The sequence below is a fragment of the Staurois parvus genome, unplaced genomic scaffold (assembly GCF_062004578.1).
Source record: "Staurois parvus isolate SC_StPar_1 unplaced genomic scaffold, SC_StPar_1.0 ptg000030l, whole genome shotgun sequence".
Lineage (NCBI taxonomy): Eukaryota > Metazoa > Chordata > Amphibia > Anura > Ranidae > Staurois > Staurois parvus.
The window spans coordinates 2,494,515-2,638,693 of NW_028317826.1; the positions used below are offsets into that span (position 1 = coordinate 2,494,515).

Here is a 144,179-nt window from a genome sequence, read left to right on the forward strand (position 1 = left end):
GTTGCAAGCAAAAAGCGAGCAGAAAACAAAACTCACAAAGATGGCTACCACATTGGGACCATGCAGAGACGTGACAACAGCACTCTTGGCTCCACCCAATGCGTTTCTCGCTCTAGCGCATCCTCAGGGGTAACAAAAAAAACAAAACATTTTGACCCATCTAAATAGAAAGGGATGCATTCCCTTGTACGTTTTGCCAGAGAATCCCAGGCGGATCCTTTGTTTCTTTGCCTTTTTAGGGCTTACATTTATCTGTTGACACAGAGGATCCCCAACTAAGGTGCAGTAAAAATCTATTTTTTATTCTTCAAAAAAAAAAAACCAACACCAAAGTGAACCAAAATTATGTGTATGAACACACACAAAAAAGTGCACTTGGGTGTATTATATGGTCCCATCCTGAAGAGGAAGAACCTTTCCGTGACTCCTGCAAGGCTCCTGAGGGTAAGACACACTCTGGTCCAACTAGCCAAAAGGCCTGCCAGACCTTTCTTCTTCTGATCAACTGAAGCCAACCACCTAGATTAGGGGCTCTCCCAAAGGGAAACCATCAAGGCAGGGGAAGAAGAAACCTAAGGGTCAAACATTAGACTTCAGGGTTCAGTGTGGAGTCTAAACTGCACACTGCCGGCTGTGTCAGAGGAGTAACTCATCCTCCTCCCTCCATGCACTCTACAGACTTTCCATTAGAGATGCAATCTGAGAGATAACACAATGGCCATGCTCTTTCACTGCACATCACAAACAAACAAAAAATTTCCCAGCACACTTACCAGCTAGCCTGCATGAAAAATACCCAAACTCACACCGTCTAACAATTCACTGTAAAAGCAGAGGGTTTAGTTGCACACATTTGCAAATGTGTTTGAAAGCCACAGTGCTTCACCAAGGATCCTCTATATACTGTGGTCCTAACTGTATATTTGAGAGTCTCCAAGTTGGAGCACATATAGCAGCAGCAAATTAGAGTCAGGAAATTATTTGGAGTATGTATTAGTAACAGGTTGGATATGGTCTTTTTCCTGCACCCCACTCTTTTGGCTATACAGTAGCCACTATAATTTCTTTAAAGAACAAAAAAACAAGCACATTAATTTATACAGTGGCTGATCATTCTAAATATACTGTGCCTTGAAAATGTATTCATACCTTGAAATTTTCCACATTTTGTCCAGTTACAACCAAAAACGTAATTTATCTTATTGGGATTTTATTTGATAGACCAAGGGTCTCCAAAATTTCTAAACAAAGGGCCAGTTTACCGTCCTTCAGATTTTAGGGGGGCCAGACTGCGGCCAGTGGGAGTATAAAATGTCCTGATGTCAGTTGGAGTAAGCAAAACCCCATTTTTGGTTTAGGAGGAGGAATAGTGCCCCATCATTAGGGTCAGTGAGAGGTATATTGCCCCATCATTGGTGTCAGTGGGAGAAATAGTGACCCATTGCTGGTATCACTGGCAGGGAATATGCCCCACTGTTGCTGTCAGTAGGGGCAATAATACCCCAAGGGCCAGATAAAAACAGGCAAAGGGCTGCATCTTGCCACTGGGCCATAGTGTGAAGATCATTGTGATAGACCAACACAAAGTGGCACATAATTGTGAAGTGGAAGTATAAATTTTTCAAACTTTTTCACAAATAAATATCTTGCAAGCGTGGCATTCATTTGTATTCAGCTCTCTTTACTTTGATACCCTTAACTAAAATCTAGTGGAACCAATTGACTTCAGAAGTCACCTAATTAGTAAATACAATCCACCTGTGCGTAATTTAATCTCAGTAAAAATACAACTGTTCTGTGAAGCCCTCAGAAGTTTGTTAGAGAACATTAGTGAACAAACAGCATCATGAAGGCCAAGGAACACACCAGACAGGTCAGGGATAAAGTTGTGGAGGTTTAAAGCAGGGTTAGGTTATAAAAAAATATCCCAAGCTTTGAACATCTCACAGAGCACTGTTCAATTAATCATACAAAAATGGAAAGAGTATGGCACAATTGTAAATCTACCAAGCCATGGCTGTCAACCTAAACTGACAGGCCAGGCAAGGAGAGCAATAATCAGAGAAGCAGCCAAAAGGCCCATGGTAATTCTGGAGGAGCTGCAGAGATCCACAGCTCAGGTGGAAGAATCTGTCTACAGGACAACTATTAGTCTTGCACTCCACAAATCTGGCCTTTATGGAAGAGTGGCAAGAAGAATGCCATTGTTGAAAGAAAGCTATAAGAAGTCCTGTTTCCAATTTGCGAGACGCCATATGGGGGACACAGCAAACATGTGGAAGAAGGTGCTCTGATCAGATGAGACCAAAAATGAACTTTTTGGCCTAAAAGCAAAGCACTATGTGTGGCAGAAAACTAACACTGCACATCACCCTGAACACACCATCCCCACCGTGAAACATGGTGGTGGCAGCATCATGGTGTCGGGATATTTTTCTTCAACAGGGATAGGGAAGCTGGTTAGAGTTGATGGGAAAATGGATGGAGCCAAATACAGGGCAATCTTAGAAGAAAACCTGTTAGAGTTTGCAAAAGACTTGAGACTGGGGCGGAGGGTCACCTTCCAGCATGACAACGACCCTAAACATACAGCCAGAGCTACAGTGGAATGGTTTAGATCAAAGCATATTCATGTGTTAGAATGGCCCAGTCAAAGTCCAGACCTAAATCCAATTGTGAATCTGTGGCAAGACTTGAAAATTGCTGTTCACAGACGATCTCCATCAGGGACGGACTGACCATTTGGAAACTCGGGCACTGCCTGAGAGCCCGGGGTCAGTAGGGGGCCCCATGAGATGCCCCTGGTACCTTTTTCATAGGCTTTTTTGAGTTTGGGCAAGGACACAGGGGCCCCATGATTCCCTATTGCCCAGGGGCCCCATGAGTTGTCAGTCCGCCCCTGCTCTCCATCCAATCTGACAGAGCTTGAGCTATTTTGCAAAGAAGAATGGGCATAAATTTCACTCTCTAGATGTGAAAAGCTGGTAGAGACATCCTCAAAAAGACTTGCAGCTCTAATTGCAGAGAAAGGTGGTTCTACAACGTATTGACTCCGGGGGGCTGAATATCAGTTTCCTTCCACTTCACAATTATGTGCCACTTTGTGTTGGTCTATCACATAACATCCCAATAAAATACATTTACGTTTTTAGTTGTAACATGAAAAATTTCAAGAGGTATGAATACTTTTTCAAGGCGCTGTAAAACACTGACTTTTTCAAATATGACATTTCAGTTTCTGCATTTTCATTCTATCCTCATGAACAGACAACAATGAAATATCGTATTTATGCAGTATATCCATACTAAAATACATAACTCCGAGATTAACTGAGATGAACTCCAATGTGTAGAAAGCTCTTTAAATTCCTTTTAGCTACATAAACGGTAAAACTATTTAAAACTTTAGGCAAAGAAAAAAAAAGAATTTTAATTATTAAGCGTAAGCGAGGATTGTGCAAGCCAATTCGTATTTTCTGAATAAGTAATTATTGCCATTATTAAATACAGACAGTAAATACAGGGTAATCACGCTGGCTTTAATAACTTTTATGCAAAGCTGCATTTCTAATATACAAAAACCTTCTTTTGTTTAATGGAGAGACTCGCAGGCCAGGCAGCTGTGAATTCACAGAATAGAGTTGGTAAAAAAAAGGCAGATGCCGGGTTTAATGCACTCCAGTTTTGTTCATATACTTTCTGGTGTAGAGCTTCGAATGGCACAGGTGCAAAATAACACTGAACATACAATATTCAGGGGAATTCTGCAGAAGGAGAATATAACTCCCAATTTTCAAAAATGGAAAACAGACTCTATACATCACCAAAATATATGGGAAAAAGACGTCTCCTCATCACATGGTGATGAACACATCGATCATCATAAATTCCCATCATACTTCCATTGTTACCGGACAAATGATAATAAACCATGAATACTGCATATATAGAGAACACTGTTTATGTATTTACAGATATCTAAAATAGTCATGACAACAGCAACATAAAAACACAAATCACAATAATTATAGCCAAAATTATCTATAGTGCTTAACCACTTGCCCTCCTGAGGATATACCCCCCTTCCTGACCAGGCCATTTTTTGCGTTATGGCGTTGTGTTACTTTAACTGACAGTTGCGCGGTCATGCAATGCTGCACCCAAATGACATTTACGTCCTTTTTTTCCCACGAATTGAGCTTTCTTTTGGTAATATTTGATCACCTGTGTGTTTTTTATTTTTTGTGCTATACGAACAAAAAAAGACCAAACATTTTGAGAAAAAAAAAACAATATTGTTTACTTTTTGCTATTAAACATGTCCAGTAAAAAATTTTTAAAAATCTAATTTCATCATAAATGTTTGCCAAAATGTATTCTGTTACATGTCTTTGCTAACAAAAAAATCCCAATATGTGTAAATGAATTGGTTTACGTGAAAGTTATAGCATTTACAAATGGCGGTATATATACTGGGATTTTTTTTTTAATTTTTACTAGTAATGGTGGCGATCAGCGACTTATAGCAGGACTGCAGGACTGCGGAGGGCATTCTGACACTGGGGGGAACTGACTTGGTGTCACTGACATCCCCAGGGACACCAATACAGTGATCAGTGCTAATAAAAAGCACTGACACTGTACTAATGGCACTGGGCATGAAGGGGTTAACATCTGGGGTGATCAAAGGGTTAACTGTGTGCTGGGTGTGTTTTACTATAAAAATTAAGCACGCTGCACACAGCCATTCAAAGCAGTGTGCACGGGCTGACAGGGAGGAGAACTGTTTTGTTTACTAACAGTTTTGCCCCCTGTGGGAGATCCTCAGCAATCATCGGGCGCTGGCGAGTAATCACTGACCGGGACACGGAGATTGACAGCTGCACCTACAAATGGCGGTGCAGGTAGGGCGCACGCCCCCTACCCAGACATGCAAAATCATGTATATACAGTGCATCCAGAAAGTATTCACAGCACTTAACTTTTGCCACATTTTGTTATGTTACATCCTTATTCAAAAATACAGTATTTTCTGGCATATAAGACTACTTTTTATACTTAAAAATATACCCCAAAAATTGGGGGTCGTCTTATACGCGAGGTATAAAATGTGAACCTTGGGTTTGTTTGGGTCAAGCTGGCTGGATGTGTGGTAATACTGTACATACAGTATACCGTGCTGAGCCAAACTGGCTCAAAACAAATGTCCCTATGACAGATTAATCTGTCAGCCCGCTGGATGTGCGGTATATACAGTATACTGCGCTGAGCCAAGCGGTTTCAAAACGTACCGGTACGTCCCTACTGTAATCAGCCCGCTGGATGCGTGTATGTACGGTAGCTGCGGCTACATACAGTATACACTGGGCCAATCACGGCGAGTGATGTATTCTACTAATGAATACAAAGCCTGCTCGGATTGGCTGAGTCAGAGAGGTGGGCTGATGTCACAACCTCAGCCAATCCGAGCAGGCTTTGTATTCATTAGTAGAACACATCACTCGCTGTGATTGGCCCAGCGTATACTGTATGTAGCCTCAGCTACTGTACATACACACATCCAGTGGTCTGATTACCGTAGGGACGTACCGGTACGTTTTTGAAACAGCTTGGCTCAGTATACTGTATATACCGCACATCCAGCGGGCTGGCAGATTAATCTGTCATAGGGACATTTGTTTTGAGCCAGCTTGGCTCAGTGCGGTATACTGTATGTACATTACTGCACATCCAGCGGGCTGTATATATACTGTATACTGTATGTAGCCGACTGTACCGTATTACCGCACATCCAGCGGGCTGTATATATACTGTATACTGTATGTAACCGAAGCTACCGTATTACCGCACATCCAGCGGGCTGTATATATACTGTATACTGTATGTAGCCGAAGCTACCGTATTACCGCACATCCAGCGGGCTGTATATATACTGTATACTGTATGTAGCCGAAGCTACCGTATTACCGCACATCCAGCGGGCTGTATATATACTGTATACTGTATGTAGCCGACCGTACCGTATTACCGCACATCCAGCGGGCTGTATATATACTGTATACTGTATGTAGCCGAAGCTACCGTATTACCGCACATCCAGCGGGCTGTATATATACTGTATACTGTATGTAGCCGACCGTACCGTATTACTGCACATCCAGCGGGCTGTATATATACTGTATACTGTATGTAGCCGACCGTACCGTATTACCGCACATCCAGCGGGCTGTATATATACTGTATACTGTATGTAGCCGACCGTACCGTATTACCGCACATCCAACGGGCTGTATATATACTGTATACTGTATGTAGCCGAAGTTACCGTATTACCGCACATCCAGCGGGCTGTATATATACTGTATACTGTATGTAGCCGACCGTACCGTATTACTGCACATCCAGCGGGCTGTATATATACTGTATACTGTATGTAGCCGAAGCTACCGTATTACCGCACATCCAGCGGTAACCATCTGATTTGGAATTTGATCCATATGATGACTGTCTTACAAATGTATCACAAGATGTCATTCATGAACTTATGATGTCAGAGGATGAACATGAGGATTTTGAAGGATTTTAAGTACCGGTAAGTCATAACCATTTCAATTAAAAAATCTGATGTTTTTAAATGGTGTTTCCTTCGGAAGGGGGGTAGTCTTATACGGCGAGTATAGCCCAAAACCTATGTTTTAACTGGAAAATTAGGGGGTCGTCTTATACACCCAGTCGCCTTATACGCCGGAAAATATGGTAGATTAAATTATTTTTTTTCCCTCAACATTCTACAAACAATACCCCATAATCACAACGTGAAAGAAGTTAGTTTTGAAATCTTTGCAATTTATTAAAATTATTAAAAAAAAACCCAAAAACAAAAAACACATGTACATGAGTATTCACAACCTTTGCCATGGCACTCAAAATTGAGCTCTGGTGCATCCTGTTCCCATTGATCATCCTGAGATGCTTCTACAACTTGATTGGAGTCCACCTGTTGGAAATTCAGTTGATTGCACATGATTAGGAAAGGCATAAACCTGTCTATATAAGGTCCCACAGTTAACAGTGCATGTCAGAGCACAAACCAAGCCATGAAGTCCAAGGAATTGTCCGTAGACCTCCGAGACAGGATTGTATAAAGGCACAGATCTGGGGAAGGGTACAGAAAAATGTCTGCAGCATTGAAGGTGCCAATGAGCACAGTGGCCTCCATGATCCGTAAATTGAAGAAGTTTGGAACCACCAGGAATCTTCCTAGAGTGGACCGGCCAGCCAAAATGAACAATCGAGGGAGAAGAGCACCCGATGGTCACTCTAAAAGAGCTCCAGTGTTTCTCTGTGGAGAAAGAACCTTCTAGAACAACAACCATCTCTGCAGCACTCCACCAATCAGACCTGTATGGTAGAGTGGCCATATGGAAGCCACTTCTCAGTAAAAGGCAAATGGCAGCCACCTGGAGTTTGCCAAAAGGCACCTGAGGGACTCTCAGACCATGAGAAATAAAACTCTCTGGTCTGATGAAACAAAGATTGAACTCTTTGGCCTGAATGCCAAGTATCATGTCTGGAGGATACCAGGCACTACTCACCACCTGGCCAATGCCATTTCTACAGTGAAGCATGATGGTGGCAGCATCATGCTGTGGGGATGTTTTCCAGCAGCAGGAACTGGGAGACTAGTCAGGATCGAAGGAAAGATGAATGCAGCAGTGTACAGAAGCATCCTTGATGAAAACCTGTTCCAGAGCGCTCTGGACCTTACAATGGGGCTACGGTTCATCTTTAAACAGGACAACGACCCTAAGCACACAGCCCACATAACAAAGGAGTGGCTACGGGCCAACTCTGTGAATATCCAGGAGTGGCCAGGCTTGAACCCGATTGAACATCTCTGGAGAGATCTGAAAATGGCTGTGCACCGACGCTCCCCATGCAACCTGATGGAACTTGAGAGGTACTGCAAAGAAGAATGGGAGAAACTGCCCAAAAGTAGGTGTGCCAAGCTTCATACTCAAAATGACTTAAGGCTGTAATTGGTGCTAAAGGTGCTAAAGGTGTTTTTATTTTAAATAAATTACAAAGATTTCAAAACGACCTTCTTTCATGTTGTCATTATGGGGTATTGTTTGTAGAATGTTGAGGAAAAAAATAATTTAATCAATTTTGGAATAAGGCTGTAACATAATAAAATGTGTCAAAAGTTAAGCGCTGTGAATACTTTCTGGATGCACTGTATACGTGTTTTGAGCACCTGTGCCACCCTGTAGCAGTATAACTGCTATAGGGCGGACGGGAAGCGGTTAAAGCTTTTCACCGTAATCAATGTTACATCATTAAAGTGGTTATACATTTTTTTTGTTTTTATTATTTAAAATAACAATCATGTTCTACTTATCTGCTCTCGTCAGTTTCCAGTGTCAGTTTCCAAAAGAAAGTCCCTCAGTCAGCTCCAGCGAATTCTATCAGAGTAGGCCCCCATCTAGCATAGCTGGGATCTCAATGAGCTTCAGACACATGGCAGGCCTGATAAGAAGAGCCGCAGCCCTCCAGGCTGCGATCTCCTTCTTTAATACAAGAACCCCTCTGTTCCAAGCCCCATCTGGGCACCACTCCCCAGGGATTGGCTAGGGCCAATATAAATATTCAGCTACTGATTTAACTCTCCCAGTCCACTATCTTCCAGAACTCTCAAGACTGACAGGGGAAGGTAGCCAACCCTGCAGCCAGTGAAACACAGAACAGACCTAAATATTCACATTCAGCATAACTGATTGAAGTGAGCCAATAACTAAATTTACTTAACCTGGCACCTATCTAGGAGGGTGCTACAGAAGTGATTGGGGCAACTATCCCTATCCTGGGCTCCTCTGCCGCTCCTACAGGGCTTGAAAGGCCATGGTGAGCTTAACAGAGGAAAATCAGCAAACATCCATTCGTAGATTTTCCCTCCATTGAAGGAACCTGGAAGTGTGATCCATTTAGTCACTTCCAGGGTTCAGAACTGACATCCTCAGCAGCACTGGCTGGGGAAAATTCTGATTAAGTATGACCTGTGCTTGATCAGCTTCAGTGGGGTCCATAGGTGATATTAAGGATCTAATAGATCCCTGATGTTACCTTAAAGAGAACTTGTCTTTTCTAATATGCCTAAATACTAGCTTTTATTACCCTTTTATTGCCAAACCATTGTTCAGCACGAGTACTTTGACCGACAAGTTGTTTGTATTGTCATGCAAAACCGTACCCAAATGATTATATATATATATATATATATATATATAGATAAAGCTTTCTGTTCTGATATTTAATATTCAGGGATGCAGGACAAGGGAGGTGCAGAGAAAGGATGTCAAGATGGTCGGGAAAGGGGGGGGGGGTGAAAAGGTTAAAAACAAGCCCACAACCTTGGGATTCTCTGATCTGGAATTCGCTATTTCCTCCTTCCTTTGCTGTAAGAGGAAGGGGCAGGCTCTCCGATGCAAACACTAATCTGTTCACATTTGTAATCTCTATGAATGGCCATGACAATGATCGCATGATATAGTGCCGTTCCGGTTGGTTCTGCACACTGTCTGTGAACCGGGCCATCATCAGAGTCATTGATGGGTGCATTGCCTGCCCGAGGGTGGTTTCTGCAGTGTTGCTAATAAACAGCAAAGCAAAAATAAGTGTCTACAAGGGAGAACAGAGTTGCTGACAGGGGGAACATGCTGAGTTTCTGATGAAGAAAGGGGGGGGGGGCCGGAGCTGTTGAGGGAAAGACTTGAAGAACTCGAGTGCTTTTGCTGTGAACTTTGTGAATTGTTCCACAGTGGCTGCTGCTGCAGAGGTTTGTGAGGGATTTTTTAAGGCTCATTTACCACTTGTTAAGAGTGTATAAATATCTGAATGTTTTAAGCCTGGCTGCATATTCAATATAGAGGGATTGCTAAAATTAAACTTTAATGTGCTTACATTGAGCATTTCCTAGGTTTTGAGTAGCACAGTTTTTCAGCAGAAGTTCTTGATTGCTCACGCAGATACTGCTGGCCAATAGGGGCCCATTCACACTGAACGGACAGCTGTTTACCTGTGCGGCAGCTGTCCGTTCCAGCTCCAGTAAGACGTTGTGGTGGGCGATTCAGAGTATCACACGGCTCCCTATTTCTTATACTCAACTTTATTTGAAGTGCACAAAAGTGACAATTCATATCACTGTACAGCAGCGCAATGCACAGCATCATGCAATATTGTGCAGTGCACTGCAATTAAATGCAGCATGTCTGCATTTTATCACAGATCACTACAGTGCAGCCCTATTCTGCATTTCAGTGTGACTAGGATGCACAGAAAACAATGGTTTTCTGTGTGTTCATGCAGTAAAATGCCAGTCACTGTGCTAGTGAGAATTAGCCCCCAACTTTCCTGATCAAGCATATAGCTTACCTACATAGATTCACACAGGAAAGTCCTATTATGAGCCCATTCAAGGTTCTTATTCTAACTGAAGCCATGATGAATGGGGGAGCTTTTCATGCCCTCGGAAATGCATTTTCTATTTCTTTAGTATAAAGCAGTAAATTAATTTGGACTTGTATCTTTTGGTCTGGCACTCCTCCCATTGGTGCATTTTTTGTTCTAGCAATACAAACCTGACAGAGTTTACAATTACTTCCCCACTCTAAAACTAAAGTTAAGGGGATAGAATTACTTTGAAAAGTATGAAAAGTTTATTGAACACATAAACAGAACAGAATCACCAGGGGAATGGTGAACCCAAATGCAACACTTAAACAAGAAGTATGGGAATCCGTTAAAAAAAAAAAAAAAAAAATTTACACTCACCTAGATGACTGCAGTTGTGCCACATTGGCTTTACCCCAAGAACTGAGAGATCAAACAATACAGGCAGCTCAATTCTTGGTTTTTAGTGAGCAGGTGACTGCTAATCGCCAACTCTGCCTCTCCAGCGCTCACTGGAGCGCTGGGCTGTGCAGAAGCTGCCAGTCCAGGTATCTTGGTGGATCTCAACTGTAAAGTCAGGATATTTGGGGAGCCAGGACCGGCTGAGTGCCTGCTAAGGGCTGAAAACCAGTCACACTGCAAATGTCCATCTGTTCATGGAAAATTACTCAAAACGTTTAGAAATAAATACTCCCTTGTTCTCAATGGTTTGCATTTTGTTTTTTTTTTATACTTGGAGGCCTCTCAAATCCTTGTCAGTAACATGCATCTTCTATTGTCTGAAGAATCTAAGTTATTGATGCTAGCTAATGTACGGGATAAATACTAAGGAGCATACATGATTCTGACTCTCAAATATTCACCATTAATATATCACTTTAAATTTAAAATACAGTACCTGGAAAGATTCACCTGCAACAAATGTTTGGTGAACGTCAGATTTACTGCTTTATAAATCTGACCATAGTGCTTTTTTGCCCTTTGACTAGACTACAAAAGAAAAAACAAACAAACCCCAATGTCACCTTCCAAACCAAAGATACCTCATTAATGATCTCCCATCCCCTCCCTTTGCTGCCTCAACCAGGGAAAATATCCAGTACTTTTGAGTATAGGGAGTATATGATCAATGAGGATCACAGTTATGACTCCATCCCAACACTGCGAAGCAAATGCAAAGTAGTTTTAGGGGATTAAAGAGGGTCAGGGTAGACTGGATCAAAGAGAGCATCAGATGTTTCAGCTAGATCATCCCTGCACCCGAAAACAAACCTACCCAGTTTGTTGTTGAACCTGAAGGCCAGCAGGTCTACATTCAGCACAGATACTGGAAAATCTGTGGATGTAGGAACCAGTCTTCTGGGTCCAGGTGCTCCCAACTGAGGAAAGCTGCCTGTCAACTGACTACACCTGGAATATACATTGTGAACTAGGCTGGAATGTGATGTTTTGGCCAAAACAGGATCCAATATTCCTTTGTTGTCATTGCTAGATTTCTAGATCCTCACTGATTATTTAAGCATGCGCCTTTGTCATTGTGTTTTCTGACTGAATCTGGATTGGGTGACTATCTAGTAGGCTGATTGAACACTGCCGAGACAGCCAAATTGCTTAAGTTCCAGTATGTCGCTCGAGAAATGAGACCTCTGAACAAGTCCTCTGCACAAGCATGGTGCCCAGGACCCCTAAAAATGTTCTGCCACAAGAACTGGAACATCACCACCTTGATCCATAAGACTCAAGAGGGTCTGTACAATGATACAGGAAGGTTGGAAGTGGTGTGAAATTGAGGGGGCAGAGAGCAAACTCGTTTTATCCCTGGGATACCCCCAGCTGCACCCAAATGTCTGAGATGCAAGCTGTCCAAGTGCTTGCATAGGTTAAAGACCCCTTTCTTAAAAGCAAAGCACACTTTCATACAAAAGAAGGTTTGTCAAAGGATCTGGTAGACCAAGTGCCAGACTTGCAGATGCACTTGGAGCAATGCTTGGAGGTCTCAATGTGAAGAAAATGAAAGGGCAGTTTCTTAACAGAGGCAAAAAACTATGCTGTCATTTCCTTAAACTTCTGCTGAGGAAGATAGGTACTCTTGCCATCTTGATAATGTGGTCAACAGCCAGTCCGAAGAGATGTCAGTCAAAGGCAACACAGATCAAATATTTTTTTCGCAAAGGTTCACCACATGCATTGAATGAGAATGAATGAAGACTTCTAGAAAACCGCCACATATCAAGTTTCTCTACAGCCACCTGCTCCACACATTTAATTAAGGTACCAGTATCAACTGCAGCAGTGATTAGATTGCTTTTAAGAGATTTTGGCCAGACATTATAAAGTAAAGCGCCAGTATCAGGCAGAAGGTAAAACCCGTCAGATTATATGGGATGGGGGGGGGGGGGGGAATAGCTTCTTACCATTTATTGGTTGGTCCTTGAAAACAGGCGCATCCTCCACCAATATGGTAAGCATCTGGTTACGTCGATACATGGCAAGATCCCTAGTGGGAACAGACCACTTCTGTACAAATTCATCAGCAAATGGAGACAAGCCAAATAAGTGCTTAATGGGAGCAATTGACTTATCAAGATGGCTTCTAATCTGAGTCTAGAGCATTTTCTTGGAAAAGAAGGTGCAAAGGAAAAGTCTTCGTAGCCTTCGTTGGGACAGGGGTATTGAATTCAAATTCAAGGCGGTCCAGTCACTAAAATTTTCTGCTGGCCGATATCTGAATAGGGTGTGCCTATCAGTGTGCCCCCTTACATTAGGTGTCCCCATCAGAGTGCAACTTTACATCATGTATCACACCAGGTGTACCCATCAGAGTGCTCCTTTACATCAGGTAACCCCATCAGAGTGCCCCCTTACACTCAAAGTACCCCTTTTCATCATATTTCCCCATCAGAGTGCCCCTTTACATCACGTGCCCCCTTTCCACAGTATGTGCCCAGAGTGTCCTTTAACATAAAATAAGGGGCACTCTGATGGGCACATTTTATGTTGAGTGCACTCTGATGGGCACATGATGTTGTGCCCATCAGAGTGCACCTTAACATTAAATGTGCTCATCAGCATGGCCCTTTAAGACTACATCCTACCTTGAGGGCAGACAGGAGCTGTGCCAGGATCCTTGTGTAGAGGCAGGGGGCTACCAGTCCAGAAGTGAGCGCTGCTGGGGCCTTTCTGGGACCATGGTCCGCTATTTAGTGACCGCTGCCTTAGGAGTTTTAAGCAAACCACAGCTGAAAACAGCACGAGTAGAATCAACAAGCTGATTCTCTAGTTTCAGAATGGCCTACACTGCATCAAATGAAGCTGAAAACATGCTTTAATTTGGGAGTAATAAAAGATCAACAATTCAGGGGTAAGCTCATAGAGTGGAGCGAATCAGAATTGAGCAGTATTTGTGGCTGATGGCTACTAAGGCTAAAGGAAAATTAAACAAAAAAAAAAACCCCCACACAATCTGCAGCAGAGAGCATGCTAGGGAAATCTGCAGTCAGAGTCAGCAAATTGGGTGACTTGGGCCATAAAATCTTGCATGACCAAGGTGAAGACTTCAGCCAAAAAGATATATAGCCCAGCCACAACCTATGGAGCTGAAGAGTGCACTCTAAAGATGGAACAGACTCTTTTGGGACAACTGGCATTGTGGACTTCTTTCTCCTTTTGTGACTTTTTATGGTGCTGGGTGCCTGGGTGGAACCCCTCAGTCTAATAACATTCATGTGTGCAGTATTCTTATGTCTGATTGCTTACTCTAGGTTTTTATTTTTGTTCCTGTTATTTGTTTAATGTACATTTTTCTTCTGGTTTGGTTTTTCTGATTGTTCTTATACATGGATGTACAGTGAAGGAAATAAGTATTTGATCCCGTGCTGATTTTGAATGTTTGCCCACTCACAAAGAAATGATCAGTCTAACAATCGAATGGTAGGTGTATTGTAACAGACAGAAGAGCAACAAAAATTCAAAAGAAATGCACGTCTAACAAATGATGACTGATTTGCATGTTCATGAGGGAAATAAGTATTTGATCCCCTATCATTCAGCAGGATTTCTGGCTACTAGGTGTCTTTCATACAGGTAACACGCTGAGATTAGAAGCAGTCTTTTAAAGGGAGTGCCTCTAATCTCATTTTGTTACCTGTATAAAAGACACCTGTCCACAGGAACAATCAATCAAATTCCAAACTCCCCACCATGGCAAAGACCAAAGAGCTGTGCAAGGATGTCAGGGACAAGATTGTAGATCTATACAAGGCTACCAAACTATCACCAAGCAGCTTGGTGAGAAGGTGACAAGAGTTGGTGCAATCATTCGCAAATGGAAGAAACACAAAACTACTGTCAGTCTCCCTAGGTCTGGTGCACCACGCAAGATCTCACCTCGTGGAGTGTCAATGATCATGAGAACAGTGAGGAATCATCCCAGAACTACACATGAGGATCTTGTCAATGATCTCCAGGCAGCTGGGATCACAGTCACCAAGAAAACAATTGGTAACACACACCGACAAGAATTGAAATCCTGCAGTGCCAGCAAGGTCCCTCTGCTCAAGAAAGCACATGTCCAGGCCCATCTGAAAATTGCCACTGAACATCTGAATGATGCAGAGGATGACTGGTTGAAAGTGTTGTGGTCAGATGAGACCAAAATCGAGCTCTTTGGCATCAACTCAACTTGCCGTGTTTGGAGGATGAGGAATGCTGCCTATGACCCCAAGAACACCATCGCAACTGTCAACTGGTGTTGGAAACATTCTGCTTTCTGGGTGTTTTTCTGCTAAGGGGACAGGACAACTGCACCGCATCAAAAAGGGACGATGGACGGGGCAATGTACTGTCAAATCTTGGGTGAGAACCTTCTTCCCTCAGCCAGGGCATTGAAAGTGAGTGGATGGGTGTTCCAGCATGACAATGACCAAAAACACACAGCCAAGGCAACAAAGGAGTGGCTCAAGAAGAAGCACATTAAGGTCCTGGAGTGGCCTAGCCAGTCTCCAGACCTTAATCTGATTGAAAATCTGTGGAGGGAGCTGAAAGTTCGAGTTGCCAAATGTCAGCCACCAAACCTTAATGACTTGGAGAGGATCTGCCAAGAGGAGTGGGCCAAAATCCCTCCTGAGATGTGTGAAAACCTGGTGGCCAACTACAGGAAACGTCTGACCTCTGATTGCCAACAAGGGATTTGCCACCAAGTACCAAGTCATGTTTGTGAAGGGGATCAAATACTTATTTCCCTCATGAACATGCAAATCAGTGCATAATTTGTTACACATGCCTTTCTTTTGAATTTTTTGTTGCCATTCTGTCTCAGTGTTACAATACACCTACCATTCGATTTTTAGACCGATCATTTCTTTGTGGGAGGGCAAACATTCAAAATCAGCAGGGGACCAAATACTTATTTCCTTCACTGTACCCATTTGTTGCGGAGGTATGTGTTGAATTTACAGGCTTTGATACTCCAGAGCTGTGACGATTCCCTTTGTATACACTATTTGCTTCATAGTATTTTGCCATGGTATTGGCTTGACAAGTATAATTTGCATGTACAAATTTGTTCAATAAAAAAAGTTAAAAAAAAAAAAAAAGGAGAGATGGAACAGACTCCGTAAGTTAAGGGCAACATTACTCAAGGATGTAGATGTCAGCGTGGTCAGTATTCGCAGGGCAAGCAGCCCCAAATCCATTAGTAAAAAAGTGAGCTAGGAGCACCTGGTACAGAGTCTCCCAATGTCTAGAATCAGATATGTTAACAGAGAAGTGCAAAGGCAATGTATACGCTCAATGTAAGAGGCAAGACCTCAGGTACTCACAAACTTTGTGAGCGCCAGTAGCAGGTGGGTGTCAGATAGCCAGAGATAGTAACTGCAGGAAAAGATAAAAGATTGGAGTTGAACATGGCTCTTTGCAGACAGCAGTTTGGAAACTTCCATGAGACTGTATGGAGCACAGAACAAGTGCATGTCTTCAGTGCTTTGTCCCACATCATTAACCCCTTCCGCAGCAAAATTAGCAGAAAAGGGAATAAAAGCACCCAGTGACCTTTGCAAACAATGTAGCTCTTGGTACTTGAACCAACTGTCTCATTGATTGAGGGATTTCAGAGAGAGGGCAAGTGCCCAGGCAAATCCAGTGTCCCTGAACCTGGATATCAGCCTGCAACTAACACTTAACCGAATGGAGTTTGGAAAGCACCCCACATGAAACCCAAGGGCTGAAGGTCCCTTCCAGACTATAAGAGCAATTCATCCAATGGAATCCAGATACAGTACTTCAAAAAGGGCAGGCTGAGAATTATCTCATCAGACAGCTGCAATTGATGAGCAAAAGCTCCCAGCAGGGATGTAGAGCGTAATCTAAGGGGGGGAAAAAAAACGGGTTGATCTTCAACACAGCTGAGAAAAAAAAAAAAAAAACCATGTCCATCCTCCAAGAAAGGGTAAAGATTCCTGTGTCCCAGAAAAGAAAATGTACTTGTGCTTTGTCCTGGATTGCCAAAAAATGTATGGCCAAATTGTAGTTTCCTAACAATACAGATATATTGAAGAATGTTTAGCACTTGATCCTGAGAAGAACCGCTGTTCTGAGAGCAGCCTGACACACCAAACGTCACGTTAGAGCAAGGGCATTCGGTTTGTCTATTTGAAAACTCTAGATTAGCACAGGGCAGTGCCTCAGACTGCTGCAGAGAGACTAAAAAGGCACTGGCATGTTTATAGACATTTGAACAGTGTAAAAAAAAAAAAACACAAAACAAAAAAAAAAAACTTTCTTCTAGAGCTTTGCATTCAGTACTCACATCAATTATACATTACACAAGGAAAAGATCATCAAGACTTTTTATTAGAAAAGTTAAACATAACACAGCATATCAACTATTTTCATGAACAATTATTCTCAAGAAGCAATGAAAACTGACTAAAATGTGACAACAGATTAATTTCTAGATTTAGAACATCCATGTTATCTACAATTTCTCTTTATACAAAGGGAAAAACTGGTTTCTGAGGCACGTCAAATAGAAAACAGAAAGGCGTGCTTAAAGCTTTTTTCTTTATTTTACATTATAATAAAAGAAATTGTGTGATACATAATTTTAAAACATAAATTAAGTTAAGGGACCACACTGGATTTGGAAATGTTATTTTTCTAGGATCTGAAGTTTCCACCACTGCCGGACTGTGTGCAGGAAATAAAAGGCTAAGAGTGAACATGTGAGACATTGTATACATCTGAAAGACCTGCTGGAACAGCAGGTACCATAAAAAGAATAGAAAGAAAAAAATCTTAAATGTTTGTGCACCTTTCTAAATGTTTCCGAACCTTGGCTTTGTTTTTCTGCATTTGATTTATGTTTAGTTTAATTACAAGCCTGCAGATTTTTTTTTTTTTTTTTTTTTTTTTTACTGAATTTGAACTATTCTTTATTTCTCTGGGCACAGCTGGTCTTACTGGGAATCTGTTTCAGAGGTTCCTGAAATCACATCCAAAAGTTAGTCAAGCACAGCTTCCCCACAGAGGTGGGGCAGGTAAATCGCTATGTGCTGTGTGATTACAGCTGTGTTCATAAAGCACATCTCTATAAAACCAGTAGAACTTACCACTGTGTACCAATACTTCCATCCCTCCCATTGTTTAAAAGGTTCTCAACAGAGGTTAGAATTTCCCAACAAGCACCTTTTTATTGCCCCATGAATTCAACCTTAGTCCTGGCCCCAGTGCCAAGAGTCAGACACCCATTGTTCCTGTTTCTACTGTCAAATCCTGGGCCATTCTGATGGGCAAGGGTGCGGTGCTTCCTGGTAATGCTGAAACCCTAACCACTTCTTCCTGCCTCCTTCACATTTCCATCTGCCAGAAATGCAGCCTATTATAGCAAAGGATCAATAGAATAAGAGGGAGTAAATATGAGGGACAAGCCAGGAAGTATATTAGAACACCCCAGGACTCAGTTGTAACAGTCTTAAGAGGCTACAGCACAGGTACACCTGATTGCAATACCCCAATTTTTATTTTTTTTTTTAAAGAAACCCCTTTTAAAAAGGACTATTGGGCCTCGATGACGCATCTGATTACTTGTGTGCCCTGTACAGGGCCATGTTTTGCCAGCATAGGGATGCACAGGTATTGCATGCAGTCCCATGGATGTTTATTGAGACACCCAGCTGTGTCTGTGCAGCCGCTTGTCCCAATGTTCATCTATGGGACTGTTGGCACAGAAATACACACGGCTGTATCAATGAGGCTTTGAGGTTCTGTCAATCAGTATGGCCAGTGAGCAGGCCTTAAAGTCCAATAAGAAAATTGAACTCTAAAAAGTGAAACCAGAACACCATCAAGAGGGTCCCAAACGAGGCTTTCTAGCTAAGATCAGTAAACTTGAGCTGCTTTACAAGTCTAAAATAGCTACCAGGTTTGCTTTGAAAAGTACCCACCAGCTTGTTAAAGATTTCAGACCCTGGTCAGCAGAAACACCTCCAATTTGGTCATAATATATCAAGACTGGAATCACCTAGCCAATAGTGAATAGACACCTATGGTGTATCCAAGAGGAAACTCTTGACAGCAGTAATAAATCCACTGCTGAACAGTGCAGTCAGGCTCTTGTCATGTTTCAAGGGTTTTTTGGGTTAAGGGACAAGGCAAGAAGTGCAAGTGTTCCTTGTATGGTTTCATATTTGTCCCCTAAGCGTACAAAAACACTCTCCCTATATTCTTGATGTTCTTTTCACCATGTACAGAGTGTGCAATCAAGTACACAATTTCTAAAGAAACCTAAAACCTGGGCTTCTGAAGGATCCCTCTAGGTAGCAAGCAGCCAACACCCTCGCCTCCATGGCCAGAGACCTACAATTGTAGATGGTTTACAGCCAAGTCACCAACTGTACAAATTTGGTTTTGCATTGGGGCCATTACAGAAAAACCTGTTATAGACATCGTTTCGCCAGAATTCAACCAATGGTGGATCGGGGAACACTATACATTAATATGGCTCTGGAAGGCATCCATATTACTTGACTGAGGAGCTCCATTGAAAAAGATATTTTCTTGTAACTCATACAAAATGCACACAAGCGGATTTGACATTTGCAAACACAATCTTTCAATATACCCTGAAATGTTCCGGTAAATCCATTCACTTTAAAAAAAAAAGTAGAATTCCAGACTTTACCCAACTAGTCTTAAAAAAAAAAAAAAAATCCCTCCCCACTCCTAACACCTATTGTGACTAACCTGTGTATGAAAGAAGTATGCTTACCATTTTCAGCCCACTATTCTGGTCACATGATCTCCCTTGTGGCAGCCAATGCCGGCTGCAAGGCAGAGGAGAGAGCGCTCAAGAACCAGCCTGGAGCAGTGACAGCACACACTATGGCCCATTCGTTGTGGGAGCTTCCTCCTCTCCCCTGCAGCATCTGCTGAGACAGCTGAGCTGATAATTGTTTTCAGCCCTCTCCAGTTTGGTTAAGTATATACAGCCATCTTACAAAGGTTAGTCAGCATAGGTGTGTTATGAGCAGAGAGCGTTTTTAGGACTAGTTCGGTAAAGCTCGAAATTTTACTTTAAAGCTGAACTCTGGGCAAATTTTTTTTTTCTTGTGCAATGGGGCTGTGCCCACACTACACAGATTAACTGCTCATTTTATTCTAGAGGAGAGGACAGCTGAGATTTACTTACGTGATCCTCCCCGCACAAGACCAGTCCAGCACCCTGTGCTCCAGAGGTCTTGAAAATGGACTGTCCCTGATGTCATCACTCCCAGAGCACGCTCTATAGCCAGGAACAGTCCACCGCTGGACTGAGGGGAGTGCGGTTTTCCAGAAGATTAAAGGATTAGGTGAGTAAACTTTGTGCTCACCCATAGAAAAAACAAGCAGTTGACACATGCAATGCAGGCACAGCCCTACCGCATCGGGAGAAAAAAAAGTTCCTGAAGTTGGGCTTTAATGGTTAAATGGAATACTATTTGTAAAGCCAAACAAGCTGTGAATGGAACAGAAGATATGAAAATTTATATTTACCTTACCAAAATTCTTAAAGAAAATAACTTGGTACATTAAAAATGAAAGTGCCTTTTTAAACCAGCAACAAAAAAACAAATCAAAAAGTAAATACAGTTCTTTACAGCAAAACTCAAACTTTTCAGCTTAAAAAGACTCGCTAAAGTGGGAATAAAAAGGTTTGCTGGAAAGGAGACCGTAAATACTCGCCTCACCTACTGCTGAATGCCTCTAAAAGCAGTGAATCGCCACCTAAACTATACCGAGTGACAGATTTTGGAATCCCAGCTATTGTCAGGTTATCTGCCAGCACCCACTTCACTACAAGATACAGCAGTGACGCAGACAAAGGCAAAAACCATTATATGTAGCATGGGACTAGGAGATGGACACCGAGGTATTCGTTTCTCAGGTGTCTAAGTGGCAATTTCTCTACATTACAGCAGCACAGGCAGCCAGAGATGTGAGCGTTTACTATCCCATTTACAGAAAACACTGACTTAGATGACCGTTTAATCTTAAAAACAGGAGTGTGCAGTATTAAACTTTGAAATGCGAAGTGACAAACGGAGGAAATGTTCCTTGGAACTAAAATATTCTGCCAACCTAAAAACGTATCTGAAACGTTAACATTGGTCTTCAGCTGTACACAACCCATAGATCGTCGTTTTGTTTGTATGCAGTTATCTGCTATAAGTTCCTGTTCAGTCACTAAAGAGTTCGTCTTCTCACTATGCTTTGTAGTATGGCCCTCACACAACTGGAAGAGCTCCCTTTAGAAACCAATCTTACAGCAGACCGCATGAAAGGGAAAATCTCACTGGATCTTTCATGCACACAAACCTGAAGCCTTGGGTTGTCAACTATGCTTCAGTTTCTGGTTGTGGAAACAAAGACCACAAAGGGGGTCCTGCCTTATAAATCACAAATCCAAGTATTGGAACATCATTACAGACAGCAAATCAGTGTAAAGCTGGCCATACAAGTATAGATTTTTGTTCAAGAATATTAGTTTGATTTTCTAGTCATTAGTGGGGTCAAATTGATGTTAGTTTTCCACAGCAGTGATGGGAAAATGCAAAGGGGCAGGAAGGAAAACATCTCAATCAAAAAATTTTCGGCCAGCGTATGTGGTTATCGTTCAGAAATTACCATTCGCTTTTAAAATGAATGTAAAAACAAAAGAATTTTTGAACGACATTTGTCCATTCATCATAGGTTTAAAGAAATTTCATGCAACTTTTCTTACAAATATTCTCGTCGGAAAATCTACACGTGTATGGCCAGCTTAAGTCTGATATTGCCAGTAAATTTTTTCCTATAGCAGTAATTCGCTTATTTGGTTGCACTGAATAGTGCAGAAATGTAACAATTTTTGTTAGAATGGACTTTGGATCTTTCAGCAGTATTTTGAATAACGCAGAATTAAGGAACAAAATATGACAGGACAGCCTCACAGAGGTAATTTTTTTTTTATGGCCAGTCTGTTTCAAAGGCAAAAACTTCTATAGCAATTTCTTATGGGGCAAACTGTTCACACTTAGCCCAAGGATTAATAGCGACCACTAGCCTTCACAGGCAAAAGAACAGATTAATAACACAGAGGATGGTTGGAGATGGAGAGGCTATTTACTAATGAAAACGTGAATCAGGCGTTTCCTGGTGGGAGGAGCCTCTCATGTAAGCTGTCCTGGAAGATGACTTGGGAAAGTTCATTTTAACAGAAGTATTTCAGATTTCACTCATGGCAGCAGGTGGTTATACACTAAACAGACTCCAGCACAAAGCATACCAAATGATAAAGGCTCACTGTAGAAAAAAGGCCAACATTCAGTTGCTCTGTTCAGGTGTTTAGAATGGCTTCCTCGCTGGGAATTAACATGCTTTCTGCAAAACGTAGACAGCCAATCACCTTTCTAGCTTAGGCTGACCTGAATGACTGCCCAGCCAGAAGTCCTGCAAGAAAAATCAGGCTAACACCAACAGCCCCAGGGTCATGTTAGAAACCGTTTTGTTTTTCCATTGGCAGGGTTGCTTTAATGCAGTCTTCTGCATTATAAACAATTCTATACTAAAGCCTCATGCAGACTGGGGCTTTTTTTCTTCTTTTTTAAATACACTTCTAGCAGAAGAGCAGCTTATAATTAAACAAAAAACAAACCTAGACTCATTTTTGGAAGTGCATTTAGGCATGTCAAGTGCTTGGGCGTTTATTTCATTGGCCAGAATATTAATTTCTTCTGCCCATTGAAATGAAAAGATGCTCAAGCACTTAAATGTGAACATTTACACATTTGATTTTTTTTTTTTTAATAAACTCTCCTTTTGAAGTCATTTTTCTGCCTCAACTCCTGTAAACATCTATATATGCACGGACTCATTGGCGAATATGGAGATGTATTTAGAGGCCAAAAAAAAAAAAAGAGGCATTTTTGAACTCAAGTATGCATGAAGCCTAATGGGGTATCTACCGCTAAAATGTTTCAGTAACATGTAATTGTAACTCGTTTCAGATATACCTTTTAAACTTTTAAAAGGCAATTTAAATTCCATAAGGATGAGACTAATGGGGCTGAATATTTTTTCTGATGCACTTTGCATTTCCATGGATTTTTTTTTTTAATGCATGAGCAGCTAAGCTGCTGGTCAACATGAGTCATGGTAAATGTCAATGAGTTATTACACGCATAAACCATGATGTGACAACATGCATTTGCTGCACATCCTTTGTGCATATTTTTCCCCTTCTGAGTTTTTTGTTAAAATCAGATGTGAATAGAGCCCTATGGTTATAAACTTCGATGTAGCAAACGTTTAGCATGTCATTTATGGTAACTGTATTAAGTGCCCTATGTGTTCGTTGATGAACATAAACATGCATGGGCAGGAGGGACCTGGACTGGCTTACAAGTTGAAAAGTTAATCACCAAGTCCTTTTTTTTTTCAACAACAAAAAAAAGCAGTATGAAAAAAACAAAAAAACCTAATCACAATGTAACGTGTTAAATAATGAAACCTACAATAAGCCACCAACAGTTCATTGTGCATACACTTTCCAAAATAAATCTCTCACAGAATGATATATGCTGCTGGCCGAGATAACCAGATCAGCAAAATCTTTCTACTACGAAGCCAAGAGAAATGCTTGAACTGTGTACCCACTCACATTCTAGAGGAATACAGAACACCAACTATGGGGTTTATTTATTACGCAGGAGGAAGAAGCTGCATTCTGCAGAAATGTCACAACCCTCTTTTGAAGAGAGCATATAAAAATATAGGCAATGTAGTAAGCCCTTTATAAGAACTATACACAGTGATAATTCCAGATATTTGCCAACCTCTGGAGGAAACACCATAACAAACCTTTTAACACCATCGGATACAAAGAAACATTGCGCATGAGAGCGCAAACTATCCATTTAAAGATCCTCACTTACATTCATATACTGAACACCGCTTCAAACATCGTGATTTATAGAATCATGAGTGATTTCCAATGGGCAGAGAAATTTATCAAATATTTTCTATTAATGAGACGGCAAAGTTTATTATTTAAATTTCTTTAATGCCATAAAATACTAAAATGTATGTATTTACAGAAATATTTTACATTTACGACTACAAAAAGTAGAATAAAAGCCAATGTAAAAAAGAACCCTCAAACTGGACCACAGATGCATAGAAGTCTGAGACTTGTCTGTACCTGCAGTGCACACATGGTGCACGAAACCATTCTCTAAGCCTAAATTCCAGATTTCCGGGAAACAGGCGGTATGAATGCAAATACAACTGACAAACTATTTTCTTGCATGCAGAGGAAGCTGACTCTACCTAGTCACCCCTGACAACTGCAGACGAAGCACTAATTCAAGAAACTTGCAACCATCCTTAAACGTCCACTCTTATGGTCAAAGAAACCATTTCCACCTTAATCCTGCATGGTTTAACCATTTTACCAAGGGAATAGAAAAAAAGTCAATGATTATGGAGCGTTGGTAGGGGTGAATCTCACACATAATATTTGCAATTTGGTAATCCAAGATAGTGAATACCAACACTGGCAAAATATAAATCTCCACTGTTCTAGTCAAATCCTGATATTTTTATTTTTCCCATAGGATTTTTGGGACAACATACATGCTCTTCTACATCTGAACTGACGAGAAAAGGAGGCATTTAACTATTCTGTTGTCCTAAGCTGTGAACATGGTAACTCACAAATAGGACACGTGAACGCCTGAATTATCTAACACAATGTATATCAATAACTTAGCAATTTAGAGCAAAAAAAAAAAAACAAATCAAGGCAGACCCTTCAAATCTGATACTTCAGTTATAGACAGACACTAGAAGGCTGAAATCGCTCATTTTATCACTACGCTCTCACTTCTTGCTGCTCTATTCATAGAGAAAATGACAGAAATCCAAAAAGGGCGATATCCTTTTGCGGACAAAACGTTAGCTGATCTGGATACCTGAAGCACAGGAGAACGTGTCGCCATGTCAAGTGGCTACAAATCAGGAAGGATGTCGTCGTTTACGTTCTGAAAATGCAAGTTGCCTGGCAAATTCCTCAGTTACTGACCTTAACAAGCATACAGATAAATATTTGTAAGAAATCCTTATCTGCTTATTTGTCCCTGGTCAACAATCTCAAGAACTGCAGGAAAAGGGTTGCCATGACAACCAGATAACTAGTACATTTGAAGGAAAAAAAAAAAAAAAGGTTTCTCTCATGACTTAACCTTCTAAATTTACCAGTGAAGGCCGCACACTTCAGCTGGAAAACGCAACTGTCATTTTAGTGCGGGAACCTAACCCTGCTACAGGTGGCCATACAGACCTCGTTCACATCATGTGTGCAGGAAAACTGACATGCAGATTTCACTTCGAGACATCAGTTTACATGCACACGTTGCAGATTCCTACACAAAAAAAAAAATCTGCATGTGATACCAGTGTTGTGGTGTGAACAGGACAAAGAGCGATTGATTTTGTCCAGCCCTTGCAAAAAGAACTGACATCTCTGCAACATGGTGTGAACAAACCCTTTAGAACATACTTTTCGCAATCATCAATACAATACTGCACACACCTGCCTGATAATCTCTCTACACTTTTACTCCAGAAACGTTGTAATGAGTTGGTTGGAAAAAGTGTCATCCCCCCACCCACCCCAAATCCACATTTATAACCCATAAAAATATAGAAGTTACATTTAAAGAAAAATAAAAAAGGGACAAACTTTGTACATATATTAAAAGAACCATGCCCAATAAAACGCCAGTAGGGAGATGACCAGCATGACATGGTTTTGACCAGCTTGGTGTTGTGATAAGCCTCTAGTACACGGCTCTGCCATGCAAGATCCAGCATAGAGGTTCATACATGTGGTGAGGTCACTTGCTTAGGCTGGAGGAAGAAGCAAGTCAGACCACGTGAAATCTTGGGCCTGGTGTGGCGATGATATCACTGTATGGTTCCGCTTGGGTCAGCTCAATCGCCTGTTGCTTTTTAAGGACGAGGAAACTGTAGAATTTTGCTGCAGCTTGCTTGCGGTTTGTATTTCGGCACAATTCAAGCAAACTAATGGATTCAGCGCCCGTTCTGGCCAAGACTCTCTGTAAAATAAAGAGGAAAATAAATCTCACCAGTACCACAAAATGGACTGAACTCAGTCAAAAAAAAAAAAAAATCTAAGATTTTCCTTCACTCCATCCAAAATAACATCTTTAAACTATTTCCCACCCTAGCTAAAAAAATTTTTTTTTAAAAAAGGGGCTTTAGATAAAAGTCAAGTTTTTTGTGACCCTCAATTTTCAGATTTCAGTGCTGTCACACTTTGAATGCCAATTTTATGGATTTGAGAGACACAGCTTTCTCTTGGTGGTATTTAACCACTTGCCTACTGGGCACTTTCACCCCCTTCCTGCCCAGGCCAATTTTCAGCACTATTGTACTTTCAATGACAATTGCGCGGTCATGCAACACTGTACCCAAACACAACGGTTATTTTTTTTGAGACTGATAGAGCCTTCTTTTGGTGGTATTAAATCACCACTTGGTTTTTTATTTTTTGCTAAACTAAAGACTGAAACTTTTGAAAAAAAAAAAAAAAAAAAAAAAAAAACTTAGTTTTGGTTATAAAATTTTGTAAAGAAGTAATTTTTCTCTCACTGATGTGAGCTGAGGCAGCACTGACTGACGGCACTGAAATGCAGCTCTGATGGGCACTGACAGGTGGCATTGATGTGCACAGATAGGTGGCACTGCTGATCAGTGCAGACGTCTCCTCTGAAGAATGCCAATTACAGACTCTCTTCTCACGCTGTCAGCGTCAGGAGAGGACTGCCGATAACCGCCATTTCCTTTTTAACAAGTGATCAGCTGTGACTGACAGAGCCAACGTCATTGGCTCTTTACCCTGATCCACACTGCCAGCCTAGGTACTGAAGATAAACCGCTGGCTGAGGAATCCTCAGAATCCAAAGCTTCCAAGAATGTATAATTCCTGGGGCTCTGCTTTCCCCTGTTCCTCCTGCCGGTCCCTATAGAACAAAGTAGTGAAGTGGGCTTGGCAGAAAACCCCTGTACGCAGCAGAGGAATCCCACATTCCTGAAAGTAGTGGATTCTGAAAATTCAGATTTCTTCTCACTGCCAACACTCCCTGGAACCCCCAAAACCAGGAAGCTGAATATACAAATAACTGTTCTAGAGTAAGACCTCTGGCTATGTGCAATGTGTGCCTCTATACTGCTTAGTGAGGTTTGTCATAGTTATGACTTCAGAGTCCATTGCCCCGTCTACACAACTTCAGATTCAGCTGAACTCAGAAGAGGTGGTGAGGTACACGCAGACACGTGTGCTTTTTGACAGCTCACTATGATTTCCATGCATCAGGTTTACGTCAAGTTTTTATTTAGCAAAAAAAAAGTACCTTTAAATCTAACTTACAGATGGCAACTTCACTAGAGCAGGAGAAAAATAACCAGTGCTTAATGCAAAATCTAAACATTGCATCAACTGTGTTCCCTAAAGAAACAACATCGGTGGATTGCTCTGACACCAGCAAGAAAAACAGTTATGACCCAATATTTGGGGAAAGGGGGTATGAAGTGGTACAGTACCTGAAGACCGTGCAGCATCTGTTGAGTCCTCTTGTTCCACCTTCTCTCTTCCTGGTCCTGCTCAGTCCCCGTGGCATCTTCCTCCTGAAGCAACAACAACAGCACTTAGAGAAACAGCTGCAAGCAGTGATTAATATTCATAGGATAACAAGTGAAGGGGAAAATGAATTCATACTTTTCAATATCCCATTCTAAACTACCTGCTCGTCTGATACACAGCAAATGAGTCTCCTGTCTCTGCGCTAAGAAAATATTTAGCAAAGCAGATTTTTTATTGAGATGTTAAAATCACAGATGTTTTTGTTGGCTGGTGAGGGAGATTACTATGTACCATTGTGTCATTTCAGGAAAGCAAACACAGGCAAGCGACCTCAGTGCCAACTTCCAAGCAATGTTGTATATATTTAAACAGTCGTTTACAGATGGAGCCAAACTTTGTACAATACAGAGGACCGAGGGCAAATAATCAACAATGCAAACAAGTGTACAAATCAAAAAACAATTAACAAAGTGGACAAATGACAAGTAATGGATGTGTATCCATGCCTCTTGGGGACAAAAGGGGAGTCAAATTAAAAAAACAAAAAACAAACAGCAACTTTGTGGAATGATCATTTAACACCTTAAAAAGTGTAACTAAAGGCACTTTTTTAAATTTTATTTTTGGAGTGCAGATGGATTTGAATACTTGTCAGGTTTTTATTGCTGCCTTTCCCCTGCTAGGAAGATTGCCCTCACTATTTGTCCTGTTAACCATTATCACTGAAAATTAAATTAAAAGAAAATCCCAAATTTTGTGTTGTCTCAAGAACAGTAATAGAGGGGAGATCTTCCAATGTGGACACTAAATTCTGGTGACTTGGGGCTCTCCCCCAAGAGCCCCAGACTTTGTAGTGATTTGCTTTCACTTCATGGTGTTGGTTATGTCATGGGAAGTGAAGGTAAATCTTCCCAATGGGACAAAAATGTCAAAACACCCGACGGGTTATAATCCCTAAATAAAGCATTTGCCTACAGTTAAACTTTAACCCACTTGTCCTCCAGAAGATTCACCCCCCTTTCTGACCAGGTCATTTTTTGCGATACAGCGCTGCGTTACTTTAACTGATAATTGCACGGTCATGCAGTGCTGCATCCTAATGAAATATATGTCCTTTTCCCCCACAAATAGAGATTTGTTTTGGTGGTGTCTGATCACCTCTGCAGTTTATTTTTTGCGCTACAACCAAAAAAGATAGACAATTTTGAAAAAAAAAATTGTTTAAAACATTTCTTCATAAAATTTAGGCCAAAACGTATTCTGCTACATGTCTTTACTAGAAAAAAAAACAAAACAAAAACCAGTAAGTGTATATTAACTCTTTTACGCATTATAGCTTCTACAAATGGCGGTAAACACACTGGAATTATTATACTAGTAATGGCGGCACTCAGCGACTTATAGCAGGACTGTGGCGGGCATTCTGACACTGGGTGGGATCAGCCACTGAAATCTCCAGTTACACTAATACAGTGATCAGTGCTAATAAAAAGGCACTGGCACTGTACTAATGACACTGGGCAGGAAGGGGTTAACATCTGGGGCAATGAAAGTGTTAACTGTGTGCATTTCACCAAGTATGCCGTGTTGTGTTTTACTTGGGAAACATGCTGCTTTGTATCTCTGCTGTGTAGAGATACAAAGCAGCATGTCCATGCTGACAGAAGAGAGACCTGTGTTTACACAGAGATCTCTCCCCTCTCAGCCCTGCCGATGATCACCAAGTCCTGGCCATGAATCACCAGTCGGGACCAGATGATTGACATATCCAGCAGCCAACAGCAGCACAGGTAGGGCGGCGCACGCGCCCCCTATGCGGAAATGCAAAATCAAGTATATTACGTGATTTTGCGCAGTGGAGCCGCCCTGTAGCAGTATCTCTGCTATGAGGCAGCTCTTAAGTGGTTAATGGTGAAGGTAAAGCAAACCTTTGTTGCCTAAACCCAGGCATGTATGAACAGTACATATCTTTACTTCGTGTATCCAAGTTAATACTTGGGGGTTTTTTTCTGAGGAAATCTTGGACTTTCATTTGGTAGTACACTTTGATATCTAATATTTTAGTCAAAGAAAAACCTGGCCCAAATTGTAAACATAGTATTTTGACCTCGCCAGTAAAATCTGTCGCCTGGGGTACAGTACAGAGTGCAGGCTTCTTTAAATTATTGCAACTGGGTTATATATACACAGTATATTCAGGAACTGGACACTGGCAAAAAGCTGCTGAGACATCCCCCATATTGCACCTCCCACTCCCAGATAGTGCCAGTTATACAGTAAGCAACAGGGACATCATAACAGAGGAAGGGTCATGTATTATATTCCAGGAAAATAAATTTGTGGTAACCATTTTCCTGATTGCACAGTACAGGACACAGGCTTCTTTAAATTATGACTGGGACATCCAAAAGTATTTTAAGGGATGGGCAAATCAACAAACAAAGCCAACAGACATACACAAGAATATGTCAAGAAGGCTTGACAGCTCCAAAAGAGAAGTTTGCAAAACCTTACACAGGAACTGGCATCAGAAGAGGCCTGAACATCCACTGGGTAGAACTTAAACTTGTTGACAGAAACCCAGATGGCCTGCAAATCAGACACGGATGCTGGCAACCCCGTACAGCACTAACAGATCTGGTGAAGTGTGCCTCAACAGGGAAGGCAGGAACCCTTTCAGACAAGTGTTTCCTGTATCACTACATCCTGGGTTCCCCTGCGGTGGCATTAACACAACCCTTTTACCCTGAATCAGCAACATGAGTTTTCATGGCGTGGACAGACCAGCTGCCAGCACCATAACAACCAATGACACTATGGCTAGGACGTATGGCGTAATTTGTGCTAGAATGATGGCGGCCAACTCGCCTGCAATGCATGTCTGACCAAGACCAGTAAGCATGCAGGGCCACCCTCATCTTTCAGGAGAAGACAGAAAACTACAACATCCAGACCTGCTGGAGCTAAAAGACAGGGCTCTGATGTGAAGAGAGGACTGTGTGATTAGGGGCCTCAGTGACTAGGGGGACTCAAGTATAAAAAAAAAAAAAAAGGCGCCTCTGATGTGAAATACATTTCATCAAGAGCTTTGCAACATTAAGATGGACATTTCAGTGATGCATACAAAGTAGGAGAGGAGGAGGAGGATTGAGGGGTGAAAAATGATACCAGAGTCCACTGTAAAGGCTTGACCTGGCGATGTCCATCAGGTTTGTTATTGAATCTGGATGCTACCAGTTGATCTAGTCTGGATGGACTTGTGTCTTTATTTAACCAGTCTAACTATGTGGCATCCCCCATCTGTGGCAAAGGGCTTGGGATACCTCTAGATAAGAGGACACACTGCCCTGGATCCAGATGTTGAAGACAGGGAATGGAACAAGTTTGAAAGCATGAAGGAGCCAGAGTGCCTCTGAGAAGTAGGGGCACCTCAAAAGGTGAAAACCCCTTGGCATCAGACTTTGCTGTTTGAGAGGGCCATGTCCTCTCACGAAAAGTACATTCCTGTCTTGGATTTGGCATTGGAAGACAGAGGGATGTAAGGAACCCTCCTCCCTAACTTCAGATGTAAAATGCACAAAAGCCTTTTCCTGGAGCAGAGTTTTCTGGGGCCTCCTGGGATCAAGATCAAGGTATTCACTTTCAAAAAGGGTAACCGCTCAAAGAGTTTCTTGCAGATCAGCATATCAGTTTTTAGGGGAATCCCACACATGACAGAGAGAGATGAGACTTTTCGAAAATTTGGCAAAAGTGTATCTGCCAAGGCATTCAAGCAGAAACACAAGACAGCAGGTAAAAGTTCCAACTGACCAGGCACAGACATCCATAAACAAACAAAACCAGCGCTCAAATCCTCATGAAGACCAAAGGAAATTCAGAATGCCAAATGAGGAGGTGCTGCCATTCAAAGATCGGGAAATCTGGACACTGGTGAACAAAAGCAGACAAGGGCGCACTCTCATTGTGCATTACCGTGGTACACCACGTATTTATTGTATAGAAAAATAGATATATACTCACAAACCAAAGGAAATTAAAAGCAGATTATGTAGTCCGCAATGACAGTCAATACAATGCTGTGCCCCTAATAGGGATAAGCTGACGCGTTTTGGGAGACAAACCCCCTTCCTCAGAGCTAAACAGTTTGTGAGTATACATCTATTTTTCTACACAAATATGTGGTGTACCTTAGACATCCATCAAGGATGGAGTTAGGGTCACAGGCTATGCATTTTGTTCAGATTGCAATAGTCTGGCAGATTGCAACAGACACAATGCATAGTAGGTTGGGCCATAGAAAACGTTAAAAGAGCCTTTAAAACTTATTTACCCGGTCCTTGAAAATGGCATTGTCATCCACAGAGACCAAGAAGGTCCTAAGGCAGGAGATGGTGGGATTTACAACAGGAGGTGCCCACTCATGAAGGAAACGTTCCATAAGATATTTTCTACTCCAAAATGTTTACATCAACAATCTGAGTGAGGACAGTCACAAATCAGCAGAGGCTATACCAGAAAATGAACCAGGTAGGTCTTGGCTGGTTTGGGGAATTTAAGTGGCCCTCAAACTGGACACCTTGGGGTGAGCAGCTTCAGGCTACTCTAATGCTAAGAAACAGCGTAACGTGCCAATTAGGGCCGCTCTAGTTTCCTTTAGCTTGGAAGAAATCTCTGTACTAGATGTGCCATTTGGATCCAATACCACAGAGTGAGATGCATTGTGTCCATTTACCTTCCATCTAGGTGGATCGGAGGGCAAATGGGTGTAAAAACCAGACAGCAGAGTCCGTTTACTCCCAGTCACCGATAGAGCCTGCTCTGCTCTATCAGTGTCCGTACTGCAGAAACGAAGTGGACACAGACCTGCCATCCACCCACTCAGATTCGGGGAGACATCAGGGGGTCTAAAAAGAACTGACTTTTGACAGAAAGGGGCTAAAGACAGTCTCTCTGTTGCCTGAGCCACACTGAAGATGAATGAAGAGACTCTTATCCATTCATAAATTTAAACATAGTACACAAGGGTTGATTTACTAAAACTGGAGTGCAAAATCTGGTGCAGCTCTGCATAGAAACCAATCAGGTTCCATGTTTTATTTTGTCAAAGCTTAAACAAAAAAAAAGCTGAGGTTAGAAGCCAATTGGCTACCATGCACAGCTGCACCAGATTTTGCACTCTTCGGTTTTAGTAAAATCAACCCCAGTGTTCACCGTTTCATTTACAAACTGAAACAAACCTGGCAAACACGGTCAGTGATGAATGAATAATATGTGATCGGTACCTATCTCCTATAAAAGGCAATAAAAGTTCACTTGAAATATCCTAAAAATAAATATTAAGGTAGTAAGGAAACAGTAATGGAAAGCATCTGGCACATAACACTAGTTTTACTATGGAACCCAGGGGCCAGTTTGGCCACCCATCACAGAAAAGGGGCCGGGAGTAAAGCAACGGTTGGGTTAAGGGATGAGTTCACTTTTATGAGAAAAATCGCATATTTTTGTAGGAAAAATTAGCATTTTTCACAGGACCCCACAGAGCTTTGCATTCGTGACTAAGGTGCAATATCAAGCTCCTGCAAATACTGCCTACAGCTTTGCGCTCATACTTCTGGATGGGCTGTCCATTTTACAGCTGCGGAAACTGTCAAATGGACTACAAGCCTCTTAAGTGCTTTCAAATATTCAAGTTATCACATGTAGTGAGAATTGTTTAATGAATGTTTGCTCATTTGAAAATCTACTAATGTATGGTAACATTAACTTACAGACATCCATTCCATGCTGGTCCATGACTTGAGTAACACTAAACCACAAAGAAAATATATAACGTTTACCAGTCCTTAAATGTGGTGGCTACATAGGCTTTTTTCCCTCTTTTAAACTGGTGAGCCAGAAAGTAAAACACGTCCTGTCCTAGGGGACCTCCATTCTGGATGTAGTAAAGCAGACACCCTTGGACAGTAGCATTGTCAGTCTGTGGGGAGGGTAGCTAGACCAATAGATTTAGATGGGCTTGACTTTACAGTTACAGCTTTTTATTTTACCTTTTGGGATAAATAAAATCTTATCATTGGAAGCCCCAATGTCAGTGGTAAATTGTAATTGCTACTTTGCTGAACAATGTGGTCTGTTAAAAGGAAGTTGAAAAATAACACTTACCGGCTGGGTCTCCAGGTGAACGGGAAAAAAAAAAAAAAAAAAAAAAACACCCACACTGATACTGCCACCACATCTAAGATTTGGTGAGATGTAGTAAATACTAGTGGTGCACCGAAATGAAAAATTCTGGTGGCGAAACCGAAAATTCAGGATGTACTTGGCCAAAAACTGAAATGGACGTTTTTTTTAAAAATGAGTACATATTAATTGGGGGGGGGGGGGGGGAACCACCACTCATGATTTAACAAAAATATATACCCCAATTTTTATGTAAAATATGAAAGATGTTCTGGTGAGTAAATAGATACCCAGCATGCCCTGCGCATGCTCGTGGAATGGCGGCAAACTACGGCACTCAAAAATCTCCATGAGTGACTAAAACTTTCTACAGGTTACCAGTTTAAAGTTAGAATTGTTGCTCTTGCTCTGATGTTCGTGGCGATACACGAGTGGTTTGAACGCCGTTTACATATGTGGGCATGGCCTACATGTGCTCACCACTACGTGTGAGCACGGGGGGCACTTTAAACTTTTTTTCCTATTTCACTGTCCCTTTAAATAAAACTTGTAATAATTTTTATTCCTATCACAAGGAATGCATGCATCTCTTCTGATAGAATTAGTGACAGGTCCTCTGTATGGAGAGACATGGGGTCAATAAGACCGCACATCTCTCCTCTACAATGTAAAGCATTAGATCAAAAAAATCATTGATCTAGTGCTAAAAAAAAAAAAAAAAGGCCTTGTTTACAAGGTGCCAGAACCAGAAGTGACATCACTCACATCACATCATTTGGTGGTTTCTTAGGTAAGGCTGAGAACTACCAAGCAGCGGCAGGTTGCGGTAATGGGTTTTTTTTCACCACCTGTATCGGTGCTTATTTTCATATTGGCCGAAACCTTTCAGCCACCGAAATTTCGGTGCACCCCTAGTAAACACACATTTAGTTTTTGGGTTTAACATAACGTTCGGTTAGTTTTACACTTAGCATTATTATTATTATTATTATTATTAATGGGAAATTTCATAAAAATTACCTCCTCCTCCTCTTCCTCATCTTTATCCTTTTCTTTATCCTTCTCTGGTATAAGATTGAGCTCTGGGATTAGCTCACTGAGGCTTTGAGGTTCTTCTGGTGGAAGTTCCACTGGTGGCATCTCTATTTGAGGCTCTGGTTCTTGCTGAAAGATTTAAAAACATGCAGGCATAAGGGGGGACAGGGAATACAAAAAAGGGACCGAAATGCGCTTCAAATACCAAACGAAAGGCAAGGCTTACAGGAATCAATGGCTCTGGTTCCATCTGTTGAGAGTCACGCTTCACACCTTGCGGCTGAGGAGGTGGTGGCATTACGGTTTCATCCAACTGAGTTCTGCTTCCCTCCATCATGGACTCCTGCAATCTACTGGCTTCTTCCAATATAGGTTGGTCTGAATACAAGAGGTAAACTTAGTGAGATTTCCCAAGTCATCAAGAAAAAGTTACAGCAATAAAGACTAAGGTTTATTTTCATCTTGTGATTTTAAGCACTGCAATACATCAATATTGTGCTGAAAAAAGTGTGAGGAACCACAGTAATTGCAGTTTTAATGATCTGGCTGCTGAGGGCTTAAGTCAAATGAGGCGTATGCCACCTTATGGACTTTTTATTTACCAAATAGAAATGAACGGGTCAGAACAAAATTAAGAGAATGGCACTGTATCTAAAAATCTGACTTGGCAGCTTGTCTGTGTTCTGGTATTTTTATTTTAATAATCAGGGAAACTTACAAAAATGTATAGTAATAAAATCCAGTGCTCAAACACCAAAACGAAAACCGGTCTAAAAAAAAAAAAAAAAAAAAAAAATACATTTTGTGTACAGTTTTACATAATGGAGCAATTGTCAAACTATCACTGCGCTGAAAACTGAAAAAAATGGAACAGTAATGAAGGGTATTACAGGCTGGAGTGCATATCCAGGCCTGTTTGCAGAGGGTGCAAACTCAGATATTTAGATGAATTGTCACAGGCTTGCAATCAGTAGGCGACGTGTTACTGTCTACTTGACAAGCAGAATGGCTCCTGAGCATGCATCTGATAGAAGTTGGAGGTACATGGAAAGAGGCACGTTTGGACTGACCCAACTACTGTTGATTCTTTACTATTTACATTTTTACTGAGTGCCGGGAGTACAACTATCACTATACTTCAGGAACGTTACCTTAAGGTCTCGAGCAAAAGCTGCAGAGTCGTGTCCAGCTATCCTCACCTCTTGCCCAATCATGACAGGTTTTGTATTATGTGAACCAATTTACAAAATACTAACTATTCTGTGAAAAGGACAGCCGTGGGGAAGAGCAGACAGTCACAGCAGATGTGTCTCTCCTGAAAAAGCATTGAGTGTGGCAGCCGTACTTCCAGTGATCAGCAAATGGTATAGAACTTAAATAGTTTATAAAAAAAAAAAAATAATAATCACACATCTTGAGGTGGAACTAGATTTTTTAAAAAGTTTTAGGAAGCCTCTTTAAAAAGTGAACGTATGGTGTAATTTCTTGGGTGTTTATTGATGCATTTAAAAGGTTTTTCATATTATGGTACATGTGTGTGGAAATGTCACTCTAAAATAGTTGAGAAAAGCAATGCACATGCATCCAAGCACTTCCAACACACGTGTTAACAACATAACATAGGTATGGAGCAGCTTACAGGATACTACTCCGCCCCCCCCCCCACCCCACAACACAAAAGATCAACTTCCTGCCCTCAATTTCCTGATGCAGTTCATCTATCCATCTACAGATCTTATATCAAGCGACCTTCCCTAGGGCTGTATGCTTCAGTCTTTCACTGAGCCAGTAGGCTGTATAGTACCATTAATGTTTGGCTTTTCTGTATTAATGACTATGTACAATGGTGGCTGGAAATGCTGCCCATTAGCTGTAGATCAGCAGTGGAAGACAGTTTGCATCAAGAAAGCAAGTGATGGGGGGAAGCAATTAGCTTGATATGTTGTAGAAGTGCAGGTTTTATGCATTCCAATGCAGTCAACAACCAAACATACCTCCGTTTTCTTCCTCCTGCATTAGGGATTCCAGGCCTAAAGTTTCAATACCAAAGCAATAGGTGCTCCTGAACACCAGACTGCTGACAGAAAGGTGATGCTCTATAGCTTCAAAACAAGCTGAAGCCCACGACAGACCGTGGGGTGCTTCTGTTTATATTTTAAAGCTTAGTATTCAGATTTTTCTGAAACAGTTAAATCTTAAGAGACCCAGCTGGTACAGATGTCATCACCGTACTGTACCCAAGATCAGTATTATCACCCTGAATTGAGTGACAATTTAAAGCCACACAATGCTTTTTTTGGTTAAAAATAAAATAAAAAATGTAATGTTCAATAACCCAGACTCCCAAGGTATTCTTAGGCATAGGCTGATTGAGCACCTGAGCTGACTGGACCACTGGCCAGCTGTTTTGCAGACTCCCTTTGAACTCACCCACTGATATAGTTGAAGTGTTGTAAAGGCACAAGGTTTTTTACCTTCATGCATTCAATGCATGACAGTAAAAAAAAAAACGTGTGAAGCAGCTACCCCAAGCGATGTGCATGGGAGCCTTGGCTATCCTGGGATTCTCCCTCCTCTCCCTAGCAACGGTAAACATTAGCTCCTGCTAATCACAGCCAGTGAGCCAATGAGGAGAGAGCGGGGATGGGGCAGAGCCGCAGCTCCATGTGTGAATGGACACAGAAAGCAGCAGCTTGGGATCAAGCCTGCGCGGGTGTCCCCATAGCAAGTGGCTTGCTGTGGGAGCAATAGGCAGGAAGGAGGGGCCTGGAGCGCCGGCAGGTGACTCGAGAGGAGGAGGATCAGGGCTGCTCTTTGCTAAACCAATGCACAGAGCAGGTAAGTAGAAAATTTAATTTTAAACAAAAAAAAAATTCCTTTAATATTACTGCCATTAGATCAACAGGAGAATGACCCACTGGAACCTCTCAAAGTCACTTTGTATGTACAGGGTAAAGTGAAGATCTGTTAAATTGGAACTTCACTCTCAATCACCATTAACTAATGTTGGAGAGGGCGATATCTACCCTGTGTAAGCTCCACCACCACCCAAAACAGCAGCTTATTTAGGGTTAGAACTAAAGGAATGTGTAGCAGGTACGGAAAATAAAAGCAAGACTGGTAATGGGCTTGAAAAGTCTGTCCCCTTGCCTTGAATGGGCAAAGTGACAGTCTATTTACATTAGATACTTTACAAATCAGTTGCGATAAATATGTAACACTGAATCTAATCTCAAGCACTAAAGGTGCTCTTTAACCATTACATAAACCACATGGCTAACAGCATTTGCTCTTAGTGGGTTTCTGAACCACAGAATAGGACAAAACACTTACCAATAACATCCTGTTGTCTCAGCTCTTCTCTTGGAACGTCTGGATTCTCAAATTCCTTTAGGAACTCATCCAAATTATCCGCTTCTCCACCCTTTCTCCTCTTTCTGAGCTCATCGGGTACCAGAGGTGTGAGGCAACGTGTAAACAGCTGTCAATGCAATGAACAGAAGGAGCATATTTAAACACAAGCATACTAAAAACGGCAAATTCAGGCTCATTTGGGTCTGCTCTTACCTTCAGGAGCCTAGGATTCCACAAAGGCTGAGCAGGAAGGGAGAACAGTTTTTCCACCCCTCCTGTCTCTTTCCACATCATTAGTTTCTTAGTCGGAGGTGCCAGGTCCAGGGTTGTCACAATGTCAGAGTAGTCACTCAGCTGAGCACGAATGGTTTTGCTGTCCAACTCCTTCACACTGTCCACGATCAGCTTTCTCTTCCTCTTGGCTTTAGTTTCTTTGACTAAAAGATGCAAAGAAACAGTTAAAACACAGGTATACACATAAAAACACTTACGATCCAAACTTCCATCCAATTATCAAGTACTAAGAAGGATTCACCTGTAATATCAATTGGCTCCAGAGCAAAAGCTTCCTCCTCATTTGGGACCAAGGTAGTCTGATCAGTCATAGTTGGCAAAGGCTCCACAGGATCCACAGAATCAGGACTGTCTGCCCCACCAACTGGGGATAAAGACCGTATATTAATGAAACAGTTAAACTGATAATGGGACAAGCATTAAAGAATGCCGAAAATAAAGCACACTTTATGCTACTGTAGATTGACTAAAGCTGAATTACTTACGTGACACATTATCATCGTCATCCAGATCGTCATGTGCGGGCTGTACAGGCATTGTGACACCTTCTTCTGGGAGTGTGGGTGGGTCATCAAAGATACCCCCTCCACCATCACTTATAAGCTTGTCATCTGGTAGATTAAAAACGGCAGTAACTATAGATTCTCTGAACAGGCGCTTAGAAGCAATATCACAAGAAGAAAATACTGCATCAACAGGCATGTATATCTCTCTCAGCAAAGGTGAGCCACATGGACTGCAATCGTTTACTATCCATGCTTCAACATACAGCAGACTCTCACATGCCACTCTATATAATCCAATGAATAAAAAAGGGAAAAAAGGGGCACAAGTCTGCTTTTTTTTTTTTTTTTTTTTTATACAAAGTGCCATGTTACATAGCACTGAGAATTTCTGGCAGTGTTTGTGTAGCGAAGCTTTGTTTATGAACGCTTTGCATTTGAACTCTATATACTATTTATATGCAGGCCCTAAAGAAAACCCATTCCATCCAAAGAAACAGAAAGCAGGTCAAGCAGAACAGTCATCTCCAAAAGCACCATTACACTAAATTGAAGTCCACATTCTTGTATTTCAAGCACACTTTAAAAAACAAATTAGGAAAAGAATAAATAAAAATGGCTTGTCTACGCGAGCCCTTAAGCATATCTAAAAGCAAAAAAAAAAAAAACTTTGTTTTGGAGAAAGTCAGAAATGGTTGAACTTCTGTCAGCCTTACTGACATTCATTTCTCTGGTAATGAGATACCCAATTTGTGTTGATGACCAATTTTATAAAAATAAGCACTGAAGCGGAGATGTCGCCAAAAAAGGAAAAGGAATCTTCCAATGAGGACACTTGTTACCATGGCATAGGTTTAGGAGGGATTTTACTGAAAGCAAAACATTACCCATGACTTAATTAAAAAATGGTGCCTAATATGGAACATACAATCCACATTATTATGCTACCAAAATTAGTGTGTATTGTAAATTGCCTCCAGCATTGCTTCTATTTCCTCTTGCTGGAGGCTGCCATTTTACTGAAGCCCAGATCTCCTCAGCAGCAGTAAATCTTTAGGCTCTCAGGATGACCTCTACAACTTTGTAACAGTGCCTAAAAATAGAGTAACTGAGCATGTGCAGAGCAAGATGAGAGAGTATTACTGGATTTTAAACAGTAGGGGCACTTGGTTTTAAATCACTAGACCTGCAAAATGGGTCAGTCTGAAGTAATCTAGCAGAACCTAATTTTCTAACTAAAGATGCACTTTAAACTTAAGGAGATTGCAGCTTTTGACTAGAGGGGGGGAAAAAAAAAAACCAAACACAAAAAACACACCACATCTTATGCTCAACTCATACCCAATATTCCTCCATCATTTCCATCCCCAAAGTTGTCATCTTTGTACTGGTCATCATATTCCAAGTGGTTGCTCTTCTCATTCAGCTGGCTGGCGTTCTGTTCTGGCTCCAGTAAGAGATTGGAGGCGCTGGTACTGACCAACATGTCATCTTCAAAAGCACTGCCTTCACGCATCATCTCTCGGTCATCCATACCGAAGTCACCTGAACAATGCAAAAAGTCAATGTAATATTATTGAAAAAAAGCACAGATGGTGTCAAAAGGAACAAGTTCATGTGAAGAACATTTCTGATGGACATTCAGCTCATTAGAAAGCAATCCCAGGATAGCCATCAACTCATCGCATATAGACATCACCTGCCCCTCATAATGCTGTTAAAATAAAAAAAAAGGTTCCTTTGCAATGAACACACTAAACACGCACCTCTCCTGCTGCTTTTGCCACCGATCTACGGTGTTATGAACCGAATCTACTGCCTGAAGACTCCTCAGAATCAAATATTTCTGGAGTGTTTGCCTGGTCCCTCACTGCATTCATCTGTTGGATCCACAAATTTACCACTGGAGCCAACGAGAGAAACCACAGCGGTCTTTTTCATTACACTGAAGATCAGTGGTAGGTGTGGAGTATTTACCATCTTTTCACTGAGAAACCTTTAGAGACCGTGCATTAAAGAAACTCAAATCTTTTACAGAGCAATCTACACCCTTCCCATTGTTAGGATGCAGAGATTTGGGTCAATCGTCTGACCAATTCAAAGCCTTCCCCACTATCCAAAGGCTGGTAAAAAGCCACACAACGAATGAGATGAAGTTCACAATAAGAATTTGACAGATTTCATTTAATACAAAGTAGGACTGGTATCATATTTTGTTTTGTACAAAACTTGAAGAAAAAAAGTACTCACCAAAATCATTGTCTTGCAAGATATTGATGTTTCCAACCTCTTCTCTCATAGTGATCTCCTCCACTCTACTCTGGTTGAGGCTGAACTGCTGGGCTACATCAATATCACTAAGGAGAAGACAGTTATGTCATGTTAACCAATTTAAGACCAGGCCTTTCCATGGCACTTTGTTTACAAGTAAAAATCAGAATCTAGTGCTAGAAAATTACTTAGAACCCACAAACTATATTATATATATTTTATTTATTTTTGTAATCAGAGACCCTAGAGAATAAAATGGTGGGTGTTGTAATTTTTATGTTACACAGTATTTGCGCAGCGGTTTTTCAAACTATTTTGGGAAAATAAACACTTTAATGATTTTTAATGCACAAAAAAAAATCAATACTCAATTGTTTGGTAAAACATAAAAGATGTTACGCCAAGTAAATAGATACCAAATATATATATTAACCACATGCTACAATTTAAAAGCCTTTGCAGGTTACAACTTTAGATTTACATAGGTGGTCTGGTGCTAGAATTGTTGCTCTCGATCTGACATTCATGGCGATACCTCACGTGTGGTGCAATTACTATTTACGTATCAACGCAAGACCGACGCGTGCATTCACTTTTGCGCACAAGCAGAGGGACAAGGGAGCTTAAAAATAATTTTACACTACTTTTTGTTTGGGCAACTTTATTGTCATCACAAGGGATGAACAACATTACTTAGGAGCATGGGCAGTGAACAAGTACTCTTTAGACCCCACATTTCTCTACCTTTAAAAGCTTCAGATCAAACCAAGATCAGTATGATCCGAAGCTTTTTTCAAACAAGTAATGGTTTGTTTACAACTGTTAAAACCAGAAGTGACAAAACTCCCATTGTTTCCGGTTTCTTAGACCATAAAGATGATCGAGCTGTTTTTGTCCCTGGTGAGACAGGAGAGCTCAAGAAGGAAGCAGGAAACCCCTACCATGGACTAAAAAAAAAAACATTTCAGTGGCTAATTAGCTGCTAGGATTACAAAAAGTGTTCCGCTGGCCCTAAAAACAATACCAGGATGATGCCTGCAGCTATCATCCCGGTATAACCACTTAAAGTCCAGCAATGTTACCATGCACCATTGGTCTTCAAGTGGTTAAGCACACCAGCCATTTGTCATCTACAGTTTAGTTTGTTTAAATACAGAATTATACCGAACACTGGCCATTCACGGACAAAAAAAAAAAAAAAAAAAAATTAATAAGTTAAATGAATTTGCTTACTCTAGGTCTGGCAATGGTTGATCAAAATCATGAAATTCTTCTGGCAGAGTGATTGCATTGTATGCGGCTTCTCTGTTTTCCTCCGGCAAATCCACCACCCCTAGAAGAAAGCAGCAGTCCATGAGACACACATTACAAACTGAAGTTGTTAAACTGCAAGCTTACAGAGTTTTATTTAAGCGGATGGCATCTGCGTCTGTTCAGGTTATCCTTTCCAGCTGGACCAATGTTAGTTTTACATACATACATACATACATATATATATGTATCACACACTATATTGCCAAAAGTATTGGGACACCCCTCCAAATCATTGAATTCATGTGTTCCAATCCCCTCCATGGCCACAGGTGTATAAAATCAAGCACCTAGGCATGCAGACTGCTTTATAAACATTTGTGAAAGCATGGGTCGCTCTCAGGAGCTCAGCGAATTCAAGCGTGGTACCGCGATGGGTCCATCTGTGTAATTCCCTTGCTACAAAATATTCCACGGTCAACTGTTAGTGGGATTATAACAAAGTGGAAGCAACTGGGAACAACATCAACTCAGCCACCAAGTGGTAGGCCACGTAAAAAGTACAGAGCGGGGTCAGTGCAACTGTCTGCAGAGTCAATAGCTAAAAGACCTCCAAACTTTTTGTGGCCTTCAGATTAGCACAGCAGTGCATAGAGAGCTTCATGGAATGGGTTTCCATGGCCGAGCAGCTGCATCCAAGCCTTACATCACCAAGTGCAATGCAAAGCGTCGGATGCAGTGGTGTAAAGCACACTGCCACTGGACTCTAGAGCAGTGGAGATGTGTTCTCTGGAGTGCCGAATCACTTCTGTCTCACAATCCGATGGACTTGTCTGGGTTTGGTGGTTGCCAGAACGGCACTTGCCTGACTGCATTGTGCCAAGTGTAAAGTTTGATGGATGGGGCCTATGGTGTGGGGTTGGACTTGGCCCCTTTGTTCCAGTGAAGGGAACGCTTTAAGGCATCAGCATACCAAGACATTTTGGACAATTTCAACTGCCAACTTTGTGGGAACAGTTTGGGGAAGGCTCCTTTCTGTTCTAACATGGCTACGCACCAGTGCACAAAGCAAGGTCCATAAAGACATGGATGAGCGAGGCTGGGGTGGAGGAACATGACTAACCTAAACCCGATAGAACACCTTTGGGATAAATTAGAGTGGAGACTGAGCCAGGCCTTCTCATCTGACATCAGTGTCTGACCTCACAAATACGCTTCTGGAAGAATGGTCAAACATTCCCATAGACACTCCTAAACCTTGTGGACAACCTTATAGCGAATAAAGGTCATGTGCGTGTAAAGGCAGGCGTCCCAATACATCTGGCAATAGTGTGCGTGTGTCACACCTTTTCAATATGTGTATTTTTCTGACATAGATTGACTCAGAGGGGTAAATGGATGCATGTCTGTTTACATTTGCCCATAAACGAACATTGAGATTTTATCCAGATGAACCTCAAAAACAGACAAGGTGGATCTGATCCGCCCACACCCATGTGAAAGACCAAGGTATTGAAAAACTATTACTACATTGATGTTTCATGTGCCGCATGCGACCCTCTCTTTCTCCTTCTCTGCCGTTAAGTCCTGAAGTGACAATTTGCAGGTGCGGCCCACAGTAGACTTCGTGCAGCCCCCCTTGAAGATTTAGGCCCCTCAATTCAGTCATGTTTATCAGAGTTTGACATGCTTGGCCTAGTAAAAACCGGTCATGAGAAAGGAGGACTGTGCTTCCCATCTTATAAGTTTTATTTGATTATTAAGTTTAATACTTACAGTCACTCACCTGAAACAGTAATGCAATTCAATAGCTCTGGCTTTATTACTGCATATTTGGTGACTGGAAGTGATGAAGCCAAAAAGACAGCCAGACATTTGTGAAATCATTTATGTCTTAGCGGGTTTATTTAAAAAAAAAAAAGACCCCTTCATTAACAGAGATAAGCAGATTGCATCTGATCCCTGCTTATAAGACCAATGCACGTCCGGGAGCTGCATCCAGCTCCTGAGTCAAAACAAATATTGGTAAGAAGAAGAAGTCAATCATCGTGCTGTGATAATGATCTGCACTGGGACCAACAGTCAGCTGGAGGATCTGGACCTAAAGCAGAGTTCCACTCGACCTATCAAAAAAAAAAAAAGTCAGCAGCTATAAAAACTGTAGCTGCTGACTTTTAAATAAACAGCCACTTACATGCCCCTCGGGCCCGTGGTGTGACCCCCGCAGCTCGCTTCATCGGCCGTCCTGTATTCCAGGACAACGACATCTTCACTGTGGGCACCCGGCTGTGACAGCTTGCGGCTTCACTGCTGGGTACTCACTGCACATGCGCGAGTAGTGCTGCGCTTCGTCAATGGTCCTGTAGTCTTCTGGGACCTGTCAAGTATCCCAAAAGACTACCGGGAGGGAGGACACCTTCCGTTTCCGATCACCCAGGTGATCGAACCGGATGTGGGAGTGGGTACCTGTCAAATTCGGGTACCTGCTCCCCCCAGGTGCCAATCCTTAATGGGGAGCAGTCCTTAAAGCGGAACTTCCCCTTTTGGGTGGAGCTCCGCTTTAAGTGAGAAGAGCAAGCAGCGGCCGCAGCATTGGAAACATGTTACATGTTATACCCCAAAAATAGGTGGAACATGCAACATGTTCCGCAGGGTGAACTTATCCTTTAAAAACACATACATGAGTGCAAATTCCTGGACACACAAGTTACACTCAAGCTTACACAAGTACAGCATATACCTGCACACAGTATCCATTACTATGGGTGGCTCTACATGCCAGTTGTGAATTCTGGGTGGAGCCTAAAGAGAAGCTTGCCTTCCTATTCAGAACATGGTGATAGTGCTTTCCAATATCCAGACCTTACTCTTCAAAACATGGATTACTCAACCAGGCTCTGCTCCCTTGTCAATATAGGAGTCCACCCTGAGTAAGCTCCTGTATCAGCACTTAATCAGGTCAAAGACACTACTATCCCCCACATGGTGGTGTCACATGTGGGCTATCAAACCAGTGTCACATGAACCAAAATGATCAAAGTGTCGCTTTAAATACTTTAGATTATATAATTAGAGTAGTTAATTTTCACATCATACAAATGTGAAGACTGAAGCACTTTGAGGACACTTGTCCAGTTTGTCATTTGAAAGCAGGATTATATGCAACCTCAAATCACATCAACCAAAAAAAAAAAGAAGAAATAAGATTACAATCTCTTTACAAATTGAAATCTAAATGTTTTAAAGGATCAGTTAGTGGCTGTATCTTATCACATACAAGCAGCACACACTGCATCTAGCTTTCTGTGCTGCCAAGATAACACAATGACATTTGCAGGATAGGGCGCTCAGGAGATAAATGGTACACAGGTCATTTAATTGAGGGCTAAAGATATAGCATCTAAACAAAAATCTATGTTCTTTCCTCCTTGATGGAAAATAGCTGTGTGATAAGCAGATTTACAGAGACTGAGGAGCGTCTATACTCACCAGGCCGAAAGGCCATCTTTATTTTGATGAAAGCTTCATTACAGTCAGCGAGGAGGTACTTTGCCTTCCTGTGGTAGATTCTGACAACACCCAAAAGGAGATGCCCGGAAGTACGCAAAGCCATTTTTACCTAGAAGAAAATGTAAGTGGTTAGACAACTAGGAAAAAAAAAAAAAAAAAAATTAAAAAACTGGCAACTCTAACCAGCCCAGCACATACCTTTGGTGAGATGATGCTCTCCACACTGCTCTCCAGGTTGCACTCAAACACATGGGCTTTAGTCAGTTTCTTGTCCCAGTGGGCCGCCAGCCAGATTTTGGCTAGCGGCCCTCTCTTGCTCAGAACAAAATGTGCGTAAAACATCTTCCCGTGCTACTTGAGCCACAGAGGACTAACCTGCAAAGAGAGGGGGGGAAAAAAAAAAAAACCCTGATGAATGCAATTCCTAAGATCAAGGTAAACCACACAAATTCCCATTTTTTGCGTATTTTTGAAACTAAATTAGCAATATGAACAAATCACAAGAGCTAGGCAGCCACCGTGTCTAAACCAGTGGTTGCATCCCTACGAAGTATAGGGCCTTATCTGCTGTCCCTGATATGAAAGGGACACAATGTTGATTTATGTGATGTTAAAGGACTCTCAGATTGACAAATTAAAGGAAATGATGTTCAAAGAACGGGGACATTGGGGGTGTGATTGGACACTGAAGACATTCTACACAGAGTGAGACTGAGAACTATGCAAAAACTAGTAGAGATCACTGCTATTACCCATTTACAAATCAATTCTTCCACTCCCTACTACAAGACTGCTTGAGTCCAAGGGCTGCAAGTGGCCCTGGGGTGTATGGATAGATTCATATACATGCCCAAGCATTAGGTAAATATCTGCTACCAATGGAGCCCTGGTATTCAGAAGCATGTTTTTATCTCCATATATGAAACCCCTTACATGCATAGGTTAGTGGTGCACCAAAATTAATATTCTGGTGCCGAAACAGAAAATTCAAAATGCACTTGGCCAAAAACCGAAAATGCGTAGTTTTTGAAAAAAAAAAATATATATATTTTTTGGGAAAAAATACTTTAACTAGTTGCCAACCGGAGATAGCCGAATGATGGCTGCACTGCGGCCGGCCAGTTCTGGGAGGACATTATATGACGTCCTCCCAGAACACGCTCTCTGTGCTCCCCCGGGGGCATGCACCCGGCGGTTTCTGTGATCACTGTGTCCTACGGACACAGCTGATCACGTGATGTGGTAAAAGGCCAATCACAGCGGCCTTTTATCCACGTGATCAGCCGTGTCCAATGATACGCTGTCCACAGGGAAATGAGAGCGTGAGAAAAGTACTGCCGAGAACTGGCAGTTGTTAGAGCAGGGATCGGCACCGATGGTCAGTGCCCTGATGATTGCTGCCCGCCAGTGCCCAGCAGTGCTGCTTCAACGCACATCAGTGAAGGAGAAAAATTACCTGTTTGCAAAATTTTATAATAAAGCAAAAAATTAAAAAAAAAAATTGCTTCTTTTTGTGTTTATAGCGCAAAAAGTAAAAAACACCCAGCGGCAATTAAATACCACCAAAAGAAAGCTCTATTTGTGAGAAAAAAAAAAATTATAAAAACGTCATATGGGTACAATGAGTACAATGATGCATGACCACGTAATTGTCATTCAAAGTGCGACAGCGCTAAAAGCTGAAAATTGGCCTGGTAAGGAAGGGGGTATAAGTGCCCAGTAGGCAAGTAAAAAAAAAAAAAAAATATATATATACCCCAATTTTTTGTAAACTATGAAAGGATATTACGGTGAGTAAAAAAGATACCAAACATGTCATACTTTAAAATTCCACACGCTTCTGGAATGGCATGAAACTGCGGTATGTTAAAATTTCCATGGGTGAAGCTTAAAAAAAAATTCTACAGGTTAGCAGTGTAAAGTTACAGAGGAGGCGGGGATGGGGGCACTTAATTTTTTTTTTTTTTTAATTTAAATGTTTTGTTTTTTTTCTTTGCACTGTCCCTTTCAAAATTTTTTAATCACTTATTCTTATCACAAGAAATGCATGCATCCCTTGTGATAGAAATAATTAGTGATAGGACCTCTTTGTGGAGAGATGTGGGGTCAATAAGTCCCCACATCTCTCCTCTGCAATGTAAAGCATTGGATCAGAAAAAAAAAAAAAAAAAAAGACCCGGAACCAGAAGTGACTCCAAGGCTATAGAGATGAGTGGAGGCCATCTTTCCTTCACTAATCTCACTGGGATCATTTGATGGTTTCTCAGGTAAGGCTGAGAACTACCGAGCGGCAGCAGCGAGCAGGAGGGCTTTATTCTGCACCTGTGCTTTTTATTTATATCGGACGAAACTTTTCGGCCACCAAAATATCAGTGCATTCCTAGCATAGGTCTCTCTAATGTAGCCACCCTACTAAAGTCCTTCATAGAATCTAATCAATGTTGACAATCCTCAAAGAAGATTTCAGAAAAGACCCTTAAGCAAGTTAAATAAAACAAAAAAAAAACCCCAAAAGTCCCCTAAAATAACATTGCAATTACCTTGTGTAAATCTATTTAAAAGTCCTAACCTGTTTTGAGGCATTGTTCATCATGTAAAGAACTCCAGGAATGACACCTAGTTAAAATCTGCTGGCCTTCTACTAGTCAAGTGTATTGTATGCAATCTCCTGGAACTCTCCATTTACAAGTTACAATTTTGAGTGCCAATAATATGGCTACTGCTATACTTCTGTTGCTCTGACAGGAGACCTTCAGGGATCCTACTCAGCAGCTGTCCTGTCAGGGGTGGGCAGTGTGGCTGCTGTATAAGAAAACCATGTTTCTTCGGTTGGGAGTCCCTGAATATGGTGGAAACTTTACTATCTGCTCTCAGTGAAATTGTGCCTGTGGTGTGGAATACACCTTGTTACAAATAACTATTGCTAATCCAGCAAATTTTAAAATATTTCCTGGATTTCTCTTGTTTTTCAACCAATGCTTTGAAATTTAGTGTTACTAAACCCACAGCAGTAAAATCAGTCTGTATATGCAGTAAAGAGTGCTTGGTATACTCACTATGGAACCTAAGGGGTTAATTCTCTGCATTGTGTAATAAGGCTGTTTGATCCTGACTTCTCTGATCCTCTCCTTCTTCCAGTGTCCCCCCTCATATCCTGTCTAGAGTCACTCTGCACACTCCTTTAGGTTTGTATTACTAGAGGAGGGTTTTATTTTCTTGGGAGAGTAATCTGATCAAAGGACAATCAGCACTGTCCACACAGAGGTCAGGAGCTCAACATCCTCCTAGAGCAAAATGAAAACTCCTCCTACAAACTTTAACATGTGCTCTGCCGAACACTGATAGAAGTCTCAAAACTGCTGATGAGAAAAGGTATTTAGCAGTTTATTTTTACTAAAATAATTACACTTCCATGTTCTGTGGGAGATCAGATGTAGTGAAGGCAGGGTCCTGGGTTTAGTAACACTTTAAATTTAGTTGGTCAGACAGGAATTGCTCAAGTTTAGGCTAAACGGTTCAATGTGGAGGATCAAAAGCCAATTCAATCAAATACAATAGACAAGATTGTATAAAGCAGCGACTGAAAGATTTAATGAAGTGATGTGTGGTTTGAATGTACAGTTCCATTTAGAACAGCATGAAGTGAGACATGCGGACTCTGTACATGCACTCATTTATCTATATTGTAAAGCGCTGATCAAACTGTTGGCGCTATATAAATCCTGTATAATAATAATGTGCATTTTAGTCAGAATTTTTCTCATAGTGCAAGTCCAGCCAAAACGTTGTTATGGACAGAGTGAGGAAGCGTTAGAAGAAATGGAATTTTTACTTCTATCCAGAGCTCACTTCCTGTGATAATGGCTTCACTAGATAACGTGAAAATCTACAACAGAGATACAGACTGTAATCAGATAGGGATACTAGGCTTACCCGCTTTTACAAAAAAACAAAAACAAAACAAACCCATCATGGTTGGGAGATTTACCCTCCCTTCCAGTTAGGTGAACATGCTGTGATCACTAGGACAGGGAGGGAAAATCAAACAGCCTCAGGGAGGAAAAAAAAAAGCCTTGAATGAACATTCTGTTCACTTGAACCTGGAAGCTCCAGCCAGCCCAACTATATCAACTGGACAAGGTCAGACAAGAATTACATAGAACCAAGAAAGCTGCAGAGTATGTATTATTATGAATGCACAAGATAGCAGGACCAACCCCCCAAAAAATCTTCAAATATATTAATAGTAAAAAGGTCCGGTCCGAACATGTAGGTGCTTTACAAAATAATCTAGAGTGGGTGACTGGGGACATAGACAAGGCAAATTAAATCCCTTCTTCAGCTCTGTGTATACAAAAGGAGTATGGGGGAGCTCTTATCCATAATGGGCATGGAATTGACACAAATGATCCACATTGGCTCACAATTGATATGATCCAAAAATATTTAGACAGAATAAAAAGGTGAATAAAGCACCTGGACAGGATGTCCTACACCCACGGGTCCTTAAACAATTGAGCTATGTCATTTCAAAGCCATTGTTTCTCATTTTTAGGGACTCTGACTGGCATAGTACCACTGGATTGGCGTAAGGCCAATGCGATGCCAATATTTAAAAAGGGGTCAAAATTTTTACCAATTATAGACCTGTTAGTTTAACTTCTATAGTTGGGAAGATACTGGAGAGTTTAATAAAAGACCACATAGACGAGTTCTTGATGGAAAAAAATTTTTAAGCAACTGACAGCATGGATTCACGAAAGACAGAAGTTGTCAAACAAATCGGATTTCTTTTTATGAGGAGATGAGCAAAACCTTGGACAGAGGGGTGGCAGTGGACGTGGTATACTTGGATTTTGCAAAAGCGTTTGACACAGTTCCCCACACAACACTAAATTTGTAAAGTAAAGTCTACAGGCTTGGAAAAATCTGTATGTAAATGAATAGAAAACTGGCTAAAAGATTGTATTCAGAGAGTAGTGGTTAATGATTCATACTCTGAATGGTCTGGGGTTGTCAGTGGTGTACCCCAAGGTTCAGTGTTGGGACCCTTTTTAAACGATATAGGGTCTGAGATTAAAAATCCCATTTCAGTCTTTGCAGATGACACCAAGCTGTGCAGTGGAATAACATCCTTACAGGATGTCTCCAACTTACAAGCCGACCTCAATGCAGTTTAATTGGGCAACTATGTTGCAAATGAGATTTAATGTTGATAAATATAAGGTTCTGCAATTGAGGGCTAAGAATATACATGCATCATACATACCAGGGGCGGGGGGGGGGTACAACTGGGGGAATCAATGGTGGAGAAAGGATCTAGGAGTTCTGGTAGATCACAAGCTTAATAATGACATGCAATGCCAAGCTGCGAGCAAAATCCTCTCTTGTTTTAAAAGAGGTATAGACTCCAGAGAAAGATATATTACCCCGGTACAAATCATTAGTAAGACCTCATCTGGAATATGCAGTTCAGTTTTGGGCACCAATTCACAAAAAGAACATTGGGGAACTGGAGAAAGTACAGAGAAGGGCAACTAAACTGATAACAGGCATGGAGGAGATCAGCTATGAGGAAAGATTAGAGGAACTGAATGTATTCTCTCTTGAGAAGAGGAGATTAGGGGGGATATGATCAACATGTATAAATACATCAGTGGTTCATATAGTGAACTCGGTGTACAGTTATTCACCCTGAGGTCATCACGGAGGACAAGGGGGCACTCTTTACGTCTGGAGGAAAAGAAATGTAATCTCCATACACGGAAAGGTTTCTTCACAGCAAGAGCTGTGAAAATGTGGAATAGACTCCCTCAAGAGTTGGTTCTGGCCAGCTCAGTGCATTGCTTTAAAAAAAAGTCCTGGATTCTTTCTTGGATACACAGAATATAACTAGATACTAACATTTGTACGTAAAGTTGATCCCGGGAATATCAGATTGTCACAGGGGATCAGGAAGGAATTTTTTTCCCTGCAGGAGCTAATTGGATCATGCTTTGCTTGATTTTTTTTTTTACCTTCCTCTGGATCAACTGTGGGTATAGGATTATAACTTTCTTCTTTAACCATTAGCCGCCCGGCCAATGGCCGTTTGGCGGCTTCAAAACAGTCTCTGCATTCCGGGTGCACGCCATTTGGCGTGCTCCCGCACATGCGCCGTTTGCGCTAATGCAGAGCGGCGCAGCAGTGCGATCTGTCACCGGCCGTGCACCTCGGACACGGCCGATGACAGATCCGAGTACCGGCTCCCGTTGCTGGTACCATGTGACCTGCTGTGACCAATCACAGCAGGTCACATGACAGTTGTATACAATGGATGGCTTCATTCATGCCATCCATTGTATACTAGTGCCTAGCTGTGAATGGTCACAGTTAATCACATGCACATGTCATGTGATTAGCTGTGACCAAATCACAGCTAAGCACAAAAAAAAAAAAAAAAAAGCTGAATGAATCGATTTAATTCAGCTAAATGCTTGCTTATAGCAAAGTAATTCTTTGCTATAAGCAAATTGTGTAAAAAAAAAATACTGATCACTTCCCCAAAGTAGTACAATGTTACTATGGTAACATTGTACTACTTTGGTCATAGTAAAATATAAAAAAAAAAATCTTAAAAAAATAAAAAAAAAATGTAATAAAAAATTAAATAAAAAAAAAAATAATTTTTTTTTTCATACTGTCACCAGTCAGTGTCCCTGTTCACCGCCATGCCAGTTATATGATGACGCTGTACTGCACTGGTGACCGTATGTAAAAAAAAAAAATAGTGAAAATAGTTTTTTTAATTTTTTAATTTTCCGAAAAATGATGACAAAAAAATACAACTTCAAAAAACTCGCCATGCCTCTTATGAAGTACGTCGGACTGTCTACTCTGCAAAAAGGGGTCATTTGGGGATATCTGTACTGTTCTGACATTCTTGAACCACAAGAAATTAGATTGGCTGTCAGTACTTCAGGATTGATCAATATTCAGATCTATACCATAGTTTGTGAACTCTATAACTTTTCTACAAACTAAAAAATACATCCTAATTTGGGTTATGTTCACCAAAGACATGTAGCAGAATACATCTCGGCCTAAATTTATGAACAATTATTTATTTGTAAACTTTTATAACAGAAACAAAAAAAAAACGTGTTTTTTTTCAAAAATTTTGGTCTTTTTTTGTTAATTTAGCAAAAAATAAAAACACCAGCGGTGATTAAATACCACCAAAAGAAAGCTCTAGTTGTGTGAAGAAAATGATAAAATTTTAGTTTGGGTACAGTGTTGTATGATCGCGCAATTGTCATTCAAAGTGTGAGCGCTGAAACCTGAAAACTGGCCTGGGCAGGAAGGTGTAAAATTGCATGGTATTGAAATGGTTAATGGTTAATGGTTGAACTAGATAGACTTTTATCTTTCAGCCAGACTATGTAACAAATCTAGATGCTATAATATGAGGGAATTGTGGGATTGTATCAAAATATTCAGTATATCTCAGGACCTCTCTCCAGTACTTGCATATTTCCCCATATTTGGCCTCTGTACTACTTCTGCTGCACTGAAATACCAAGCAGTTTAATCAGCCCTGCTACATTACGTAGAGGAGGGAGGGTGGTATTCACCTTCATCACCCCCCACAAGTAGTACAGTGTCACTATGGTGACACTGTACTGCTAGGGTGACAGCATGTAAAAAAAAATACAAAACATGTCTATATAATTTAAATTTTTTTTTTAAAAAAACTATACATTTTTGGTTATAAACTAATTTGGGTTATTTTTTTTTACTAAAAAGATAACTGAATACATTTTGGCCAAGATTTAGAAAGATTTGCAAAATTTTATAAGAAAAACACTTAAATTTTTTTGGACATTTATATAGGGAGCAGGGCCCTCCTAACCCTCTAGTATTGAACTGTATTGTCTCCCGTTATATTGTAAAGTGCTGAGAAAACTGTTGGCGAAAATATATATATCCTGTATAATAAGATATAGCAAGAAAAATAAAATCCCAGTGGTTTATAAATACCGCCAAAATAAAGTTTTATCTGTCTAACAAAAAAATGCTAAAAAATTCATATGGGTACAGTGTTGCATGACTGCGCAATTGTCATTCAAAGTGTGATAGCACTGAAAGCTGAAAATTGGCCAGGAAGGGGGTGAAAGTGTCCAGACTTGAAGTGATGTGCAAGAGAACAGCGGTTACCATTGCCTCCTGCTGCTGTCAGTCACAGCCAGTTTGGAGGGAGCAGGCTGAGACACACTGTCTTGCTGGGATCGGGGGAAAGGGGGAGCCAAGAGCACAGACGGGGGACCTGAGAAAAAGGAGGACCAGGGATGCAAAAACATTACGCACAGCAATTAGGTACGACTTTTTACATAAACAAAAAATTGCCTTTACACTTTAAAAAAGTACCAGTGTGTCAGTAATTGGCGCTATCAGTCATTTTATCATCCATCTTATTTGCAGTTACATATGTAATTGGAATGTTAGTTAGTGGTACACCAAAATTAAAATTCTGGTGCTGAAACCGAAAATTCAAAATGCACTTGGCCAAAACCGCGCAGTTTTTAAAAATTAGTATTTTTTGGAAAAAAATACACTGCTAAAAAAAAAAAATATATATCTATCTCCCAATTTTTTGTAAAATATGTAAGGATGTTACGGCGATTAAATAGATACCCAACATGTCACGCTTTAAAATTGTGCACGCTCGTGGAATGGCATGAAGCGGTGGTACTTAAAAATCTCCATTGGTGATGCTTTAAAAATCTCTACAGTTTAGCAGTGTAAAGTTACAGGAGGTCTAGTGTGATAATTATTGCTCTTGCTCCGACGTTCGTGGCGATCTCACATCTCTCTCACAAGACCCCACATCTCTCCTCTGCAATGTCAAGCATTGGATCAAAAAATGCATTGATCTAGTGCTACAATAAAAAAAAAAAAAAAGCCGGAAACTGGAAGGGACGTTGCTCCGGTCCTCCAAGGGCATAGAGATGTGTGGTGGTCATCTTTCCTTCACTTATCTCTATGCCCAGCACCGGGATTGATGGTTTCTCAGGTAAGACTGAACTACCGAGCAGCGGCCGGGTGACGCCGGACGGGCAGCAGCAGGCGGCTTTGAGGGCAGGATTTTTTTGGCATCTTTACCAGTGCTTTTTTACATTTCAGCAGAAAGGGGTGTTTTCGGCCGAAACGTTTCGGCCACTGGAATTTTGGTGCATCCCTAGTAGTTTTTACATTGCCTGAGGTTTGCTATGAGTCTCAACAGGTTCTAAAATCCCAACAATTAGGTTTCATGTACAGCTGTAAGAAGATATTTTTGTCATATAAAAGGAAACTAGTAGAGAAAGGTGCAAGTCAGGACATAATACTACTCCTTCCACACAAAATCTGAGCCGAACAGGACGGGTGTCACATCTCAGCCCCCTCAGTTTCTGCCCAGTGGACTCAGGTGGACCCGTCAACTTTTACATCAGGCCATCTCTGATCCATAAAAACTGAAAAAAGGATGCAATCCATTTTGGGGGGGTTCCCGGTCCTGGGTGCACCCAGAGGCAGCAGGTGTAAACGAACACAAGCAAGTTAACATCTGCCTGTCCATAAGACTCCATGACTGAGTGATCAAAAGTCAATCTGCGCAGTCAAAACCCAAATGAACCATGAGTTGCAAGTGAACGCTAAGGACACAAAACCACACATTATCATGCAGCTTTTTTTTTTTGCACTGAACTGTACTGGAACGTGGTAAAACGCACCAGAACACAAGTCATTTAACGTGGGTCAAGGACTTTCTACGGCCCTGTCCATCTCTCCTAGAATCTTCTGCATGCTCTCAAGTCTGTGCTAGGAGACACAACAAACCTTCTAGCAATGGTAAGAATTGATGTGCTATCCTGGAGGAGTTGGACCGCCTGTGCAACCTCTGTAGGGTCCAGGTATCACCTCATGCTACCAGTAGTGACACTGATCCTAGCCAAATGCAAAACTAGTGAAAAACAGTCAGAAGAGATGAGTAGGGATAAAAAGGTCAGTGGCCTCCACCTGTAAAACCATTCCTGTTTTGGGAGTCATCTTTGTTGCCCATCTAGTGCACCTGTTAATTTCATTAACACCAAAGCACTGATTAACAACCTCTTCTGCTACGTAACGGACCAGATCAATATCCCAGGAGATTAACTTGATGCTATACTCTGATAAGTGTTCCTTTAATTTTTTTGAGCAGTGTATACCGTATTTTTCGCTCCATAAGACGCACCTAGGTTTTAGAAGAGAAAAACAATAAAAAAAAATATTCTGAACCAATGGGCCGCAGACCCACCGTGGAGGGGACGACCGCAGACACACCGTACAGGGGACGACCGCAGACACACCGTACAGGGGACGACCGCAGACACACCGTACAGGGGACGACCGCAGACACACCGTACAGGGGACGACCGCAGACACACCGTACAGGGGACGACCGCAGACACACCGTACAGGGGACGACCGCAGACACACCGTACAGGGGACGACCGCAGACACACCGTACAGGGGACGACCGCAGACACACCGTACAGGGGACGACCGCAGACACACCGTACAGGGGACGACCGCAGACACACCGTGCAGGGGACGACCGCAGACACACCGTGCAGGGGACGACCGCAGACACACCGTGCAGGGGACGACCGCAGACACACCGTGCAGGGGACGACCGCAGACACACCGTGCAGGGGACGACCGCAGACACACCGTGCAGGGGACGACCGCAGACACACCGTGCAGGGGACGACCGCAGACACACCGTGCAGGGGACGACCGCAGACACACCGTACAGGGGACGACCGCAGACACACCGTACAGGGGACGACCGCAGACACACCGTACAGGGGACGACCACAGACTGCAGACACACCGTACAGGGGACGACCACAGACTGCAGACACACCGTACAGGGGACGACCAGAGACTGGACCTTTGGGGAGGGAGGGAGAATCTGAATTTGACAGGTACCCGCTCTCACTTCCGCAGAGTTGTCCTCCGTTTATTGTGACAGCCGGGTGCCCACTGCGCAAGCGCGTCTCGGCTGTCACAGACGGGTGCCCACACTAAACATGCCGGCGCGGGAAGACTGTACAGTGCTGGACCGAGGAACAGGTAAGGTCCTGCTGCAGAGAAGAGCTGAGCGGCCGCTCCATATGATGCACTGACATTCCCCCCCCCCCCCCTTTTTTTGGGGGAAAAAAAAGTGTGTCTTATGGAGTGAAAAATACGGTATATTATGGTCAGTACTAAATACATGTAAAGATGAACTCCAAGAAGCAGCTTTATTTCTGTGTAATTGCTGATGGTTACATATCTTCAGCCAAAAGGTTGTTTAATTATTTCTCCAATCCATCTCTAAAAAAATAGACATGCATTATTCAAATCACAGGCTCCCTTGCCTATGATATTTTGTAAGACCGGTGGCCACTATGACATGTATTCCCAGAGCCACCAGTCTTGTCTCTGTCCTGCTGCAGTTCTTGATAGGGAGTGGTGACACTATTCCATCCCTGCTTGCTATAATGGGTTGATCCGAGAGTTAGACTCCCATATGAATCGCCCACTGAGGCAGCATTATCAAAAGGATAGCCCAGGACTCCTGGTCTCTCCCGCCTCCAATGAGGTCATGGGAGGACAGACCAGGAGTTTTCTCCCCTCTCTGCCCCCAAGGCTTGCAATATGCTCAGTGTAAGCGTTCCTCTGCTTATAATCACAAGCTCTAAATGTACCTGCACACATTCACTTCAGATTCCCTTTGTAGAATGAGAACTGTAGTTTCTAAAAACTGTAGCGTGAGAGGACAAGACGTGGAGTGATCCCTGCATTTCTACCTCCTCCTAAGGCAAGAAGCCGGCATTTTTAATATACAATGTCTGTCAAGAGGGTTGGGGACACTGACTGGGAAGAGGAGTGGCCAGGGTCAGGCAACAAGGGTGTAAGAGGATAAGCACCGGAGGGGCACTTTGGAAGGGAAGAGGGGGATTGGATTTTAAACACACACACCTTCTACTCCCCAAAGATAACCCCCCCCCCACTACATATCTGACACTATTTAGCCTAACTCTAGGAATAAAAAACAAAAACTACCCCTTGCAGTGGGACCACCCTGCACTGCAAGGGTTAAATGCTTGTTAACTCTGGGCAGACAGACAAGATGTAATACTGGCCTTAATCCTCTGCTGCAGGGCTCTACTCCACTCTAGAGCCGCTAATGCAGAGTGATGTACACTGCTATACATTCAGGGGAGCACAAGGGAGACATGCAGGGTCTTTTAGACCCTGGATATCTCATTAACCACTTGCCTACTGGGCACATATACCCCCTTCCTGCCGAGGCCAATTTTAAGCTTTCAGCGCGGTCACACTTTGAATGACAATTGCGCGGTCATGCAACACTGCACCCATATGAAATTAAAAAAAAAAAAAAAAAGGTTTCACACAAATAGAGCTCTCTTTTGGTGGTATTTAATCGCTGCTGGGTGTTTTATTTTTTGTGCTATAAAACAAAAAAAAAAATAAAAAGCAAAAAAATTAAAAAAAAAAAAAAAAAAGTTTCTTTGTTTCTATTATAAAATTTTGCAAACAGGTAATTTTTATCCTTCACTGATGTGCGTTGATGAGGCTACACTGATTGGTATTGATAGGTGGCACTGATGTGCAATGATGATGGGTACTGCGGGGCAGCACTGATCATTGATGATCGGTGCCAATCTGTCCTCTGGCAATTGCCACAAAATGCAGCCGATAACAGGCAAATGCATTTACAGGTGATCTGCTGTGTCACTGGACACAACTGATCACGTGGTAAAAAGCCGCTGTGATTGGCCTTTTACCACATCACGTGACTAGCTGTCATGGAGATCACTGGGTGCGCGTCCCCGGGGGTGTGCGGGAGGGCGCGTTCTGGGAGGACGTCATACGACACCCTTCCAGAACTGGATAACCGCGCTATAGCCGTCATTCGGCTATAGAGCAGCTGGCACGTGGTTAAAAAAAACATTTCACCAAAAAAAAATAAAAAAATCACACGGGACTTTGTGTCCCTTATGTGATTAAAATAAGTGAAGTAAAAACATTTTTTTTTTGTTAAAAAAAAAAAAAAAAAATATCAAAGTTGCACCCAAGCACATAACATCCATATATATGCACATACATAAGTTAAAGCGCATGCCGGGGTGCCTACGCATGAAAATGTTCATTGCGATACATGTTACATATACATGCCAGAATGAGAGCAATAATTCTAGAATGAGACATCCTCCGTAACACTATACTGATGACCTAAAGTGGCTTTAAAAGGGGCACCTATAGAAAATATAGGGCAATGAAGTTTGTCACCATTTCACAAGCACACGTAAATTTAAGGTTTGACATACTGGACATTTACTCAGTGGAACCTCATTCTATATTTCACAAAAAAATGGGGTAATTTATTGCTTTTTTGTGCCCTAAAATTAATTTAAGTATTTAATGAAATTTAGCGTTTCCTAGACCTTTGCAATAATATCGTTCGACAAAAAATTGGAACTACTACTATTTTATTCTCTAGGGTCTTTGCCTTCAGAAAATATAGAACGTTTGGGGATTGTGTGTAATCTTCAAGCCTAAAATGATTTTTTTTTTAAAAATTGTGCAAAACACGCAAACATGGCTGGGTTTCTACAGTTGAGACTGTTTTGGATGAGGTGGGATTAGAACCTCAGACATTTTACAGATTTCTAGGGCTCAGAGAGCCTTCCCCTCACTTACTATACCTGGGAGTAATTTCACCCTACAGGAAGTGAAGGAAGCCAACATCAATAGCGAACAAAATAAAGGTTTATGATAAAATGGAACTACAGTCCTCATGCACACGGGACATTTTCACAGCTGCTGTTTTTAGCTTTTGACTTTTTTTCTACAGCCAGTAAACTCCCCAGCATGTTATCCTATGTGTCCATGCACACAGACTAATTTGGGTTTTTTCCAGCCAAAAAACATTGAACTAGTGGGTTTCTAGAAGAGTTTTTTTGTAAAAACACTAACGCTGAAAAACACAGCAAACCAGCATTTTTGGACTTTTTTTTGGTTAAAAAAAACCCTCTAAAAACCGCACACATGAAAAAAATGCAGCTAACCGCTAATACAAAAACTCATGTTTTTATTGGACTTTACACAGCTAACGTTACCAGCATTATTAAAATACCCCGTGTGCATGGAGCCTTAAAGTGTTACTAAACCCCGGATTCACTATATCTGGTCTCGCACAGTACACAGAACATGGAAGGGCAATCATTTTAGCAAATATAAACTGCTAAATACTTTTGCTCATCAGCAGTTAGAGCAGTCTTGTGACTTCTATCAGTGTCCAGCCGAGACCATGTTAAAGCTTGTAGGAGTTCTCATTCTGCTCTAGGATGCAGAACCCCTGACTTCTGTCTGGACAGTGCCGATTGGCCCTCTGCTGAACACGTACAATCCCAAGAAAAAGCAAAAACAAACAACCTCTCTAGCAATACACCCCAAACTGGGCATGTACAGAGTAACCGCACGGGCCAGATATAGGCTAGCAAAGGGCCGCATCTGGCCCTCGGGCCGCAGTTTGGAGATCACTGCTCTACACCATATGTCTCATCAGGAGGTAAGAGGGAGAAACTGGAAGAAGGGGAGGATCAGAGAAGTCAGGATCAAACTGCGTTTTTACACAATGAAGAGGATTAACCCCTTAGGTTCTACAATGAGTATAACAAGCATGCTTTACTGCATATACAGACTGATTTTACTGTTGTGGGTTTAGTAACACTTTAATACCTGTCCAAAGGTCCCTCACCAACGTCTGAGTGCAGAACTTCAGACCTCTTCATTGGCCAGTGGGGGATGATGTCCCTCCTAGGTAGGAAGCCATCATCCCAGCACTTAGACCGGTCCAGTGCTGTAAGCCAAGATGTGCATGCACAGCTCTGTTTACAGTGTCAGAGAAGACAGCAAGTAGGCAGACAGGGGCATTTTATTGCAGACAGGGGCATTTTATTGCAGACAGGGGCATTTTATTGCAGACAGGGGCATTTTATTGCAGACAAGTCAGTGCAGGTCTCTTCTACAAAAAAAAAACAAAAAAAAACCAAAAGCCCGCCGGCTTGCCTTTCTTACAGCAGAAGTTCAGTTTTGCTACAAAGCTGAACTCTGGGAATTACAAACAGCCACCCATTCAGTTTTAGCCCCCCACAATGCAAGGATGGAATGCTTGTAAAATCTAGAAGAAGAAAAGGCCTAATCCCTTATTCTTCTCTCCCCGAACTGTCAGAGCTTCTCAAAAGGTGCATCCTCACCTACAAAGTAGACCTGGTCCTGCATTGTAAGGGATGACATCAGGGTGAACGCTGTCTGGAACACCTTACAAAGGTCTGTCACACTGTGGAGGAGGCCTACTGGAGCAAGGAATGTGGTAGATTACAGACGATTCCTCATCTCCTAGACTTCAGAATTTAACCCTTGCAGTGCCAGGGTAAGGGTTACTTTGACAAGCTGCTGCAATGGACTGCATCCGTGAATGCCTGGAAGAGACTTCTATCCCAATGTAAGTTATACAGCCCAAGGTTTTGGCCACAGACATGCTTCAAAAAGCATCTAAAGCTAAAACTTTAGTTTTACAAGTGGGTGTTAGACCCCCGATCAGGTTCGTTTCGTGTCCTACTGGAGAGGATTCACTTTAGGGGATCAACAGAATGTCAGGAAAAAAAAAAAAAAAAAAAAAATCAATCTTTTACACGCCTGTCACCAGTACAGGTGTTCCAGGTGGAAGATTTCACTTTGGTGACAACTGTAAGGGTAGAGACACATTGAGTTAGTTTACCAATATACTGAATCTTGCTGCTAGAAAACAACACATGCACCTATGAGGAAATGTAAGCATGTTTATGCAGATAAACATGCAGACAACATTGAATAGCAAAATAACTTTTTTCCCTTTACAATTAGCACTGATTCATGTGTACACGTGTAAAAATATGCTTATATCCACATTTGACTGAAATAGTTTTTTTCTTAAATGCAAATCTAGAATATGCTGTATATAAATACAGATTATTAGAGCTGCGTTCAGATGCCAAAAAAAATAAACTGTACAGGTTTGAACACAGCCCAATTATTTTTCTTCCTAACTACAGCAGATAGAGGCTGAATTTATCTAGTGGGAAACAAAAACTGACAAGGGCTCCATTTCTCCCACACTCCAAGAGTGTTTGATGTACTAGCAGATTTATATACACTAAAACATACGGAAGCTCAAGTTTTACATAAAAGCTAATCATTGTAAGCCCCCCTGCAATGTTGTAGTGCAACTAAACCTTCCTATACTTTTCAGCAATGGAAGCTGCCATCTTAGCCTCTGATCTTCACCTGCCATGATGCTGCACGTGTTCAGTTATGACACCAGCTATTTGATGGTTTGGCAGTTTGAGAATACAGGCAAATCTGACAGATCACATTCCTGGCATGCTGGGAATGTAAATTTTTTGTTACTTAAATCAGTGGGTTTAGTAGCGCTTTAAATGGTTTGTCTCCTCTCTAACTGCAAGAGAGCTTATTCTTTTGAAAATCAAGGCTTACTGGCAAAATCACCAGATGAAAATAGAAAGCAGGCTAAAAAGAAAATGAATGCAGCCACCACATTTTAAAAAGGATAAGCCATAATCACACACACCTCGAAAAATTAGAATATCGTGCAAAAGTTCATTTCAATAATGCAACTTAAAAGGTGAAATATAAGAGATAGTCTCATTACATGCAAAGCAAGATAGTTCAAGCCGTGATTTGTCATACTTGTGATGATTATGGCTTACAGCTCATGAAAACCCCAAATCCACAATCTCAGAAAACTAGATTACATGCAATCAATAAAACAAGGATTGTACATAGAACAATATCGGACCTCTGAAAAGTAGAAGCATGCATATGTACGCAGTACTTGGTTTGGGCCCCTTTTGCAGCAATTGCTGCCTCAATGCGGCGTGGCATGGAAGCTATCAGCCTGTGGCACTGCTGAGGTGTTATGGAAGACCAGGATGCTTCAATAGCGGCCTTCAGCTCTTCTGCATTGTTCGGTCTCATGTCTCATCTTTCTCTTGGCAATGCCCCATAGATTCTCTATGGGGTTCAGGTCAGGCGAGTTTGCTGGCCAATCAAGCACAGTAATCCCATGGTCACTGAACCAGGTTTTGGTGCTTTTGGCAGTGTGGGCAGGTGCCAAGTCCTGCTGGAAAATGAAGTCAGCATCCCCATAAAGCTCGTCTGTGGAAGGAAGCATGAAGTGCTCCAAAATCTTCTGGTAGACTGTTGCGTTGTCCCTGGACTTATTGAAGCACAGTAGACCAACACCAGCAGATAACGTGGCTCCCCAAATCAACACAGATTGTGGAAACTTCACACTGGACTTCAAGCATCTTGCAGTGTGTGCCTCTCCATTCTTCCTCCATACTCGGGGTCCTTGGGCCTCTCCATTCTTCCTCCATACTCTGGCTCCTTGGTTTCCAAATGAGATGCAAAAGTTGCTCTCATCAGAAAAGAGGACTTTAGACCACTGAGCAACAGACCAGGTCTGTTTTTCTTTAGCCCAGGTAAGACGCTTCTGATGTTGTTTGTTGTTCAGGAGCGGCTTGACAAGAGGAATACGATATTTGAAGCCCGTGTCCAGGATCCATCTGTGTGTGGTGGTTCTTGATGCACTGACTCCAACCTCAGTCCACTCCTTGTGAAAGTCCAACACTTTTGAATGGCCTTTTCCTGACAATCCTCTCCAGGCTGCGGTCATCCCTGCTGCTTGTGCACCTTTTTATTCCACATTTTCCCTTCCACATAACTTTCTATTAATGTGCTTTGATATAGCACCTTGGGAACATCCAACTTCTTTTGCAATTCCCTTTTGAGGCTTTCCCTCCTTATGGAGGGTGTCAATGATGGTTTTCTGCACAACTGTCAGGTCAGCAGTCTTTCCCATGATTGTGATTCCTACTGAACCAGACTGAGAGACCATTTAAATGCTCAGGAACCCTTTGCAGGTGTTATGGCTTAATTAGCTGATTAGAGTGGGACACTTTGAGCCAAGAATATTGCACCTTTTCACAATATTCTAATTTTCTGAGATTGTGGATTTGGGGTTTTCATGAGCTGTAAGCCATAATCATCACAATTATAACAAATCATGGCTTGAACTATCTTGCTCTGTATGTAATGAGTCTATCTCATATATTAGTTTCACCTTTTAAGTTGCATTACTGAAATAAATGAACTTTTGCACGATATTCTAATTTTTCAAATTTCACCTGTATAAGTTTGCTTTTGGGTTTATAGTATAACTAAGGGCCCTCTCACACGGATACCTTGCTAAAAACACAAAAATATTTCCCTTTAACCACTTCAATACCGGGCACTTTCACCCCCTTCCTGCCCAGGCCAATTTTCAGCACTCACAGTTTAAATGACAATTGTGCGGTCATGCAACACTGTACCCAAACAACAGTTTTATCCTTTTTTTTAAGACATGGAGCTTATCTGGTGGTATTTAATCACTTTTTTTTATTTTTTGCTAAACTGAAAATCTTAAAAAAAAATTTCCTTAGTTTTTCTTATAAAAATTTTATAAAAAGTAATTTTTCTCCTTCACTGATTTGCGCTAACTGGGCTGCACTGAGTGGCACTGATAGGCAGCACTGATGAGGCACTGAAAGGCATCACTCATGTGGCATTGATTGATGATCAGTGTACATGTCCCCTCTGAGGAATGGCGGTTACCGTTGACAGCGCGTGAGGACAGGACTGCTGATAACTGTAATTTCCTAATTACATGTGATCAGCTGTGATTGGACATAGCTGATCACACGATAGGGCCTACGTCATTGGCTCTTTACCGCAATTGTTGAACTGCTGTGTCCCAGGGACACAGAGGACCATCGATGGCTGGGGGTGCGCATGCGCAGCTAGAGTGGGAGTACATCATATGATGACGTCCTAGAACGAGAACCGCCACCCTCCCATCATTTTCTTATAGGGCAGACGGGAGGCAGTTAAATCCCAGGGGACTCTTCACAACACATCTACAGCATAGTGATGTGAAAAGTCCTGCATGCTGCATCTTTGGTGCACTTTTCAAAACCACACCAAAAAACACAGCTCCTCATTGCAATAAATGGAAAATGAATAAAAAAAAAGGCACATATCTATGTTTCAATGTACTATAAGCAAATTAGTTGGCTGGGGGAAACCACTCAATGAAAAGGGTGCCTATCCCTATAATATGATTGGGGGTCACCACAAGCCACGTACACTGAACAAAAGAAGAAACTGTGGCAAACATGACAACCAAGGTTATCCTATATTAGAAATGTAAAAATGTTTATTATCAAAGATCAATAAACATGCCCAACAATGATCAAAATGGAAAATAAATGAAAACTACTCCTGGTGAGACCCAAAGGATCCCTCCCAGCTCCCTCTCAACCCCCCAGGTTGCAAGTGCATGCCAACCAGAAAAACATGCGTTTTTAACCACTTCAATCCTGGGCACTTTCACCCCCTTCTTGTCCAGGCATATTTTCAGCTTCCTGCGCTCTCACAATTTGAATGACAATTTCTCAGTCATTCAAAACGATACCCAAATAAACTGTATATTATTTTGTTCATACAAAGAGCTTTTTTGGTGGAATGTAATCACCACTGGGTTGTTTGCTAAATAAACAAAAAAATTACCAAATTGTTTTGGAAAAAAACCCAAACATTTTTCTTAGCTTAGTTTTGCATAGAAGTAATTTTTCTACTTCACTGATGAGGCTGCACTGATACTGTTTCAGGGTACACCCTGTACTCACTATGCCACCCCAGAGGCGGAGAAAGGCATGAGAGGAGCAGTGTATACAGTGACTGGCTGTCACTATAGGTCAGTACCGCTTTTTAAATGCAATTGCTGGGTTTTTTCTATCTTCACTGTAGCTCAGAGAATCAGCTGTCACTTTCCCCTCAGCTAAAAGAAAAGTTTCATTCATTCCCTGAGCTATGGTGAAAAAAAAAATTAAAGGACGGTGATTGCATTTAAAGACCGGCACTGACATAGCGACAGCCAGTGAGGGAGCCTCTCTGTAAACACTACCACCTCACTGTATACTGCAGTGTTTCTCAACTCCAGTCCTCATGGACCCCCAACAGGTCATGTTTTCAGGATTTCCATTATTTTGCACAGGTGATTTGATCAGTTTCACTGCCTTAGTAATTACCACAGCCGTTTCATCTGAGGGAAATCCTGAAAACATGACCTGTTGGGGGTCCATGAGGACTGGAGTTGAGAAACACTGCTATACACATTGCCCCTCTCCTGCCCCCTCTTTGCACACACTGCCCCCCCTCCCCCTCACAAAGATGGTCTGTCACTTATATGCTATCACATAGGGGACTACTGGTCCCCATGTGATAGCAATAAAATCATAAGCAAAAAAAAAAAAAAACACATGAAAGAAGAAAAAAAAAACAAACACTGGAGCCTCCCAACGTACGCAGACATTTCAGTTTCGGCCACATGCATTCTGAATTTTCGGTATCGGTTTCGGCACCAGAATTTTAATTTCTGTGCACCCTTAATTGCTGCTACCAAGATTGCACCTTAGGCTAGGTTCACACCTATGCAGTTTGCGTTTGATCCGTTTCTGCAGTGCTTTTTGAGGTCCGTTTTTGTACCCTTTCCCCCCCCTTGTTGCTGATTAAAACGCAAAACACAGCAAAAACGCACTAAATGCTTTTCTGCAACGTTTCCAATGAGGTCTATAGACCCAAAAAGCAACTTTTTGCATTTAAAAAAAATCCCTGACCCTTTCCAAAAATGCACAGGGGGAAAATGCTGAGATGTGAACGTGTCCCATAGGAAATCATGTTAAATGGACTGTAGTGCGTTTCTGCAAAACGCTGCAGAAAACACTTAGGTGTGAACCTGGGGTAAATCAACCATTTATTGGATATTAAGAAGTTCAAGGAGAGAGGTTCAATTGTTGTGAAGAAGGCTTAAAGCGGAGTTCCACTCAAGCCATCACAAAATAAATGTCAGCAGCTACAAAAACTGTAGGTGCTGACTTTTAAAAAAACAGCCATTCACCTGTCCCTCGGTCCCGTGGTGTGTCCCCTGCAGCATGTTTCACCGGCCATCTTGTATTCCAGGAGGCTGGCATCTTCAGTGTGGGCACCCGGCTGTGACAGCTTGCGTCTTCACAGCCGGGTAACCACTGCGCATGCGCGAGTAGTGCTGCGCTTCGTGAATGGTCCTGTAGTCTTCTGGGACCTGTCACGTGTCCCAAAAGACTACAGGGAGGGAGGACACCTTCTGCTTCTGATCGCCTAGGCCAGTGGTCGGCAAGCCGCGGCTCTTTACACTCTTTAATGTGGCTCTTCTGTGTGCCGGGCGCCCGCTCCCCTCCCTCCTCTCGGGCGGCTGCCCCAAAAGTCAGGACTCTGCAGCTAGCCCAGCAATGGGCAAACTACGGCCCGGCGGACCTTTTAATCCGGCCCGCGGAGCGTGGCAAACATTGGCTGTCAGGATGTAGGCGGGGCAGCGTGACGAACTCCTCTCACAGTCCGCCCTGAAGACCAGAACGGCGCGGGAACACGGCGAGAGGAACGCGCGGAGCAAAGGTAAGTGAACTGACAAAATATGTGGAATGAATTACTATATGGGGGATGAATTACTATATGGGGGATGAATTACTATATGGGGGATGAATTACTATATGGGGGATGAATTTTCAGTTTTAAAATTGTGGCTCTCAAAATAAATTTCAATCGTGGTTTTGGCAAGATTTGGCTCAGTTGAAAAAAAGGTTGCCCACCACTGGCCTAGGCAACCGGACTGACGTGGGAGCGGGTACCTGTCAAATTCAGGTACCCGCTCCCCCCGTGCCCCAAAGGTGCCAATCCTTAATGGGGAGCGGGGTAGCAGTCAAAGCGGAACTTCCCCTTTTGGGTGGAGCTCCGCTTTAAGGACACCCAAGACCAGCAAGCGACAGGACAGTCTCCTAAAGTGGATTCAGCTGTGGGATCGGGGCACCACCCGTGCAGAGCTTGCTCAGGAATAGTAGCAGGCAGGTGTGAGTACACCCGCATGCACAGTGAGACAAAGATTTTGAGGATGGCCTGATGTCAAGAAGGGCAGCAAAGAAGCCACTTCTCTCCAGAAAAAACATCAGGGACAGACTGATATTCTGCAAAAAGTACAGAGGTAAAAATCATTTTCTCTGATGAATCCCCTTTCCAATTGTTTGGGGCATCTGGAAAAAACCTTATCCGGAGACGAAAAGGTGAGCGCTACCATCAGTCCTATGTCATGCCAACAGTAAAGCATCCTGAGACCATTCATGTGTGGGGTTGCTTCTCACACAAAGGAGGGGGCTCACTCACAATTTCGCCTAAGAACACAGCCAAGAATGGTACAAAAACATCATCCGAGAGCAACTTCTCCCAACCATCCAAGAACGGTTTGGTGAGGAACAAAGCCTTTCCAGCATGATGGAGCGCCTTGCCATAAGGCAAAAGTGAGAACCAAGTGGTTTGGGGAACAAAACATCGATATTTTGGGTCCATGGCCAGGAAACTGCCCAGACCTTAATTCCATTGTTACCTTGTTATCAATCCTCAAGAGGCAAATGAACAAAAAACCCACAAATTTTGACAAACGCCAAGCATTGATTATGCAAGAATGGGCTGCCAGTCAGGATGTGGCCCTGAGATTGATTGACAGCATGCCAGGGTGAATTGTAAAACTTGAAAAAGAAGGGTCAACACCGCAAATAGACACTTTGCATCAACGTAACCCCATGCCCTCCAGAGGATTTACCCCCTTCCTGACCGGGCCATTTTTTGCGATACAGCGCTGCATTACTTTACCTGACAATTGCACGGTCATGCAACGCTATACATAAATTAAATTTGTGCCCTTTTTTCCCCACAAATAGAGCTCTTTCAGTGGTATTTAATCTGCAGTTTATTTTTTTGCTCTATAAACAAAAAAAGACCAACAATTTTGAAAACAAAGAAAAAAGTGATTTGACCTTTTGCTATAAAATATATCCAGTAAAATTGTATAAAAAAAAAATCAAAATCTAATTTCATCATAAATTTAAACCAATGTATTCTGCTGCATGTCTTTGCTAAAAAAAATCCCAATACCTGTAAATTAATTGGTTTACGTGAAAGTTCTAGCATGTACACACATACACACAGGAATTTTTTATTTTTTTAAATACTAATATTGGGGGCGATCAGCGACTTATAGCCGGACTGCAGCGGCATTCTGACACTGGGTGGGAACTGTCACTGACATCCCCAGTGACACGAATACAGTGATCAGTGCTAATAAAAAGCACTGACAATGTACTAATGGCACTAGGTAGGAAGGGGTTAACATCTGGGGTGATCCAATGGTTAACTGTGCTGTGCGTTTTACTAAGGAAACATGCTTTGTATTGCTCTGCTATGCAATAAAAAGCAGCATGTCAGTACTGACAGGGGAGAGATCTGTGTTTACACACAGACCTCTCCCCTTTCACTGTTCCTCAGCGATTGCCAGCAGGGAATCTCCGACTGGGATCCGGTGACAGACAGCCATAGCCGCCAATGGTGTCATGGGTAGGGTGACGTGAGCGCGCCGTACCAGAGAATGCAAAAATCACTTATACGTACACGTGATTTCGCACAGCCCTGCAGCAGTAGTTCGGCGGCAAGGAACTGCTTAAAGTTACTAAACCCCGGACCCTGCATTCCCTATATCTGGTCTCCCACTGTACACAGGACATGGAAATGCAATTATTTCAGTAAATATAAAACTGCTAAATATATTTTCTCATCAGCAGTATAGCAGTCTTGTGATTTCTATCAGTGTTCAGCAGAGCACCGGATAAGGCTTGTAGGAGGAGGTTTTTTTTTGCTCTAGGAGGATGCAGAACCCCTGACCTCTGTCTGGACAGTGCTGATTGGGCCTGTGCTGATCACATGCACTCTCCCAAGAAAAGAAAACCTCTCTAGCAATACACAAACTGAGCATGTGCTGAGTGACTCCACTTGATATGTCTTATCAGGAGATGAGAGGGACACTGGAAGAAGGGGAGGATCAGAGAAGTCAGGATCAAACTACGTTTTTACACAATGCAGAGGATTAACCCCTTAGGTTCCACAGTGAGTATAACAAGCATGCTTTACTGCATATACAAAAAAAAAACAACAACAACAATACACAAACTAAGCATGTGTAGAGTGACTACACCAGGGGTCTCCAAGCTTTCCAAAGGGCCAGTGTACTGTCCTTCAGACTTTAGGGGGGCTGGATTGTGGCCAGAGAGGGTAGAAAAAGTCTTGGGGCCAACATCAGTGAGTACACAAGGTCTCAGGTGTGGTGTTCAGTTCCATAGTGCCTGGGCTCAGTAGACCTAGTAGTGCCCCATCATTGCTCTCACTGGAAAGAATATTGGCCCCTTGTTGTTAGTGGATGGAATAGGGCCCCATTATTAATATTAGTGGGAAGAAAAGCACCCCATTGCTGGTGTCAGTTGTGGGGAATTATGCCCCACTTTTGGTGTCAAGTGTTAGGAATAGTGACCCACGGGCTGGATATACAGGCTAGCAAAGGGCCGCAGTTTGGAGATCACTGCTCAAGATTGTAAGCTCGTAAGAGTAGGGCCCTCTTACCCCTCGTACGCTGTCTGTCTTTGTTGTACTGTGCCATGTATTGTCCCCCCCTATTGTACAGCGCTGAGCAAACCCTTTGGCGCTATATAAACTCGTAGTAATAATAATAACACCATACGTGTTATCAGGAGATAAGAGGGGGACACTGGAAGAAGGGGAGAATCAGAGAAGTCAGGATCAAATATCTTTTTACACCATGCGTATTATCAGGAGATAAGAAGGGGAGGATCAGAGAAGACAGGATTAAAGATCTTTTTACACCATGCGTATTATCAGGAGATAAGAAGGGGAGGATCAGAGAAGACAGGATTAAAGATCTTTTTACACCATGCATATTATCAGGAGATAAGAAGGGGAGGATCAGAGAAGACAGGATTAAAGATCTTTTTACACCATGCGTATTATCAGGAGATAAGGGGAGGATCAGAGAAGACAGGATTAAAGATCTTTTTACACCATGCGTATTATCAGGAGATAAGAAGGGGAGGATCAGAGAAGACAGGATTAAAGATCTTTTTACACCATGCGTATTATCAGGAGATAAGAGGGGGACACGAAGGGGAGGATCAGAGAAAACCGGATCAAAGATCTGTTTACACCATGCGTATTATCAGGAGAGGGGGACACAGGAAGAAGGGGAGGATCAGAGAAGACAGAATCAAAGATCTTTTTACACCATACATATTATCAGGAGATATGAGGGGGACACTGGAAGAAGGGGAGGATCAGAGAAGACAGGATCAAAGATCTTTTTACACCATACATATGATCAGGAGATAAGAGGGGGACACTGGAAGAAGGGGAGAATCAGCCTGTATTATCAGGATAAGAGGGAGACACTGAAAGAAGGGGAGGATCAGAGAAGTCAGGATCAAAGCTCCTTTTTACACCATGCGGAGGATTAACCCCTTAGGTTCCGCAGCGAGTATAACCAGCATGCTTTACCGCATATACAGACTGATTTCACTCTTGTAGGTTTAGTAACAATAGCTTTGCCGGTAGGAGACGCTTGGAATTATACTTCAGTATCCCATAGTACCATCTGACAAAGATCTAAACACGGAAAGGACAGATGTTGTGAAATGTATATTTGTGTCATTCTCAGAACTTTTGGCCGGGGCTGTAGAGGGGGGATTCCTCCAACAATCTGGGGGCCCCCAAATGATTCCCTTCATTTGCAGGAATTTCCTCACTTCCTGTTTTGGCTATGGGACAGGAAGTGAAGGGAAATCTCCCCAATGGGGACACAGATGACCAAAAGAACCTTACAGGGGTTCCCCCGCTTCTTTATCCAAAATGAAGTTTGGCATTTAGTTCCACTTTACATAATCTGAATGCCAGACTTGTACAAGAACCGATCCAGAAAACAGAAATAAAAGTCTGTCCCGGGAAGTAATACACCCCCGTGGTGGTGGGGGGTGTCAGTCTGGAAGCAGCAGGTTGCCAGTGTGGCCCATTGCAGGCAGCAGACTCCATAACACGGACCCAGAGCCATCCCTGTGGGTGATCTGCCTTCCCCTATGTATGAGGTGGAGCAGAGTCTTCCGGGAGATGTGTACAGTACAGCGGAGTCCTCTGCTCCGATATAGAGGTGATCGGTACATTATCCCCTTCATATCAGACCCTCCGCTCACAGGTCCTCTACACCCTGCGCGGGAAAAGGGCCTCAGGACAGGCCGGGGATTGTAGTGCGGCCTGCACCGCCAGCCCGCCATATTAGCGGCGGCCTCGAATAGAATCACAGGCCTCGGTGCGCGGGCCTCTCACTCCTCCACGCTTTTCACTCCGCCCTCCTCCGACACTCACCGCCGAGTGCTGGCCCCGCCGTCCGCTGAGGCCGCTCCGTGTCTCCCCCGCCTCCTTCACTCGGGCTCAGCCGCTGCCACTTCCACTCAAACAAACAAGATGGCGGCCGCGCCCCTTCCTGCCGCCCAAAACTCGCGTTCAAATCCGCAGGATGTTTACTGATGAAATACCACACAGGGGGCGTCACCACCGAAACGGGAAGACGGGAGTGAGCGGCGGGACTGCGTCGTGGCGTCGGGGGGCGGGGTGTGTCCGGGCGAGGGAGCCATGTTGGTGGAGGAGAGCTCAGTGTGTGTGCGTCTGCAGACTGAAACCCGTACTATGAGGGTTGCTATGGCTGGCTTCTATAGGAATTCTAGAAATCATGGCTTTCATATGTTATAGATCTGAGACCTGAGTACACTTTGATAAAGTCACCCGCTCACAACTTGTAAAGGTTCTAAGTATACCTGAACTTTCATCTAAAGGAAGAGTTCGCCTTTACGATAAAACTCTCCAAATTTTCAGCATCCCCGGTACATGGCCCTTTCATGATCAACGTCACAACTAGCCCTCCCAGACCCAATTTTGCAACTTTGACACGTGTTAGTAAAACTGCATACATGAGCAAGGGGCGGACTGACAACTCATGGGGCCCCCGGGAAATAGGGGATCATGGGGCCCCGTGTCCTTGCCCAAACTCAAAAAAGCCTATGAAAAAGGTACCAGGGGCATCTCATGGGGCCCCCTACTGACCCCGGACCCTCGGGCAGTGCTCGAGTTTCCAAATGGTCAGTCCGCCCCTGAGCTGGGCTCTCTTTCCTCATGTACCAAATTGTATTGTAACTGTAATGTCTACATTTGTTTTGTAAAGCGCTGAGAAAACTGTTGGCGATATACAATACCTGTATAATAATAATAATAATAATATCATCCCAACATACACCATATTGCCAAAAGTATTGGGCCAGCCTTGCAAGTCATTGGATTCAGGTGTTCCAATCACCTCCATGGCCACAGGTGTATAAAATCAAGCACCTAGGCATGCAGACTGCTTCTACAAACATTTGTGAAAGAATGGGTCGCTCTCAGGAGCTCAGTGACTCCAAGCGTGGTACCGTGATAGGTTGTCACCTGTGCAATAAGTCCATCTGTAAAATTTCCTTGCTATTAAATATTCCACGGTACACTGTTAGTGGTCTTACAGTGTATCCAGAAAGTATTCACAGCACTTAACATTTGCCACATTTTGTTACGTTACAGCCTTATTCCAGAATGGATTCAATTAAATTTTTCCCCATAATGACATTGTGAAAGAAGGTCCTTTTGAAATCTTTGCAATTTATTAAAAATAAGAAATGAAAAAAAACCCCCACATGTAAGTATTCACAACCTTTGCCATGACACTCAAAATTGAGCTCTGGTGAACCTCTATATTTTTTACTACGTCTGCCATTCCCAGGTCTTCCCAGAATGGCCAGGAAACTTTCCACACATATTCTCACTGCTGCCAGAAGAAGCATTCCTATGTGTTGGCTATCTTCTCAGGGGCGGACTGACCATTCGAGCACTCTGGCACTGCCCGAGGGCCCCGGGTCAGTAGAGGGCCCCATGAAATGCCCCTGGTACCTTTTTTATAGGCTTTTTTGAGTGTGGGTAAGGACACAAGGGCCCCATGATCCCCTATTGCCCAGGGGCCCCATGAGTTGTCAGTCTGCCCCTGTATCTTCTACACCTCCTTCGATGTCAACGTTATTTAAAATTATTGCTGATGTGAGACGGATGGAATACCTGACTGCTATACAAGCCTGCTCGACTGCTGTGTTCAAGGCAGTGTGGCACCCATGGGACCATTTCTCCTCCTCCCATCTTTCTACAAATGTAAAGTTCTGATGGCCTCCCCATTGTAGCTATATGACATTATCATGTATGTAACCATGCAGATCTCACCATTGATGTGCTCTTTCTTTCTCCGGAGTTATTTTTTGTATATATTTATGTGAAAATCAATAAAAATTGTTAATACAAAAAACAAAAATTGAGCTCTGGTGCATCCTGTTCCCACTGATCATCCTTGAGATGTTTCCACAACTTGATTGGAGTCCTCCTGTGGGAAATTTAGTTGATTGGACATGATTAGGAAAGGCATAAACCTGTCTATATAAGGTCCCACAGTTAGGCTGGCCATACATTATACAATTTTCTGTCCAATTTCTGCCCAATCTCCCTTAGATTTACCTTCAACTATGTAGTGCAAATGCCTGCCTAATTGGATGCAATTGAAAGTGTTGTTTAGGTTTGACCTCATATTAAATGTTTTTTGGTAAATCTAAAGCAAAATTCTTAAGAATATTGTATAATGTATGGCCAGCCTTAACAGTGAATGTCAGACCACAAACCAAGCCATGAAGTCCATGGAATTGTCCGTAGACATCCGAGACAGGATTGTATCAAGGCATAGATCTGGGAAACAGTATAGAAAAATTTCTGCAGCATTGAAGGTCCCAATGAGCACAGTGGACTTCATCATCCGAAAATGGAAGACGTTTGGAACCTCCAGCAATTTTCCTAGAGCAGGCCGCCCACCCAAAATGAGTGATCGAGGGAGAAGGGCCTTAGCCAGGGAGGTAACCAAGCACGGTCACTCTGAAAGAGTTCCAGCGTTTCTCTGTGAAGAGAGGAGAACCTTCCAGAAGAACAACCATCTCTGCAGCACTACACCAATCAGACCTGTATGGTAGAGTGGCCAGACGGAAGCTACACCTCAGTAAAAGACAAATGGCAGCTTGCCTGGAATTTGCTAAAAGGCACCTGAGGGACTCTCAGACCATGAGAAACAAAACTCTCTGGTCTGATGAAACAAAGATTGAACTCTTTAGCCTGAATGCCAAGCGTCATGTCTGGAGGAAACCAGGCACCACTAGCCACCTGGTCAATACCATCCCTACAGTGAAGCATGGTGGTGGCAGCATCATGCTGTGGGGATGTTTTCCAGCAGCAGGAACTGGGAGACTAATCAGGACCAAAGGAAAGATGAATGCAGCAATGTACAGAGAAATCCTTGATGAAAACCTGTTCCAGAGCACTCTGGACCTTAGACTGGGGCGATGGTTCATCTTTCAACAGGACAATGACCCTAAGTACACAGCCCACATAACAAAGTAGAGGCTACAGGCCAACTCTGTGAATGTCCTGGAGTGGCCCAGCCAGAGCCCAGACTTGAACTTGAAGTTGAACATCTATCTCTGGAGAGATCTGAAAATGGCTGTGCACCAACACTTCCTATCCAATCTGATGGAGCTTGAGAGGTACTGCAAAGAAGAATGGGAGAAATTGCTAAAAATAGGTGTGCCAAGCTTGTAGCATCATACTCAAAATTACTTGAGGCTGTAATTGGTGCTAAAGGGGCTTAAACAAAGTAATGAGCAAAGGCTGTGAATACTTATGTACATGTGGCTATTTTTTTGTTTTTTATGTTTAATAAAATTGCCAAGATTCCAAAACAAACTTCTTTCACGTTGTAATTATGGGGAATTGTTTGTAGAATGTTGAAAAAAATTACAACCCATAAATACTCAGAAGCCTAGCAGTCTGAGAGCAGAACCCGGGGTCCAGTCATCTGGAGGGAACACCTGTGGTGGGGGCTCTGCCTCTCGGGCAGAAGCGAGAGAGAAAAGAAAGAAAGAGAGACAGAGAAAGAGTTAAGGTCATCACTCAGGCATAGTTCCAGCTAGCTGGGGTCTTCAAGCCCAAATCGGCCTGTACAGCAACAAGGCCCATGCAGCATATCTTTGAATTCAAGGAATACGAGGAGACTGAGTGAGTACCTATCAGCCAACACACCCAAAGCCATAGAAAGAGGGCAGTGTAGTGCAATAATGCACATGTATGAGACCTAGGGGACAGCTTGAGTGCAGTGCAAGACAGCCAACAGTACCCCAACATCTCTAACTTGGGTTGACATTAGTCAGGTGCCATGCAATACAGCCAGGTGCTGCATCTACAACTATGACTTTTTGGAGCTTTTGTTCATTTTACACACTGTCATCATTCCCATTGGTGTGCAGCTCAGTTCGAAGCAGTCTACAGCAGCCAGAAACTTTAGCAGGTCCTCACCCATTTGTAATAGTTGCAGCCTTTAATCAGTTTGAGGCATCCAATGTACCCCTTATCCTCATCCAAGTTCTACCCAAAAATAAAACAAAAGAAAACCCAAAACCCCTAGACTGTTTTCTGTAGCCATTTGGAGTGTGTGGAAAATTCCTGTTGTCTGGCTGTGGTTGCTGTATGGGGGAAAAGACTCAGAATTCAGTGCCTCCTTCGGGAGTAGCGCTACACATATATACACATTAAAACACACACACATACAAAACACACACGAAAACACACATTAAAACATGCATATACACCATGCAAACCCACATTAAACACACACACATATACACACAAACAAATACACTCGCATTAAAACACACAAACATACAAATGCATATTAAAACACACACATACAAAACACTAGACACCTCCCCTTCTCTGCTTTCACTTTGCTGACTCTGCATCCAGTGCCTTACTGAGCCCATATGCCGATGTACAGTTCGGCTGGGGATCAGAAGTCCGCTCTCATCTGACAGCCTTTCTCTACCAGGATGCTGCTGCACCTCTGATGACCTCAGGCAGCACCCAGTTGAGAAAGGCTTGTTTAAAAGATTGTGGAGGATTGCCATCGCCAACCTTCTGAAAATACTAGCTGCTGGGTATTGATGTCAAAACGTTCGATCTGCATACTTTTTACAACTCAGTGAGTCCAGAAGTAGACAAGTGGCTAGTTGAGTGGGTCAGAGCAACTTCAAAACTGAAGCTTGTGTGGAATGTTCCCAATGTGTAGTGGTCAGGATCTATCAAAAGTGGTCCAAGGACAGAAAACTAGCCAACCAGTGACAGGGTCATGGTTGGCCAAGGTTCATTGATGCACATGACAATTGAAGGCTGCCCTTTGTAGTCTGATCCAATAAAAGAGCTACTGTAGCTTAAGTTGCTGAAAAAAGTTAATTCCGGTTCCGATAGAAAGGTTTGAGAACACATGGTGCATTGCAGTTTGTTGTGTATGGGGCTGCTCAGCCGCATACATGTCAGGGTGCCCGTGCTGACCCGTGTCCAAAAGCTCCTACAATGCGCAGGGGAGCTTTAGAACTGGACCACATAGCAATGGAAGAAGGTGGCTTGGTCTGATGGTCTGAATTCAAGAATGGTTTGAGGAACACAAGAAGTTTTAGTAGCTGACCTGGCCTCCAAATTCTCCAGATTTCAATCCAATCCAGCATCTGTGGGATGTGCCGGAAAAACATGTCCAAACCATGGAGGACCCACCGTGTAACTTACAGAACTTAAAGTGTATGTAAACCCTCACCTTGTTAAACAATCCATTCAGTATAAAGTAGAAATGAAAGGCAAAACATTGGTAGGCAAGTTTCCTACTGTAAGTGATCTAGCATGGCTGCCCGAGCGAGGAAGAGAAGGGGTTAATGCAGTTTTCCACTCTTTTCTGGGGTCTGTCTCTCCCCCTTTGCTGTAAATAAAAGGGGGAAGGATTGTGCACTCAGAGAGCTGCTGCATGGGAAGAAGAAACAACCAAGCCACAACATGTAATTTTTAACTATTTCACAGAGGAGAGCATATGTTCTGCATTGCAAGCCCTGCTTGCCAAAATTTGCAACTAGAACCATGTAGGGACTGCTGAGACTTGCAGTCTGCCTTGAAGACACCAGCATCTGGATTTTGCCTCTATGTACTATGCCATGTATGGACTCCTACCTGTGCAGGTATGCTGGGGCAGCCACTGTGGTTAAGGAGTAGTTAGGAAAAAGAATATATGCTTTTGCTGAATTGTTATTGCTGAGTTTTATCAGTAAAGTATTGAAACATTCTAATACCTGGTCTGAAGTTATTAAAGCGGAGTTCCACTCGACCTATAAAAAACAAAAAAGTCAGCAGCCTCAAAAACTGGAGCTGCTGACTTAAAAAACAGCCACTTACCTGTCCCTCGGTTCCACGGTGTGACCCCTGCATCTCGTTTCACCGGCCATCCTGTATTCTAGGAGGCCGGCATCTTCAGTGTGGGCACCCGCTGTGATAGCTTGCGGCTGTACAGCCAGTTACCCACTGCGCATGCGCGAGTAGCGCTGCGCTTCGTGAATGGTCCTGTAGTCTTCTGGGACCTGTCACGTGTCCAAAAAGACTACAGGGAGGGAGGACACCTTCTGTTTTCGATCGCCTAGGCGATCGTACCGGAAGTGGGAGCGGGTATCTGTCAAATTTGGGTACCCACTCCCCAAAGGTTCCAATCCTTAATGGGGATCGGGGGAGCAGTCCTTAAAGCGGAACTTCCCCTTTTGGGTGGAGCTTCGCTTTAAAGAGGTGTATGGAATTAATGGGCACATCATACATAGTCACCTGCAGCCTTGGTCAGTAAAGCACATTTGGGTATGAAGACAGCTCCACAAGAGTTCACATGCTAAGGAGTACAAGCAAGTGGATACCAGGGGTAACTGAAGCTAGAACAAGCAGCCTGTCATGATGCATGTACCTAGGGTGGGTGGGATGTCCTCTAGCAGCAAGGGGGGGGGGGGGGGGTCACTTTTGGCACTCTCTCCCTGAGTGGTCCATCTCCCATTGCAATGGGAGCAGATCAGCACTGCAGAGGCCCCTTTCTGTTATTGGGAGTGAGGTAGCAGAAATACACTGGACAGGTGGAGTAGGCATAGGCTCAGCGTGTCCTTCTTAATTGCAGCAGTGACAGTAGCGGTCTACATTGACACGGGGACAAAGGGAGTTACTGAAGTCCAGTTTTTATTGCTTAAGTGTCTACAGTGTATGGCCATCACTAAAGTTGGAGGTCGAGGTATCCCTGAAAGAGGTCTTCACCTTGTCCTGAGGCATTGATGGAAACGGCACAAGTAGAGGTACCCCATGTGCAGAAGTGTGACCCCAGAATAGGTTCCTGGCTTCGTTCAGAGGAACCCACCCTCGAATCGAATAATAATCGAATAATAAATAACTTACCAAATGTAAAAAAGTACGTGTCTATGTGCTGAATATAGCGATGAAAAGCAGCTATGTTAAGATAGCATCATAGCTGGTCACAAGGGTGTATTGATCACCATGGAGGTATGCCCTGCAGGGAAGTCCAAAAGTTAATGACTGAATGGTAGGTATATATGGATAAGAAGAAGGGGATGGTCCTCAAAAATGGCCAATGGTGTCCCTAGAACAGGGAATGCATGCCCACTGCACAGGTGCATCATAGTGCAGCATGCAACCTAGGATCCCCAGACATGGCGGTGCATGGCCACTCCGGAAACCGGAGCACAATGACAGAGGGAGCACATGTGGTGCCCGGAGACCGAGAGGGGAGGCTCCTCCACCAGGCCAGCTGACAAAAAATGGTCCCCCCCTGGAAAAACCAGCCAGGAGGGACCCACACACGCCGGGCAGTAGACCTCAGAAGAAGGAGGGAAAGAAAGAAAAAAAGTTATATAGTGTATAGAAGGACACATACACAGATTATAAACAATATATAAAAATACATAAATATGTGATGGTAATAAACGCATGGGAGGCATGTGCATACATATAAAAATATAGTGGGACATATGGATTTGAAATATTGTATCAGAAAAAATGCTGATTTTTAGTTTGTATACAGAAATATATGGACATTCATAAAAATAATAACAACATCTACCTCGTAGTAAATACATATACTGTAGGTAGAAAAGACCCAGCAGACATCATATACTGAACTGACACCTATAGAAAGCATTGTCAGACATCATGTTCATATAGGATATTACATATTCAATTCACACCCCCCGATCTAAAACCTTCAAGGAATGGTTTTAAGTTAAAGGCCTCATTGAGGCTGGGTGGTTCAATGGCATTAAGCGTGTAGATCCACCACAGCTCACGTTGGAGGAGGGATTTGGTGAAATCACCCCCCTAGACCTGAAATGGATCCCATTCAATGGCAAAAACCATATATTGGGGGTAGATGTACCATGAACCAAAGCAGCATGACGCCCTAATGGAAAATCCGGATCTTTTTTACGTATGGTAGCTATATGTCGATAAATAAGTTTCCAAAACTCTAGTTTGGTCTTACCCACATAAAAACAGCCACATTCACAGGTAAGGAGGTATACAACACCCAATGTTTTGCAGTAGACAAAGGCCTTGATTCACTGAGATGTGAGTGTATTAGCAGAGACTGACCATTCAGGCAGACTCCGGTCAATCAATCAGTGGTCTGACCAGCGTCTAGCAAGCTCATTAACGAGCGTCTACTGACTACTTTGCCATTAGTGAATGAGGTATCCTGTCTGGCACATTTTTAGGTGCAATACCGGATATATTCGCTAGATGGCGCACAAGCGCGGGCTTTATTAACATTGGCGTCTTTCTGATAGAAAATTCTAATACAGCTGTACTATTACATTCTGAAAATTCTCTTTTGCTATTTTTTTTTGGCTGTTTCTCCAAAATGATCAGGAAAGTATTGCATTTACTAATGAATGTCATACATTTTATTTTCAAATTTTTCACACTTATATCTCAAATAATTTATATACTTCTAATTTCCCAATATAGTTATATATCTTCATTCTCTTTAATCACATAACTATTCTATGTTAAAGACAAGTGCAGCGCTATAAATGCATGTGATCAATAATGAACGCATGTAAAAACCAAAAAGTGCAAAGAATTGCAATAATGATGTAAACTGGTAAATCGTGCTAAAATAAGTTCATAGAATCATTCCTGAATAATGGAATGTCCTTCGTGTGAGAGTACCAACTCAGAGAGTGCCTATGAATGGCACGTGTGGTCTCTCCGTGACGGACAGTAGTGCATGAACTCGTGAAAGGTAAACCACCCTTGGGACTGGTCTACACTCATCAGAAAAAAAGTATTAATGTGCATGGGTTATACACATTGCACATCTGGGGGTGCAGCGGTATGCTGGCAGCTATGGGTTAGTCATCCAGCTCCATCCATCCATCCATCAGGGTGGGTGCCCAAATGGTCCTGGGGAGGAATTAGCTCAGCCACAGGAGCCAGAAAGGTGCTCAATAGTGTAGTACACTGTCACAGGGGTGGATGACCTTTCACGAGTTCATGCACTACTGTTCGTGGTTATATTTATCTTGTGTAATACCATTTTACTAGTCTATATCATTTGACCAGCGCTCGCTTTATCATTTTTAAACAATGTAACTATTCTACATTATAGCTCAAACTGTGTTTCCCACAGTGGTTTAGTGGTTAGAGCTCAGAACTTACAGCACTTGGGTTATGGGTTCTAATCCCAGTCTTGGCAACATCCCAAAAAAATGGAGATCAATTTTCTGGGTTGTGGCAGGAATATTGATCAATCAATTATGATTTTGCCTAGTGACTAGAAAGTGGATGAATGTTACTTGCGTACTGTTCTTCTGCCAATTAGGTCATGTGCAAGTTTCATGCCGTGTATATTTCATTGTAACTTTTTTCTCTTTTAAATCTGTCTCCTTATACAACTTGACCCCCTCCCCCACCCCATCATCACCTGTCCCATATGCAAATCTATGGATCACCGCCCCACTCTTTAACTATCTATTTACTGATCAAGTGAATGTGTCTCATTTTCTATCAGCTACAGCTCAGATCTCACATTATTATACAATTGCTGATTGTATCTCACCACTAGTCTGATTGAATTCACAATTCCTGGTCAGTCCTGTTCCCTGACCTCTAATAACCTTTAGGGCCAGTTCACACTACATGTGTTTCAGTTGCTTTTTCAGCATCACAAACGCACAGAAAGAAGGTTATATGGTTGTCAATGTCATAGTTCACATCAGCGCTGCATTGTTTCTGCACAGAACTGTACTGGAACACATTGAAACGTCCTTGAATGTACTAAAACGCACATGTCCCTAACTACATTGAATACAAAGAAAATAGAAAAAAATAAGTGGACGGGATACAAAAATGCAATGTAAACATGTCCAAAACGCATCCAAAATGTACTGGAACACACTAAACATGCATGCCAAAAGGGCATGAAAAAAACCCATCAGGAACACATCCAGACTGTTTCTATAGTGTGAACCAGCCCTTAGGACTTGTTCATGCCATTGGTGGTGCAGAAACGCATGCAAGAACACACATTTTCCAGCACAGCAAAGAAATGCAATGCCCTATGTAGATGTGCGCAGGTACCATGATGAAAACGTTGTTGCACCTACACACGTCTATTAAAAACAGCCCCATTCACAGCCACAAATACGCATGGCACCACACTACTGTGCGGTTAGGTGCGACACACTTGGAAAATAACATAAAAATAAGCCAACATGGCTAAAACATATCTTGAAAATATGGGGACTCTGATATCCGGCGACAGTCCGTTCACGAACGAGAAGCAATTCTGCACCCTAAAACCAACATAGAGGAAAGGGATGGTCAAATTGCTGTGCTGCTTCCAAACCACCTCTGGCATGCCAGGGTCATTATGCAGGTCCTCGATGCCAGTTCTTGCCTGCGGCCACAAAATATCCACTGGCCACAAGTGAAGGTGAGTGGAGGACGTGAAGGTGGATTTCTACCAGCTTCAACCGCAAGCAGTACCACTCCTGAAAAATGAGAGCAAATAATCATTGACACGTCATCATGACAGTCAATTCTCAGTGCAGGCTATCTAGAGTGTCTTTCCTTTTTAACCATTTCAAGAGTTTAAGGAAACATTCTTGGAGCATCTACTGTGTTTGGAAAGGCCAAAGGTCCCCCCCTCCCCCAGGCACACTAATGCTTATGCAGGCCATAGACGGGGAGAAAAACAGCCGATTTTTCTTTTAAAAAATGAAAAATCGGTTGTTCAAGCGGCCGACGTTACCAGCAATGGTAAAAAAAAAATCGGCCAATTTTCATCCCGTCTACAGCCGGCAAAAAGTGTCCCTGCAGAGAGCTCCGCTATTTCTTTGACAGTTCTTTGACATTTATAGCGGTTGCAACAATGTATTTGTATCCATTTCGGATACAGATGTTTTTATTCGGAAACAAATAGATACAATGTTGCAACCGCTGTAAATGTCAAGGAACTGTCAAAGAAATAGCGGAGCTCTCTGCAGGGACACTTTTTGCCATACTGGAATTCCTCTCATTTTTCATCCTTCTTCTTCCTCTTCTTCTTCATCATCATCCTCTTCTTCCTCTTCATCATCTTCTTCTTCATCATCATCCTCTTCTTCATCATCTTCATCATCATCATCCTCTTCTTCTTTTTCTTCTTTTTGTCTTCCTCTTGCAGGTCACTGCTCATGTGCAGATTTTTTATCAGTAAAAAAATCGGCCGATTTGCCCATCATTGCCGCGAAAATCGGCCGATCGGCAAATTCGGCCGTTTTTTTCCAACTTTACCGAAAAAAAAATCTGCCAAAATACCGAAAAACGGCCGAACAAATAGCCCACTAACGATCCGAAAATCGGCCGATTTTATTTTCGGCCGAAAAATCGGCCGATTTTCGACCCATCTATGGCCTGCATAAGATATGGTGTGGCCCTAGGGTCAATGTGTGTTTAGAATACTTCCAAAATGCACATACAAAAACACTCCATCCAAATGCATGTTGCATTTCTATAGCATGTTAAACAGAAGAAAAATGCACTTACATAATGTTAACATGCGCAAGTAAAAATAGACAAAATCCACATCCTTTTATTCTGGCTTCACATACATGCATTGTGGTCTAACACCGCACTCCTGGGCAAATCACATGCAATTTGTGTGCGTTGCAATTAGAGACAAACATTTTGCACACCTCAAATTGCACCGCATCCGGGCCAAAAATGTGCAGGACCCTTTTTCAGGGTATGCACATGGGTGTGAATAGGCATGCCATCCAATTTGGCAAATCGCAATACGCTTTGTGTACCAATATTGGTGTGTTGGTAACTTCACCTAGAAAGCCGCAGCAGGTGGCATGAAGGGGTTGCGGTTGTGATGCGGTGCAGCGCTTGCACAGAAAACACTGCAAATTTCACATCGCATCTGTGTGACACCAGAATGTGCCAATATGTGGCTTGACAAAGCACAGTGGTCAGTGCAGATTATTTTCAATCCATGTTTTTTTACACTTTTCATTCACTGGTTTAACTCAGGTGATCGTTAATCCCAATTATCTCCGGAGATCACATGCAGCCCCTCAACCATCTACACATATCTCTGGAAATCTATACAGATCTCCTTGAAAAAATGTCTCCTCTCCTCTTCGGAAAACAATTGTCCTCCACCTCATAAACAGGGGGACAGAGAAGACTTCTCCTTGATAACTAAAATCAGATGAATTATCTGTGCTTAATAAACATACACCAATACTGCAAATGCATTGTACTGTCCAAGGCATTGCACACGAACGCATTGCACACTAGAAATGTCAAATGCGTTAGTGTGTACAGTGCATGAGTGTAAAATGCTTTAGTGCACACTGCAGTGTACAACGCATTGCACACTGTAATACTCTGTACAAAGTAATACCGTGTACACCCACACATTGTAGACTGTAATGCACTGTACTCTGTCATGCAGGATGGAGCAACGCATTGCACACTGTGATACCGTGTACACCCACACATTGTAGACTGTAATGCACTGTACACTGTCATGCAGGCTGGAGCTACGCATTGCACACTGTGATACCGTGTACACCCACACATTGTAGACTGTAATGCACTGTACTCTGTCATGCAGGATGGAGCAACGCATTGCACACTGTGATACCGTGTACACCCACACATTGTAGACTGTAATGCACTGTACACTGTCATGCAGGCTGGAGCTACGCATTGCACACTGTGATACGCTGTCCACTGTCATGCAGAATTTAGCAACACATTGCACACTGTAATACCATGTACACCAACACATTGTAGAATGTAATGCATTATACGCAGTATACATGTCCAGATATTCAAAGATTAGCCATGAAGGCCTAGCTGGTTACCTATTTGGCGACCGCAGATAGCGGAATAACGCTACACTGCATCCAGGCAGCTCTGGGAGGGTGTCATATGACATCCTGGCAGAACGCGCTCTCCGTGATTGCTGTGTCCTAAGGACACAGCTGATCACGTGATGTGGTAAAGACCAATCACAGCGGCTTTTTACCATGTGATCAGCCATGTCCAATGACACGGTGATCACCAGGAAATGCATTTGCCGGGTCTTGGCTGCACTTTCATCACGCTGTCAGAATGTGTGGAAAGTACTGCCGAGAACCAGCAGTTATCAAAGCAGGGGTCGGCCCCGATGATCAGTGCCCACCAGTGCCACCCAACAGTTCCGCCCACCTGTGGCCAGCAGTGCCGCCTCATCAACGCACATCAGTGTTGCTAAATTACCAGTTTACCAAATGTTATAATATAAACAGACTTTTATTCATTATGAGCTATTTTGTGGTTTATCGAGCAAAAAGTAAAACTCACAGCAGCAAGTCAATACCACCCAAAGAAAGCTCTATTTGTCTGAAAAAACTGATACAAATTTAAGATGGGTACAATGTGGCATGACCGCACAATTGTCATTCAAAGGGTAACAGTGCAGAAAGATGAAAATTGGCCAGGACAGGAAGGGGGTATGAGTACCCAGTAGGCAAGTGGTTAATATAATTGACCCATCAATACCCAGGAGCTAATGTACAGATAAGTAGCATGTGCACCAAGTGAGATTCTGCTAGGCCCCACCCACAAAATTACAATTACTTGTCCCTCACATGTTATAAACATATTTGCAATGGCCACAGTTACTTTACATATAAGGATCATCTCCGCAGTTGAGAACTGTGCTCTCGCCATGTCCAAATGCCAATAAAGTTATCAAAATTTTCAACCAACACAAAACCTCCAACCACTTCTCATCCACTTACACTCCCCACAACCACTTCCGGGTGCGTGCACACGTGATGACGGACTTCCAGGAGGATAGCTGCTCGTGCGCCATGGGGGACACCTGTTTGGCGTTTATTTGTGCACGATCGCGCATATCTATGCACGATCGCTCATTTCTATGCACGGCTATGATAGCTTTCGCGAATGTGTGTTTTAGTGATTTTTTTTCTTTTTAAACCTTGGCTAATATATCTTTGTTGCCAAAGGCCAAAAATCAACATACAGTGGGGACTATTTTATTACTGTAAATCAAATTGTAGAAAACCTGTAGCTGGCTGCACAGTGAATGTGACATATTCATTAGTACATAATATTGTGGTGCAAGCACGTTTTTTATTTTTTTGTTTGATTTTGAAAAAGCCAGTTTGCACCCACTTGCATATTCACGCTCTTACAAGCTACATTTGAGCAGATTATTTAAGTATACAAAGTAACTATTAAGGTTGTTCATATATTGAACATAAAATAAACACAAAAACATCGGTGAAACATTTATTGATCAAATATATCTTCATTTATTTGGTCAGCAGGAACAAGTAGGTACAGTCAATATCTTGGTGAGTCACAAAAATAGGATTGATGTGGCAAAAAGAAAACACTCCTGCTCATAAGAGCTTACAATCTAAAGATACTTCTAATGAACTGTGTGTGCTCAGGTTATAGCAGGAAACAAAGGGGAAGATGAATCAAGTAACATTTTCGTGCACATAAGGTTTACTTACACAATCATTTAGTATAAAGATCCATTCACAAAAAAAGTCTACACATCAAAATATAAAGAAAACAAGACATATGTGAAAAACCCCTCCCACCTCTACAAACCCCTTCCACCTCTACAAATCCCCTACACATACATTTGTCAGCAGGTTTGTAAGAAAAATGCATTTGAGTCTAAATAAGCAAGCAAAATTAAAACAAGAGCAGATTTTAAACAAAACGATTGACATGTGTGAGGCTTTCAATGCAAAGAGAAAAAACACAATCATTGTGCAATAACACACAAAAACACTTTACAAGGCCAAAAATATGCAAACATTTCCAGCCCACTTCCAAACACAGCCTGAGTGGTGTCTGGGGCAATTCAGCACAAAATCTCTTCCTCCCCCAAACCACTACAAGCAAGGACTTAGTCACAAACCACCCGGCCTAGTAACAGGCCAAATCACTCCCTACTGCACATCTTTATATAAGCTAGGTTGTATTTGGAGCGTGCCAAACAAGGCCCCACACCCAATGAAGCCACACCCACCACTGACCTTAATTTGGTCAGTGAAAGTGTTTTCACCTGATGAATCCGCTTCCTACCTGCATTAACCCTTGGTATACAGGCCCCACAAATCAGAAAGATATATACAGTGAAATGTACGTGTGCAGCATACAACAGAACATTGAGCAGGGATGTGAAAGGGAACCCCAATTGGAACCTTTATTGCTACTATGGTCACAATTCCCTCCAGATTCTCGCATGAGTTAAGACAGTCACATGACCACATCTTGTATGCAATACTGAAAATGACAAATCGATTTGACTAGTATGGTGAATTTCCCATCAATTGGTAAAACACTCCAGAAATCAAACATCACCAAACATTACACTCTGGGCAAAGCTGATTTACAAATCATGCAACTTACAGTAAAGTTGACCAATTCAATGCAATTTTCAAGACATCTGACACAGATCTCTATGCAAATTGCCACTAAAGTAGTACATGTACTACTATAGAAATCAGTGTTTGAAACGCACCCATGTGGTCACTCTAATAGCAGACAATAGGGTGCGACTTTGCAGACGATTTACAGCTTGCATGTTGTGCAAATCACATGCCAAGTCCCACTCAATGAGCACGCTATTGGAGCGTTCATATTGTTGTGGTTCAAACTTGGTAGGAGCCGCAAGTAATAATAGAGTAATGAATACACTACTTTTCATGCAATTTGCTGAGAGATCGATGTCGAATGTCTTGCAAATTGCACTTGAAATCACCATGTACCCCGACTTTGAAATCATGCAACTTCTATGCAAGTCACATGATGTGACTGTGGTGTCAATAACACCACTTAGAAATCTGCTTTAATGTGACCGGGTAGCCCCCAGTAACATTGTTTGCGATTGCCATGCAATTGGCATGACAGGCGACTTGCAAATCGTAGACCAAGTCGCACCCTATTGGCCACTGTAGGCTCTGTTCACATCCAATTGGATTGTGAACTCGTGCAACTTCACTGTAAGTTGGACAATTGCCGCATCGGATTAGATGTGACAGTGGTGTTGGCCCCCAGTAACATTGGGTGCAATTTGCCATGCAAAGAGCAAGCTGCTGGCCATGCCAATCACATGACAAGTCACATCCAGGGTGTGCAAATTCAGGTGCGATTTGTGCATTGACATCGTACCTGATATTGGATATAATGAATGTGAGTGTATTAACATACACCATTTGTTGCAGCGAGAGTTCAAAGGTATTTGAGAATTGTGGCCATTTATTAGCAATTTAACATCTAGACTCAAATAGAAATCGCAATGCTACACACAATTGAAAACACAACTAGTTAGTAATTCTCTAGAAAACACAGTAAAATTGGCAACTTAAAGAGTAATTTTCAATTGCATATAGTGTGAGCGAAGCAGGAAATCAACAAAGGAAATAAATCTTTGAAGGCGTGCGGTACCTGCCTGCTGGGATAAGGGTCTGCTATGCATTTGGGGGAAAAATGCACGCCAGGATTTGTGACAAGTTTGATGTGTGGATTCACCAACCAAGTCTTTTCTCTCTCGTTCACTCTTCTGAATGTCTCTCTTTATCACTCTTCAGTATGTATCTCTTGCTCACTCTTCTTTGTCTCACTGGCTCGCTCTTCTCTCTCGCTCACTCTTCTGAATGTCTCTCTTTATCACTCTTCATATGTATCTCTCGCTCACTCTTCTTCGTCTCACTCTTCTCTCTCTCTGTCAGCTCTTTGCTTGCCAAATCCTTCACAAAAGTGGGTGGAGTGTAAACCATCATTATCAAATCTATTAGTGATTCAGGCCCTTATCTTATCCCATTGTATGACATTCACATAAGGTGCAGCATGGAAGGTGTTTCAACAGACAAGGCCTCATTCTAATTCACATTTTAGGGATCATTTAGACAGAAAGCAAAGATGTTGCCAGAATATGTATGTGAAGACAGCCACACACGGAGATCATACTACTACCTCGCCGAGGTTGGGATTCAAACCGACAACCCTAGAGTTATGAGGCAGTAGTGCTAACCACTAATCCACGGAGCTACATTGCTAACCCAGCCTGTATTTCTGTGCTGTGAATCAATCCTAGGTCCCTGGGCATGGTCAGTATAACTAGCCAGATATCTCCAATGTGACACAAATGTTGTGCTATGTTGCCAATTCAGATGTATGTTGGTTCTATGTATCCCAATACAAAGGATTGCAATACTAATACAGGCGTACCTCGGTTTACCAACGCCTCAGGGAACGTCATATTTGGGGTACAAATGTCAAACCATTTCAGTTAATTGGTCTGTTTACAAATGTTTGAATAATTTGGTATGGGCATGTGGCCTGGTATGGTTCAGGAGGGGGGGAGGCACTCGCTCGTCGTCGTCCCCCCCTTTCCTGACCTGCCGGGCTGCATGCTCGGATAAGTATGTGTTATGGATTTAGGGGGGTACCCCATGCTGTTTTTTATTTAATTTCAGCGTGGAGTTACCCCTTAACATCCATACGAGACCCGAAGGGCTTAGTATGGATGGGAGGGGGGACCCCACGCCAGTTATTTAAAGAACTGTTTATAAATCACTGCAATACTTTGACATTCAACTGTCAGTGGGGAAATCCGCCGACAGCTGAAACATGAGCGCTGCATTGGTTTTCATTACTAAAATGCTGCATGAGTTGATAACATAACTCATGCGGGATTGTAGGAGCGACAGCCATGAGTTAATGTTTCATCTGTCAGCGGGGTTCCCCACTGACAGCTGAATGTAAAATAATTCCCTTTATTGCATAAATAATAAAAAAAAAAGCGTGGGGTCCCCCCTCCCATCTGTACCAAGCCCTTCGGATCTGGTATGGATATTAAGGGGGAACTCCACGCTGGAATTAAAAAAAAAACCAGCGTGGGTCCCCCTCAATATCCATACCAGACCCTTATCCGAGCATGCAGCCCGGCAGGTCAGGAAAGGGGGGGGGACGAGCGAGCGCCCCCCCCTCCTGAACCATACCAGGCCACATGCCCTCAACATGGGGGGGGTGCTTTGGGGCAGGGGGGGCTCCCCCCCCCAAAGCACCTTGTCCCCATGTTGATGAGGACAAGGGCCTCTTCCCCACAACCCTGGCCGGTGGTTGTGGGGGTCTGCGGGCGGGGGGCTTATCAGAATCTGGAAGCCCCCTTTAACAAGGGGGCCCCCAGATCCCGGTCCCCCCCCTACGTGAATGATTCCGCGGTACACGGTCCGCAGACTCATTCACAAAAAAACTAAGTGTGGTGTAAAAAAAACACAGTACAGGGTCTTTGACAAGTCCTTTATTAAAACAATGTCCCCCGAAGTAGATCCAACGTCAATCGCGGCGGCGGCGACCCGAAAAAAGGAAAAAAAAAAAAGGTTCCGCTCCCGTCCGAGGCTTCCAGCCTAGTGAAGAAAAGCCTAGCTGACAGTTCTTATATAGGTATGGGCGGGGCCAGCCGGGGACATCATCCCAGTGACCCGCCCCATGTCACATGCTTGCTGTTCCCGGCTGGCCCCGCCCCATACCTATATAAGAAATGTCAGCTAGGCTTTTCTTCACTAGGCTGGAAGCCTTGGACGGGAGCGGAACCTTTTTTTTTTTTTTCCTTTTTTCGGGTCGCCACCGCCGCGATTGACGTTGGATCTACTTCGGGGGACATTGTTTTAATAAAGGACTTGTCAAAGACCCTGTACTGTGTTTTTTTTACACCACACTTAGTTTTTTTGTGAATGAGTCTGCGGACCGTGTACCGCGGAATCATTCACGTAGGGGGGGGGGGCCGGGATCTGGGGGCCCCCTTGTTAAAGGGGGCTTCCAGATTCTGATAAGCCCCCCGCCCGCAGACCCCCACAACCACCGGCCAGGGTTGTGGGGAAGAGGCCCTTGTCCTCATCAACATGGGGACAAGGTGCTTTGGGGGGGGGAGCCCCTCTGCCCCAAAGCACCCCCCCATGTTGAGGGCATGTGGCCTGGTATGGTTCAGGAGGGGGGGGGTGCTCGCTCGTCCCCCCCCCCTTCCCTGACCTGCCGGGCTGCATGCTCGGATAAGGGTCTGGTATGGATATTGAGGGGGACCCACGCTTTTTTTTTTTTAAATTTTCGACGTGGAGTTCCCCCTTAATATCCATACCAGATCCGAAGGGCTTGGTACAGATGGGAGGGGGGACCCCACGCTGTTTTTTATTATTATTTATGCTATAAAGGGAATTATTTTACATTCAGCTGTCAGTGGGGAACCCCGCTGACAGCTGAAACATTAACACATGGCTGTCGCTTCTAAAATCCCGCATGAGTTATGTTATCAACTCATGCGGCGTTTTAGTAGTGAAAACCAATGCAGCGCTCATGTTTCAGCTGTCGGCGGAGTTCCCCACTGACAGTTGAATGTCAAAGTATTGCGGGGAATTAGAAACTGTTTTTTAAATAACTGGCGTGGGGTCCCCCCTCCCATCTGTACCAAGCCCTTCGGATCTGGTATGGATATTAAGGGGGAACTCCACGCTGAAATTAAAAATAAAAACAGCGTGGGTCCCCCTCAATATCCATACCGACCCTTATCCGAGCATGCAGCCCGGCAGGTCAGGAAAGGGGGGGGACGAGCGAGCGCCCCCCCCCTCCTGAACCATACCAGGCCACATGCCCTCAACATGGGGGGGGTGCTTTGGGGCAGGGGGGGCTCCCCCCCCAAAGCACCTTGTCCCCATGTTGATGAGGACAAGGGCCTCTTCCCCACAACCCTGGCCGGTGGTTGTGGGGGTCTGCGGGCGGGGGGCTTATCAGAATCTGGAAGCCCCCTTTAACAAGGGGGCCCCCAGATCCCGGTCCCCCCCCCCTACGTGAATGATTCCGCGGTACACGGTCCGCAGACTCATTCACAAAAAAACTAAGTGTGGTGTAAAAAAAACACAGTACAGGGTCTTTGACAAGTCCTTTATTAAAACAATGTCCCCCGAAGTAGATCCAACGTCAATCGCGGCGGCGGCGACCCGAAAAAAGGAAAAAAAAAAAAAAGGTTCCGCCCCCGTCCGAGGCTTCCAGCCTAGTGAAGAAAAGCCTAGCTGACAGTTCTTATATAGGTATGGGCGGGGCCAGCCGGGAACAGCAAGCATGTGACATGGGGCGGGTCACTGGGATGATGTCCCCGGCTGGCCCCGCCCATACCTATATAAGAACTGTCAGCTAGGCTTTTCTTCACTAGGCTGGAAGCCTCGGACGGGAGCGGAACCTTTTTTTTTTTTTTCCTTTTTTCGGGTCGCCGCCGCCGCGATTGACGTTGGATCTACTTCGGGGGACATTGTTTTAATAAAGGACTTGTCAAAGACCCTGTACTGTGTTTTTTTTACACCACACTTAGTTTTTTTGTGAATGAGTCTGCGGACCGTGTACCGCGGAATCATTCACGTAGGGGGGGGGGGCCGGGATCTGGGGGCCCCCTTGTTAAAGGGGGCTTCCAGATTCTGATAAGCCCCCCGCCCGCAGACCCCCACAACCACCGGCCAGGGTTGTGGGGAAGAGGCCCTTGTCCTCATCAACATGGGGACAAGGTGCTTTGGGGGGGGGAGCCCCCCTGCCCCAAAGCACCCCCCCATGTTGAGGGCATGTGGCCTGGTATGGTTCAGGAGGGGGGGGGGCGCTCGCTCGTCCCCCCCCCTTTCCTGACCTGCCGGGCTGCATGCTCGGATAAAGGTCTGGTATGGATATTGAGGGGGACCCACGCTGTTTTTTTTTTTAAATTTCAGCATGGAGTTCCCCCTTAATATCCATACCAGACCCGAAGGGCTTGGTATGGATGAGAGGGGGGACCCACGCTGTTTTTTTTTTTTTTTTTATTGCGGACCTTTATTTTTACATTCAGCTTTCAAAAAAAATATTATCTAGACCTTCAAAATAAGTAAAATCATAACAGAAATAATTATAAAGGATAAGAAACAAAAATATAATCACTAAAACGAAGGAAATCTAATTAGATTACATGAAGATATGCTTAACCACTTGAGCCCCAGAGGATTTACCCCCCTTAATGACCAGGCCTTTTTTTGCTGTTTGGCGCTGCACTAATTCAAATGATAATTGCGCGGTCATGCAATGCTGTACCCAAACAAAATTTACGTCCTTTTCTTCACACAAATGGAGCTTTCTTTTGGTGGTATTTGATCACCTGTGCGCTTTTTATTTTCGGCGCTATAAACAAAAAAAACACGAAAATCTTGAAAAAAACCCAATTTTTTCTACTTTCAGCTATAAAAAATATATCGTAAACTCAAAGTTAGTCATAAATTTCAGCCAAAATGTATTCTGCTACATGTTTTTGGTAAAAAAAATCCCAAGAAGTGTATATTGATTGCTTTGTGTGAACATTATAGCGTCTACAAACTATGGTATAGATACTGTAATTTATGCCTTTTTTTGCTATACAGCGCTGCACTAATTCAAATGATAATTGCGCGGTCATGCAATGCTGTACCTAATCAAAATTTACGTCCTTTTTTTCACACAAATAGAGCTTTCTTTTGGTGGTATTTGATCACCTGTGCGCTTTTTATTTTTGGCGCTATAAACAAAAAAACACGAAAATCTTGAAAAAAAAACAATTTTTTCTACTTTCAGCTATAAAAAATATATCGTAAACTCAAAGTTAGTCATAAATTTCAGCCAAAATGTATTCTGCTACATGTTTTTGGTAAAAAAAATCCCAATAAGTGTATATTGATTGCTTTGTGTGAACGTTATAGCGTCTACAAACTATGGTATAGATACTGTAATTTATGCCTTTTTTTGCTATACAGCGCTGCACTAATTCAAATGATAATTGCGCGGTCATGCAATGCTGTACCCAATCGAAATTTACGTCCTTTTTTTCACACAAATAGAGCTTTCTTTTGGTGGTATTTGATCACCTGTGCGCTTTTTATTTTTGGCGCTATAAACAAAAAAACACGAAAATCTTGAAAAAAAAACAATTTTTTCTACTTTCAGCTATAAAAAATATATCGTAAACTCAACGTTAGTCATAAATTTCAGCCAAAATGTATTCTGCTACATGTTTTTGGTAAAAAAAATCCCAATAAGTGTATATTGATTGCTTTGTGTGAACGTTATAGCGTCTACAAACTATGGTATAGATACTGTAATTTATGCCTTTTTTTGCTATACAGCGCTGCACTAATTCAAATGATAATTGCGCGGTCATGCAATGCTGTACCCAATCGAAATTTACGTCCTTTTTTTCACACAAATAGAGCTTTCTTTTGGTGGTATTTGATCACCTGTGCGTTTTTTATTTTTGGCGCTATAAACAAAAAAACACGAAAATCTTGAAAAAAAAACAATTTTTTCTACTTTCAGCTATAAAAAATATATCGTAAACTCAAAGTTAGTCATAAATTTCAGCCAAAATGTATTCTGCTACATGTTTTTGGTAAAAAAAATCCCAATAAGTGTATATTGATTGCTTTGTGTGAACGTTATAGCGTCTACAAACTATGGTATAGATACTGTAATTTATGCCTTTTTTTGCTATACAGCGCTGCACTAATTCAAATGATAATTGCGCGGTCATGCAATGCTGTACCCAATCGAAATTTACGTCCTTTTTTTCACACAAATAGAGCTTTCTTTTGGTGGTATTTGATCACCTGTGCGCTTTTTATTTTTGGCGCTATAAACAAAAAAACACGAAAATCTTGAAAAAAAAACAATTTTTTCTACTTTCAGCTATAAAAAATATATCGTAAACTCAAAGTTAGTCATAAATTTCAGCCAAAATGTATTCTGCTACATGTTTTTGGTAAAAAAAATCCCAATAAGTGTATATTGATTGCTTTGTGTGAACGTTATAGCGTCTACAAACTATGGTATAGATACTGTAATTTATGCCTTTTTTTGCTATACAGCGCTGCACTAATTCAAATGATAATTGCGCGGTCATGCAATGCTGTACCCAATCGAAATTTACGTCCTTTTTTTCACACAAATAGAGCTTTCTTTTGGTGGTATTTGATCACCTGTGCGCTTTTTATTTTTGGCGCTATAAACAAAAAAACACGAAAATCTTGAAAAAAAACCAATTTTTTCTACTTTCAGCTATAAAAAATATATCGTAAACTCAAAGTTAGTCATAAATTTAAGCCAAAATGTATTCTGCTACATGTTTTTGGTAAAAAAAATCCCAATAAGTGTATATTGATTGCTTTGTGTGAAAGTTATAGCGTCTACAAACTATGGTATAGATAATTTGAAATTTACACAGCTTTTACTTTCTGACCGCCCATCACATCTCTTGAGGTGCTAAAATACCAGGATAGAACAAACACCCCCAAATGACCCCTTTTTGGAAAGCAAATCTCAGGGAGGGGGAGGGGGGGCCATTTTCTCCCGCTGCTTGTAAAGGCAATTCTGCAGCTAATTAACCACTAGGAATGCTTTTACATGAAAGCCCATTTCCGGCTGAAAAAAATAAAACCAGGATGATGCCTGCAGCTGCAGGCATCACCCTGGTATAACCATTCAAAGTCCAGTGATGTACCAGTACGTCACTGGTCCTTGTTGGGTGTATATGCTATGTTCTTTTTTTCTTTATGCAGCCTGTGGGCTGAATGAAAAAAAAGAGAAGAAATCTCTGCCAGAAAAAGTGTGTGGTATGCCCACCATTAGAAACCTCCCTCAATCCACCCACTTCTAATGGTGGGCACATATGAAATGTGCCAACAAATATAAAATATATATGCCGAAGCATGGGGGCCATCCACCCACTGGCCACCCCAGGCCCCCATGCTTTGGCATATATTTTCTTTTTTTTAACTGCGGATGAAAAATCTCATCCGACAGCACTGCACACACCTACTTATGTCTATTCTGAAAGCAAGACCCTGTTGCTGTCAGAATAAACAGGTCAGTGCTGCAGTTTGACGTTCCTGCAAAGAAATCAACAAGGGTTAACAATAAAACATAAACTCAACAACTTTATAATGAAAAGTGTGTGGTGGTATGCCCACCATTAGAAACCTCCCTCAATCTACCCACTTCTAATGGTGGGCACATATGAAATGTGCCAACAAATATAAAATATATATGCCGAAGCATAGGGGCCATCCACCCAGTGGCCACCCCAGGCCCCCATGCTTTGGCATATATTCTCTTTTTTTTAACTGCGGATGAAAAATCTCATCCGACAGCACTGCACACACCTACTTATGTCTATTCTGAAAGCAAGACCCTGTTGCTGTCAGAATAAACAGGTCAGTGCTGCAGTTTGACGTTCCTGCAAAAAAATCAACAATGGTTAACAATAAAACATAAACTCAATAAAACAACTTTATAAGGAAAAGTGTGTGGTGGTATGCCCACCATTAGAAACCTCCCTCAATCCACCCACTTCTAATGGTGGGCACACATGAAATGTGCCAACAAATATAAAATATATATGCCGAAGCATAGGGGCCATCCACCCACAGGCCACCCCAGGCCCCCATGCTTTGGCATATATTCTGTTTTTTATAACTGCGGATGAAAAATCTCATCCAACAGCGCTGCTCACGCTGACTTATGTCTATTCTGAGAGCAAGTTCCTGTTGCTGTCAGAATAAACAGGTCAGCGCTGCAGCTGAAAGCATTCCTGCAAACAGAAATGGTTAACAATAAAACAACAATAAACCAGTGAAAGTCGAACAATCACAAAATTGACAACAACAAAAAAAACTATAACTATTTTTGGTTTTTACATTTTTTTATTTTTTTGGGGGGTATTTGTACTTTTATTTATTTTTTTTATTTTTTTTAACTTTTTTTTCCAAACTTCAAACATTTAAACAGCTGGTAGGGTCTCTCCAAATGCGATAGCCAGTTTCCTGACTACCGAACATCTTTTGAGACCCTGTGTAAATGTGCCCTGATCTGTGCCGTGCTGTACCCTATACTAATAGTTCACTAGTGTATGGTAGAGGCGGAAGCAGGGCTTGATGCAGAGGCCAGGTTGGCCAGGACAGGAGGGACAACAATAGCGGCTGTCACGCCTAATTCCACGTTTGCTGCAGACACGACATCTTTTTTGGGGTCTTCTTTGGGTTGGGGTACCAGGAATGGTATCGAGAAAATGTCTCTCATGCAGACGGCTAACTGCATCTGGGAGAGGGATTTGGGGCACAGCACCTTCTGGATACAAAAGGGCCCTGATGTTCTCTAACTGGAAATTTAGGTATGATCCACTATGTCCAGTTGCTTTATAGAGAACAAAAGCATTATATAGAGCCAATTGAAATAAATAAACTGACACTTTTATGTACCAGCGTTTGGATTTTCGGGAAACTAAATACGGCTGCATCATCTGGTCATTGAAGTCCACCCCTCCCATGTTAAGGTTATAATCGTGGACACAGAGGGGCTTCTCAACAACACCAGTTGCCGTGGTAATTTGGACGGTCGTATCTGCATGAATGGAAGACAGGAGGTAAACATCCCGTTTGTCCTTCCACTTCACTGCGAGCAATTCTTCATTTCTCAAGCAGGCTTTTTCCCCCTTTTTAAGACGGGTATTTACAAGCCGTTGGGGGAAGCCTCGGCGATTAGATCGCACAGTGCCACATGTGCAAATTCCCAAATTGAACAAATGTCTAAATAGTGGCACGCTTGAATAAAAATTGTCCACGTATAAGTGGTACCCCATGTGGAAATAGGATGACGCCAAGTCCCAAACTATCTTGCCACTGCTCCCCATGTAGTCTGGGCATCCGGGGGGCTCCAAGTAACTATCTTTTCCCTCGTAAATCCGAAACTTACATGTATAGCCTGTTGCCCTCTCACAGGTCTTATACATCTTGATCCCATATCTGGCACGCTTGCTGGGGAGATATTGTTTGATTACAAGGCGGCCAGAATATTGAATGAGGGACTCATCGATGCAGATGTTTTTCTGGGGAGTATACACATCTGCAAATTTTTGGTTAAAGTGATTTACGAGGGGCCGAATTTTGTGGAGCCGGTCAAATTCAGGGTCACCCCGAGGACGACTGAGTGAGTTGTCGTAGAAGTGCATAAAACGCATTATACTCTCATATCTATGCCTGGCCATGGCAGCAGAGAACACGGGCATGTGAACAAGAGGGTCGGTGGACCAATACAACCGCAATTGATTTTTATCATTAATGCCCATGTTGAGGGTTAGGCCCAAAAAAACTTTAAATTCGGAAACCGTAATGGGTTTCCATGCGAATGGTCTGGCAAGGTTTGAATTTGGGTTGGCGGCGATAAATTGGCGTGCATATAAATTGCTTTGATCCACAATCAATGCATAAAGATCTTCTGTGAAAAACAGCTCAAAAAAATTAAGGGGAGTATTTAAATTTGCTGTTTCCACCTGAATTCCGGGTTGGGCAGTGAATGGGGGAAGTACGGGTGCTGCAGAATTTGTGGGCTGCCAATCGGGATTTGCAAGCACATCCGGAAGGACACTAGGGGCTCTACGGGCCTGTCTGCGAATTCTTGGTGGCCGCGGGACACTACTTGTGCTCGCCACCGCACCAGCTTGTACTGCACTTATGGGACTCGCCACGTCACCAAGTGATACTGCAGTGCTGGTATGCCTACGACCAGGACGTACTAGGCCGCTGGTGCTCGCCAGTTCACCAAAAGATACTGCGGCACTAGTACTGGCACTCTGCTGCATATGAGAGTCATCATGCATTTGTACCACCTCAGCAACCTGTGAATGGGATCGGGTACGCCTGACCTTAGCAGGGACCACTTCCTCGTCGCCTGAGCTAGCTGTCAGGGTGCCGCTGCTGTCTATAGGTTCGTATTCTGAGCCTGGTTCTGCCAGTGAGTCTTCCCCTTCGCTCTCACTTGACATGCTCAGAATCCTATAGGCCTCTTCACTAGTGTACCTTTGCTTAGACATTTTGGCCACTAAATTTACAGGTACCTAGTGCGACTCACGGGAAAAAGAGCGCCTGGCTGTCAGGGACTGCTTGAACCGCTACAAAAAATTTACCGACAAGTGCTAACAGATATCAGGCCTGATTCTGTGAACACTGCGGTTTTGTGTGTAATATGTATCAAGTGACAGTTATCTACTGACACTGCACTTGCCGGGGGAGAAGGGGGGGGCGTAGGGGCTAAACGCAGGTGCTGGCAGGTGTTGGGGCTGATCCCGCTAACACTGCGTTTTTGGGGATACTAAAGTAATGTGAATGCTGGTATAGCGCTGATCTGATCAAAGATATTGATCCAATCAGACACTATACTAGCAATGAAGGTTTAGCGTGCAAGTAAGCGTGTTCCTGGCAATCAAGGGGTCAAATGTGATTATCTGTGTACTAGCGGGCAAACTGGTGCTATCTGGGAGGGGCGCTAACACTATTGGAAGTCGCTAGCAACACTGATACAGTGATCAGTAAAAATTGGTTCACTGAGCAGTGACACTGGTGACAGGGCAGTGAAGGGGTCAACTCAGGGGGGAGGGGGGGGGCGATCAAGGGGTTAGACGGGATCACTGGTGTATTAGCGGGCAATCTGGCGCTATCTGGGAGGGGCGCTAACACTAACGGAAGTCGCCAGCGACACTGATACAGTGATCAGTAAAAATTGGTTCACTGATCAGTGACACTGGTGACAGGGCAGTGAAGGGGTCAACTCGGGGAGGGGGGGGGGCGATCAAGGGGTTAGACGGGACTACTGGTGTATTAGCGGGCAATCTGGCGCTATCTGGGAGGGGCGCTAACACTAACGTAAGTCGCCAGCGACACTGATACAGTGATCAGTAAAAATTGGTTCACTGATCAGTGACACTGGTGAGAGGGCAGTGAAGGGGTCAACTCAGGGGGGGGGGGGGGCGATCAAGGGGTTAGACGGGACTACTGGTGTATTAGTGGGCAATCTGGCGCTATCTGGGAGGGGCGCTAACACTATCGGAAGTCGCCAGCGACACTGATACAGTGATCAGTAAAAATCGCTTCACTGATCAGTGACACTGGTGACAGGGCAGTTAAGGGGTTAACTGGGGGGGTGGGGGGGGGAAATTAAGGGGTTAAATGGCTTTATTGGTGTACTGGGGGGCAAACTGGCGCTATCTGGGAGGGGCGCTAGCACTATTGGAAGTCGCCAGCGACACTGATACAGTGATCAATAAAAATCGCTTCACTGATCAGGTACACTGGTGACAGGGCAGTGAAGGGTTAACTGGGGGGGGGCAATCAGGGGGTTAAATGTGTCCTAGAGTGTGTTCTAACTGTTAGTGTAGTGTTTTACTCACGTTTAAATGTCTCTTCTTCTCTGTCTGGAACGGAATGTGTCCAGGCAGAGAAGAATGACATCATATCCTGCCCTGTGTAAATATCAACACAGGACAGGATAGGACAGGGACCGATCATCCGATTTCAGCCAGAAATCACTGGCTGAAATCTAATGATTGATCCCTCCTGGATCGAATCGGATCACCCGCGGGTCGGCGGGCGCGCGCGCGCGCGCCCCCTGCCCGCGAAAGTGTCGGGAGCGCGGAACCCGTTTTTAAACGTGGTTTTGCGCTCCACTGCTGCCCTGCACACGTATAAACACAGTGGCAGGGCGGCAAGCGGTTAATGCTGTTTATTAAACACAGTAGTCGCGACCGAGTGCCGGCTGTCAGAGGAATCCACAATCAGATTCACTATTAGTCAGTGGCTAAAAAGCAAACGCCCATGGCAGAGGTCTAAAAGGTGTTCTGCACATGCTCAGTTCTATCTGCCAAAGACACTGCACGGGCATCTAGATTTTTACTGTGTCGATTTCCTTGAAAAAAACGATTTTTAACACATTCTTAATTTTTTTGGAAATAGCAGATATTGTTTAAAGTGAAGTCCTGATATTTGGCAAAGCAAATTTCTAAGTGAACATGTCTCTACAGTGATTTTTCATGGTGTTAGACGTGCTTCTTAGCAAGTCTGCTTTTGTGAGTCTGATTCCGGGCGTGTGTCTTTTTGTGAATTAGATTGGGCGTCTGCTTATGGGCTCTGCTCACTAGTGAATTAGGTTGCAGGGTCAAAAATGGACGGACGCCCATGAAAATTGGGTTTAAGCCCATAAATATGCGCCCACGCCCAATAGTGAATCAGGGCCAAAGTGTCTGGGACGAAAAATTGTCCCACTGGGGAACCTAATGTGAGGTCTAAAGTCCATGAAGGAACAATAGGCACAGGACCCACATCGGAACATCCCAATTCATTTGCATGGATCGCCTCTAGTGTCTTCCAGAGATTCACTATGAATGAGCTTGTCCCCTATGGATGGAACCCTTCTATACGCGATAGCAGGTTCGTCAGGTACAAATGTACCCACTGATTGGTCCATGGTGAGTAAACACCAATACTTTTTTAAGATCTGCCTAACTTGATTATGTTGGGCCGAATATTTGGTGATAATCCTGGTGGTAGAGTCCTGTTTGTTAGTTCTCTTAGAGAACAATAATTCCTGTCGAGATACAGAACAAGTCCGTCTATAGGCTTTCTTTAAAAAGGTTTTTGTATAGCTCCGTTCAAGGAGGCGTGATCATAAATGGTCAGCCTCCCTGTGGAATGTTGCATCATCCGAGAAATTCCGTCGCACTCCCAAATATTGACTGTATGGTATGGACATGATGAGGGGTTTTGGATGAAAACTGGTAGCATATAGGATAGAATTTCCTGTAGTGGGTTTATGAAAAAGTTCGCTAGACAATGCACCATCAATACCCTTTCAGATACGAGCATCCAGAAAAGTGACATCAGAAATAGTATTTGGGTATTTGGGATAGGGTTAGGGGTGTACAGGATGCCCAAAGTACTGATAAACTGAGGACAACGTCCTGTAAATATTTACAAGCCTTCTCTACAGCACAGTCTCTGTTGGAGACCTAGCCAGTGTCTCCTTAATGTATCACCCCAGACCCTAGATGAACTTCTCCTCTTCACCAGAAACCTGGAGGTATCCCTGAACAGGAGATCTGGTTCCTGCCACTTTAAAAAATGAACAGTCACTAGTAGATAGCTAATCTGGTTTCCCATCAGAGTGCTCCTTGTAGGTATACAGGTGTACTCACTCAGATCCTCTCCTGTACCGCTTGTAGGTTGGTGGCTGCTATCAGGCCTGTCAGCTGAGCTGCTCCTTCCCTGCCATACAGGTGATCCTTTCTCAGGGGGCTGTTGATCTGTGAGCTTTCATCCTTTCCAGCTCCAGGCCTGCAGGTAGGCCCTATCCTACTGGGCTTCCTCTCAGCCTCCTTCCTTCACCCTCACATCTTCCACCCAAGCTATCCCTCCACTTTCCTGCAGCTGAGCAGGCTCCAACACTTTTAAGGGAGTCCAGCCCCTTGCCAACCTCTTGTTGGGGATTGGCTAGGACCCCTCAAGAGTGCAGCCAGCCACTCCTCAGATCCACCAACTGCCTCTAAGGCCACCCTCCAAAGCCCTAGAGCAGGGGGAAATTCCTGTGGGGCTGGCCTGCAGAGCCTCTCAGCCTTGACCACAATTTGACCCCTCTCTGGCTAATACACCTGGGCTGCTGCTCAGCCCCTAACCATTGGAGTCTTGCTCCCCCTAGCTAAACTAGGAGTGTGCTACACTATACAGTATATTTTATTATTTTCCTTTGTTACAAAACACACAGCTGTAGGATAGGAATGCAAAAACACAAAACAAAATAGTCTGCTCCTCCATAACGTAAGACAGATTACTGTTACCCTTACTCTGGCCAAGTCAAATTCATCACAAGCAGCAAATAATTTTGTTTGTTCCTGAAGCAGATATCACTTCACTATATTGTGTGTACTGAGTTCCAAATTGAATTATTTTCTGCAGTTTTAAATGAGATGGGGTGGTGCGGCGTTTGGCTTGTCTTCTGTTTACTTAAATGGAAAATATACCTTACAAAGTGAGTAGGATTTATGCTAATGGCTCTTTACAAAAGGAAACAAAAAGAACAAAATGCGTTTTGCATCGTGGTGGGAACATTTGTTTCACTGCCTCCTCTATCAATTTAAGCCAAGCTCCTTATGCTGTTCCACCGGTCACTTCACAACATGTAAAAGTAAGGCGGTATTAATCCTAAAAGCAAATATATATACATTTAATCTTACCAGTTCTTAGATGTGATGGCTTAATTAGCTTTATTTTCTAGGCTTTATTGACTTTATTTTCACCTGGTGATCTGGCCAGTAAGTCTGTCATTTTTTAACATAACAAGCTGTCTGGCAAATGTAGCAGTTAGAGTGTTGAGACAAACCATTTTCCACTGATAAGAGTACTGACAATGATCAGCTTTTTTTTGTTCATGTAAAACCTTTATCCCAAAAGGAAAAACAAACTGTTGCTGTAGTTGTGTAAATAGAAGCCAAATTCCAGCTTGTTAGTGTATCTAAATCTGCTAGTACATCTAACGGTCCCCTTCTCCCAGACTGACAAAGCTGCTGCCCAAAGGTGCCCCCTGTGCTCTTTCATCCAGAGTGTAGGCACTTTAATACAGGAGGTGTGTTACTAGCCAGATCACCAGGTGAAAACAGAGGGAAAAATGTCTTAAAAATGAAAACTAATACAGCCACCACATCTAATGACTGGTAAGTTGCAATAAATAAAATTTTTGGTCTTGGATTTAATATCACTTTAAAACCCAACTCCAGGTTTTCCTAAGGGGAAGTAAGTGTGTCTTGTCCACAACAGGCATCACTTGCTGGTTGAAATATATTTGATTGTGGAATGAGATGTGGAATTGTGCACCAAAAATGTTCAGGTGTGGAAAGTTTCAGATACTTACACTGGTCCAGCTTGGACCAATATACTGTAGGTGCAGTATGTATGTACCATACCTGTGGGGCCCCCGTGGAAGCCATAAATCACTGTAGTAGGCATCGCTGCTACTGTGATCCTCACTAGTCTCTGGGTTCAGGGTCTCAATGAATGCATAATGATCTCTGATTGGGCAAGGTGGAGAAGCAGGTTGGTGATGTCATGATCTCCATCCCCTCCAATCATACTATGCTTTGCATTCATTGAGAAAAATGCAAATTGTTCTTTGAATGGCACCCATGCTGAGCGAGCTACCTCATTAAGTAGGGCAGCAGTTCGTCTTGGGACCTGGAAGCTAGTGGTGCCTACTACAGTGATTTCCAGTTTTCCTGGAAATCCCACAGGTATGGCAAATACATACTTACATCGGTCCAAGCTGGACCAATGCAATGTAAAAATTGCCATACCTAAAAAGTTTTAACCACTTTACCTCCATAAGGTTTTACCCCCTTCATGACCAGGCCATTTTTTGCTATTCAGCACTGCGCTACTTAAACTGGCAATTGCATGGTCATGCAACATTTACGCAAATTAAGTTTATATACCGTATTTTTCGGCGTATAAGACGACTGGGCGTATAAGACGACCCCCTACTTTTTCTGTTTAAAATGTAGTGTTTGGGCTATACTTGCCGTATAAGACTACCCCTCTTCCAGTGCACACCAGTGGGAAGAATCGTGCCCCATCATTGGTGTCAGTGGGAGGAATAGTGCGCCATCATTGGTATTAGTGGGAGGAATAGTGCCCCATCATTGGTATTAGTGGGAGGAATAGTGCCCCATCATTGGTGTCAGTGGAAGGAATAGTGCCCCATCATTGGTGTCAGTGGGAGGAATAGTGCCCCATCATTGGTGTCAGTGGGAGGAATAGTGCCCCATCATTGGTATCAGTGGCAGGAATAGTGCCCCATCATTGGTGTCAGTGGGAGGAATAGCACCCCATCATTAGTATCAGTGGCAGGAATAGTGCCCCATCATTGGTGTCAGTGGGAGGAATAGTGTCCCATCATTGGTGTCAGTGGGAGGAATAGTGTCCCATCATTGGTATCAGTGGGAGGAATAGTGCCCCATCATTGGTATCAGTGGGAGGAATAGTGTCCCATCATTGGTGTCAGTGGGAGGAATAGTGCCCCATCATTGGTATCAGTGGCAGGAATAGTGCCCCATCATTAGTATCATTGGGGGGAATAGCACCCCATCATTGGTGTCAGTGGAATAGTGCCCCATCTTTGGTGTCAGTGGGAGGAATAGTATCCCATCATTGGTGTCAGTGGGGGGGGAGGAATAGTACCCCATCGTTGGTGTCAGTTGGGGGGGGGAGGAATAGTATCCCATCATTGGTGTCAGTGGGGGGTGGAATAGTGCCCCATCATTGGTGTCAGTGGGGGGTGGAATAGTGCCCCATCATTGGTGTCAGTGGGGGGTGGAATAGTGCCCCATCATTGGTGTCAGTGGGGGGGGGGGAGGAATAGTGCCCAATCGTTGGTGTCAGTGGAGGGGGAGGAAAAGTGCCCCATCGTTGGTGTCAGTGGGAGGAATAATGCCCCATCATTGGTATCAGTGACACCAACGATGGGGCACTATTCCTCCCACTGACACTTGCTGACCCCTGTTCCAGTACGGTGCTGCTGCAGCCAGCATATGTGGTTGCAACAGCACCTAAGCACGGCACACTTACCTGCATCTCCACTCGATTTTCGCGGGGCCGCTCAGCTCCGCCTCCTCGCCGGTGATTGTCCGCCTGTGTGCCTTTCCTGAGCTACAGTTCTGGCGGCCAATCACCGGTGAGGAGGCGGAGCCGAGCAGCCGCGCGAACATCCAGTGGACGAACCGAAGGAAGGAGCAGCCGCGCTTCCTGGACCGGATCGTCGTGGGACCGGAGCCAGGTAAGAGACAGCAGCCCCTGCCCACCCCTGTACTTAGTGTCCCTTCTGTTGGAAGGGGGGTCGGTGGCACCGCGCCGCCCCCCTAAAAAGTGTCAGCATGCCGTTACCGGCGTATAAGACGACCCCCGACTTTTGATTAGATTTTCTAGGGGTAAAAAGTCGTCTTATACGCCGGAAAATACGGTAATTTTTTTCCACACAAATAGAGTTTTATTTTGGTGGTATTTGATCACTGTGTTTTTAAATTTTTTGCTATATAAATGAAAAAATATAACAAAAATGACCAGGCAGGCAGTTTCACAAAGACAGCAAGAATCAATGAACTTCCTAGAACACTCAACAGTACCATAGTGATTCATTGAGAACTTCAAGCTGACAGCTATAAAGGATGTCGGTACTTGTAGTTCATTCATTCACAGAACTCTGTAAGTGAATAATACAACCGTGTGGGTGGAGCCCTACATGGCCGCACTGGTTTCAATTAGTGACAGCAGGTACAGGAAGAAGATCCCTAGACCGCTGTCACACCTCTTTGACTGGCAAATGTTACCTGCCTCCCTTACTCTAAGATCTATGCCACTGAGGTAAGCAGGAACATTAGATATGGAATAAGGTTTTTTCTTTTTTTTATTTGGGGGAGCATTTGGACCATTTTTGTTTAATATCTTTGGTTTTATATGGACGCTTGAATGTTTGTTCAGTATTGGGAACATTCATTGGGGGAAATAAGATTAACAATATGACTTTAGTGAGATATCACCAGCTGGACCTTTGACTGACTATTTTTATGTTGTTTATTATTATATTGTTTTACTGAGTTGTACTTATTTACAAACCCTATTGTGGGGGATACACAGTGAGGAAGAGTTATTCAACTGTGGAACATACCAATTTTGCACTTTTTCCACTTGGATGTCCTGTGCTCCATCTTTATTAGGTGGGTTTTGATATGAATTAAATTCGCCCCTTTGTTTCTTTTTTTTTTCTTTAATATAGACATAAAATTAGACCAAAAAAACGTATTTCCTTTCGCTCTTCTTACCATTGGTGGCTCCTAGGCGTTCCCAGTGTCTGCCTGCAGTGTTTCCCAGGGAGTATAGGGAAACCATTACCCTCCCTCCTTTGTTCCTAAAGGAGGGGTGATTGGACCTGGTGATACATGGTCATATTGTTCTCAATAATTTTTTACCTTGATTGCGCTGTATCACAAAATTTCAGCCGTATTGACAATTTGTTGGAAAACATTTTCTTGTATAAATAAAAAATGTATATTTTCAATCTTGCTACAGATGTTATCGTATTGTATGCAGAGTTAATCCTGAAGAAGGAGCTGTGCCTCCGAAACGCGTTGGGTACTCAGATTAAAGTCTCTGCTTGTACGACAAATCACTGTGAACTATTTTTGCAATAATAACTGTTTGATATGTGTAAACTACTACAGTATCTCACAGAAGTGAGTACACCCCTCACATTTTTGTAAATATTTTATTATATCTTTTCATGTGACAACACTGAAGAAATGACACTTTGCTACAATGTAAAGTAGTAAGTGTACAGCTTGTATAACAATGTACATTTGCTGTCCCCTCAAAATAACTCAACACACAGCCAGGGGTGGACTGCCAACTCACGCGGGCCCCCAGGCAATAGGGGATCATGGGGCCCCTGTGTCCTCGCCCACACTCAAACCACACCCAAAAAAGCCTATGAAAGGTACCAGGGGCATGTCATGGGGCCCCCTACTGACCCCGGGCCCTCGGGCATTGCCCGAGTTCTCAAATGGTCAGTCCACCCCTGCACACAGCCATTAATGTCTAAACCGCTGGCAACAAAAGTGAGTACACCCCTAAGTGACAATGTCCAATTTAGGCCCAAAGTGTTAATATTTTGTGTGGCCACCATTATTTTCCAGCACTGCCTTAACCCTCTTGGGCATAGAGTTCACCAGAGCTTCACAGGTTGCACTGGAGTCCTCTTCCACTCCTCCATGACGACATCACGAAGCTGGTGGATGTTAGAGACTTTACGCTCCTCCACCTTCCATTTGAGGATGCCCCACAAATGCTCAATAGGGTTTAGGTCTGGAGAAATGCTTGGTCAGTCCATCACTTTTACCTTCAGCTTCTTTAGCAAGGCAGTGGTCGTCTTGGAGGTGTTTTTGGGGTCATTATCATGTTGGAATACTGCCCTGAGACCCAATCTCTGAAGGCAGGGGATCATGCTCTGCTTCAGTATGTCACAGTACATGTTGGCATTCATGGTTCCATCAATGAACTGTAGATACCCAGTGCCGGCAGCACTCATGCAGCCCCAGACCATGACACTCCCACCACCATTCTTGACTGTAGGCAAGACACTCTTGTGTTTATACTCTTCACATGGTTGCCGCCACACACGCTTGACACCATCTAAACCAAATCTTGGTCTCATCAGACCACAGGACATGGTTCCAGTAATCCACATCCTTAGTCTGTCTTCCGCAAAGGTTTGCGGGCTTTCTTGTGCATCATCTTTAGAAGAGGCTTCCTTCTGGGACAACAGTCATGCATACCAATTTGATGCAGTGTGCGGCGTATGGTCTGAGCACTGACAGGCTGACCCCCCATCCGTTCAACCTCTGCAGCAATGCTGGCAGCACTCATATGTTTATTTCCCAAAGACAACCTCTGGATATGACACTGAGCACGTGCACTCAACTTCTTTGGTCAACCATGGCAAGGCCTGTTCTGAGTGTAACCTGTCCTGTTAAACTGCTGTATGGTCTTGGCCACCGTGCTGCAGCTCAGTTTCAGGGTCTTGGCAGTCTTTTTATAGCCTAGGCCATCTTTATGTAGAGCAACAATTCTTTTTTTCAGATCCTCCGAGAGTTCTTTGCCATGAGGTGCCATGTTGGACTTCCAGTGACCAGTATGGGAGAGTGAGAGTGATAACACATAATTTAACACACCTGCTCCCTATTCACATTTGAGACCTTGTAACACTAATGAGTCACATGACACTGGAGAAGGAAAAAGGCTAATTGGGCCCAATTTGGACATTGTCACTTAGGGGTGCACTCACTTTTGTTGCCAGCGGTTTAGACATTAATGGCTGTGTGTTGAGTTATTTTGAGGGGACAGCAAATTTACACTGTTATACAAGCTGTACACTCACTACTTTACATTGCAGCAAAGTGTCATTTCTTTAGTGTTGTCACATGAAAAGATATAATAAAATATTTGCAAAAATGTGAAGGGGTGTGCTTACTTCTGTGAGATACTGTATGTTTTACGTTTTAGATATTATGTAATAAAAGTTATTCAAAATTACCTTTTTAAATGTTGTTTATATATTGCCTAAATCTGACCCATAGGGGGAGTTTTTCTTGATTGACTGTCACAGACAGGGCCCAGATTGGGGAGTGGCTGCTGGAGTGGGAACATGTTACTGGGGGGGGGGGGGGTTATTTACTAAAATTGCATGGTGCAAAGTCTGGTGAAGCTCTGCATAGAACCCAATCTGCTTCCAAATTTTATCATCAAAGCCTAATTGAAAAAGCTGAAGTTAGAAGCTGATTGGCTACCATGCATAGCAGCACCAGGTTTTTTACTCTCCAGTTTTTGTAAATCCCCCCCCCCTCATAGTGTAACTATAATCTGCAAATACTCATTTCATGCCAGTGATAGTGTCCACAAGATCCCCAGCATCTTCTCCCCGGCTTCCTTCCTGTGCAGGGTCTTTGGCCATCGGGGATTGGCTGGCAGGGGAATTGATGGAGAAAGAAAAGTTGTTAGATGAAGATATACAGGCAGGGTCTAATTTAAGTACCTTGTTTGGGAGTTATCACTCTCACACATTGTACAATGCACAAGTATCTTTTATATAAGTCTTTGGCAGATTTTGGTGTATAGAGAGATAAACTGGACTTTTCACAGCTATGCAGAACAGTACAATCTCAGTATTAACCAGTTCCCTGGTCTCCTCCTCCCATGCCCGCCTCCAGGACTTCTCCAGGGTGTCACCCATCCTCTGGAACTCCCTGCCCCAACCCATCAGATTATCACCTACTCTCCTCTCCTTTAGGCGCACCCTGAAAACCCATCTCTTCAGGGAAGCCTACCTCACCCCTTGCTAACTTGCTGACCTCCTCCACTCTTCCTACCACTCCATCCCCCACAGCTATCTCCTCCTGTACCACTATCCCACCCCTTCTAGATTGTAAGCTCGAAAGAGCAGGGCCCTCGATCCCCTCATGTTTTGCATTGTATTGGTATTGTTCTGTCACATGTTCTGTCCCCCTTTGTAATGTACAGCGCTGAGTGAACTATTGGCGCTTTATAAATACTGTATAATAATAATAATAATAATATGTTACTAGAGGACGACTTCGGTTAGCAGGGGTAGCATCCTTCAGTGGAAAATATTCAGGATACTTCTACCACGTCTCCATACTAACCATTGGAGTATAGCCAGTGGCCCGGAGCCTGACCTGAGCTGTCCCTTCTGCACAGGAACATCTCCCTACACTGAATCCTGTCCCTTACATGCAGATTTCTGTAATTGACCATACACTCACCAGAAGCATGCCAGAATGAAGTGGGGTCCTATTTAAAGTGGTTTCAAAGGCTCAAGGTTTTTTACTTTCATGCATTCTAGGCATGAAGGTAAAAAACCTTCTGTGTGCAGCCCTCCCAATCCTTACCTGAGCCTCCTCTGATCCAGCGATGTTAAAAATAGCCTCGGCTGTATAGGGACTCTCCCTCCTCACTGGCTGAGATAGCAGCAGGAACCCCGCTTCCGTCAATCACAGCCAGTGAGCCAACGTGGAGAGAGTGGGGGAAAGGGGGAGGCGAGTCACGGATCTATGTGTCTTATGGACACAGGGAAAGCAGCTTTCTCTGGGGGCACTGCTCGAGGGGGAGAAGCCAGTGCCGGGGGTGGACCCTAAAAGAAGAGGACCGGGGAAGTTGTGTGCAAAACTACTGCACAGAGTGAGTATGTATGACATGTTTGTTATTTTATAAAAAAAAATAAAAAAAATGAAGCTTTAATATCAATTTAAAAAGTTCTCTCTTCCAAGATGGTTGCTGAAGTCTCTCAAGTCTCCAATGCCCAATCAGACTAATGTCCCCTTTGAGCAATGCTGACTCCAGTCTGTACTCGCTAATGTCCTTGGATAATTGGATGCCTCCTTACAATATCTTCCAGATGCCTCTCCTGTGATCCCAGACCAGATCCCCAAAAGTCAGTCCCTCAGTTAGCTTCAGCCCCCCAACTAGCCTAGCTGGGACCTCAATGAGCAGGAGACACATGACAGACCTGCCCAGGAGAGCAGCAGCCTTCCAGGCTGGGATCTCTTTCTCTAGGACAAGAACCCATCTGTTCCAAACCCCAAGGTATTTATGCTCCCTCCCAGCCACCATCTTGGCACCTCTCCCCAGGGATTGGCCAGGGCTGCATAAACATTCAGCTACTGACTTGACTCTCCCAGTCCACTATCATCTAGAACTCTTCCTGACAGATGGGGGGAAGCAGTCAACCCTGCAGCCAAAAAAAACACAGAATAGACCAAAATAATCACATTCAGCTCAACTGATTACAGTGAGCCAGTAACTAAATGTACCTAACCTAGCACCTATCTAGGAGGTGCTATATTCTAAAGAGGAATGCAAACAAGCAGGTAAGAATGTTTTAGTGCAGAAGAGACATAGCATGTCTCTTCTGCAATAAAAAAGCCTGCCTACTCTCAATGTTTAATTTTTTCACTTTAGCTCCATTATAGGGAGTATGTTACTTACTCCCCTTCTTCTCAGTTGACAACACTTTTACTTAGCTGCCCAGGCAAGTAAGAGCAGGGCATCATGGACTCATCCTCTCTGGGAATGGCACTATGGCATCCCGCACTGCAGTTGAATGAGACATCACTTCAGCACTGCTCCCTATGTCATTAAGGACCACCAAAAAATAAATAATAATGTAAAAAAACATTGGGGGCTACTAAATGAGAAAGAGGGTGACTGGTAGACATGGGGAAAGAGGTCCTGAGTTGGATTCTAAAGCTGATGCTTGCTCAGTACCGCCTCGTGTGTTTTACCATATCTAATAACCTTTGTCATGCAGAAATTTATTTCCAGCACCTCCTAACTGTGCATAAAATATTACTAGGATCTATAGATCAGAATGCAGCACCCTCCTAGTTAGGTGCTAGGATTTGTATAGTTAGGTTAAACATAGCTGTGTTTCTCTGCTTAACAGAGGTACTGTTAGGGAAATCTATTTGGGCTCTCTGCTAAACAGAGTGCTGTGATTGATTAGTTAGGTCTGCTCATGATACTCTGGTGTTGTTTGAGTTCTGCCTACCTTCAGGAAGCCTCGAGAGCCTTCCAGAACATGGGTAGGGGCTAGAAAAATGGATACTGCCCTAGCCAATAGCAGGGGAGGTTGGCCCCACTGCATGCTGGGAGTGGTATTTATGTTCTGTGAGCACATGGGTTCAGTGTCTTTCCCGGGAGTGGATTGAACCAAGCCAGGCTGGAGGCAGGCTTGCCTCACCTGGCATTGGCTGCTATGCAGGTCTCAGGTGGTCGATCTGAGGGCCTGAAGTCAGAGAGAGTGACCCCAGTCCTACAGTAGGCTGACTGAGGGGAGCTGTCTGCCAAGATCTGTCTGGTATCACTGGAGGTTGCCGCTTGGAAGATTGGAAGGAGGCTACTGTTCTGTCCTTGGGCCTTGTGAGTACAGACACTAAAGAATCTTGGAGACTCTGTGTGCTTGGCTACTCCTCTGGTGCTTGATAGTCAGCTTGGGTCTGAGAAAAGGGAACACTGGTTAGTGTTCTGAGGAGCTTGTCCAACTGTTGCTACTGCAAAGAACTTTGCTCAGCTATGTTACTTTTGGGTTGTCATAACTGGCTTCTACCTGAGGAGCTCAGCCCTGTTACTACTACTACAGCTAAAGGCACTTTGCTCACTCCTAGAATACTTGTTGCTACAATGCAAGAGAGGTCTGCTATCTGCTTTGAGCCAGGATTTCCAACTGTGCTCAACTAGGAGATCAGCTAGATGTCCTCAGTGTAAATAGTTCTAATTTTGGCGTATCCTAATAAATCCCCTAACCCTATTCATAGCTCTGCAATAAAAGTCCAAAAACAAAACATCCCCTAGACTGGTCATTGAAGACAATGAGCAAGGTGTGTGTACCTGGTTGTAAAAAATACTTGGTGCATGACTGTGGGGTGAAGAGAGAGGGAAACTTGGGCAAAAATACCAGCAGCTCCTTCGGGGGTAGCGCTACAAGAATATAGCAGCCTGGGATTAGGGAGAAAAGCACAAGCATTGCTCATACCATACAGTTTATAAAAAAACATTACAATCTCCAAGCTGCAACTTTCAGAACTTTGAAACAGACTATATATTAACTAAAAACGTGTTTCTGCGTGAGCTGACCGTGCACCAAAAGACAAAATACCTGTCTCGTTCTGACACTTTTTTTTTGCTGAATGGTTTAATAATGTTAAAATCTATTTCACAGGCCATTTTGCTCTGCAGCACAAATTTTCCCAGACAAGGTAATGCAATCCAATGTAATACAATCTATTGTGTGCTATCAATTGCTTGGCTCACTTTGTTAACGGGGGCTCCTTTCAGCGCTAATACAGTTGCCTGCTATTTGGAAGAAGCAATTGAAAGCGTGTACAGTTGTGGCCAAAATTATTCAACCCCCAATGCTGTAAAGGGGTTTAGGGACTATAGTGTACATTTGGAATTGTATTCAGAATCAAATCCTACAAGGACGTTGTAACTACCCAAATGCAACTAAAATGACATCAATTGTTTATGTAATACAGTAGTAAATGGTTCTTATGTGGTTTCTTCATTGCCACAATTATTCAACCCCTTAAAGACTACCACTCTGAAGAACAGAGGTTCATACAGGTGCTTTCCATCAGGTATTGAAAACACCTGTGGATGTCACCGAGCAGCAATCAAGCATAATAAGCACCAATTAGGCAGCTTTAAAATGACTGTGATACTCAGCTCCTTCTAGACATTTACTGGTGTGGTTACAAACATGGTGAAGGCAAGAGAATGGTCCAGGAAGACAAGAGAAGAGGTGATTTCTCTTCACAGGAAGGGCAATGGCTATAAGAAGATTGCAAAGATGTTAAACATACCAAGAGACACCTTAGGAAGCATCATTCGCAAATTCAAGGCAAAGGGCACTGTTGAAACGCTACCTGGTCGTGGCAGAAAGAAGATGCTGACTTCGACTGCTGTGCGCTACCTGAAGCGTAGAGTGGAGAGAAGTCCCCGTGTGACTGCTGAGGAACTGAGAAAAGATTTGTCAGATGTGGGTACAGAAGTTTCAGCCCAGACAATAAGACGCACACTGCGTAATGAAGGCCTCCGTGCCAGAACTCCCAGGCGTACCCCCTTGCTGTCTCCAAAGAATAAGAAGAGTCGACTGCAGTATGCCAAAAGCCATGTGGACAAACCACAAAAGTTGTGGGATAGTGTTCTGTGGACTGATGAAACAAAATTAGAACTGTTTGGGCCCATGGATCAACGCTATGTTTGGAGGAGGAAGAACAAGGCCTATGATGAAAAGAACACCTTGCCTACTGTGAAGCATGGTGGAGGGTCAATCATGCTTTGGGGCTGTTTTGCTTCTGCAGGTACAGGGAAGCTTCAGCGTGTGCAAGGTACCATGAATTCTCTTCAGTACCAGGAGATATTGGATGGAAACGTGATGCAGTCCGTCACACACCTGAGGCTTGGGAGACGTTGGACCTTTCAACAGGACAATGATCCCAAGCATACCTCCAAGTCCACTAGAGCATGGTTGCAGAGGAAAGGCTGGAACATTTTGGAGTGGCCATCGCAGTCACCAGACTTAAATCCGATTGAGAACCTCTGGTGGGACTTAAAGAAAGCAGTTGCAGTGCGCAAGCCTAAGAATGTGACTGAACTGGAGGCCTTTGCCCATGAAGAATGGGCGAAGATACCCGTAGATCGCTGCAAGACACTTGTGTCAAGCTATGCTTCACGTTTAAAAGCTGTTATAACTGTAAAAGGATGCTGTACTAAGTACTAAGATTGAATGTCACTTGGGGGTTGAATAAAACTGATAATGCTGTGAGCACAGAAAAGACATTTGTGGTTATTTCATTATAACTGTTATGTTATATTTGTCTGACCTACAAGTGCCTCTTTAATGTAAATGTAAGCAAGATGACTGAATGATCAAAAGCAATGTCAAACTGGCCAAAACACTCAATTTCAGTGGGGGTTGAATAATTTTGGCCACAACTGTATGTTCTTTGTGGAGGATGACTTGATGCTCCCTGGATCCTGTCGCAGGAGCGAACAAGTACTTTAGAAGTATGATCGCTGTTTGAGAAGATTAGTACATTTTTGCAAAGAAAGGAGGCAAAAGCTCTCGAGATTGGAAAAAACAAGCTTCACCAACAGCTATCGTGAATGCATAACTCTCTGTGGCTTTATCCTTAGATATGCCATAAAAATTCCGTAAAATATGTGATTGAATATCTGCACTATTTGAATTGTGTGTCATCATGAAAAAGTCATATGGGGAATAAGTAAACGGGTTTTTTTCCTGCAAAATGTTTTTATTCAAAAACGTGGTCAATATAAAGTGGACCTAAACCCAAAGAGTGAAAATCTGCTGTTATTTGGAACAATTAAAAATGTTATCTGTACCTAAGCAGTACAATAAAAAATGCATGGCATTCTTCCTGAAAAATAGCACTGTATACATGAGTGTGCATAGGCACTTGTAGCACCCTCCTAGTTAAATTGCTAGAAAGGTTTAGGTAAATTTAATTTTTTGGCTCCTCTGTAGTCAGTGGAGTAGTGTGTGATTGTTTTGGTCTGTTCTGGGTTTCACTGGCTGCAGGCTCAACTGCTTCCCCCTGCATTCTGGAGGATTCTAGAATGCACTGAGTTAGAAGAAGCAGGTTCTGGGCCTGAATATTTATGTGGTCTCAGCCAATTACTGGGGACGATGCCCAGTAGGTGGCTGAACAGTGCATAAATAGTCAGAGGTCTGAGAGAGTGTGGCTCTCGTCTAGAAAGAGAGGGTCCCATCCTGAATAACTACTGTGCTTCAGCAGTGCAGCTGACATTTGCAGGAACTCATTGCGGTCCCAGCTCAACTAGAGCTGGGAGGGAGGGACTATTTTCTGAAAATAGCTGGAGCTGATTGAGGGATTTCACTGAGGATCTGGTGTGGGAGTTCACAGGAGAAGTGTTTGGCTGCTTTAGGAAGGAGGCATCCAAGCATCCAGGGACTGTCTTTGAGGTACCTGTTTTAAGGTATAGTCCAAAGTGGAGCTTTGGCTGGGGGTTGAGGCGTTAGCATAGTCATGCATGCCAGGTCAGCAACAAATCTTGATGGCAAGGTACAAATTCAAAATCGGGAAGCATGGTCAGGGACAAGCAGGGTCATACACAGACTGGCAGAGTAAGGTAGAATTGTCAGGCAAAGAGAGTAATCCAGGAATCAGGCAAAGGTCAAAGGGCAGAAGTTCAGTAGCTCAGAAGTATAGCACACCCAGGGAACAGATCCAACAAATGGGCACAGTCCAAAGAAAGTCCTGCTACTTAAGATGATCCAATTGTGGATTGACTGCAGCTGTGAGACAGAGGGGACTAGAGAGTCTATTTAAGTCCCTGTCCCAGGTTTTGGCGCGCTTCTGGTGTGTAGCTAGTGTAGGGAGAGAGACCCCACTTTTTTAGGGAAAGGAACTAGAAGTAGAGAAAGTTTCCTGACGAGGAGAGACAGGTTAGGGGCTCACTGTCCTGGAGAGAAGCTTCCCTCTTGGGTCCAGCCCGGCCAGGCCATGCTTCCACCTCTGAAATGGACATGTTTCTGCTCCTCTACATTTGACTACATTGAACTGTGAGTTTTTCTCTTGTGGTGTTTTCCAGCCAGGATATCCGCAACATTGGCATTCTGTTTAACACAAGTTTCAAGTTCTGCTGCAACCGGACTCTGTGTATTTGCTACCCACACAATGCTACACCTCCCCTGTAACTCTGAACTTGAAGCTACAACTGGTTGTGCATCTGCAATACGTGTTCATACGTGTGATATACAGTGCATGCACTTGTGTGCCTCAAATCAGCCTGCTGATCATGCCTGGATCACTGGTTACTGGTCTTCAGCTAGTTCTCTGTGACCTGGCCTGTGCCCATTTGATTGTCTGCTTACACTGAACTACTTCCATTTCTGAAGTGGCTTTTGGACTTCCTTATACCTTCTGCTTGGACACTTGATCATTTTATTTTGACCTTGGCTCATCTCTTGGACCTTAATACTGCCCCGATTCAGAACTTCATTGTGCACCTCCTAACAACCCCTGCTGTTCCAGACTCTGCCTCTGCCTGTACCTCCCTTCTCACCATGCAATGGCCTTGACCTGCTTTATTACTTTACTACTGCTTCTGTCTCCTATTTCAAAACTGCCTGCTGGTCTTCTAGTTATCCTGACTTTGCCTGCTGCCCCAATCCTGTTTATGTTCCAGAGACCAACTTTAGCCTTTACATGTGAATTCCGTGCTTTGTCCTCCAGCAATACTTCTCAGGCTCCAGATGACTGCTCGACACAAGCCATCATTGTCTTTGCCACCAGCCAGTTCTTCTCTGCCAATATTATGAGCTAAAGTCATCACAAACATTTTCTTCTGCCACTCATGCTTCCCCTGCACCACAATCTCCCCTATCTCATCTCCAGGGGTATTTGGCAGGAGATAAAAAAAGAGACAATATTGTCATCTCAATCTCCTACCTGGTAAATGACATCCCCTTCTAGACAGCTCTCACCAGAACAGGTTTTAATCTCACCTCATGTTCCTTTTACAGCTCTAAAAATTGTATCACATTACTTTCTGTACTGGAAACAATGATCACCATTACCAATCAAGTGAATCTCTAACACTTCCCTGTTCCACCGAAAGCTACAAACAATTTTGGCTTTACATACACTTTAAAGCTAAGCTCTAGAGCAGGGGTCTCCAAATTTTCTAAACAAAGGGCCACTTTACTGTACTTCAGACTCTAGGTGGGCTGGACTGTGGCCAGCAGGCATAGAAAAAGCCCCATTGGGAGCAAACCATGCCTCAAGCTTGGTGGTCAGTTGGGGTAGAAGAACAGCATATCACCTGTAGTCGGTAGGAAGGGGAATATTGCCCTATCTTTGGTAATAGTGGAAGAAATAGTAGCCCATCATTGGGGTCAGTGGAAGACAAAAGTTCCCAATTGTTGGTGTCACTGTAAGGAATAGTGCCTCATATTACTGGGAGAGAAAGAGCCCCAAGAGCCAGATAAAAGAAAGCAAAGGGCCTCATTTGGCCCGCAGGCCACAGTTTGGATCACTGCTCTAGATAAACACAAATGTATACTGGTATATTTAATTTTAGATTCCATACACCACATTAGCGATTCACCTCTGCCTGACAGCAGAGTCAGAAAGGTGACACCACTATCTCTGTTGAAGTAATATAGTGGTGTCCCATCTCTGGCAGCAATTGGACAAACAAAAGCAGCAACACACTGAGTAGTCATCAACCCTGCCCACTTTGCTATCTCCCTATCAGCATGTTTTTCTTGTCACTGTGGTCGAAAACGAATGTTGTTTTGACCTCCACTAATGATTCAAAAATTGAACAAACATTGTTTGCCTAGGAATTTCCTTTTGAAGTTCTACCCATCTATTGCCAACATTTGTTTTCCTCCTTTTTCTTTTAGTCTGTGCAAGAAATGATAGTAGGCTGATGTGGGGACAGATTCAGTGCTTATGCTTTTTTTCCCATGGAAAAAAATATAATGAAATATTTTTGAAAGAATGGATCAATACATTTTATGGTGTTTTATATCTATCTTTAAAATGTTACTAAACTCATTACCTTGTATTCACTATATCTGGTCTCACACAGCACACATAACATGGAAAGGCAATTATTTTAGAAAATATATACCTTTTCTCATCAGCAGTTGAGCAGTCTTGTGACTTCTATCAGTGTCCAGCAGAATACGGGTTAAAGCTTGCAGGAGGAGTTTTCATTCTCCCTCGATTGTCCTATGAGGCTGCATAACCCTTGACCCTCTGCCTGGACAATGCGGAGTGGCCCTGTGCTGATCACATGGACCATCCCAAGGAAAAAAAAAAAACTCTCTAGCAATAAAAAACAAACCGAGCTTGCTCCCAAGGCTCTGTTCTATCAGCAGATGGATTGGGGACAGTGGAAGAAGGGGAAGATCAGAGAAGACAGGTTCAAAACATCCTTTTTACACAATGCAGAGGATTAACCGCTTAGGTTCCACAGCGAATATAACAAGCATGCTTTACTGCATATACAGACTGTTGTGGGTTTAGTAACACTTTAAGCAGGATGCTTTGCTCTTACTTTGAAAATAAAACAACTACAAAACATCCTATGGAAGAGACGGTTAATGTAGACTTATAATTAAAGTTCATTCTCCACAAAATCAATACATTATTATTATAAGCAAGGCTTCATAGACCTTCAAAAGGTATTCGGAAATGCAAGCACAAATTGACTAACCACAGATACCACCATCTCCCAGCCAGGGGCGGACTGACAACTCATGGGGCCCCCGGGCAATACGGGATCATGGGGCCCCTGTGTCCTTTCCCAAACTCAAAAAAGCCTATGAAAAAGGTACCAGGAGCATCTCATGGGGCCCACTACTGACCCCGGGCCCTCGGGCAGTGCCCGAGTTTCCAAATGGTCAGTCCGCAATTGCTCCCAGCTTTCTCATGAGATTTGTTATCTTCAGTGTCTCTAGATTCTCACCAAATAGATTGTGACATCACAATAACAGAGGCTGGCTGTTAGGTAAGTATATTTTCTCAAATGTTTTCCTCTTATGTGCTTTTTTTACAACTATCACCATTTTATAAATGCATTACAAATATCGTGATGGTTTTGAAATGGGAGGTAATGAAATAGATTGTCACGGTCAGGGGTCAGGCTTGGAGACCGGTAGTTATATCAGAAGAGATGCTCTCGTTGACCAGCAGGATAGGTATGCAAGTGGGTCACCCTCTCGGATGATGCGGACTCACCTGAGGTGCCGGGTCTAAGCGCTAGCCAATGTTCACCAGAACTCCTGATGGTGGAGATGGGTTTTGTTGCGTGTTAGTACCAGGCCACAGTGCTCAGGATAGTCCCATTAGGAGGAGAGCAAGCAGGGGACCAGTAGCAGATAAATTAGGTAGGGATCAAGCAGAAGCATAGTCAGTAAACAAGCCAAAGGTTGGTAACTAGTGATTGCATGTTGGGTTCAAGCAGAGTGAGGAAAAAACCAAAGGTTGGTAAGAAGTGGTAGCAGAGATTTTGATGGCATCAGGAGTGACAAGAGCGAGATATTGGCTGGAGAGAGCACAATAATCTGGCAAACAGGAAGGGCAGAGGCATGGCTTAAATAAGAAGTTCGTGGGAGGAACAAGGGGCTCAAAGTTTAAGAGAAATAATGTTCAAGGCAGGATCATTCAAGGAATTGTCCAAGGAATTGTCCAGCATCCCAGGTGGCTCAACAAGAAGAGACATTGCCAGACATAGCAGAGGTTGCAGGTTCAGACCTGGATCTTGCATTTTAATACATGCTCTGTTTTAAAGATTATAGGAGATTCTAGTGATTGGGTTACATATACTTTAAACAGTTTCTCTCCTAAACACACAAGCTGCCTTGACTTTAGCTCTGACTTTGTCATGCTGCCCAACTCCCTTTAGACTCATAATAAGAATGTAATAATACTAGAATTGGTTTACGTGATGGAAGGGGATAGCAAAGCTCCTTATTGGAGCTAAAGTCAATGCCCCAGTAAGTGTCTCAGAGATAGTGGAGTTCCATGGCTGAACAGAAGATTTGTAATAAGGGTACCTGCAGGCAACTCACGGTGCCTGCTTTTAATCTTTAATGTTCTGAGTTAGACAAGCTGACATGTTCACTTTAAATTTGCAGATCATATAGGAAGTTAATCCAAAAGTTTAAATAAAATATCCATAAATATGGTGGTCTTTTTAAGCACTTATAAATTAGCTGCAAAGAGGAAAATCGTGAAGTGATCTTGAAGAGTCAGCACACAGCTGAGTCATATATCCCGTATATTGGACACATTGACTGAGAAAAGGGAAAATCGTTGCATTCTGCAGAGTGCACCCTGAGGTGAACTAATGATAGAATATGTAAAGAAAGTACTCTGCCCTGCAATAATTCTTAATTAGAGGCGTAAGAGGCATTCAGTAGCAAGTGTAAAGTACTTTACCCCATACATCACAGTACTAAGTGGTTTTATGTAATAAAGGATATGTGAATTCATTATTGTGTGCCTTGGCTGTATAACACATACATTGCTATATCAGAAGAAGTCATTTCTGGAAACTGGTATAAACTTAGTAAAGTGGAAATGTTGCCAGTACCAGCCAAGTTCCAGTGACAAGGGAATCAGTTTTCTAGTACTGTCATCCATGTCATTCTGATCATTGCTTCACTACTAAGGGCCTTATGTATCAAAATGTTCTTACTAAGATCTGGGATAGTCACCAATTAGAATCACACCTGCCATGAAAGTTTAGATCTGACTGATGGATGAGTAGAAATAACTTCAGTTCTTTGTATGAAAACATTGATATTTAATACTCTTGGTGAATTACTGTCTCCTATATCTTATCCTGATCTAAGATTTCCTATGAATAGCCTTATGTGTCAAAGTCACTATAAAATTGAGCCATGATTTCTCACCAATAAGAATCAGACCTGCCTTGAAAGTATGAATCTGATTGGTGGATGTGGGGAGATAACTCCAGATCTTAGTAGGAACATATTGACACATAAAGCCCTTGGTGAATCACTGAGAAAATATGCAGCCAATACTTTTCTAAACACATGGTGACTCCTACAACACTACCATTGCATCAGACCTTGAGGTCTCTATCTATGGATGCAGCTTAGAATCAGTATGCCTTGCATTTTTCTCCAACTTCAGAATATTCCACTGGGCTTACAATCTAAGATTTGTACTCAGATAACAAGGCTTCCCCTTCCTTGCCCTGCTCTCTGCAAGCTTTTACTCTTTGGAGAGCCCACCCTTGCTCAGGGAGGATGGAGAAATTCCTTCTTTCTCTGAGGACAGAAACAGCTCTCAAACTTGTATCCTGTGATTTTGGCTGGCTGAACCTTGTGTCCAGATCCTCATCTCTCACAAATGTCATATCTCTTTTAGGTTCTCCCTGAACATTCACAGTCACAGGTTCTTCTTCAATTTGACCAAGCTACACTATATGCCATGAACATTACACCTACCTTTTATGGACACCTCTCCAAATTGTTGCATTCAGGTGTTTCCACTGAAGAAAACTGTTAATGCTATAGCATGCAGAGACACTTTAGACCAGCCTTTCTCAGCCAGGGTTCTGTAGAACCCTAGGATTCCTCCAGAGGTTGCAATGGGTTCCTTGGTCAGTGACCAACTTCTGCTTTTCAGATGAGTAACTACTGACACCACTGTTCTTCTGAGCCATCTATACAGTAAATTAGGGATTCTTCCTACTGACCCTAAATGTAAGGAACTTTCTTCCTTTTGACCATTGCACTAATGTACCATAAGCTGTAGGTATAAAGTTATTAGCAGAGGATCATTGAGACTTTTCTGTTGCAGCCATTGTTGCAGCCATCGTGCCCCTGTTCACAAAACTAGCCCATTTAAGACATTGATGATTTTGGTATGGAGGAACATGAGTAATCTGCACAGAGCCTGGCACTTAAGCCTACTGAAATGATTTGTAACACTGATTGTGAGCTAGGTCTTCTCCTCCAATGTCAGTAATTGACCACACAAATGCCCTTTTGATTGAATGGACATAAATTCCCACAGACACGCTCCAAAATCTTGTGGAGGACTATATACATACCTCCCAACTTTTTGAGATGGGAACGAGGGACACCTATTAGCAAAAGTATGTAGGCATAGGACACAACCCCTGCCACGCCTCTTTAAAGGAAAATTATACAGAAAAAAAAAAAAGATTAGTTAAACCCACAAGTGTTTTTTTTTACCACTGCTATTCCTTTTTACTGGCTTTTGAAATTTACAGATGCAGCAATTTAGAAATTGGATGAAAGGGTTAGCACTGGAAAACACTATTTGAAAATAAAAAGTGCATTTTATATACAACTATAGAGATCAGACCAAAATGAGGGACAAATGAGGAATGTGGGACAGAGGGACTTTGTTCGAAATCAGGGACAGTCCCTTGAAATTAGGGACAGTTGGGAGCTATGTATATAGTGTATATCATTATTTATGTTCAGTTTTCAGAAGAGTAGCAAAGAAGACTGTTATATCTTTTCTAGGCATCTCCATGACATTTGTTATTTGCTTTTTAGTGAGTGTCAAAGCACATCTAGACCACTAAAAGGAAACCTAACATGGTACTCCATCTCTGCTCAAGAAGGAATATGTCTACGAGAGGGGCATACACGTTGATGTGAGAGTCCTTGAAAGAGAAAAAAAAAAGACACCTGCTCAGTAGAAAATAGCTCTCAACGTTTTCTCCCAATGTGGACACAGACAGCAAAGAAAATCTGGTAGAAGTTTGAAAGGGTAGCTCTATTTTCCTGGGGAAAAAATACAGCAAATAAAAAAAAAAAAATAATATAGCATACACAACATGACTTGTGTAGCTACATCATAGCGACACAACACAAGCCAAATTGTAATTTAAAGTAATAAAAAATGACCTTCCCTTTTCAATCTGCATTGCTGTAATGTTTCCCGCTAGCTGTCAAAGCGGAGATCGAGGGGGAGCGGGGGCCAGTCAGATCACAATATGTTACATATTACACCCTGAATATGGGTGTACCATGTAACGAAAGGTGAACTTACCCTTTCCAATGCAATGCAATATGGCAACCTAGAGTCCTTCTCTACACAGTTGATGTACAGAACTTCCCCAGAAATGTCATTTCTTGCTTTTGTGATTGGCTCTCTGATTTTCCCAGAAGTCTGCACTAAGATACAAGTCAGATTTTAAACATCCTCTACAACAGAAATTTCATTTTTTGGTGAGAGACACCCATAGAGTCATCATTTGAACACTGCAAGTGCATCAGCTAATTAATAATGAAAAAGTCACTCCTGTTTAGATTCACTCTGCAGGCAACAGCTTTATCTTCAGAGCAGAAACAAGTAGGAGTTTTGCAAAAAAGTGTGTTAAAATCCTTACCCTTGCAAATGCATGTACAATGATCACATTGATCATCAAGGTGGTTGTTTTTTCTCAACAAAAGAGTTACTCTTTAACTCTTCCCTACCAGGGGTGGACTGACCATTTGGAAACTCGGGCACTGCCCGAGGGGGTGGGGTCAGTAGGGGGCCCCATGAGATGCCCCTGGTACCTTTTTCATAGGCTTTTTTGAGTTTGGGCAAGGACACAGGGGCCCCATTATCCCCTATTGCCCGGGGGCCCCATGAGTTGTCAGTCCGCCCCTGTTCCCTACTCTATATAAATACATTGCAAAGAAAGCCTATCTCCAGGGTTCACAAAATCCATTCTCATCCTTTCCACTCTCCCATCTGCTGAAAAAAAAAAACAACTTTTAGAAGCTTAATTTTACTGAATTTTTACAGATTTGTATCTGAAATCTGTCTGTGTCCCTTGCACGCACTGTTTCTTGGCACCAGTGCCCATACTTACTGGTCACCTTAGTGATGTCGATACATTGAGCAGTGTTCTGTAGCCTAAGAGGAGTCCACATGACAGCCAATGGGAATTGACCACATCACTGAGGTCAGTGACATGAACACCTAAAGCATGGTCCTCCTCCTCTTCAGTGAAGAATATAGAAGATTAGCGACCTGACATGTCACATGACCATGCATTCAAATAAGCAGAAGAGACTTTATCTTAAAATATTTTTTTAGTTACATAGCAATTAGGTTGGGAGGGGGCAAATAGGAATGTTAATGCCCCAGAGTTCTGTTTTAATAATAATAAATACAGTGATTATTAAGACTCCAGGCGACACATTTATGAAGCCCCAGTCATTATAACTTATTCACTGAGGACTGCATCTGCAATCACTGATCTCTGGATCTAGAGGAAGGCAAAGACAATCTCTAGAGAATTTTTAGCCAATTGAATTTGATAAAAAAATTCTAGTCTTCTGAATACATCTCTCCTTTTTTTCCTCTTTTCTCTTTCTTCATATCATACGGCACCTTCACTTGTCCCTACCACAGATAGGAACAGCCATTCAGATTGCTATTGTCAGCTATATTATATTACATTGAATGGAGAGCCACAGATAGACATACAAAGATGGACAGACTGACATTGCCCACAGTCATATATGGTCATAAAATGATTGGCATAAAAGATGAACTGACAAGGACAGAATAATATTCATCATGGGAATTGTAGCACAGAAATATTAGAAAGGCACAAACAAATGTAGCCTACCCCCAAAGGAGCCGCGGGTAGATTTGGGTACTCTGTTCTTTCTTCACCCCTAGTTGGAGCCCCACTCCTGCTGACACTGCCAAAATACCTTGACCAGGGAATCTCCTGGTAGTTACACAAGAAAGATGCACACCAACTGTGATAAAACTAATGACCAGGTTGTATTGGTAGCAATGAAATGGTAAAACAATGCAACAGTTTAGAGGTTATATGATAGACACAGTGAATCAACACAGTAACAATACAGTACCGTAAAATACCCTTTAGAGTGTGGCCACCTATGACCTATGGCATAAACATTAGCCCTTTGACAAGTGAGATGTGTATGGATAAACAAGGAAACAAATTGGCTAGCTCATGTGTAGGGTCTCAGTCAGGAGAGCCTAGGTTTAAGCCTGCGAGTCTGGTAGACCACCTGCAAGCCAGTATTGCTAACAGGATAAACCCTGAGTATGAGGCAGTCTGAAAAACAAAAGTTTTTTCTTCCTGCCAGTTGGGGCCCCTACGTTGGCGCGCACGTAAGATGCTGTTCCTTTCAACATGGGGAATGAACAGGATAGTTCCCTTTTAGAGTCAAAGTTGTTGGCACAGATCACTTTGAGATATGGAATGGTTGGCAAGGATCACTTGAAGAGGGTGGATTTGCAAGCGGTGTTCACTTTAAGAGGTAAGTTTGAACTTAAACAGCAAAAACTGTTTCATTAAATGGCCTGGGCCAAAGTGGATTCTACCTAGCAGGTAGCAGGGGTTAACTCAGATCAGCAACCTGTGGGCAATGATCACAATAGCAACTAAGTAACTGTCACGAACTCCCTAGCGGTAGCTCTATAGGTCCACAGTCTGGGACTCCCCAGGGCGCGGAGTCTAAGCCACAGTCTGCTTGTTCACCAGAGCCCCTCATGGTGGGGATGGACTTGGAGCAGGCTGAGACCAGGTCACGGCCCCTGGGTACGCCCAGCTGTGGTAGAGAAGACCGCTAGTGTAACGGAGCTAGTAAAGAGCCTGATGTGAAGAGGCAGGGCAGACGAGAGTGGGATGCGGATGGATTCGTATGGGATGGACGGATGCGGATGCACCGTGAAGCAAGTAGCGAAGTCAGACTGGTTAGTAACCGAGGAGGCAGAGCAGATCAGAGCGGCAGGCAAAGGATAGTCAGGTCACAGGCCAAGTTCAGCAACAGGAGGTCAAACAATCAGGAGCAGGCAGAAGAATAGTCTAGAGGCAAGCCAGGGGTCAAGGCAGGAGATAATCGATCAGTAGTCAGGAACAGGCTGGATTTGGCAACAAGGAATAATCACAAAGGTCAGGAACACAGGCAGGGGAAAAGACCATACGGCAATTTGGATCCTGCAGTGGCCTGTTTAAATAGCCCGCCAGCGCCAACAGGCACGCCTGGGTCCTAGTGCCCGCCCGGCGCCGTCATTGGTGACAGGCACGCCTGGGTCCTAGTGCCCACACGCTTGTATGCCTTGTCGGGATCCTGCGCATGCGTAGATTCGTGCGCCTCGGCGATCTTCCATGACAGTAACAGCAGTTTGCAGCAAGAGAATTTGTCTCTGATGAAGGCCAATGCTGAGTAACCTTGAAAAATCTGGCTGGCAACAAACTAACTGTAACTGGTGACAATGTTGCATGGGTCAGCGACCCTCTTACCCAGTCCTTATACAATCCAAGAAACATTAGGTGCCTTGCGGTGGGGGGGCCCTTTAATTGAAGATGCGGCTGTGGTGGCTCATGTGGAACTGGGGTAGCCCTCTCCATATGATGTTCGGCTTATTATTATTATTATACAGTATTTATATACCACCAAAGGGTTTGCTCAGCGCTGTACAGTAGCAAGGGGGACATAACATAAGACAAGACAGTAACAATACACTACACGAGGGGTTCGAGGGCCCTGCTCTTTCAAACTTACAATCTAGGAGGGAGGGGAAGGTGGCACAGGAGGAGATGGCTGTGGGGGATGGAGTGGTGGGTGGAGTGGAGGAGGTTAGTTGTTAGGTGAGGTCGGGTGTTAGGTGAGGTTGGGGTAGGCTTCCCTGAAGAGAACGGTTTTCAGGGTGTGCCTGAAGGTGAGGAGGGTAGGTGACAGTCTGATGGATTGGGGTAGGGAGTTCCAGAGGATAAGGGAAGTCCTGGAGAAGTCCTGCAACCGGGCGTGGGAGGAGGAGACCAGGGAGCTAGAGAGCAGGAGGTCCTGTGAGGAGCGGAGGGCACGGGTAGGGTAGTATCTGGGTATCAAGTCAGTTATGTAGTTCGGGGCGGCATTGTAAATGGCCTTGTAGGTCAGGGTTAGCAGCTTGCACTTGATGCGTTGGGCAATCGGGAGCCAATGAAGGGATTGGCAGAGGGGGGAGGCAGATGTGGAGCGCTTGGTGAGGTGGATGAGTCTGGCCGCTGAGTTTAGGATCGACTGGAGTGGGGATAGCGTTCGTTTGGGTAGGCCAGTGAGAAGGGAGTTGCAATAGTCCAGGCGTGAGATGATGAGGGAGTGTACGAGTTGTTTGGTGGTGTCTGGGGTGAGGAATGGATATCTTGGAGATGTTGCGGAGGTGGAGCCTGCAAGATCTAGATAGCAGTTGGATGTGGGGTAGGAAGGAGAGGTGAGAGTCCAGGGTGACACCCAGGACTTTGGCGCGTGGGGTGGGAGAGATGGTGGCGTTGTTAGTAGTGATGGAGAGGATGCGGGGGGGGGAGGGGGGCACGGGGTGGGGGGAAGACACCAGGAGCTCGGTTTTGGATAGGTTAAGTTTGAGGAAATGGAGCGACATCCAGTCTGATGATATGTCGTTTAGGAGGTGGGCGATGCGGGCAGAGAGTGAGGGGGTGAGGTGGGGGGTGGAGAGGTAAATTTGGGTGTCGTCAGCATAGAGGTGGTAATTGAAGCCGTGGGAGTGAATAAGTTTGCCAAGGGAGGAGGTATAGATGGCTTAAAGGAATAGTACAGCCAAAGCTCTTTCGCACAGGAGTGCAGTTCATTTTGCACTTCTGTGACCCATTTTCAGCTGACACTGGGCTGAAGCCCGCTGTTGGCTAACATCACTCAGCCGGACAAGGCTGGGGAAAGATCTTTGAAAGTCGGGATCTACCCCAGAGTCTGGAGCGGCACCTGGCTCAGCCTCTCAGCCTGGGCCAGCCATTCCCTCCGCAGCCCAGCTCTCCAGTGAACGTGGGGAAGGGGGGAGGACGGGGATTGTAGGCAGACAGGGGTAAGTCATCTTGTGGATGAATTAAGTTCTGCATTCTCAGTAACAATGCATAGGAGTTGATTTACTAAAGGTAAGTATACTGTGCACTGCAAGTACAGATGCTTTATATCCGAGGGGAAGCTCTGAAATGAAGTGAAGCTCTGCTGATTTCTTTCATCCAATCATGTGCAAGCAAAAATTTTTTCTTTATTTTCCTTGCATGTTTCTCTCAGATGTAGAGCAACTGCATCTTCAGTGAACTTAGAGTGCACTTGCAGTGCACAGCCTATTTGCCTTTTGTAAATCCACCCCATAGGGTTACACAAATATAAACAGATATTGATGGCCAATCTTATTGGGATTAAAAATTTACTAAACCCAACAACAAAATGTAATATATTGCAGTTTAGTAGTCCTTGGTTTTGCGACTACATTTGTTTTTTGTTTTTTTTTCAAATTTCTTTTACTTTATTTTCACCTGGTAATTCTGCAAATAACCCACTTCCTGTACCCAGGTGGCAACATCACTGCTTCACTGTATCTATGGAGGGAATCATGGTTGTCACTCTAGGCGCCTCTGCTGATACGGACTACAAACATGTCCGTATCTCTTTACCAACATCACGTAAGGGGTAAGGCAACTGCAGAAATTTAGGAAAGATGATATTCTTCGGTGCAGCTCACAGGAAGTGACACAGACACAGCATTTCTGGCAAGATCAACAAGGATTTTCTGTATTTGCTGAAAATATTATTGTTTTTAAAAAAAACTAATGCAGTCACCACATCCAATTACTGTAACTCAATTACAGGCTTGGGGTGTGGGGAGGGGGTGAACCAGTGGGACTTCACTTTTTTGGGGGGATTTATTAAAACTGGAGCACTCATAATCTGTTACACTCTAGAGCAGGGGTCTCCAGACTTTCTAAACAAAGGGCCAGTTTACTGTCCTTCAGACTTTAAGGGGACTGGACTAAGGCCAGTGGCAGTAGAAAATGTCCTGGGGTCCATTAGGAGTAAACAATACCCTATAGTGTATGAATAGTGCCCCATCATTGGTGTCAATGGAAGGAATGATGCCCAATTGTTGGTGTCAGCATAAGGAAGTGTGCCATTTTGTTGGTGTCAGTTGAAAGAATAGTGTCCCATTGTAGTCGTTAGTGGGAGAAATAGTGGTCCATCCTTGCTATCAGTTAAAGGAATTGTGCCCCATCGTTAGTATCAATGGAAGGATTGTGCCCCATTGTTTGTGTCAATGAAAGGAATTGTGCCACAACGTTGGTGTCAATGGAAGGAATTGTGCGCTATAGTTTTGTTAATGGGAATAATTGTGCCTCACTGTTGGTGTCAATGGAAGTAATTGTGCCCCATCCTTGGTGTCAATGGAGAGCGTTGTGCCCCATCCTTGTGTCAGTGGAAGGAATTATACACTATAGTTTTGTCAATGGCAGGAATTGTGCCTCATTGTTGGTGTCAATGGAAAGCATTGTATCCCATTGTTGGCGTTAATGGAAGGAATTGTGACCCATTGTTGATGTCAATGGAAGGAATTGTGCCCCATCGTTAGTGTCAATGGAAGGCATTTAATTTACTATCCAAAATGAAAAAAAGTTTTGCCTTTAGTTCTACTTTATGTTTACAGGTCCTTTAAAAATATTTATCTAGAGATAGTATAAAAGTATGTATTTTCTTCTTCAGGTATATGTGGCTTTCAACAATTATCAAAATTTAACATGAGTAGAACTGAGATCTTATCTATTGGCAACAACGTGAAATAATTCTCTATTTATTGCCATTTCAGTTGCTGGGCATGGCATTGTAAGTGCCCATCTGACTGGCCCCTTGGCATTCATCTCCTTATGTTTCTTAAAATAAATTAACAAAAAACAATTTTTTGTTAATTTAGCAAAAAATAAAAACCCCAGTGGTGATTAAATACCACCAAAAGAAAGCTCTAGTTGTGTGAAGAAAATGATAAAATTTTAGTTTGGGTACAGTGTTGTATGACTGCGCAATTGTCATTCAAATTGTGAGAGCGCTGAGACCTGAAAAATGGCCTGGGAGGGAAAGGGGTAAAAGTGCCCGGTATGGAAATGGTTAATATTCTGTTACTTTTTGTGCATCTCTAAATAAATATTAAAAAAAAGAAATCTGTTGCAGCTGTGCATGGTAGTCAATCAGCTCCTAACTTCAGTTAGTTCAGTTAAACTTTGACAATAAAACCTGGAAATTAATTGGTTTCTATGGAAAGCTGCACCAGATTCTGCAAGCTCCGGTTTTAGTAGATAACCCCCCTTTGAGTGAAGTTCCACTTTAAAGACAGTCTAGCATAGATGGACAGGGTCATCACATTTGTAAAGATGTGAATGTATTGTACAATATTCGAGGCGCTGTGTAAATTGTCTGTGCTATATAAATACCTGTATCAAATAAATAAATGAACAGATGCAAATAGAAAACACAGATACTGATGGACAACATACAAAGGATGACTCACTTTTAAAATCAATTCACTAACTGCATTCATTATTTTATCCCACGATAATTTCCTCAAAAATTATGATAATTATTGCCTCAAAAAAAGGACAAAAGAATGTGCATGAAATAAATATAGCCTGTGCATAGTAAACTCTTCTGATCTACGTAGAAAGGCTTTCATTAAAAACATAAATCGATTTTCTGATGAATAAAGCCAATAACACATAGGACTGAAAATATTGCCACCATTATGCTTTTGTTAATTCAGCCTGATATTGATGAATGGATGCAGATAAAATGAACACACTATTCAAAGTCAGTATTGGGCACACTGGTAGAGATTGACAAGCAAATAGATAGGTGTATACAGATGTAGAGACAAATACAGATACAGAAAGGCAGACAGACTGGTATTAATACTAAGAGAACGTTTAACATAAATATAGGGACAAACCTACACACTGTGATTGTTGGACTGTGGGGTATAGACCTGCCACTCCTACATGTCTTCGCCGACATTTAGACTTGGTTCACATCTGTGGTGGTGCCGCTGTGGGACCCGCACAAATATCTGCAGTCGCATCACCCACACAGAGGTATGCGGGACCCACGGGCGGGTGCCATTAATTTTAAAGTATGCCGCCCACACTGGTAATCACAACTGTACTGGGAAGCTCGGTTCACGCACAGGCTGCGATTTCCGAAGAAGTGCAGGAACTTCGTCCCTGCATGTCCCGGGGCACGAGAGTCTATTCAAATGAATGGGCTCTTGTGCCCGTGCAAATCGCAGCCTGCATGGCCATACATATGTGAACCTGGCCTTAGAGAGACTGTGTCACAATCAGGGGTCAGGCTCAAAGACCAGTTGCTATAGCAGTGGAAAGGCTTACCTGAAACCAGCAGGATAGGTACACAGGCAGGTCACTGTGGCGGAGGAGTAGGATCACCCGAGGTTTGGAGTCTAAGTACCAACCAGTGTTCACCAGAGCTCCTAATGGTGGAGAAGGATTTGGCTGCGTGTTAGCACCAGGTCGCGGTCCTCGGTATCACCCCACCAGGAGGTGAGCAAGCGGAGGTCCGGTAACGTATGAACAGGTAAGGATCAAACGGAAGCGTGGTCAGTAAACAAGCCATGGTTGGTAAGGAGCAGTTGCAGGTTGGGATCAGGCAGAAGCATAGTCAAGAACAAGCCAAGGGTCAATAACGAGTGTAGCAAAATACAGATAACAGCAGAGATGATAAGGAGCACGATATTGGCTGGAGAGCACAATAATCTGGCAAACAGGAAGTGCAGAGAAATGGTTTATATCAGGAAGTTCATGGGAGGAGCAAGGGGTTGTTCATGATAAACAAGGTCAAGGTAGGATCATCCAAATAATTGTCAAGGGAGCTGTCTAGCATTCCAGGTGGCTCAGCAAGAAGAAACATTGCCACTCACCGCAGAAGGCCCAGGTTCGGACCCAGGTTCTGACAGACTGACCTTAAGAAAGACAGATGACTAAACAACAGGAAGGCCTTTTGCTGTGCTAGGACCAGTGCTGGCGAGACCTGGTACCGTATACACCAGAGAGAACAGAGCCTTGTGTGGACCTGATCATGAGGACTGAGCCAACCAGGGACCAAGGACCACAAAGCGTTCTAGACTGAACCAGTTGGGTACCAGGAGTGGTGAAGGAACCAATTGTGTGTATCCCCTCGCTGTCCTCAGTTAATGCCAGTAGAGGCTGCCCTTACAGTCATCCACTGCAAACAGTTTAAAGAGACAGTAACGTGCACCACCATACAGACAGGCCCCTACGTACTTTACAGCCATCCCCAGGGGTACCCCTCTCAGGAATGTGTACACCCACCTACTCTCAGGGGTGTATGCACCAAGTGCACTTGAGGATACTTTTGATTAGCTATTGCCAGAGTTACAGCAAGACTTTCTTATGCTGATCTTAATAATGGTTAATTATTAAGGCTTTTGGTGAAACTTTCACGACGATTAATTCATTGTCACTGAAAACTATGTATCCCTAGTCCTCACAGGGATTAAGAAGATATGTCCCCACTAGGAACAGCAATAAAAACCTTACAGAGGCTGTACCCTACTCTGCCAAAGTTTTGGCTGGAGTTCGGCTTTAGCCTAAAGGTTTAGAAGTTGTACAGGGGACACATTTCCTAATTAGAGACTGCAATACTTAAAATATTCAGTATGTCTAATAACTGTACTTGGTAATAGCATCTACTTAAGCACACTTTCCTCCTTTTAATGAAAATAGTTATGCACGGGTTGTGCTTTCGTACATTTCTCTATAAATTTATTTCATAATGAACTGCACAGGAGAAAGCTTACAGACAAGTAGCAAATGGAAGTTCATTAGCCCCAGCCAACACAATCTGTGATAGCAGGAGGAAGACCTAAAAAGCAATAATGTGCTCACAGGTGTTCGATGTAGCAGTCCACAACTGTGCCATGTATCACTAAGAGGTGAGATTCATTATTACACACCATTTGTTGGCTGACAATAGGCTATTAAATGGTCCATTTGCTGCAGGCCAGGTGACTCTTTTACATTTTCATTTTAAAGATGACTATTACAGTACATGTATCTTCCCAACACCACCTCCCTCTGTCCTCCTCGAGCAGCATATGATGCTTTCAACAATAAAGAGTATGTTGGCAAGGAAATGTAACAAGGCAAACAGGTTTATTTCCTAAATTCTAATGGTGTCATGCATGTTATATTTTAAGAAACATAAGGAGATGAATGCCAAGGGGCCAGTCAGATGGGCACTTACAATGCCATGCCCAGCAACTGAAATGGCAGTAAATAGAGAATTATTTCATGTTGTTGCCAATAGATAAGATCTCAGTTCTACTCATGTTAAATTTTGATAATTGTTGATTATAAGCCACATATACCTGAAGAAGAAAAGACATACTTTTATACTATCTCTAGATAAATATTTTTAAAGGACCTGTAAACATAAATTAGAACTAAAGGCAAAAATCTTTTTTAAATTGGATAGTAAATAAGTCAAGTCCTTTCGACTTTCATCTTGCCTTCATCGTTCAGACAGCTCTGTCAAATGTTTCAGTCAGAGAGACAGAGGAATATAGGCAAATAGCTTCTACTGTTTTCTTTAGAAAACCCATAGTGCTATGTGAATCCTTTGTCATGGCTGAACCTTGTATTAAATGTAGATTTGTAAAAAAGAAATTATATATTTGAATAATTACAATACATATGCAGTATATATATATATAATATATATATGATTATTTTATACATATTATAACAGTAATTGAGACTACTTACATTAAGTTGATCAGTTAGTCGTTTATAAATCAAAACCACTTAAAGTAGAGCTCCACCATAAAGGAGAAGCTTCACTTGTTTGCACCCTCCCCCCTCCACTGCCACATTTGACACTTTTTATGGTGGGAGTGAGTACCTGGTCACTTCGTTACGGTGAACTGAGCCTGACATTCGGCCTCCTCTTTCCCCCGCAGTTTTTTGGAACACTTCCCAGGTCCGAGAAGACTACTGGACCAATCACAAGGCCCAGTGCGAATCACACATGCACAGTAGGAAAAAGGCTGTGAAGCTGCAGGCATCATCCCGGTACAACCACTTGAAGACTGGTGACGTACCAGATACGTGACTGGCTGGCAAGTGGCATTAGTAAACCTAACAACAAACATTTCATCCATTTGTAATATGTTAATGTCATTTCAAAAGTAATTTTCATAATTTTTAAATCTGCACTTTTCATTAAAATAATTCCCAGTGGTCCTGCCATGAAGATGCTTGTTCAAAACACTTCCTGTTATAAGGATGACAACATTCTATTCCTGCCCCCAGTTGCACTCCTGTGTTGCCTTCCTATTGCATGGGCTTCCTATGGAGGCTACAAGTAGTCATTTCAGCTTCCCTGTGGCACTTGGTGGATCCTTCCACTCTACAGTACACTCTGTTGGGGTCCCACACTGCCGATTTCTCTGTAGAGTTCACATATTTATCTCAGCATCCTCTTTCTCTTTATAAACTTCTGCCAGCATGCATCCTGATTAGTTCTACTTCCTTTTTAAAGTCTATTTGTGATACTCTCATCATGTTACTTGTGGTTGAATTTGTTAGCATGTGGGTGCAGTGCTTTATTGGGTTTTTGATGGACCTCAGTTGTTGACCTTGTTTGTCTGGACCTTGCTTTACCTCTGTCTGCCCCTGCTCTGATACTGGTTGTGTTTCTTCACAGCCTTACTTGATGCCCAGCTTGGTTATGGCTACTTCAGGCAAGACCTCTGCCAAGACTTTGTAAACTCTCACAATTGGTGACAGACAAAAACTTATTTCCACCCTGCTGCTGGCTATGAGACTTCTCCAACATCCTCTCAACTGAATTTTGATTCAACCGAAGACCGTTATACAATCTTTCCAAGCAAAGGGTCATTTAGAATTTGAAGCATACGAGATCTAATCACTTAATTACCTAAATGGACTGTAAAAAAAAGTTTGCTTAGCTATATAGTAGCGGCTGTTTCTACGTTCAAATTAATCCCCTTGTGAAGAAACGCACTTTTGTAGATGACTGTGCCACTGCCAGAAACATTTGGAATGGAATTTTCGGAACGCAGTAGTTTTTCCACAGTGCACTGGATGCTCGGAATGTCATCAAATCTGTTAACGCATTTTTTAATTTTGGAAACAGGCAAAATTGCAGGGTGCGAAGTCAGGGGTCAAGTGCCGGAATGGATTTCTGGGCCAGGAATTAGTGAACACGTAATGCATCATGTGCAGGAGCATTGTCGTGGTGGAGAATCTACTTGTTAGGCCAGAGTTTCGGTCTTTTCCTCCAAAGAGATTCCTGTAACCATTTCAGAATTTCCAAGTAAAAATGTTGGTTGTGTCATCGTGTACATCTTCCTGCCCCTCCTTAAACCACCTTAAAACCACCAATGCCATTCAAAAACACTTGATTTCTTCATTCAATGTTCACCATAAGCCTGTTGTGAGAGAACTAAAGTTTTACTCACAAATTTGCCAGTTTTCATGCAAAATTTGATACTAATCCACTGATCCAGATTCCTGTCACTCATTTTCCACTAGTGCACACACATGTTATTTCTTCTACTACTCTGTAAAGACTAGTCTGCGACTCAGACAAGTGTATGTTAGAACATAACACCCTTGAGTACAAATGGCTGTGTGACTCACCACTATAGTGCTTGGACACGGGAGTTCCAGGAATTCAATTGTCACATCTCGTATGTAAACCCAAAACCAGAAATTGACAGTATTACAGTGCCCCAGTCCATAGATGTGGTAGCTGTATGTGGTTTTTTTCACACTTTTTTCCCTTTATTTTCACCTGCTAATCCTGCGATTAACACACTTCCTGTCCTACGGTGACAAATGTACAGAGCGGCATTGTCACCCTAGGACAGGGAGTGTGTTAGGACTATACAACACTGCGTTAGAACTATATAACATCTTGCTTTCTTCCTCATAACAGGGGGAGGTGTTTTGTAGTCCACGGAGCAGAGAACAATGTAACTGATAACAGTCTAGAGGCAGAGGAAGTTATCAGCTCACAAGATTTGCACTTGTCTAACAGATATAATAAAACACTAGTATATTCAACAAACTAAAAGGGAGCAAATAACAAAAATGTATTGTTAGAATTTACATACACGTATAACCTGTGTTCTTTGTACAGTTAAAGTGTTACTAAACCCTGGACCCTGCATTCACTATATCTGGCCTCCCACAGTACACAAAACATGAAAATGCAATTATTTTAGTAAATATAAACTGCTAAATACCTTTTCTCATCAGCAGTTAGAGCAGTCTTGTGACTTCAGCTGAGCACTAGTTAAAGCTTGTAGGAGGAATTTTCTTTATGCTCTAGGAGGATGCAAAACCCCTGATCTCTGTCTGGACAGTGCTGATTGGCCCTGTGCTGATTACATGCACTCTCCCAAGAAGAAAATAACCTCTCTAGCAATACACACTAAACTGAGCATGTGCAGAAGGGCTACAAGTTCAGTCTGTCTTATCAGCATAGACATTTGATCAAGAGGAGGGGCAGAGAAGAAAGGATCAAACGACCCTTTTACACAATGCAGTGGATTAACCCCTTAGGTTCCACAGTGAGTATAACCAGCAGGCTTTACTGCATATACAGACTGATTTTACTGTTGTGGGGTTAGTAACACTTTAAGCTTCACATTGATGCTCTCCTACTCCTTCAGCACTTCTCTAAAAGTTTTTTGCTCACTGCTCCACACTCCTGCCATGCTGTGCAGCCCATGGGAAGCTGCACAGCCACCTCTGGAAACTCTCAGTCCGCCCTCATCCCTTTTTCTTTGTATGCAAGGAGAAAATTTTTTTAACCTATGGAAAGGCCATCTACTATGCATCCCATCAATAGATTGGCCTCTCTGTAAGAATGAATGCAGGGAAATTGTGTTGCTTCCTGTTGACAGGTGAGTTTAAAGTGACAGGTGACCTGGGTGGGGGTGGAGTTATTCTTGTGTCTAGGCTTAGGGTAGCAGGACCAGAAGGGGTTACAATTACAGTCCAGCCCACAAATGCAGTTCAGGGTTTTGCCTTCCTATCAGCACCCTCTATGCTGAGAACCAATATTACAGCCAAAGGGCAGCATGTTCCTAGTACTCAGAAAACTTTGATGACTGGTAGGGTAGAATACAGCACACAGTCCTAAAGGAATGGTTAATAATTGGTATTTGTTACTGCATATATCTAGGAACATAGGCCATGGTTTATTCACATAAAGCAGAGCTCCGGGCATAATAGCTTTCTTTTAAAATATATTCTTCAATAGCCATAAGGTGGAAAACTCCATTTTTGTGTGCACAAAATGTCTCTGCATACACAGTTATTACCTTGTGTGATGGACCACATAGCACCCAAGACCTGGGTGCTTCCGTCAGAGAACTGCTTCCTTGCCGCAGGGATACAGCACCAAGGTATTATAGCTGGGCATCACACCCAAGACTACGCGACACTAGCTTAGGTGCAAAACTGGAACTCTTTATTGAACAGAAATACAGGTTTTTATACACTTCAGAAATAGGGGCAGTCCCCGCATGAACAATAAAAACAAATATTACACATTGTGATAAACATTCCGCACTGATTAGGTAATGAGGTCAAATCGACACCAGACTAATCCTATCATGTAGTAACCTCCAAGAGGACTAGCGAACAGACAGAAACAAGTATGACTCAATTAATTCAATTAACAATGGAACAAATACACAATGGTAAACACATAACACCTTAGTAGATTACAGCCAGAGACCTCAGCATCAGGTTTTGTTGAGCTGAATACTCTGAGTCTAGGAGCGGTGTTGAAGCAGTAAGTGCTGGTTTGGGCACAGAGACTCCAAATCTGTATCCTGGTCCTCCAGTTCTCAGAGTCTGTATGCTTCAGGGACACATGGACTTGAATCCCGAAGTAAAAGGTCTCCCCAGACACACACCTCCCAAAGAATAGAGCTCTCTCAGATGCCAGGGTCCATGGTCAGTAGGCAAGAGGCTAGCCTGCAGTCCCCTCCAAAAGCCACTGTCCTGGTTGGATCTGTAACACCTTGTAAAAGTAGCAATGACATTATCACTGTGCTGTACAGAGCGTGTGCAGAGTCAGGAGATTTCAGAGGTGCCCAGCAGGCTCCACCCACTAGAGGCTGCCTGTGGAAAACTAGAGGGGCGGAGACAAGACCAGTCACCCTGTACAATGAGAGAGAGAGCAGCAGTGACCAGTCTTTTTTACAGGAAGCTCTTGCACAGAGGAAAAGATTCACACTGAATTACTGCACAGATATGGAAGAAATGCACAGAGCATACCAAGATTTATTAAAGGAATACACATAGCTTTTGTATGTAGACAATAGTCTTGATGTTCAGATTTAAATCTGATTTCCAGGTAGGTAAAAGAGGCACAAATGAAACATTGGCTCTGAGGAAGAGGCAAGTCCTCGAAACGCGTTAGTATGCTGGAAGTCCAGGGCTCCCATTGCGGACAGTCACATAGTGTGGATTGGACAGTGCAGTTCTTTATGATGTGCCTTTGACATTATTGTCATTTGTGAATACAATACCTATCTTTATTCCTTTAATAAATGTTTTTAAGGTAATGCACTAGGCCGGTGCACCCTCAGTTTGTTTTCTTTAAATCCAGTGCATTTGGACTTCCCTGGTCCTTTGAGGGCACCAAGGAGTACACATTCCAGGACATCTGAGATGTGGTTGTAGCCTATGTTGAGTCCATCTCAAGAGCAGGAGTATTTGGGTTTTCTGTTTTCATAGACATTAATGAATGCAGTTCTGAAATTATTAATTTTAAAATTGAATTTTACCTGGTTCAGCCCTTTCCAGTCTACTACACAACAGCTCTGAGAAGGAAGTTGGGGGGCAGTGCAAGGAGGCAGTATAGCTGCAATGCTGATGTGTTAACAAGGAGGGGCTCATAGAAGGAGAGAGCAGAGTGATAGTGTCAGGAAGGAGACTTCTCCCATGGCACACATTGTTAAAAGTGATACTGAGCAAACCTTTGAAAACTAAATCCTACAAGGCCCCGGTGCTGAAAGGTCTTCAGCTGTATGTCTGTCCCAGTGATTTTGCAGTCTCTTTCTGATTCCTGTTACCAACTCAGCTTGTTCCTTGACCCATCTACAACTCTTCCTAGTCTGCTCATCTGCCCTTATATTGACTGTTGACTACAATTCCTGACTGATGCTTTGGTATCTCATTGCCTGCAAGTTGATGACCTGGTCTCTTCCTGACTCCATCTCCACCTGCCAATCTGGTACCACATTGCCATTGTTGCTGACCCCAGCTTGCTGCTGATCTCTTCTCTTTGGTGACATTCATCTCAAATTCCAGTGACACCAGCATCATCCACCAGCACTGTACTTTTTCATTTCTACCCTCCCTGGTCTCTTACCCAGGAGTGTTTAGACTGAAGCAGTAAGAGAGCCTGCCCTTGTCATCTCAGGCTCCCCACCCAGGTATGTGATGGACTGAGCTCACCGCTGTGCTTCTTCTCCTTTCACAACCTGGCCATAGATGGTTTGACTCTCAGCTGGTTTAGCAGTAACCGACTGAGATTTGAAACATCTATGGGCAGGCTGACTGTGCCCAAGTCAATCCATTGATTAATTTTGGTACAACCAGCCTGTCGGATTTTTACATGCAATTATTGCAAGCAGCTATAGCATTATTCACTGTGTTCTCCTGGCAGTGACGGCTCCCCGCTGGGAGAACACAATAGCTCTGTGGGAAGGATGCCCCAATCAACACTGACTGTGTTGATGGGGTATCAAGAGATTTTCTTCCCTGCAACCATGGCTGCAGGAAAGAAAATCACATCATCTATGGCCTGTTGGGGCATGAACAAAACCTATAGGTGCAGTAATGAAAAAATCAGATCTGCCATGCCAGACAGGGCTGTGCAGTGTGGCAGAGCTGTGTAAATCTCAAAACTGTATAGAAAGAAATACATATCCATTTACTCTGTGTATAGAAAACCCTCAGCGCTATAGACCTCCTAAAGAACTTGTGCGACTAGCATATAATGTGTTCCCACATGTAAAACATAAATAAATGAAAAAAATGCAGCACAACAATATATATATACAAATATGGTGCTAGCAATATAATACCTGCAAATGAAAAAACAAAAAGTTGATGGGGTCCTATATGTATGTATTGGTAAGACATCTGGTATAGCACACATTGATTTTCACAAGCACAGTTTTTTGTTTTTTCATTTGCATGTATTATATTGCTAGCACCATATTTGTATATATATTGTTGTGCTGCATTTTTTCATTTATTCATATCCATTTACTCCCTTATATATGCGTATTTCATCTGTTTATTTAGCGGTTTGCCTGGAGTTTAGCTTCAAGTGAGATCATACATTACAACTTAGCCCAAAGCAGCACAATGGAGATGTCTGGGGTCAGCTAAAAGAGATATTCTGCTCTGGTTTTTGCCCTTTATGCAGGAGACAAAAGATGTATCTAAAAACAGGCAATCGTCTATTTCTGCTAGTCATAAAATAAATATGCTGCACAGTCTGCTTTATCAAAACCCAACTATTAACCTCCTGAGCAGCTTGCGAAGAACACCAGTCTATGATCCATTTTGGAATCATATCTAAAGAGGTCTTTGCACAGCACTTGGATAAGCTGATAAAAGCTCCGGTAAACACTCGAGGGCGGCTTTGTTTTGAAAGCAATGTGCAATTCCAACTACAAAGAAATTCTTGATGTTCTGTGCAATTCCACATTTGGAGAACACTTGATTTGGAGTATGTTAGTGCCATCTAGGGCTTCCCGCTCTACTGGAATATAGCAGCCTATTTAATAAAGCAGTCTTGGGACTGTCTGATTTTATGGCATGTCAGGAAGATAGACTGGTGAGAGGAAAATATGAGACAGAACAATATTTTACAGAATGCTGCCCATCACTTCCCTGTAGTGGTATTCCAGATTGAATTAAACCTGACCAGTACTTCTGAATCCTCAGGCAGTAACAGACCAGTGCGTCCACCTTCCACGAACTCTGAATAAATCCCTTCTATTGACTGCTTATGCTTGGCAAAGTTAAAGCTGAACTCCAGACAGATATGAAAGACACACATTACTGCAGCTCTGCAATCATTATTACATAATTAGAGCAGTATTAAACCCAAAAGCAAACATTTATTATATTGCAGTTTACCAATCCTTAGATGTGGTGGCTGCATTAGTTTTCTTTTTTAGTTTTTTTTGTAATTGTAACCCCTTCTGGTCCTGCTTTTCTAAGCCTAGACACACAAGAATAACTCCACCCCCACCCAGGTCACCTGTCACTTTAAACTCATCTGTCAGCAGGAAGCAACACAATTTCCCTGCATTCATTCTTGCAGAGAGGCCATCTATTGATGGGATGCATAGTAGATGGCCTTTCCATAGGTTAAAAAGATTTTCTCCTTGCATGCAAAGAAAAAGGGGTGAGGGCGGACTGAGAGTTTCCAGAGGTGGCTGTGCAGCTTCCCATGGACTGCACAGCATAGCAGGAGTGTGGATCAGTGAGCAAAAATTTTTTAGAGAAGTGCTGAGGGAGTAGAAGAGGATCAATGTGAAGCTTACAGTGTTACTAAACCCACAACAGTAAAATCAGTCTGTATATGCAGTAAAGCATGCTTGTTATACTCCCTGTGGAACCTAAGGGGTTAATCCTCTGCATTGTGTAAAAAGGCCGTTTGATCCTTTCTTCTCTGCCCCTCCTCTTGATCAAATGTCTATGCTGATAAGACAGACTGAACTTTTAGCCCTTCTGCACATGCTCAGTTTAGTGCGTATTGCTAGAGAGGTTGTTTTCTTCTTGGGAGAGTGCATGTGATCAGCACAGGGCCTCAGCACTGTCCAAACAGAGATCAGTTGTTTTGCATCCTCCTAGAGCAGAAAGAAAACTCCTCCTACAAGCTTTAACTAGTGCTAAGCTGAAGTCACAAGACTGCTCTAACTGCTGATGAGAAAAGGTATTTAGCCATTTATATTTACGAAAATAATTTGATCCCGACTTCTATGATCCTCCCCTTCTTCCAGTGTCCCCCTCTTATCTCCTCATAAGACATGTCGTGTGGAGTCACTCTGCACATGCTCAGTTTGGGGTGTATTGCTTTTTTTCTTGAAAGAGTGCATTTGATCAGCACACGGCCAATCAGCACTGTCCAGACAGAGTTCAGGGGTTCTGCATCCTCCTAGAGCAAAATTAAAGCTCCTTCTACAAGCTTTAACATGTGCTCTGCTGGACACTGATAGAAGTCACAAGACTGCTATATACTGCTGATAAGAAAAGACATTTTGTTTATATTTACTGAAATAATTGCACTTCCATGTTCTGCGCTCTGTGGGAGACCAGATATAGTGAATGCAGGGTCCTGGGTTTAGTAACGCTTTAACACTGACGGGAGCTTACAATAATCATTTTTTATTTATTTATGTAAAACCTTTATCCCAAAAGGAAAAACAAACTCTTGCTCTAACTGCTTATAAAGTATTAGCTGGAGTTTGGGTTTAATTTGTCAGTGTATTTAAATCTGCTAGTATATCTAACATTCCCACTGCTCAGGGAGCACCTAGTTTGGCTTCAGTTTGTTCATGTATCTAAATTTGCTAATACGTCTAACAGTCCCACTGCTTAGGGAACAACTAGCAACCTCTGAAGGAACCCTTGCTGAAATGGCTGCTTTAAGGACTCGTTCACACTACTGGGCTGTGCTGCTCGGTGCAATCCCAACGCAAGGGCAACGCAAAAAGCCTTGTTTTCAATGGTTCCAATTCACGCCAATGCCCTGTGGTGATGTACACTGGAGTAAAAGAGAACATACTGCATTTCATAACAGAGTAACACAATGTTTTTCAATTTGTTGTGGCAAAAAAGCTGCCTCATGTGCTTAACCACTTGCTGTCCGCCTGCTGTTTATAAACGGCAAGACGGTGGCAGTCCAGGGGCGGGTTGCCGTTCATAAACCGCACCCGCCATTTCTTGCTGTGCGCGCTCCCTGGGAGCGCGCAGCACCGCGATTCGGTGCCTGCTGTGTCCTCCGGACACAGT

General features: G+C 43.0%; 1 protein-coding gene across 1 annotated transcript; it reads right to left on the bottom strand.

Annotated features, from left to right (window-relative positions):
• Window positions 1-17,277: 17,277 nt before the first annotated feature.
• Window positions 17,278-72,709, bottom strand: RAD21 (RAD21 cohesin complex component). The gene is made up of 14 exons (XM_089659039.1): window positions 72,544-72,709; window positions 46,225-46,401; window positions 46,006-46,135; window positions 42,499-42,598; window positions 41,245-41,351; window positions 40,336-40,539; window positions 38,977-39,102; window positions 38,733-38,855; window positions 38,411-38,634; window positions 38,177-38,324; window positions 35,070-35,221; window positions 34,829-34,972; window positions 27,589-27,672; window positions 17,278-26,081 (listed from the first exon to the last, which is right to left on the bottom strand). Exons 2-14 carry the CDS (start codon window positions 46,366-46,368, stop codon window positions 25,890-25,892), a joined length of 1,878 nt encoding a protein of 625 aa, XP_089515165.1. The 5' UTR covers window positions 46,369-46,401; window positions 72,544-72,709; the 3' UTR covers window positions 17,278-25,889.
• Between the last annotated feature and the right edge of the window lie 71,470 nt (window positions 72,710-144,179).

What these genes read in the sequence shown, in the direction of transcription:
- RAD21 (XM_089659039.1), bottom strand. Translation starts at nt 46,368, where the DNA reads ATGTTTTACGCACATTTTGTTCTGAGCAAGAGAGGGCCGCTAGCCAAA. An exon ending in AAAGATGGCCTTTCGGCCTG is followed by an intron (nt 42,599 to 46,005) that starts GTGAGTATAGAC and finishes GCTTTCTTCTAG; the next exon opens with GGGTGGTGGATTTGCCGGAG. An exon ending in GAGACAACAGGATGTTATTG is followed by an intron (nt 35,222 to 38,176) that starts GTAAGTGTTTTG and finishes TCTTGTATTCAG; the next exon opens with ACCAACCTATATTGGAAGAA.